The sequence below is a fragment of the Poecilia reticulata genome, chromosome 5, assembly GCF_904066995.2.
Source record: "Poecilia reticulata chromosome 5, P_reticulata-male-v2, whole genome shotgun sequence".
NCBI classification, from domain to species: domain Eukaryota; kingdom Metazoa; phylum Chordata; class Actinopteri; order Cyprinodontiformes; family Poeciliidae; genus Poecilia; species Poecilia reticulata.
Genome location: NC_088834.1, coordinates 9,875,363 through 10,015,916, shown reverse-complemented (window position 1 = coordinate 10,015,916; position 140,554 = coordinate 9,875,363). Strand labels below are relative to the sequence as shown.

General features: G+C 38.5%; 10 protein-coding genes and 3 long non-coding RNA genes across 18 annotated transcripts; 8 read left to right on the top strand and 5 right to left on the bottom strand.

Annotated features, from left to right (window-relative positions):
- Positions 1-13,428: 13,428 nt before the first annotated feature.
- On the bottom strand, positions 13,429-14,018 carry LOC145551658 (uncharacterized). The gene is made up of 2 exons (XR_014087539.1): positions 13,858-14,018; positions 13,429-13,724 (listed from the first exon to the last, which is right to left on the bottom strand). It is a non-coding gene; the product is annotated as an uncharacterized LOC145551658 (long non-coding RNA).
- Positions 14,019-14,228: 210 nt separating this feature from the next.
- On the top strand, positions 14,229-20,658 carry slc32a1 (solute carrier family 32 member 1). The gene is made up of 2 exons (XM_008408438.3): positions 14,229-15,168; positions 17,269-20,658. The coding sequence occupies exons 1-2, from the start codon at positions 14,776-14,778 to the stop codon at positions 18,454-18,456; spliced, it is 1,581 nt and encodes a 526-aa protein (XP_008406660.1). The 5' UTR covers positions 14,229-14,775; the 3' UTR covers positions 18,457-20,658.
- aurka (aurora kinase A) lies at positions 20,447-25,988 on the bottom strand. Of its 2 annotated transcripts, XR_533648.3 has the most exons (11): positions 25,632-25,988; positions 25,344-25,409; positions 24,515-24,860; positions 24,402-24,438; positions 24,126-24,317; positions 23,795-23,933; positions 23,521-23,669; positions 23,267-23,441; positions 22,765-23,069; positions 21,169-22,622; positions 20,447-20,964 (listed from the first exon to the last, which is right to left on the bottom strand). XR_533648.3 is itself a non-coding variant. In XM_008408437.3 (9 exons), exons 2-9 carry the CDS (start codon positions 25,404-25,406, stop codon positions 22,887-22,889), a joined length of 1,284 nt encoding a protein of 427 aa, XP_008406659.2. In that variant the 5' UTR covers positions 25,407-25,409; positions 25,632-25,988; the 3' UTR covers positions 22,671-22,886. The 2 variants fall into 2 exon arrangements, 1 of the variants encoding a protein (XP_008406659.2); XM_008408437.3 differs by lacking the exons at positions 20,447-20,964; positions 21,169-22,622 and having other exon boundaries at positions 22,671-23,069.
- A 4,303-nt stretch (positions 25,989-30,291) lies between these two features.
- Positions 30,292-35,239, bottom strand: prelid3b (PRELI domain containing 3). The gene is made up of 6 exons (XM_008408436.3): positions 35,080-35,239; positions 33,815-33,983; positions 32,899-32,988; positions 32,375-32,445; positions 32,170-32,272; positions 30,292-31,337 (listed from the first exon to the last, which is right to left on the bottom strand). Exons 1-6 carry the CDS (start codon positions 35,109-35,111, stop codon positions 31,221-31,223), a joined length of 582 nt encoding a protein of 193 aa, XP_008406658.1. The 5' UTR covers positions 35,112-35,239; the 3' UTR covers positions 30,292-31,220.
- A 405-nt stretch (positions 35,240-35,644) lies between these two features.
- On the bottom strand, positions 35,645-40,761 carry LOC103464382 (tubulin beta-6 chain). The gene is made up of 4 exons (XM_008408434.2): positions 40,641-40,761; positions 39,640-39,748; positions 39,336-39,446; positions 35,645-39,023 (listed from the first exon to the last, which is right to left on the bottom strand). Exons 1-4 carry the CDS (start codon positions 40,695-40,697, stop codon positions 37,876-37,878), a joined length of 1,425 nt encoding a protein of 474 aa, XP_008406656.1. The 5' UTR covers positions 40,698-40,761; the 3' UTR covers positions 35,645-37,875.
- LOC145551657 (uncharacterized) lies at positions 38,166-39,671 on the top strand. Its single transcript, XR_014087538.1, has 2 exons — positions 38,166-38,280; positions 39,326-39,671. It is a non-coding gene; the product is annotated as an uncharacterized LOC145551657 (long non-coding RNA).
- Positions 40,762-44,369: 3,608 nt separating the features above from the next.
- Positions 44,370-76,783, top strand: LOC103464384 (guanine nucleotide-binding protein G(s) subunit alpha-like). 3 transcript variants are annotated; one of them, XM_081606996.1, is made up of 13 exons: positions 44,370-44,612; positions 44,689-46,014; positions 47,624-47,696; positions 50,933-50,987; positions 51,101-51,220; positions 59,892-59,989; positions 71,634-71,688; positions 73,080-73,153; positions 73,316-73,374; positions 73,576-73,696; positions 73,878-74,008; positions 74,232-74,311; positions 75,040-76,783. In XM_081606996.1, the coding sequence occupies exons 2-13, from the start codon at positions 45,876-45,878 to the stop codon at positions 75,184-75,186; spliced, it is 1,152 nt and encodes a 383-aa protein (XP_081463122.1). In that variant the 5' UTR covers positions 44,370-44,612; positions 44,689-45,875; the 3' UTR covers positions 75,187-76,783. The 3 variants fall into 3 exon arrangements, with proteins under 3 accessions (XP_081463122.1, XP_081463121.1, XP_081463123.1); XM_081606995.1 differs by having other exon boundaries at positions 44,370-46,014; XM_081606997.1 differs by having other exon boundaries at positions 44,371-46,014; positions 74,232-74,299.
- On the bottom strand, positions 64,001-65,085 carry LOC145551656 (uncharacterized). The gene is made up of 2 exons (XR_014087537.1): positions 64,905-65,085; positions 64,001-64,240 (listed from the first exon to the last, which is right to left on the bottom strand). It is a non-coding gene; the product is annotated as an uncharacterized LOC145551656 (long non-coding RNA).
- A 2,940-nt stretch (positions 76,784-79,723) lies between the features above and the next one.
- ipo9 (importin 9) lies at positions 79,724-93,689 on the top strand. Its single transcript, XM_008408433.3, has 24 exons — positions 79,724-80,105; positions 83,734-83,795; positions 83,964-84,050; positions 84,216-84,417; positions 84,767-84,855; positions 85,009-85,095; positions 85,770-85,889; positions 85,996-86,096; positions 86,262-86,320; positions 86,420-86,571; positions 86,654-86,752; positions 87,623-87,729; positions 87,863-88,002; positions 88,282-88,444; positions 88,673-88,899; positions 89,046-89,194; positions 89,342-89,470; positions 90,048-90,323; positions 90,753-90,919; positions 91,033-91,166; positions 91,305-91,424; positions 91,539-91,649; positions 91,721-91,797; positions 92,751-93,689. The coding sequence occupies exons 1-24, from the start codon at positions 79,946-79,948 to the stop codon at positions 92,859-92,861; spliced, it is 3,129 nt and encodes a 1,042-aa protein (XP_008406655.1). The 5' UTR covers positions 79,724-79,945; the 3' UTR covers positions 92,862-93,689.
- Positions 93,690-94,150: 461 nt separating this feature from the next.
- shisa4 (shisa family member 4) lies at positions 94,151-100,638 on the top strand. Its single transcript, XM_008408431.3, has 5 exons — positions 94,151-94,462; positions 96,705-96,882; positions 98,283-98,419; positions 98,508-98,699; positions 100,023-100,638. Exons 1-5 carry the CDS (start codon positions 94,378-94,380, stop codon positions 100,061-100,063), a joined length of 633 nt encoding a protein of 210 aa, XP_008406653.1. The 5' UTR covers positions 94,151-94,377; the 3' UTR covers positions 100,064-100,638.
- A 2,209-nt stretch (positions 100,639-102,847) lies between these two features.
- Positions 102,848-109,205, top strand: lmod1b (leiomodin 1b (smooth muscle)). The gene is made up of 3 exons (XM_008408430.2): positions 102,848-103,712; positions 106,115-107,785; positions 107,858-109,205. The coding sequence occupies exons 1-3, from the start codon at positions 103,443-103,445 to the stop codon at positions 107,882-107,884; spliced, it is 1,968 nt and encodes a 655-aa protein (XP_008406652.2). The 5' UTR covers positions 102,848-103,442; the 3' UTR covers positions 107,885-109,205.
- A 2,146-nt stretch (positions 109,206-111,351) lies between these two features.
- On the top strand, positions 111,352-116,217 carry timm17a (translocase of inner mitochondrial membrane 17 homolog A (yeast)). The gene is made up of 6 exons (XM_081606994.1): positions 111,352-111,463; positions 113,191-113,290; positions 113,556-113,619; positions 113,847-113,975; positions 114,108-114,218; positions 115,382-116,217. The coding sequence occupies exons 1-6, from the start codon at positions 111,438-111,440 to the stop codon at positions 115,456-115,458; spliced, it is 507 nt and encodes a 168-aa protein (XP_081463120.1). The 5' UTR covers positions 111,352-111,437; the 3' UTR covers positions 115,459-116,217.
- Positions 116,218-117,949: 1,732 nt separating this feature from the next.
- Positions 117,950-140,189, top strand: LOC103464617 (ras-related protein Rap-1A). 3 transcript variants are annotated; one of them, XM_081606993.1, is made up of 9 exons: positions 117,993-118,104; positions 126,470-126,621; positions 127,148-127,236; positions 127,866-127,934; positions 128,156-128,212; positions 129,084-129,224; positions 132,710-132,853; positions 134,084-134,208; positions 139,278-140,189. In XM_081606993.1, exons 3-8 carry the CDS (start codon positions 127,180-127,182, stop codon positions 134,171-134,173), a joined length of 558 nt encoding a protein of 185 aa, XP_081463119.1. In that variant the 5' UTR covers positions 117,993-118,104; positions 126,470-126,621; positions 127,148-127,179; the 3' UTR covers positions 134,174-134,208; positions 139,278-140,189. The 3 variants fall into 3 exon arrangements, with proteins under 3 accessions (XP_081463117.1, XP_081463119.1, XP_081463118.1); XM_081606991.1 differs by lacking the exon at positions 126,470-126,621 and having other exon boundaries at positions 117,950-118,104; XM_081606992.1 differs by lacking the exons at positions 117,993-118,104; positions 126,470-126,621 and adding an exon at positions 118,145-118,319.
- Positions 140,190-140,554: the final 365 nt, after the last annotated feature.

Genomic DNA, 140,554 nt, shown 5'->3' with positions numbered 1-140,554 from the left:
CTGCTGTTAAATGCAGAAAATCTGAGTTTTTATTTTGTCTTTATGGTGGCTCAGATGAAAACATTGTGCTACAAAATGACCCTGTATCTATTCCAAGATGTATCCTATATTCATCTGGCCAAAATAGGACACACACACACACACGCACACACATATATAGAGAGTAATACACACACATAGTTGCTCATTCAGAATGAATGTCTGAGCATAAATGGCAGCTGGCAAAACAGGCTTAGCCAAGCATGAAAATCAACATAAATTCCCACTCGGCTGGAGCCCGATGCCCCGATGTGGCGCTCGCCTGCGACCTCGTGTCCACTTTCCCCAGACACCCCTTCACACGGCGGAGCAGAGAGACGCGCCACTTCCTGAGGCGGAAGTAATATCTGAAAGCTCTGCAACAGAACAGAACGGATCTGAGATGATCTAAAGTGGAAGACCGCAACGCATCTGAGATACAGATACTGGCATAATATCCATCTCAGCTGTTTGCAGCGGTTAGTTTTTCAGTCTGAGTCTGATACAGGACTTATTAAGTGGACAGTAATTAGTCTTACATGAGCAAAGTTTACAGAATGTCCTGTTTCTCTGGTTAAAAACATCCTCTGTCTTTATCATGCTGACATTAAATTTGAATGATTTTGATTCTCAACCACTCACAAAAAAATCAACTAGCTGGAATTATATTACACCCTTTGAAAATTATTATTACAAATTAAAGCATGAAATAATTCAGATGCATGTTTTTTTTAAATAACAATTCCAGGGTTTCTGTGTTTCGACCTGTCCCTCACCAAGTTCTATAAACCCCAAACAGCAGATTCCACTACATTGTTGTTTAAATATTGAAAAGGTTTTTGAAAATATAATACCCATTCTTGGTGAATTCACCAAAAAAGAAGTTTTGCTTCAAATAAATCTATACTTTCTCCTTAACACAGAAAGTACACCTGGTTCAGTGATTCTGTGTTTCTGTTGACAGTAAATGGTCGCACTGAGTCAGGTTCTTCTGGAGGATTTTTTTTTTTCTGTTAAACAGGAGTTTTCCTTTCCGTTGTCGCCACATACATGCTCAGGGGGATTGCTGCAAAAATGGACTTGGTCTAGCTTAACTACACGCTGATGGAGGAGAAGTGATTGTTGAAAAGACTGCCCGGTCAGCTGGGCGTCCAGAAATAGAAAATGTTTCTACCAGTTGCTGTGTTAACATGTTCAATCAGCTCAAATTGCAACTGAAGTCAAGTTTATTTTTTATAGACAAAGTGCACAACTTTGGTGTAATGGTTTTACTGAATCCTGTGGTCATTTTCTCAGGTAGTGATTCACTTCATAGTTCCCTTCATGCACAACATAACTTAAATAGTCAAGTTTTGGTCTACAGCTGGTTGCTCAGGTCTTTTAATACCTCCATGAAATGTATACATGAAATGACAGTAGGAGAGACATGGGATTTACTGTTCTTACATCACTGATTTACTGTTTGTACAAGGACTCAGTTGTCCCTTTTCTAATCAAGAAAGTGTTTTTGTTTTTTGATGTTTATTTCAAAAAGTTTTATGTATTTTGTGCAAAATTGGGGAAAAAAAAGGAAAATTGTTTTTATTATTAAAATAAAATAAAGAGCATATTTTGAAAATTTACCCAAAGCACAAAATTTCATTTCCCAAGTTGGCTTTATAGCTCTACATTAATTTCATTTTGGATAATAGTGGAAAAATAATGCAAAGTTTACTCTCTACCTAGTTAAAAGATGTGCATGAATTTTAAGTTTTCAAACTTTCAAATAATTCTTTCCACATCTTCTCTTTAGGTCCTACATTAACTTATTTTATTACCTTGACATAGCAGCTTGATAGTAGCTGATAAGATGAGAATCCTAATCTACTGAAAAAAAAAGCCCCCATGATTTCCTTTCATATTACAACAAACCTGTAGTGTTATAAATTTGAAGAGACCTGCAATAGCTAAAGTAGGATTTAGAGGCTCAATAAAGGAAATCATGGATGCTTTTTTATCAGTAGATCAAGATCCTCATCTTACCAGCTATTTTCAAGCTGCTATGTTGGTGTAATAAATTCAGTTGATGTAAGACCCAAAGAAAAGTTGTAGGAATAACAATTTTAAAGTTTGAAAACTTGCAGAAATTGAGAATCAATTAGCCAGAAGAACAAAAGAGCTGCAGGAGGGACAGAAAGTGTGAGCACATCATGGTAACAACAAGAGAATCTGGTGACAAATGAATAAATAAGAGAGCGATAATGTAAGGAATGATTGGTGGAATCAACAGGCGAGTCTAATTAGATGAATGTGTTCCAGCTGTGAGGGTTTATGAATTGGGGGAACTGAGGTTACACTACAAAATGGACTCAGGGAAACACGAATCAGACAAGAATCAGACAGCTTTTTAAAAAGGAGCTAAAATTCTGTTTCCGTACAGAAGAGAATGAATCTCCAGCGCTGGCGTTCTGTGTCTGCTGGGATGGGGGAAAAAAATCAGTGACATGCCTGCATGTCTCTGCACTGTGCTGCAGCCTGCACTCCTTCCTCTAGCTCCCCCACTGAGGGATGCAGGTGCATCATCCGTGGGTGGGCGCTCGTGATTCCCACATGAGCAGGAATTCAGCCATCAGAGACGTGCACTCGGTCAGAAGCGGAATAAAATGCCAACAGTTGTGTAATCATCTCACATCAGTGAATCATCTGTTGTTTTTCCTCCCCCTCTGACTGCAGACGGGAGCATCAGGGCTGCAATCTAAACACACTGTGCTGCAGGATGAAAAGCGGCAGAGAGGAGGAAGTCGGAGGAGCTGAAGGCTCTGACTTCTCCCGGCAAATCTGCTGCAAAGACACGAACAAATTTAATCACGAAGCATCATTCATTGTTGCTTTTTTATGACTCTTTAAATGAAATACATTTTAATGCTATGAACCTAGGGCTTCATTGAACATATTTAAAATAATAACAATGAACTTAGTAGACCAAATGACATACTTGTTTTTCTGGAAAATGTTAGAATATCAGAAAAATGAAAAGAAATCTGTTGCGTCACCAGCCTGCAAGGTTGTGCAGAGTATTATTTTTTATATTTAACTTCTTTAATTTTCTGTTTCATTTAAATCCAGCTTGAAGAAGAAAATAATAGCAGATAAGTATGAGTTTAATGTTGCTCAAATCAATATCACAAGTACTTTCTGTTAAATGTTGAGATCCACATCACATCTATTCCTTTTGTGTTTACTTTTTTCAATGTGTACTGATGATGAACTTCAGAATCTGTGCTTTAATTTAAGAGATCATGTTTTTAACATATAAAAAGGAAGTTCACACATTAAAAAAGTGTATTCTTCACAGAAATCTTTTCTTTGTTCTTGCTTTATATGGTTTTTTGTAATCTTTTAATCGGATGAAATTTGAGGCTTTGTCAAAGTTTCATTAAATCAAAGAGATGCACCTTCTTCTGCTGAGTTATACATTTAAGAAAATGGGAAAAAATGAATTGCGAAACAGTTCAAATTACAAATAAATTGCGATCTCTGAAGTTAAGTTTATATGTGAAGAAATTAATACCACATTAAATGTGGGCTCTATGCAGAGGCCAGTGTAACACCATCGTTTTCTCTTGAAAAAGAGCTGCACTTATCTTTAGCTAATCCAGAAAACTGCACTCGAACTTTTCTTGCTCCTTTCACCCCGATGAACGCAGCAGCTGCTGGAGAACGGAGAAGAGGAGGGTAAAAATGAAATGAAGAGAATGAAGGGTGATGCCATAAATTCATTTTGGTCATTTAGACATATACAATGAAGATGCAGCTGTTGCTGCAAATAAAACAAGAGATCTCTGTTTCTCAGTTTTATTTTTCTTCTCTGAATGTTGGAGGATTCAGAAAATGAAAGGCAAGCAGAGGAAGAGCCTTTGGGAATACTCATAAAGAGTTGGGCAAGATTTGTGGAGGACCAGCAATAATATCAAAAATATTTGAAAGACATATATTCTGATGTAGATCACCATTTAGTAGTGAGTCCAGGTAGTAACTTCAGATCACTTGCACAATTAGGTCAGAAAATAGCAGAGTGTAAAAACATTTGATGATAAATACATGTCAAGTCTTGTGATTGAAACAGAAATATTCTGCATAGTACACAGTGTGAAAAGCAGAATCTCTTACATTGTTTAAGTATTTAATTCTCTTTCCACTTTTCATTTTGAATCAGTCTGCACTACCGTTAACCTTTCAACCTGACTAAGAGATGTTCACTTATGGACAGAAAGAAGAGAAAGCCAGAACTGTAAACTCCAAAAGCGTTAAGTTTGAAACGTTTTGCTTAAAGTTACTATGCACTCTAACTGTGAGGTAGAAGTCTAAGCAGTTTGTGTCCAGGATGTGTGGGATCTGCAGAGATGATGCCCTTCTCATGACCCTAGAGCTGTACAAGTGCAGGATGGAGAAAAGGTCAGCTCTGTTGACCCTCGCTGCAGACTTGAATGTTTGTCTGTCCCTGACCTGTTCAGACCAATGATTCTGGCATTTTCCACCAAATTCAGGAGAGGTGCAGTTTACTGCCATGAATTAGATTTTTTTTTAAAAAACAGTGAGTGAGCTCTACACACAAAGAGGAGGAGAGATTGTGGAATGAAATGAAAAGTGAGGCAGCATTGAGGGCAATAGCTGGCTTGTGTGTGAGGAGAGAAAGGGTAAGGAGCAGATATGGAGCTGTTTAATATTGTTTGCTGTTTATCTCTACTAAACAGAAGCACACAATAGAGATGGTATCTTCATCCACCAGTGGGTGAGAAGCATTTCAGATGATGATGGAAATGCGATAAACTACATTTAAGATTGAATTTCAGGGAACATCTGCTGCTGCAGGAGGGGCAGCAGGAGGCAGGCGTTCCTGTTCTTAAAAGAACATAAACAAATGACAATATTCCCTCACTTTACACATTAATAAATCTAATTCTACATTTTAGAAATTTCTTATGCAAAATTTTGTTTCCTTCTCACTCTTTTATGAAACACACAGATGACGGATCGTCAACATTGCCGCGTCATCTGCGGTAATGTTGAAACTTTGGGCTTTCCTTACCCAGGAAAGCCAAAAGTTTTAATTTAAAAGAATGTCTTCTCTTAAATTAAAATCATGGAGGTTTTAATTAGTTTTGCAGATAGTCTTGGGTAAAAAATAATTGGTTTGGATTAGATTTTTATTATTTTTATTTGTAATCTGTTAAAATATCCATGTTGATTCCTTCATAAAATGTTAATTCTGAAAATAAAATCTCTTCTTCGTGATGTGTTTGGTTTTCAGCTCTCTAGTAGCATCTGTGCTTCAGATGGAATTAATGGCATTGACAATCAATAAGATTATGAAGACATTAAAGTTGCTCATCTCTTTGACACTATATGAATCCAAAATGTAGTAAACACTGCATGTAATGCAGTACTCAGTGTGATATGAACTAAAATCATTCAGCTGTTCACTGGAGACCAGAAGCGAATGCTGTGTTTGGAGAGGCGGGCGGATGCTGACAGGAGCTGATTTGTGTTTCTGTCAAACCTCGAAGATAGACGACCTGGAGAAAAATAGCACCAGGAATGTAGCCGACCTGATTTGCATATCACAGTTTGGAGTTATCGGCGAAATCAGCCTCTTTCTTTACATTTCTCAGATTTCCCTCAGGAGTACAATATGTTTTATCTGGGAATGTAACCTGGGAAAAATATTGTTGCGACCTTGGATGTAGGAGAATGCGTGTTTATGTGTGCGTCTCGTATGTGTGTGTGTGTGTGTGTGTGTGTGTGCGTGCGTGCGTGCGTGTGTGTGTGTGTGGGGGGGGGGGGGGGGGGTGGGGGGGGGGGGTGTGTGTGTGTGTGTGTGTGTGTGTGTGTATCCAGATTGCCTTCTGCAGTCATGCATGTGTTTCTCATTGTTCTTCTGAAATTGTACATGAGGGGAGAACAGAAAGCGATCAGCAGTGGATTGTAGACAGGCGGGTCACACACAGGGAAGGCCTGAGGGAAAGAGTTGATTTGAACCTGAGAGGCTCAGTTTATTGACAGGTTTGTACTGGACGTTCTGCTGCAGCCGCTCTTTAGGAACTAGCTTGCTATCGCACAACAGAGACAGGAAACAACAGGATAAAATGACCTTTAATGTGTCAGTGAAGAAGGATGAAAATGTTATTTACACTGTGTTTAAATTTTTTCTAAATCTGATAGTCATATAATAAGGCATAAATATGTGTTTTTTATTCATTTGTACATATGCCTTGTCTTAGTAGGTATTAGCGCAACATAATATTAAATTACTGTATAATGAATTTAAAAAATATATTACACCTGCATATCAATATGGAGTGAATCAACCTTACATATAATTATGGCCAGTTCATCTGGTTTCCAACACCAGACCTGTCTGGATGAAGTTGCAGAAAAGTTGCAAACAGACAAGCACAAATTTGTCCCATGTGGACGACTGGCAAGAAGAAAGACATTGGCAAAAAAAAAAAAAAAATGCCATTAGCAGATTTTCACAAGCTGTGTAGAGAATAAAGAAAACATGTGGGAGATGACAATTTGGTCAAAGAAGACCAAAAATAAACTTTTTAGGGGTGTAAGATGCAGTGCGAGGTGAAAAACTGAAACTTAAACTATCTAATATTTTCCAAAGACTTTATAATGTATGTACACATAAAATCAATCAAATCTTACTGAACTATTTTATAATTTCAGAATGCTATGTGTGAAAAGCTGTTGGAGACATTGTCCAAGATTTTAAACACTTTTCCATCAAAATTGCCTCACATTAAGAGAAACCGCTGCAGAGCGTATTGTACCTGACCCATCAGTTCAATGGATAATCAATCATTTCAACATGAGAGGTTCAGCTCCAGTGAAGAATGTTTCAGGACATGAAAGGGTCTCTACTAACCACCAAAATATGTCCTCCTGAGGGGATACTTTGCCGAATCAGGAAGCCACCATTGCAGAGTTTGTGTGACATCAACAGAATCTGGTTAGAAGTGGGTGAGGTTGGGTCAAAGTGCATCTAATGAAAACTGTTGGTACCACAGACAAGAAAGAAACAAAGAAAAACCCTTTAAACTTTGAGAACAGACTTCATTTCTGTAGGAAGCACAATAATTTACAGCAAAAGATTAGTGTAGAGAGATTTTCTTCATTATTTTTTGACATTTGGAAACAGTCTGAAGAAGTTAAAGGGGTGCACTACATAGGAATAGGCAAGTTAGCAAAAAAGCAGATAAAGTGCAGCACAATATTTTGGGCGAGCCTCACAAAGACAAATGTTGATTTTTAAAAATAAAGTATATATCAAACCCTAACTCCATTTGTGCAACTGCGCTGTCACAGTACATGATCCTTCCCTCTCTTGTTTTACAACAAATGTTTTAAATATTAATACTATCATACAAAAACAGCTCAAACAGGAAAAAGAACTAATCCAAACATACTCTAAGTCTAGGACTGAGCTCTGTCGCTGGAAATTTTAATCACATTTCACATATGATGATACTGACCCATTACAATACTCTGAAGCTGACCGATTATAGCTCTTCAAGGACAGAAGCACCTTTTGGAGTCTGCATGGCTTCTGTATTTGTGCAACGTCTCACACATCAGCCAAGAAATCAATAGTAACATCCATTCTCCGTGTGCGCGTTGCGTATTGCTTGTGTGTCTCTGTGTGTGTTTTTGTGTGTCTGAGCTCATGATAAGTGCCAGAGTATTTTTTTTCCCCCCCTCCTGCTCTTGATTGTGCTGCTGACAATAGCAGTTAATGACAAGCCCAGAGTGGCTGCACAGTTCGACTGTGGGGGGAGGAGGACTGACGTGGAGGAGGGAAAGAAATGCATTTTCAAAAGCAAAGGTGGTTTTTATTCATAAACCTGTGTGCAATGTGGCCAACGGTTGCCTTTATTAAGCTCTGAGCACTCACCGTGAGTGCTGCGACTTTCAATTAAAGCAGAGCTGTTTGAAGGCCCCGCCGACATCACAGCAGCAGAACAAAAAGCTTTCAGCAGGTTGTGAACGTAGTCAATTGCAAACAAGATGTGCATTTCAATGAATCATCCAGGCTGGATGGGGAGAGGAAGTGGAGGGGTTACACTAATAAAAACACAGTGATGCATGTGTTGGACCAAACAAAGACTCGCCGTTATTTCTATGAAAGGGATTCCCTGTATTGCTCCATTAATCGTGTTTCATCCTTTGATTAAAAAAAATAAACAACTTCTGCCAGAAGAAGCACATGTATATTTTTGGAAATATAAAGAGCATCAGTGAAAGCATGTTATACAGAGATATGTTCTTTTTAAACGTACCCACAAAGACTCTTGAAAGGTTTTGGCTGGTTATTGCTTAGATCAATGCATTTAAGGCTATATTTGATTTTCTTTTGTTGTGTAAATTCAGAGTCACAGCTTTACTTTAATACCTAATGCATGTATTTTATTTTACTCATATCAATTTGTTGAAACGGCATACTTTGTTTTTGGAAATAAAATTAAATATTCTGGTCAATTTAGCTAAAATGTAATTAATTCAACACAAATATTGCGACATATTATTGACCACTTGCTTTGTTTAAGACCGATGTCAAAAGATAATGATTTTTCTTCTCCACATTTAATCAACTGCAAATTCTTAACTCAGGGTTTTGAATGTGGCTGAAAATGATTGAAATTGTATTTATTTAATCAATCAAACGTAGAGTTAAATGCTGAAGAAAAGGCTAAAGTATGAGAACTGAGAGTGATTACTGACTGAGGACAGGTGCAGTGATTGCTGATGGGAGACAAGTGGGACTTTGAGGAAAGTACCAAGAGAATTTACAAAAGATATGAACAGACTCAGAAACTAAACAACTAAAACACAGGATGATTAAAAGTCGAGCAAATGGTATTTGTTTCTTGAGATTAGGCGCTGCAAAATATATATCACTGTTCTTTTCTTATCATATTGCTTCATCTATCAAACTCAAATGTCTGAACTCAGATACTGTTTTGGAGTCTATGGTTGCCTAAAGTTTAATAGAGAGATTATTTGTTGGTAAAAACAGAGAATGCGCGCGCAACTTGCCTGCAGCAGGAGCAAGGCGGGCCTTTAAACGCTCACTGGTTGCCATGGTAACCCGCACTTATCTTTCTGTTTTAACGTTAGCTAGCATGTAGCACTAGTCAGCGTACTACAATGTATTAATTTGGATTATTTTTTATTGTACTTTATGCTCCAAGGGTCAAAAGTGTGAGGGGACTCTACTCTGAACAGCCTGCAGTAAGTTTAAATGACATTTGCAACTTATAAATATAGTCAAATCCAACAAACTATTATGTAAATATTGCAGGTAAACACTGAATGAGTCTAATTTTAAAATGTACTTCTAATATTTATAAGTCTCACATTTTGACATTTTTTTAAGAAAGACTAACGTGTTAAGACGTGCAGTGTGAGATGGTGCAGACGGACTCTATAAATCAAGATTATCAGGCAGAGAATCCCTGTGAGAGCCGACAAGCTGTCACTGCTTTCATGACATCAAACTTTAATGAGAACAAAACTGTTCCGCATCAGGAGAGCAGCCTCTAAGGTCTGCTCCTCCATTGACTCTGCTCTCTGCTCACACATGTACAAACATCCTCCCCGTGTTGACCTCAGAGTGTAAATACAGTAAGGAGTTCTTGCGGAAGTGGGGTAGATCAAATGTGATGGGTATTGATTATTTAACATCACCTAAATCCCTGATCAACACAGGGAGCGTCGATATTTTGTTGTAACATAAATGCACTGCCTGACAATAGCGGGACATGGTAATGAACATTTGAGTCTTTGAATGCAGCACTTAAAAAAAAAACAACAACAATTAGCTCTGTTTCCTGAAACATTTCATCAGACTTGCCTGCGGCCAGGCGTCAGATGTTCAGCAGAAACCCGGAGACAAACACATCATGCATGTTCAGATCAAGTCTGTGTTTGTTGACGGCTCGGATTTCTTTTCTTTTTTTTTTTCTTTCTTTCTTTTCTCCAACAGCGACGGCGGTGAGAAGCGGTGAGTGTGAAAAATCGATGGCAGGGCTGTGTGCCAGCTCCCGGGGCCATGCGGGTCCCAGCGGACCGGCTCCGTTTATTGTGCTAAAAAAAAAAGGCAATTACAATGTTAATGTGTCGCAGCAGGAGAGTGGACCCGGGAAGGAGGACAAGAAAGGTTGATGGAGAGAGCAGAGTCACTGTGGGTTAACAGCAAAACGGCGTCTGGGGAGCGCTTCAGAGGAACGATAAACTCACAATACATGATAGATAGATAGATAGATAGATAGATAGATAGATAGATAGATAGATAGATAGATAGATAGATAGATAGATAGATAGATAGATAGATAGATAGATAGATAGATAGATAGATAGATAGATAGATAGATAGATAGATAGATAGATAGATAGATAGATAGATAGATAGATAGATAGATAGATAGATAGATAGATAGATTTCTCCCGTTGTGTGTCATTGTTGGGCAGACAGAAGCCACCATGCAGGACTAATTCAAACCCCTCTCCAGGAAGCCTCTCGGGAGTCCATAATAAGCCATTAAACAGACGCATTAGGAGTAATGAAAAGGCTCTTAGTGGTTTCACCACTGCGGGCCACCTGGATTTGTCTCTCTGTGGAAGTGGGCGGTGGCTGTGATGATCTGATGACTTTGCGGCTGCTGCAGTGATGGGATGAGGACGAAAAATATGTCTGCATCTAAAACTGCGGTGTTCTTTAACAGCCCCAGCGGGGATAGGTTTAGATAAAAGATTCCGTTTATCTTTCAACGTCGCTGTCTCAGAGACTCGGCATAGCTTTGATTGGTTGTTTTTTTAGAGGTTCATACATTACAATTTAGTTCATATAGAATCTAATGTTCAGACCTACTTTGAACAATTTTATGTTCATTGGGAACAAAGGAAACGTTCTACTGAAACTATTAAAGACCACTGATTGTACTGGAATGACAGATTTTTCCGTTTTTCTTCGAGAAATAGAATAGAATAGATATTTTTTTTATGTATCTCAATCCAGGTTTACAGGTCAATGGATAATCACCAAAGTCATAAGGAACAATAAAATAAGCAAACAATTAATTCTGTAAGTCGTGTCAGTTATTACAATACGCTTCACAATGAACCTTTAAACCTGCTTGATGTTTCGCGTCACTGGCGCAACCAGACTCTGTCCAAGGTGCTGAAGATCAGCATATTTCTGAAAGCACCGAAATCAGCTCAGCGCAAACAGCGCCCTTGCGTTCCCAGCCGCAGACACTTCGCTGTACCTGTGATTGTGATGCAAATGTTAATGGACTCTGAGGTCCTCTGATTAGTCCTGATGTTGGCTAATTTCCCTCCTCTGCGCTCCCCAGAGAGCGCTGAGTGCCTTTTCAGCTTCCCCCTCTCAATTCAGGAGCGTTGACGGTGTTTTCTGCCTCGCTGAGCTGATGGATGGGCGCAGCAGCAGGAAGACAGACAGGTGATCATGGGTTAAATGGCACATAATGTGGTGCAGTTTCCAATAAAAAATAAAAAATAAAATAAAAATTAAAGCGACTGCATCGCTTTGTGCATTTAATGTTACTCAGCTGCTCTTTTGTTGTGTCAGTCTTGGCCGTGTGCATTCTATATAACACACAGCCCTAAGTCTCTTCTCGCTTTTACGCACAGAGATCACCTTTTTATTGCCTTATCTCAGATAAATCTTCCAAAGTCTGAAGTGGAAAGAGACACGAGCGAAATTAGTCGGGGAAGCCATGGGAACAAAGCCATTATCTACAGAAAAAAAGGCCTGCGTAATGCCTGTTTTCCTTTTATTTTTTGCTCTGGTCTGTGTTTTAAAGCGGCTTTTTCAAAAAGGAAATGTGGCCAGAAATCGAAAATTATTTTGTGAATTTTGGGAAAACACTGGGGGCTTGGGGAGGAGGGGGGGTGGGAGCGCTGCATGAGTCGTGTGGAGGATGGGGAGGGAGCCATTGCAAGAGGGCGGAGAACCTTGTGCCAGCTCACCCATGTGTGTAATGCGAAAAAAGAGAGTCAGGGAGCTGAAACTGAGGAGGAGAGGAGGAGGAAGAGGGGGAGATGTGCCTGTCGGACCCCAGAGAAAGTAGATTTGACCACAAATCTTGTACACAACATAGTATTCCGGATTCCCGTCTGTATCACCATCGGACATGTGGGTCAAACACAAAAACCTCCCTGACAGTAGCGATAAGGGGCTATGATTGGTCATATTTATGCTGACATGGATGGATCCTCCCGGGACTTGGCACCCTGACCCTTCGGTGACACCCGGCGTGGGTGATGAACTGCAGGAAGCATTTATTCCTTGCACCGTTTACAACAAGTTTTGGTAATGTGCATCACCTCTGAACAATCTGAAATGTCTAAGATCGTGAATTTGTCTATCTGCTGCTATTATTATTATTATTATTATTATTATTATTATTATTATTATTATTATTATTATTATTATTATTATTATTATTATTACTACTACAGTGGGTGCTGGGAAGCCGCTGTGACCCGCGGGCTGGTGGTGTCAGAGCTGCTCTTTTCATCCTGCAGCGCACTCCATCAGACAGCTCAGAGCGCAGATCTGAGCAGGTCTGCAGCCCGCTGATAACAGCTCCGTCATTAACTCTTTCATTCAAAGCAGCAGCCATTTTCGTTCCCACGCAGCTGAAAAACACACACGTTCAACACACACAAAGGACAGGACGGACAAAGCAGAGCGAGCGATTTATTGGCCTTGTATTTGTAGGGTTTGATGCACAGGCCTGATAAGGCTTCGCCGGTATAGCCTGGATCCGTCGGAGGTGCAGTTTGGCTTTTGTGCGTTTATTCTATCCTTAAAATATTAAATTGTGTTGAACTTAAAGCAACATTTAATCGAGAAGTTTCCTATTTACTGAACTGAAGACCAATGCATCAAAACATAGATAGAACTGTTTGCTTTGATCAAACCAGGACGGAACATTTTAGAAAGGCTTGAAAAAAAAAAAATAATAATAATAATAAAGCTAAAAAAAAAATAGTAATAATAAAATAAAAGCTTTTACTCAGACTTGTATTTTATGCCAGAATCGGAGATTTAAATATGACACTTTGTTATTTTTTTACCAAGTAAAGAACAGCAAGGTCGTAGCAGATGCAGGTTAGTCTGTGTTACTACAGGCTGAAGTGGCGCATCGAGTCGAATAGGCCGCAGCTTGGTGTCCTGGTGAGACTCTGTGATTCTGCAGCCTGAAGGCAGTCTGAGGATACAGAGCACACAAAGTACTACTGACAAGGCACCGCCTGCAAAATGATTACAGGAATGTGGGTCTGTGTTACACAGCAGCTCCATGAATGCATATTCCAATGAATGGAATTACGAGAGTGTTTTGTCATATTTTTTAAACTCAGAAAGAAACCATTTTTATTATTATTATTGTTATTATTATTTTAGTTTTGCATTAAAAACACGAAACTGGCCTTTTTGGATTGCGATTTTTTTTAAATAAACAATGATTCTAAAAAGATATAGAGAGAGACAGAGAGAAGGCAAATCTATCTCGAACCAGGACAAAATGTTACATTTCTCAACTCAAATTGTCTAAGCAACTACATGGTTGTTTGGGGTTTGTTCCTCCGAAGCTGGAACATTTTTTTGCAGACACTTCAGAATTGCATGCGCCCTGAAACGAAAGAAGACAAAGTTTCCATTCATTAAAAATGTTATTCTTTCAAACTGAAATTGCCATTTCGATTTTTTTTCTCCCTAAAATTTCACCAAAAACAAAGCGAAATCCCCTTCGAGCATCAACAAACCTATCAACGCGGTCCAGAATAATCCCATTGATGCTTCTCCCTCCTCTTCGCCGAAGATAAATTTGGAATTTTTTTTTTACAGTTTTAAAATTCAAAAGCTTCTAGATTTCTGTGTAATATTTTCTGCTCCAAAGAGTCGTGTTTCTTCACATTCCTACCCCCCTTTATACTCGTAAAGTTATGCAAGATTTGAGGCCCTCGGAATGCCATTGGATGCTAGGATGAGGTATAATAGATTCTAGGTTGGGGGAGAGCTGGTCGGGGTGCAGCAAGCACCTCCCCTAGAAATGCAGCAAATCTCTCCCGTTTTCTCCTAGTGGGGCACTGGGAGGGCTGGAGACGTGCTTTGCATTGGCAGGCGGATGAGGACACGTGTCTCGTCCCTGCCTCCCCCCTCCCCGGGCTCCACGGTACCGCATTGGCATCAGTAGAGGCACCTGAACTCCTGGGGAAAGCTGCCTGCCACCTTATAGCTACCCCCTAAAATAAAGAACCCACAGCACAGTCCCCGCAGGAACCTGTGGCTTGACTTTTTTTTTTCTTTTTCTTTTTTCTTTTTTTGGTCGTGCGTAAAGCTTTTGCGCACAGCGCCTCGGAGACTGAAAAGGTGCGCTTACACTCGTCGAGCTGTCAGATCGCAGCGCCAGGATGCAGAAACGGAGCAGCGACGTCTGAAGGTGACATGAACCTGGGGATAGTCAAGAGCATCAGCCGCACACACAACAAGAAGTGGAGATAGCAACTGAAAACCGAAGTGTCTTGAAGCCAAACTTACGCTTTTCCCTTTGGCTTCATCTCATGCTGAGAATAAGGAGCTGCAGAACACAGTAGCCTCATTTTTCATTGAGTGGGGGGAAAAAGGAAGAAAAAAACATCTAATTAGTCAGTGGACAGTTTTGAGTCAACAGAGGAGGAAAAATGGCGACGTTAATAAGAGGCAAGATATCTAATAAACTGTCAAACGCAGCCACGGCTGTGTCCAACAAATCCACGGCAAAGGTGAGCGGGATGTTCGCCAGGATGGGCTTCCAGGCCGCCACGGACGATGAGGCTCTGGGCTTTGCCTCCTGCGACGACCTGGATTACGACCACCGTCAGGGCATGCAGATGGACATTCTGTCCTCCGACGAGATCGGAGGAGAGGGTGGCGGAGACGGCGACGGGCTGGAGGGGGACAGCCACTACCAGAGAGACGGCACCGGTCCGCCGCACTCTGCCTCCAAGGACGGGGGCTCGAACAACGAGTTGTCCGAAGTTAAACCAAAAATCACCGCCTGGGAAGCGGGCTGGAACGTCACGAACGCAATCCAGGTAAAGACTCGGTTCTAATTGGTGAAAGCGCCTGTGGCGTGGCTGTGAAATATGAGAATAATGCACACCTGAGAGGAGATTAACAGAAAAGGAAAACGAAAAAATAATTGATCATTTTATTAAATTAGCGATTTTTATTGATTGTGGCGTTTTAATTATTGTCAGAGGAGGGCATTGAGTTAGAATCGGCTCATGCATTAATAAAAGTGAAAGGTATATGATGTCCTGGCAGCGTTAACCCTCCCCTGCCCACAACACACATTCTTTGTCTGTAGTAATGTCAGCGGTCCTGGTAATTCTGCAGACCAATAAGGCAAACAAGTTCAAGTCTTTCTTTTTTTATATACCAAAACGATTATATTGTCCTGTTGGAAATCAAAAGTAAGGAGCTTTTGCACCATTTAAAACTTAACAAAAAGGTGGGGGGGATTCTACAAGAAAAATTACAATTTTATTGAATAAAATAATTTTTTTTTTTTTTTTTAACGTCTCATTGAGAGACAAAAAGCTGCAGAAATTAGGAGTAGAGACTCGTGAGTGCGCACTGCTGCAGGGGGCTATGCGACAAAAATTCCTCCATCCACGCAGTTCCTTTTTATGCTGTGGTCATGGTCTGACGTCAGAGTGTGTCTCCTCCAGTCTGAGATGACGTCAGAGGCGGGCGGATGCGCTCAAAGCCATGTGGAAAACCCACAACATGAAAAACATGACAGCTTCTGTGTAGTCGCGCTGTGCAGCCGCTGCACGCGGACAGGGCCGGCCTAAGAGAGCATGGGGCCCTAAGAGATGCTTTAATTAGGCCAGTTAGCCCCGTTACCCACCAGCCACCACAACACCTCTAAGTATTGTCTCGTGATTTACAGCAACAGTAAACAATTACATTAACTTTATCACTGAATAGGTTTTTTGCTTGACTCTCGCTTCTGCAACTACATGTTGTTATGTTAATAAAAAAGAATAAGGACATTTTATAGAAATGTTTATTTGTTAAATGTATTGCTCTTCCAAGCAGCAAAAGAAATATATATATATTTATAAACTTTAAAATACTATTATGAATTAAAAACCTTCTCTCTCTCTCTTTTTATTTATTTTTTTACAGCAGCGGTACATCCACAAAGTTCTGAATGGTCCAAAGTTAAAGTCCAGACAGGCTGATGATAATCTTGGGATGGCACACCAAAGAAAGCAGACACTAAACACGCCTAAAAGACTATTATTTAGAACTTGAAATTTATATTTCACAAAAAAAATTAGCTATCTTAATCTTCCTTATCATTTTTTTAAACAACGTAGTCATTCAGCTTATACTTTCAAATAGCAAAAATCAGCTGACAGACATTCAAAGAAGAGATCAAAATGATGCACATTGTTACAAATAAATGAGTGTTCAACGTTTGTCCTTTGGTTTCTTACATGTAGGCTTCTTTTGGATAGATGAAACTCCAAATCCAAAGTTTTGAGTTTTATATTCTGTGTAAGTAATCAAAGGATCTTGAGGGTCTCCCTGCTGGAGCCCTTACCAGAATGGCAGTGATGTCACTTCCTGACTAATATTAATGACTTGGGAAAATTTAAGAGAAGAAAAGACAAAGTTCAAGAAGTTGCAATTTAATTGTTTATTTATGTAATTTATATAAATATGTTGCATTTCTGTCTTTAGCTCCACTTCTTGGATGTCTGTAATTTATTCCTGATACTGACCTCTAATAATACAGGAAACACTTAACATATAAAAAATAGTGGCATCGTGGTATAATGGTCAACATGACAAAATCAGCAAATTTAGTCTGTATACAGGTATTTAAAAATAATTATTTACAAACTGCAGGTCATTTAAAAAGAAAAGCATTAGTAGCATCAGAATATATATTTATCAATCTGTTTGTTTCACTAAAATATTAAAGTCCACCTTAGCAAAGCACCAACAAAAAAAAAAAAAAAACTCCCGAAGTTCTCGTGTTACTTTTGGTTTCGGTGTAGCCACCCCAAAACAATATAACTGCCCCCATCTGTTCACCACAGCCAAACTTTCTGGATGCGCCCCTGAGGCTCCGCTCTGATGACACCAGCCAATGCTTTTGTACTTTCTGTTCCCAGGGGATGTTCGTTCTGGGCTTGCCCTACGCCATCCTGCATGGAGGATACCTCGGACTCTTTCTCATTATTTTCGCCGCCGTGGTGTGCTGCTACACGGGGAAAATCCTCATCGCCTGCCTGTACGAAGAAGACGAAGACGGGCAGCTCGTCCGTGTGAGGGACTCCTATGTGGACATTGCCAACGCCTGCTGCGCGCCCAGGTTCCCAACGCTGGGCGGTCACGTCGTGAATGTAGCTCAGATCATAGAGCTGGTGATGACCTGTATCCTGTACGTGGTCGTCAGCGGGAATCTCATGTACAACAGCTTCCCCAACATGCCCATCTCCCAAAAGTCGTGGGCCATCATCGCCACCGCCGCTCTGCTCCCCTGCGCCTTCCTCAAGAACCTGAAAGCCGTCTCCAAGTTCAGCTTGTTGTGCACGCTGGCGCATTTCGTCATCAACGTCCTGGTGATCGCCTACTGCCTGTCCAGGGCGAGGGACTGGGCCTGGGACAAGGTCAAGTTTTACATCGATGTCAAGAAGTTCCCCATCTCCATTGGGATTATCGTGTTCAGCTACACCTCGCAGATCTTTCTGCCGTCCCTGGAGGGGAACATGCATAAACCCAGCGAGTTCCACTGCATGATGAAATGGACTCACATCGCTGCCTGTATCCTCAAGGGCCTGTTCGCCCTGGTGGCCTACCTGACCTGGGCAGACGAAACCAAGGAGGTGATCACAGACAACCTACCACCAACTATCCGAGCCGTGGTCAACCTCTTCCTGGTGGCCAAAGCTTTGCTGTCCTACCCGCTGCCCTTTTTCGCCGCCGTGGAGGTGTTGGAGAAAACCTTCTTCCAGGACGGGGGCCGCGCCTTCTTTCCGGACTGCTACGGAGGCGATGGACGCCTAAAGTCCTGGGGACTGACTCTCCGATGTACACTAGTGGTGTTCACCTTGCTCATGGCGATCTATGTGCCGCACTTCGCCCTGCTCATGGGCCTCACCGGCAGCCTGACGGGCGCCGGGCTCTGCTTTCTGCTTCCCAGCATCTTCCACCTCAAGCTCTTATGGAGAAAGCTTCAGTGGCACCAGGTGTTCTTTGACGTCTCCATCTTTGTAATAGGCGGTATATGCAGCATATCCGGTTTCATCCACTCCATGGAGGGGCTCATAGAGGCTTTCAAATATAACATAGAAGAATAGAGACGAGTCATTGGAGGACGGATGCATCTCAATAAATGAGAATAGAATCATAAAGCAATTTTTTTTTTTTACTAATTCCGTTTAAAAAGTGAAACTCTTATATTCATACAGTGGCACATTTTCAAAGTTTATTTTCTAGTAATTTTGCCTATACAAAATGAACTCCCCAAATTTAGTTTCTTTAAGAAGGAAAATATTCCATAGACCAATAAAAAGATCAGTTTTGATACAAATATGTGATATTATCACCATAGCAGTTTTCCAAGTCAAGGGCGAGAACTTGAAAACTGTTCATTAGACAGACAGTCACTGGCAACCTGAGCAAGAAGAGCAACCCAGAACAAGTTCATTACTAAAGAAGCCGGTTGTTCAGAAGGTGCTGTTTGAAGGTGGAAAGTTGAGTGGAAGGAAAAACTGTAGAAGAAAAAAAAAAGAATTAGAGAAAATACCCAGTTGCTTGAGCACTTTAAATGGTCATCTCCTGGATGAGTCAGAATCTAGGTGTTGTGTTTTATCAAGTCCAGATGACTTGATAAAACCATCTACCAGGAAAGCTTAGATAATCTCATGCTTCACTTTATTGACCATGGTGTCACTATGCTTGAGTGGCCTGCAGACTCTCCTGAGCTAAACGCCTTTGAGAATATTAGTGGTTTAAAATCCTTTTTTTCATCTGGTCCTAGTAATATTCTAACTTTCTCAGAAACTGAATGTGAGGTTTTCATTTACTGTAAACCTTATAGACGCAGTAGACGCTTGAAACAGCGACGTCTCGCCGCCTGTAATGAATCTATAAAATACGTTTCACTTTTATTTTTGCTGAAATAAATTGGTTTTTCGGTTATATTTTTGTTTATTGAGATGCACCCGTGCTCGTTGACTGCAAATTCCCATTTAGTGAAAACATTAAAAACACACAAGCACTAAGCGGCGTGCGCTCCTTCCCCCTCTGCTTGATTCATGCGTAAAAGCGCGCACTGAGCGCACACACACACACACAGACACACACACACACACACATTTGCGCACTATCTCTCATGTATTTTACACACACTAAGCAGCGAGGGAGTCTAACGCGTCCGCCCAGTCGATACGTGTTGTATACATATGCGAACAAAAGAAACACAGACATATTTTCCAGTGGAGTGAACGTTTACAACATTGACCTTAAGAAAAGTTGCAAAAAGAGGGCAGACGCTCGTGTCGCTCTTGCGGTGCTTCTTCCCCACAACGATCGAGTTTGAGAGGCTTAGAGAAAGGAAGAAAAGTGATTAAATTTAGTTTATTCTGCAACGTGACTGCAGGGGCTGACTGTGGTGTTAAAGCCCAAAACAAGCCCGAGGGGGGGAATAAAAAGGGGGGCAAAATATATTTTAAAAAAAACGCAATAATCCGATTTTTTTCTGTATCAAAGCCGAACAACGTTTTTGTTTTATTTTAATAAAAACAATCTGGATATCCCTAATAATAAAAGCTGGCGGTGTTAAAACATCAAATAGAAGAGAGCAACTGTACAAACTATGCATTGAATGTATGATACAGGCTACAGAAAATGGGACATAGATACAAATAAAAGTGTTCTGGTTCAGTGGCGTGGACGTGTTGATGCTTTGACAGGCCTTTTCCCCTCCACAAGACTCCTCATTTTTGTTTCTGAGCTTTATCAACACGCAATAACAAAGTCCCATCTAAACTTCCCCTTAACCTCCCTCCCCCCAAACCTCTCCATCCAGCCCCGTTTTCTCTCAACCTGGGAGCTCCGAACTGAAACTGCACACCGGATTTAAAAATAACGCATCTAGATCCACACATGGCCTGTTTATGAAAATTAATTTGATACGCTCCAGTTTTAAAAATTTCGATGTCTAAAAATATAGAAGAAAAAAAAATGAAAACCATAATTAATACAAGTGAGATTATCAAAGAGGAAAATGTGCATACATTTTTCATTCTGTGCAATCCAATGGGTCCTGTGGAAATGTTATTTAAAAAAAAAACCGTATGTGTAGTGTGTTATTGTGGTTTCAAAAAGATGGAATGTATATCTCAAAAGTGGTGATCATATATCGTGAAATTAATATTAAAGAATAAAGAAATAAGTGAAATTATATAGTAAAAAATGTGTGTGGTTTTATGTAAAAGAAAAACGATCAGAACGTGTATTTTTTTTTTCCTCTATAATAAAACAGAAAATGATGGTGATGGTAGGAGTCATATATATATTTTTTTTAATTAGATTTTTAAAAAGAGAGTTTCTACGTTTATTTACATTCGTGTCTTTGGAGAACTTCAGCGCAAGCATGTTTGCGCTTGAACAGTTTCCTGCTGCAGGCGGGCATCAGGCCTTCCTTTTAATTCACTCTGTTGATTCCCTCCTGAGCATGCGGGTAACATCTGGACGAGCCCTTCATTTATTTCCGGGTGGTTTCATTTGGAGATGTCAGGAAATCACGGCAACTGCAAACGAATCAAACGACCAGATGGGCTCCATCTTGCAGAGTTAAGAGCCTGTTCACATGCAAAAAGGAGGGTATAACTAAACAGACGTGTACTTCTTTCTGTATTTAGAGCGATCCCAGAGTCCTCTTCTGTTGTGAAAATGTTCAGAAAATCCCAAAGGGGGGAAATGATTTAAGCAAAAATATGCAAATAAAGCCCTAACAGCATATAATTATATAAACTGTAAGATTAGTTTTTAAAATCATGTCTTACATTGTCTGCACACCCAAATGATAGAAAATCCCAGATTTATAGCAGTCATTTCACTTTATACGCTCTCCATGACTTCTCCATATTGTCGTAGGGAGACACCTAGTGGACACAGAGATTAAACGCACAAACCGAGACAACGGTGGTTAGTCAAGAATACAAATTACGCGAAAGTGTAGTACTATCAAAAAGTGTTTGTCCATTACTAATTCTGCTTTTGCTTTTTTTTGTCACACTTGAATATTTCAGGCCATCAAGCACATTTTTATATTGGATGAAGATAAAATAAATTTTCAAGTAAATAAAATACATCTTTAGATGATTTTGTTAATTAAACTAAGATCCCCCCTTAGGAAGAAAGAAACTGCCTCATGAATTAACATGGTGTTGGTGGTAATTAGGCTTTGGGATTGCTTTGGTTTAAGAACTGGACAACTTTTCATAGTTGATGGAATCATGTTTGATCTCTACCAGTAAATCCTGTAGTTACAGAACCTTAAACCCAATCACTTTGGTTCCGCAGGAGAGTAAACCAACACACAGCAGCAAGGCCACCCATGAATGACCAAAAACAGCTAAGTAAACCTTAGGACTGGCCTACCCAAAGCCTGCATGATCCCAAACATGCTGTTCATACTTGAAAATTCTCCAAGGTAACCGATTTAAAACATTTCTGCAAAGGAGAGCACTTTCCTTTTTATGGGACAAAGATGCCTGACAAGGTTGATGAAGTATAAATACAATTCAGGTCTAGCCAAAAAATTTAAATGTATATAAAAAAATCTGCAATAAATTGCAAAAATATTATTTTCCCAGTAACACAGTGAGTGCAAGCAACAATAGAATGACTTAAATGAGTACAATATTAGATGTGGAAAGGCCCAGAGAGAAATTTAAAGCTGAAACCGATTTAGAATGTGCATGAAGTGCTGGTTTTTAAACATTTTCCGTCAAACTATTTTTCCCCCTGCAGAGGTACTGCATAAAACCTTCCATCAAAAAAAATAGATCAGTCCATCTAAAGTGGAATTATTCTAGATTGGATGCAGTGCTGCTGTGAAACAAATAAACATGAGAATGCTACACTTATTTATGCATATGCAAAGAAAACAGATGAAAAACTAAAACAGGAGTGTTTTCCTGTGCCAGTTAAATGTGTTAAGACCATCAACGTAGTTTGCTTTAGCCTCAGCAGCCCCCCAATAAAACACTTAAAAATCCTCTGAAGAAACCATCTTTCATGACCTAGATTTGTTTTCATTTCCATTTAATAAACAAGAAAAAGGCTTCTGTCGATTTTATCTTCAAAAAATAAACCAACTCGTATAAACACAATTTTTTTTAAAATAAATTAAATCTGTTTCAGTGGCTGTTTGGCGCCCTCTGCTGGGCGCTTCTGGTTACGACTGTACTTGCATTTGATCAGCTGCTCAGTCCAAGTGCAAGTCCTAAAAGGCCTGCAACCAAGAAACACCTCATTAACACAATGTTTCTGCTTCTAAATGTAAATTGATAGAAGAAAATTTATTCACATTTCAAGTAACATCTCCCAAAACCTTGAGAAATTTTTTCATAATTACTAAACAGTGAAATATTTACATAAACAAAAAAAAATCCTCATCGTGAAAATCTTTGTAGAGTCAAAGCAGGTTGTGTAAAAATCAGCTGCATGTTAACGTTCTGCAAAACTGTGTGGGCACAGCCAGTTGTTGGGAGAGCAGTCACTGACTGTTCTCTTCAGAGCTCAGAGTCGTGGGCTTCTTTGTTGAGCATTCGAGCACCCAAGGGTGGGAGAGGACTCCCTCAATGGGCAACCTGTGCATCGGGTTGTGCTTCAGCAGCTTGGCCACCAAGTCTTTAGCTCCGGCACTAATGGAAGCAAGAGGAGGGTAACTGTACTCCACCTGCGTCAATTAAAAAAAAAAATAATTAAACACATTATTAGCCCTTCGTTCACCTAAAAGATTTTTATTTTGGAACTATGTGCTCCATAAAGCTCAAATATTTGTATTACTGTCTTTACCCTAAAACTCCTGCAAAAATTAGGAGTTAAATAATTGTGTGTATTTTACACAAAAACACACTTCCTCAGAATTCTTACCCTTGAAATCCTACGGTAGGTTTCATCGTGAGTTTTTGCTTCAAATGGAGGTTTTCCAACAAGAAACTCGTAGCAAAGGACCCCCAGACTCCACAGGTCCACCTTCTCATCGTGAGTTTTGCCCTCGATCATCTCTGGAGGAAGGTAGTCTAGTGTTCCACACAGGGTGGACCTCCTGTATGGGAAGAAAAACAGAAAATGTCAAGATCTGAAATGACTACAGAGCATGCCAAGACATGTCAACATGCACATACCTGGAAGATGGAGTGTGAACAGACCAACCAAAATCGGCAATCTTCAGCTCCCCGTTACCTCCCAGCAACAGGTTCTCTGGCTTGATGTCTCTGTGAATCACATTCTTGGTATGACAGTAGTGGAGCGCATCTGCCAGCTCCATGATGTACTAAAAACAACAAAAGCATAAAAAAATAAAAAATAAAAAAAGAAGTGTCACATCTGTGAGCTTTAACTAGACCATATGCGAGTCATGTTTAAAATGGTCACTGGCTGGTAAATTGGGACACTTACTGTTGCAGTTCTGTCCTCAGAGAAACTCCCACAGCGCTGCAGCTCGCCGTACAGCTCTCCTCTGGGTGCATATTCAAGGATGAGATACACACGAGAAGCATCGTGGAAATAGCCGTAGAGGCGAAGGATGTTGGGATGTCTGCAGAAAAAAAACAAAAAACATTCAGAACATTATTCAAAGTTCTGCAGACAACTTGAAACGGAGAAACTAATGCGAGCTGAAATGTATTTTAAGATAAAACTGCTGATTCATGTAAAATGTTTACAAACCATTCTGCTTGACTGTTTTAAACAACCTGTTGGTTGACGTTTCATTATAAGCACATTGTACCTTAGATGTGACTGGATCTCGACTTCTCTCCTCAGCTGGTGCTCTACCCCCGCCTTCTCCAGCTGCTTCTTGAAGAGAACCTTCAGGGCCAAGATGAACTTGGTCTGGCGCTCCCTAGCCAGGTAGACGTTGCCAAACTTGCCCTTTCCCAAGGGACGGCCAATGTCAAAATTTTCCAGACTCCATGGTTTCCTGTTTGAAAACGGGGTGTAGCTCTCATCTCATTTTAAAACAGCATAATGCGTGAAAAGTATTAAGATTTTAAACTTTACATACTTTGATGACGAGGCCTGACTGGTCTTGGCAGGTTTGGCTAAAACAGCAAACAAGTATTTTAGTATTCATTTAAAACTCTGACATTTCCTGCTACGGCTCAGTGATGCACTCACTCTGCGGCTTATCCTGCTTTGCTGGTTCCGACGGAGGCTTGGTCGAGTCAGAGTGGCCAGCCGGCACATGCGTCTTTGGCTGGTTATGCTGGGAAACGGGTTTAGGCTGTGGTGCTGGAGTTAGTTTCACAGTGGCTGGGTTTACATTCTGGTCAGCAGGAGGAGGGTGCTTGACCGCTACAGAGACATGAGGCGCTGGTTTCTGCTGGCTAACGGGCCGCTGGATACGCTGCGGCCCATTCGACATGCCCAGAACCCGCTGATGCTGAGTCGGTGTGACTACGGACTTCTGAAAGGCTTGCGAATGGTGAGACACGGGAACCCGCTTCGGTCCGTTGCCGTTTGACTGCAATCAAAGCAAAAAATGGTTGCAATCAAAGCAATTAGCTCAAGTATAAAAGTCAATGTGGTTAGTGTGAACAATTAAGCGATTAAAACACCCCATTTCTTTATGTAAATAGAGTCCCAAAGAAAACCAATTTAAAAATGCAGGTTTTTTTAGAGCGGTATTTGTGTATTTAGCTATGATCGCTGTGATATTTTTTGTTACCTTTTGAAAAGAAAAATAAAGACCGTAAATAAATTGTAGTTTTCTAGTCACTAGTCGTTATAATAAAACAATTTTAGACCCACATTGCACACCCCTACTTGGAAAACAAACAGATTTCATATTTTCAATTACAGGAACCAGTAAAATTATTCTGCATCGTTTATATCTGAAGATTCAACACATGGTGTCATTTAGTACAACTCACATAAAGCCAAATAATCTACTATACTATATTTCCCCATTTAGCAGCTTGAATATCATTGAAATGCTATGCATTACCATTAATTCTGGCCTTTGGGGTTTCATGCCCTTTATCACTTTGAATGAGGTGGATGAGTCCATGATCTGTTAAGAAAGAGATGGTTTGATTAACAAATTATTAGAAGCACCAAATAAAGAATCTAGCGCCTTTAATACAGTATAATTTATTTACAATAACCGTAAACCCCGTTATATAATTTAAGTAGGCACAGCAGCCATCTTTGTGATCCATGACTTGCTAGCTTAGCGGAAAACGCTGAAAACACGATCCACAGATTACCTTTTAAGCATGCCGTCATTACTTACCTAAATGTATTATTACACAGTGTCCGAAAGCAACCGCAACAGGCTGTTGTGCAGAATAAAAACAACTTTAAACCAGGTAACCCTACCCAGGCTACTTAGCAGCTACATCGACCAGCAAACGGTAGCTTCCGTTTGAGCTTCATTAACAAGGAACACGAAAAGGAACACTAAAATACGATAAGCTTTACTAACAAAATAAAATAACAGCCTTTGTAGTTTGTGTGTTAAAGAGAGGAAAAACTAACAAGAGATAAATCCACAAAACACGAAGCGCAAATCGTAGCTCAGAGAGAGAACACTTCGTTTAAACTGAGCCTGTTTGATTTCAAATGTCCCTCGGTTCAAAACCTTTAAATAAACCATCGCTTCTGATAGGCTGCAGGAATGCCATATGCTTGATTTTCATTGGCTGATGCAGGATTCTAAACGGGTAGGGCGAGACGTCATTATGACTTCCAAAGGAATCTTCCAAACACGGGACGGCAATGCAATACCCTCAGGCTTAATTGAAAGCTCTATTCTAAAATCAAGCATGTGGACCCACACATAAATGTCTTTATTATGTCTATGAGCCTACATTTAAAAACTCAATGCTTGCTCACCCTTCTAACTAAATTTAAACGGATATTGTGTGATTCACCACCGTTGGTTTCTTCCCAAGAGGAAGTTGCAAGTCCCTAATTTGGCCGCTTGGTGACAGCAAATAGCCCTATGACGAAGATACGATGTCTTTCAGGATATAAATTGATCCAATAAATTTTAATAAGGTCAAAGTTCTCACTTCACTGTACTGTTAATATTAGATACATTGACTTGATGTTAAACCATGAATATGTGAGTAGAGTTCGAGTTTTATAAGCAGGAACTCTTGTGAACACAAACAAACAGGGATATTTTATGTTTTTTTTTTATCAATCAATCAAATCAATCAAATTTTATTTGTATAGCACATTTCAGCAGCAAGGCATTTCAAAGTGCGTTACATGATTAAAACAAAAACAGCATGTGACATTGAATAAACAGTGAGAAAGAGAAAGAGATTAAAAAAAAAAGGATAAAAACATTAAAACCGGCACCCCTTTAGGACTTCAGTTAAACGTCGTTTAACTGGGATTCTAACCCTCAGGGACTTTAGTCAAAAACAAAAACACCGTTTGACAAGGACTCCAACCTCTAGGTTTTTAGTTGAACGCCGTCAACTGGGACTCTAAACCCCGTAGAACTTTAAACGTCGTTTAACTGACGTTTTCCGGGGGGGTTTACATCATTAAAACGTAGAAAGGAAATAAAAAGAAATTAAAAACATTAAACACATAAAAACATGGAAGACATCAAAACCCGCACTCTAACCCTAATCTAGCCATAAGCAACTCTAAACAGGTGGGTTTTATGTTTTAATTTATGGAAAATATTTGAATCTTTTTCAAAATAAACCGTGTGAGGACACTAAAAGGAAGACAAAACTTAAAACAAACACATAGCACTGCCTCTCTATAGTCTAGATCAGTGTTTTTCAATCTTTTTTGAGCCAATAAGGTACATTGTTTTAATTGAAAAAATCACGAGGCACACCACCAACCAAAAATGCAAACAAAGATAGCCTACTCTGTAGCCGCCTATATTACATATATAGTCATTCTTATCAAAGTATCTTGAATAGGAATCAAATAAACACAAAAATGTTTGTTTTTTTTTATCACATTTTACATTTCTTATTTCAAATTGCACTTAACATGTTCTCTTCAAAAATACACTTGAACAGCCACAACACTGTGGTGTTAAATTTAAAGTTGTAGAAAACTTCAAAGTGTTTTACAAACTGATCCACAAGCATTCTTTTAGCTAGAATAGAGAAAATAATTATTCTGAAAGAAGTAATAATATTTGGGAAAGATTTCACTTCATATTTACTGTTACAATATGAAGAGTTGCATGTACTAGGTGGGTATATTTTACCTGTGCCTTTTTGAAACCTGTGCATGTTTGGATGAAAACAGAGCTGATTTCCTGGCAGAAATTGAAGAAAGACAAAGCTCTTCCTCAACAGCTCTATTTCTCTGTGGTTTTAGTTTTTATAGTAGCCAGGCTTGAGAAGCTCACTTCACACAGACATGTTGTGGGAAATGGACCCATGTTCTTTCCAACTACTGCCGAGCTTCACTGTCTTTTCCATCACTGTCGTCACAGTCATTGAAAAAAATCATGTCTATGGATACGATGCTCTCACCGTTACCTGTAACATTCATGCATCACTAATTCTCTTGTTTTAATGTAAAATGTTCTGTACCTACTGCCATCTAGTGGTAAGAAAATTACATGATCACGCCGCTAGTCACTACTACAGCAGGCACTTGAAGATGGCATTATTTGCAGATAATTCATTTTCAAAAAATATTTTAAAACCAATTACCGTATTTTTCGGACTATAGAGCGCATCATACTAGCACCTTCAATTTTTTGGGGAAAAAAAAAACAACAAAAAAACTGGAAGCTGCTCTCGGTTTTCCACAAGGACCCAGCAGAGGGCAGCAGAGGGCTGCGTCCTAATAAATCTGCTGGATATATTAAGGACGCAGCCCCCCGTCTCCAAAACCGAACCATGGTTTAGCTCACACCGAGTTTACGTGCAGCGGCTCTGTTTCCCTCCTGTAGTGCCAGATTGACAGCCCTCAACTTAAAAGCTGCATCATACGAGTTCGAAAACATTTCTCTGTCGTGCCTGCTTTACAATTTTGACTTCTAATGATTCACTTCCTGCTAGAGAGCCCCATGGTGGTTAAAGAAAAATCCAGAGAAAAGCCACATCGGGCTACAATCCGCATGGTTCAAAGCTTAGGGAAAAAGTAGCAGCTTATAGTCCGGAAAATACGGTACCGTAGGTGAAATTGAATAATTTCCACGGCACACTTGACGATCACTCACCGCACACTAGTGTGCCGCGGAACAGTGGTTGAAAAACACTGGTCTAGAATAGAATATTGTCAAAATGGTAACTTATTTCTTGGCAAAAAATTATTCAAAATATTTATTTGTCCTCAGTATGTCTGAAACATGTTATAGTTCAATTCAAGGTAGTACACTGTCTAACATTGGTTTAAGGACAGATTGTGCAAATTCAATAGGAACTTGGATCCGATCGTTGTAAACAATCTTCAGCCACACTTTTACACACATTCTGGACTTGTCCAAAGTTACAATGGTACTGGCAAGGCATTTTTGACACCTTTTCAGGAATATTTGGACAAACTGTTCATCCATCACCATTCATCTCTCTCTTTTGGGGTGGTTCCAGTAGAGGCTTCCTTCAGCAAACATCAGTGGACTGTTTTAACTCTCTGCTCTCTACTGGCTAGAAGACTCATTCTTCTTCGATGGAAGGATCCACATCCTCCAGAATATGGACACATGGTTAAGAGAGGTTATATCTTACATTCATTTGGAGAAGATCAGATATACAGTTAGGGGATCTGTAAACAAATTCTATGATACCTGGCAACCACTTATATCTTATGTAGAAAAAATTTCAGCAGATAAATTTGTGTAAAGGTCAAATGTTGGCTCTTTCATTTATGCACAAACCTGTGCTTTGCATCGACTGAGTAGATCCGGTATAGGAGGGGAGAAGGGGTTGGAGTTAATTCTGTTGTGTGTGTCTTTGTCAGTGTTTTTTGTGGTTTATGTAAAAAATAATTAAAATACTTTGATAAAAAAAAGGTACAGTAACTTATTTCAGTAGTTCTGCTCTATAAGTTAAACTTTTATATAGATTCATCAGCCTGTCATAGAGTCCATTATTTATTTCAATTTGGAAACCAAAATGATTATTTTTTTAGGAAATTGCAGTATTATAACATGAAAAATTGAAAAAGAAATCACGTTAATTCAGAAACATGCATTCAATACTAGTCAGGGATATTTTTACATGGATTCCTGCTTCAACCTGGACACTTTTTTTACTGGTCAATCAAACAGTGATACCATGATCATTATATCTGGCATTATTACTTTTGGCAGAGAGGGTAGATACCAATTTAGTCCTACTGCAAAATAAAATCAACCATCTATGGAGTTCTATAAAACTTTGTTGATGGCTGCTCTGACTGAAGTTGATAAGACATAGTAATGGACCAGCAACAGAAGATATCAGCTCCTTGCATCCCTAACTCTTCCTTCAACTCTACTTTCCATTTAAAATGCTTGAATAAAACATTTTGTGAGTAGCTTGTTTCTTGAGTTTTGACCCTTAGTAAATTACCCTACTGGTGAAGGACATTAGTGACAGTCAAGTCAGCAATATTTCTATATGAGCTGTGTAGGCCATGAGAAAACATTTCTGTAATCAAGTTCATTTTTGAAATTTGTCTTAGTGAGCATTCCAATTTTCTCAATGCTTTAAATTAAATTACAAACACAGCTGTAAGTTGTTGTCAAAATGAACACCTCTATATAAATCTATCTATACAAGTTTCACTTTTAAACCCTAAAATCTCTAAACCCTAATAAGAATCAAGTCTGTTCAATTACTTTAAACTTTCTGGAGGAAAAGAAAAAAATATTTCAAATATTCAGGCCTTTTATAATCAAGATTTCTAATTTGAAGAATTGACACAACAATTTTCAGCTCACTCATCTGAATGAGTGAGCTGAAAAAGTACACAAATTGCAGTTTTTAAATAAAGAAATTTATTATCACATTATTAATAGCCAAAAAATCCACAACTCTCTTTAGAAGAAACTAAATAAATAACTTTAACGGTTTAAAAACATATATAAAACAGTCATGAATCAATTTTATGACAGAAGACACTTAAATACACCAACAAAAGATTGCTCCTGACGTTATATTGGAAAGGGTCTTCCCATCAACTCAAAGTAATAAATATGGCAAGTTTGATCCCCTCATAAGACAAACATTTATAACAAGTTATTAAATACAGTTTATAGTCAGGCTTGCACATGGTGCGTAGTACAGAGTCCCAGTATTGCTGCGGTCCCACAGGAAAGTGTTAAGAGGGTTTCTGACCTCCTCATTTACTCCAACTTTTGTTCATAAACATAATTTTAATGCCACTTTCACATGTAGTTTTTCTGCCATCACAGGTCAATGTAAGCATCTGCAGTCTCTTCTGGATTTCAACAAGAACTGCCTCTCTTTACAGCTCATCTTTGTAGAAACCTGAGACTAGGTCACTCGATGACATTCTGGCATCTGACACAAACGTATCAAAGCACTTCTGGCAAAGATAGGTGTGAGAGCGACTGGACAAAAAGCTAGGTCTGTTTTGGCACTTTTTCTTGTGTTTCTGGTTCAGCTAGTTGCTCCTGTCAGTGGTGTTTAAACTTGTCCCTGAGTGTGTCGCACTTTTCTCCATCTGTCGCCCACATCAGTGCTGTGCTGCCCTGGAAAGTCTCTTCAGAACCAGTTCATGCTGCAGTCTGCTGCTTTAAATACATCTAATATAGATAGTAATGTTTACGAGTGTACCCTTTGAACAATACAGAAAGCCCAGAGCACCAATTCAGCACCAGAGCATCATAAAGGGAGGCTGGTGGTCTTGATGTACAGTCTCTAAACTAGTGAGGCAGGTGTCATTTCTCTGTGACTGCAGCAGCCATTGGGGTTCGGATGGTCCCTCGCGCTGTGGCTGCCAGCTCCTCGATCTCTGCGTTCAGCCTCCTTATAACCCACTCCATGGCTTCACGGCCCTGAGCAAGAATAAACATATATTAAAATTTGTTGACAAAGATTAGAAATTATTAAAATAAAAATCACAGAACGATTAAGGGGATAAATATTACAGAACGTCTAAAGCATGAGGCAATAGCGATCGTGCTCATAGCAGAAATTTGTAAGAAGAGAGCAACTAGCAAAGACATACGAAGAATGTTATTGTGGATGTTCCAACATTCAGCCTCTAGATAACAAGGCACATTGCCTAACCTTGTAAATTCCTTTCTACTCAAGTCATTAATTTTGTTACGAATTCAGTAAAACATTTCACAAAGGCTGCATGTGTTGTCCAGAGAAGAAAACCTACAGGGACAGGTTATAGTCCAATAACTTGAAAAGCTAAACTCAATCTATTTTAATTATTGTTTTTAAAAAAAACAGCTGATCAATCCTCTAATGTTTGCAGTTAGTATGAACACTTAATGTTCAGACAAACTAAAAAGGTGTTTCTGATGCAAGATAAAATACAATGAAAAAGAAAATGCATCGTTTTGTGATTTAACTGCGTCAAAAAAGTGTTAAATGCGGCTGCAATAACTTTGTTCTTTTTGTGGTCATTTCAAAACAGGCCGTAACAGTGCTTTAAGTTACTTTTTTGCTCTCCGTTTGGAATTTTAAATGAAATTCAGGTAGGTAGTTTCAGAAAGGAAAAAAAATCTTAATCCGTTTCTATATATTAACATTAGGTATAAAATGCTTTTCAGATACTTGTAAACAAAACAAAAAAAATCCCCCCTTCAAAACCTGATTTCAGATTGAGAAATCACAGATCCATATTTTGCATCAGGCCTAAAATAAGTGTTTCACCTTTCCAGCATTGGTTGAAATGGTGTTGGCCATGACCCCTTCCAGGTAACTGCTGAGACTGACACCTTTCACTGAGATGATAGCTTCTTGAGTCAATATTGTCCTAAAAAGAATGATGATTTAAAAGAAATCAGAGAGAAAATTTAGTACGTCACAACTCTCAATGACAAAAAAAAAAAAACTGACAGAGTAACATGAAACATACTTCTCTGGGTCTTCAGGATGTGGTTTGTAGGTTAACTTTTCATCCACAGACACCATGTTTGTGAAGGTGATCTGAAGAAGAAGCATCAAGGAATCATTTTTACTAACACTCCAAGTATGTGCAGCTTATGGGCTAATTTCCACACCTAAAGTTGGAACAATTAGACAAGCCTCCCTAAAGTTCTTAACAATTCTTCTCAAAACTTCAACTAGTATAACAAGTACAACTTCATTCTGAGAATCATGTTGTTGAACAGTCTGAGCTCATCCGGATGAAAGTAACACAAACTCTACCTATGATGGGTGTGTCTGTTCGAGGTCGACACAACCCAAACACAACATGCTTTGTCACTGCTTGTCATTAAATAGAAAAGAACAACAACAAAAAAGAAGCTTTAATGCTTTCACTCTATCCGATATTAACTCCTGGAATGACATTCAATATCTTTGGCAGATCTTGAAATCCCAAACTCTACAGGAAATCTAACCAATCATTCAAAAGAAAAGGATGTTTTTATTACTCACATTTGAGGACTGAAGTTCAAACATTTTCTCTTTGGGATCCACAATCGAGCTCTCCTGAACGTAGGTGCACGTTCGTACATTTCCGATGAGCTAAAGGAAAAAGAGGAAGACATTTTACAACCAGGCTAAAATTTACAAAACAGATTTTTACATGCTAAATGATACTGGGGTTATAAGCCACAGGTCCCAAAGAGCCTTCAAAAGGTGCTAAAACTCAAGTTATGAAACATGAAGTTTATACACACAGGAAGCACAGAAGAGTTTTACTAATTCAATGCTGTGAAAAAAAGCTAGAAAATCAGGCAGCAAAGCATTTGGTCTTAAAAAAAACAGAATCATGATATTACTAGAGAGAACAGACCTATCCTCATATATCTAACCAAGAGTTGGCAGAAAATGCTGACGTAAGACGATCTCAGACAGCTGGAATGGCACAGTATCAGTTTTCTGCAACCTCATCGTTCCAGAGTTCGAATTACAAAGTTCAGGGAATCACGGTTCCCATTGGAAGAGTTCAAATTACACATTGTGCAATTCCAGAGGGCTTCGTCACTACTCTGCTTTCAAGTCACCTCTGGTTCTGACCGAGCTGACACACAGATGGAAAGTTACATCACACGGTGTCAGGGATCACATCTGAGCAATGATGGATATGGGACCACCATGTCCCGTACAGCACGAGCTGTGGCACACCGCCATGAACTCGCTGTGGCTCCAACAAGAACCCATGTCTGTTACTATTACTGGACAAAAAACCTTGCATGTTAAGGTCAGATACGCAGCATGGAAAGTTAACCATGTGATGGACGTATTTGGATTTTTGTAATCCGTTTTATTACGCGACTTTAAACATAAATATCACATCTGTTTTCCATCACTGTCTGGAAAGATTATGTGTTCAGGTTTTGACACTCACAGATTTTACGATGGATGGTAAGCCCCACTCTGTGCTTAGCAGCCTTTTACTGTGGAGGCGGCCCTGTTGGTCAATGTTTCGGTCTAGTACATCCACTCCAAACACACTGGGATTCATGGGATTTGGATACTTCTGCATAGCAGCCTTGGTCACCATCTCCCAAGGATGGCTGTGGGGGCAAAAGCATCAAAAATTCAGAATTTGATAAACAAAAGTCACACACAAAAAACTACTATTTCACACAGCATTATAATTGTGAATAATTTTATTCACAATTATACATTTACCTAAATGTTAAAATTAACAGTTAAACAAATTCCTATTCCTACAAACGGCAATTGTTTCCTCTTATTAACTACATTTACTCTCAAGGTTAAATGGCAAAACACGAAAGAAGCTAGTACTTCGTTGTTTGTGGCTCATGCTGTAGCTTCAAAAGTGCAGAGGGTTAATTTTAAATTGAATTATATTTCATTTAATTTACGTTACAGTTTTCTATAATATTGGCATTTAACTAAAGCCTTCTTTAAAACATATTTGAATATTACAGATATGGATGTAGGCACACTCGCCTCAGAGTTCATGCCTTACTCGGTCAATACATTATTATAACAAGACGAAAATATAAAGAATAAAGCTGAATTTAGCAGCTCCAGCTTTGATAACTGAAGAAAAAAATAATTTGTTAATACGTACAAATGCTTAAAATGTGATATTACTTTTCAAAGAGCGACGGGGAGAACTGCTAACTAGCAGCAGTAGTCCACAGACGTTTCCATGGAGACACGTGAACACAACGTTATTCAGTGACGTGTGCAATTACGGCAGCACGTACGGAAGAATGTAGGGGAAAGGTTAAAGGGCTGCTCGGATCTGACCGGCGAGTTACGCAAGCCGAAAAACTGCAGAGAACAGTCAATGACAGCGTCTTATGATCAGTTTTATTCAATTTCTTGGCCGCTTTAATAGCCAAAATCTTTGAAGCATTTTAGTGTTATTAAAACCATACCAATTACGGTACACTATATCAAGGTACTTGATAAGCTCAAACATGTTATAACAAAAGAAACCAGAGTTTATACACATAAACCCATGTTTTTTTTTAAAAAACAATGTTCAGTGGTCTAACTTTGTATATGGTATACTACACAATCAAAATAAAAAGAAAATCAACGTTAATAAAAGCTCCGGTCAGGAAAATCGGTTTAAATCTGCAAGCAGCAAACAGAACACACATTGCCTGAATGGATGAAATCTGCGCTTACTTGAATATGTGCTCCGAAGTCCAGATCTTCATGACTTAATAGTAAACAGCAAAGATTATGAAGCAGGTGTCGAACCGGTAGGAAGACGGTAACGCTGGCAAATGTAAGGTAGCAGCACATAAAGTGAATGAAGAATCCTTCCGCCCCAAACCAGCGCAGCCCCAGTCACATGACTCCGTTACGCATTTCCGCCTCTTGTGTCATGCAAAATCGAAATATGCCATGTTTTACACTTAAACCTAAATAAACACTCACTGCCAGATATGGCATAATATTAAGTCCCTGAGGGGTATCTGATGAATTTATATTTTCTATTACAAAAAGTATTGTTTAGATATTTTGACATCAAATACAGGAAAAGCAGAAAATGTTTTAAAATATTTTTTTCTGGCATATTTTATAACTGCCTTGTCTTATCTTACCTCAATCTTTTTAAATGTTGGAATAATTGTCTGTTTTGTTATGGATCTGTTTGTCTTTTTTTTCAATTCAATTAAAAAATACTTTATTAATCCCAGAGGGAAATTAAATGATTTGATTTGATTTGATTTGATCTGATCTGATCTGATCTGATTTGATTTGATTTGATTTGAAATGTTATTTATACTAATTTTATTTGACCCACATATATAGGTTTGGACCCCCATGACATGGTTATCATCTTTGTGCCAGAAATGACATTTCTAGTCAGTACGTCAGGAGTATCTGTCACTGCAATATTCAATACTTTTACTTAAGTTCTATAAATAAATTTATATTTTCCTCTATTATTGTAAACATTTAAATACTCATCATGTCTGTCTGAACACTTAAACTAAAAATATTAATTTTACGTTATATATGTTGCTGCTTGACCTTCTCTTAACCTTATAACCTGTCCTGAAAAAGAACTTTGATATGTCTGTTGGCACCGTAACCTATATTACACATATTCTCTAATTTGTCACAGTACTGTACAAGAGTTCAGTCAACTTTACTGCAGAGTGCAGGGGCATCTGAAAGTCAAGTGTGCTTATCTAGAAGTGAACACGCTCTGTCCAAGTTATGTGTAATCGCAGGGCACCAGAAGTGGGAGGAAACAGTCTGACAGCCTTGAACAGTATCACGGTTAGCTTGGTATCAGAGTACTTTCCAGTGCCACAGTTTGCTTCAGTTCAACTTCAATTAATTAAACCTCCTGTCAAGGGACAAGGTTTTGAAAAAGCTTTTAATACATGTTCCTTTTATCATACACAAAAACGAAACATTGTTTAAAGTTATGGATTACACAGAAATGCTGAAAATATATTTCATTTAGACATGTACAAATAAATTCAATATTTCAAAGAGAAATAAATCAACTAGAACATTTGTTTAAAAATACAAAAACATGGTCTGCATTATTTAAAAAGTACTTTTGCATACAGGGCTGACATAGTCTAACATACCCACAATGCATGCTTCTTTTTTCCATTTAATAGTTTTTTTAAATAAATGCATTAAAATATAATACAGCCCCTGGAATGAGAAGAAAGAATGCTATATTATTCACTCTTCATAAACTAATACATATTATAATCATTATTCTGAATCAGTGAGCCACGGGTTTCATTTTACAAAAGTACCACAAACACAAAGACATTTATACAAGAACAAATAGCTGGATAGAATCTTATTGGTTTTCTGCTTTGACCTCTACTGCACCCATGGAGTAGTTGTTACTATAAACTGTAACATGATGTGCACCACTAGACATCATGACATTTCAGACTACAAACAGGATGAATGGTATACTTATTATATAATGTTTCACTATGGCTTATTGCTTTGCAGAATGACTTCACCTGTGAGAAACAGAAATGCAAACTGCAACATGCTAAATTAAAGCTTATTCATTTTGCTGACAAGATCACTGAAATTTTTATTGCTCTTTCAATCTCCCAACTCAGTTTCCAACAGTTTATGCAATAATAAAAGTAAGTGCTTAGCATTAATTAGCTCTAGCTATGCAATTATACAACTGGAGTTCCACATAAGGGGCAGTTATGAAAGGACTGTTTCTGGGTGTGGCACCATTTCCCTCTTTCCAAAGAATTGTTTATGTTACGAATACAATTTGTGTATGGCTAAAAAGCTTTTTAAAAGAGAGGCATAATGAACACGTGCATGAGGAATCCAGACTGCATGGATATAAATTACTCTTAGATTAGTTTAGTGGGGTAAAATAAAATCCCAGCAGTAATTAGAGTAATTAGTGTGTAAATTGACTTGTTAAATCTCGAAACAAATATGCAAAGAAGCAGTAGTAAATGTAAACATAGCTTTAAATTGCATGCTTACAACCGTGGCTAATTGTCATGTTATTAAAAGGTTTGTCTATTAGTCCTCTATTAGTCAACCTTGTGATTATATTTTTTTAATACTATGACCTATCTGTCTTCTGGAGGAGCCTGGGCTGAGATTCCCCTCACAGAAGTCCCCTTTAAATCACCCTCTATATACATCTGAAGCATTCGCAGGCCATCTAAAAGGCAAATCTGCCTAGTTAATCATGGGTCTGCTGTTGGCATTACATGTCTAAGATATTTATTTCAAATAAGTGCTGAAAGATTTTTTCAAAAGATCAAAAGCCCAAAACATAGCCATCAAAGCCCTGAATCCAGTAAAAGGTAAAAATAAAAATAAAATGACTAAAAAAAAATACAAGTAAAACAGGTTAAAATAAAAAAATTGTTTCCAAAGAAATTCACTATACATACATCATCTCAATTCCTGCCCAAAGAGTCCTTATGTCTGAAGCTGTATACCCCATCCACACTACTCATCTACAGTTTCTTTGTTGGTTTCTACCACTGTTTCCAGTTTGGTTTCCGTCCGAGACTGAACCTTTGTGATCCTTGCAGACGAGGGTCCTTCCTCCTCGTCTTCTTCTTCTGCTTCCCAATCTAGATCAGCAGTTGCATCTTGGTACTGCTGGTACTCTGCCACCAGGTCGTTGAGGTTACTCTCAGCTTCTGTGAACTCCATTTCATCCATACCCTCTCCTGTGTACCAGTGGAGGAACGCCTTCCGTCTGAACATGAGGGAGAACTGCTCGCCCACCCGACGGAATATCTCCTGAATTGCTGTGTTGTTTCCAATGAATGTGGAAGCCATTTTTAGACCTCGAGGAGGGATATCACACACAGCCACCTTCACATTATGGGGGATCCAATCAACAAAGTAAGCACTGTTTTTCTGTTGCATTGCGAGCATCTGCTCATCCACCTCTTTGGTGGACATCCTACCTCGAAAAACACCAGCTACTGTGAGGTAGCGCCCTCGCCGTGGGTCACATGCCGCCATCATGTTGCGAGCGTCGAACATCTGCTGGGTAAGTTCAGGTACAGTGAGAGCTCTGTACTGCTGGCTACCCCGAGGTGTCAGTGGGGCGAAGCCTGGCATGAAGAAGTGGAGACGGGGGAAGGGCACCATGTTGACAGCCAACTTCCTCAGGTCAGCATTGAGCTGTCCTGGAAATCTGAGAGAGGTTGTGACACCGCTCATAGTCAAGGAGACCAAGTGGTTGAGATCCCCATAAGTTGGTGTGGTCAGTTTTAGGGTACGGAAACAGATGTCGTAAAGGGCCTCGTTGTCAATGCAGAAAGTCTCGTCTGTGTTTTCTAAGAGCTGGTGCACCGAGAGTGTAGCATTATAAGGCTCCACCACTGTGTCTGAGACTTTAGGAGAAGGCATGATGCTAAAGGTATTCATGATACGGTCTGGGTAGTCCTCTCTTATCTTATTGATGAGGAGGGTACCCATGCCGGAGCCTGTGCCTCCCCCCAGCGAGTGAACCAGCTGAAAGCCTTGGAGGCAATCACAGCTTTCACTCTCGTTCCTGACCCGGTCCATGACATACTCCACCAACTCCGCTCCCTCTGTGTAGTGGCCCTTTGCCCAGTTGTTTCCAGCTCCTGAGTTCCCTGCACCACCAGATTTATAGAAGTTAGGTTATTTATCCACAATATGTAGATTACAAATCAATAACTTATTTCTACAGAAATTACTCCAATTAAACAGACAGGCTTAAATGATGTCTCTACACCTCTGAACCTTCTGACCACCACCCTTAGGCAAAACAATTTTAGTGTTTTGCCCAAAGACACGATGACAGAGGCAGACAGAGTGGAGATCAAACTAGCAACCGATTGCAGGACAAACTCCTGCCACCATCGCCACCATCATGAAGAATTCAATAACATGAATATTGTGTTTTTCTTCTTAGTTGGGCTCACCGTGGATGAAATTGTCTGGTCTGAAAAGAGCACCAATGCGACTTCCTCTGACACTGTCCATAGTGCCGGGCTCCAGGTCCACAAGCAACGCCCTGGGGACATATTTACCACCTACAAACAGAACCAATAAGTTTTGAAAACAAAGCTGGGAATGGGCAATTTCAACCAATACCTTTCAGTGATTTAATGCCCAGTTCTATGCTAAAAAAAATCAAAATAAGTCACAAACAGCTGAGCTCAATACACAATATTTGTGGTTAAGTATTTGAATAAGTCTGAGCAAGCAAATGAACTCTTCTGGTACCGTGTGCCTCATTAAAGTAGACGTTGAGCCTCTCCAGTTGTGTATTGCTGTCTCCTTCGTAGAGGCCTGTTGCATTTATCCCATGTTCTTCACTGATAACTTCCCAGAACTAAAACAGAAGAAAATTATCAATACAACACCCATAGTAAGTTGTTTCCTAAAAGATCCTCTTTATAGTTGAGCTCCACTTTCATTTTAAAATGTGACAGTATTGTATTGCACTTAAGGAGATTATTTTTATGTGCCTATTAATAAATCATCTAGTCAGTATCCATCTACAAAAAGTCTTGACTTGTTCCCCATTTCTTCCTATTTTCCTTCCAAATACCAAGTTTCTCCTTAAGTCTCTTAAAAGTTCTTAGTATTTTGGCTATCAATCATTTCAGTTAAAAAAAAACTCATAAGATGCAAAGTAATGGGAAATCAAGATTCTTTAAAAGTTTTGCGCAGCATGTTAGACAACAATTAATTCATTATTGAGCCGGAGCAAGCAATTATCTATTTGTCTCATGCTTTTATATAAGCTAGATACAGAATATTGAGTGTACATAATGTAAAATGCATTTTAAACTGGAGGTAACCTGACTCTTTGAAGACTACTACAGCCTAAAATGTCAAAAAGCAGGATGTGTTACCATTTTTTATCATTTTGTTCTTCCCCACTGTTATTTTGTGGTAGCCATGATAAAAATGTCCCACCCATGTCAGTTCTACTTTGGTCCTTATCTTTCAACTAAGAGCTTGACAAGGAACACTCTGTGTCACTCACAGTGAGTGACACAGCGCACAACTCAAAATATTCACCACAAGAATAAAAAATACACGCAGTTTTGGACTACTTTAAACATGGTTTCACAAAATGTATTAACAGTAATTATTATTCTTTTAACTCTACCAATTAATCATGTTCTCACAACTAACCAAGAGTTTTTGATGCAGGTCATTTGATATATATCACATTTTATGGAGGTGATAAGTTAATAATCATTTCTTTGTTTTACCTTGGAGCCGATCTGGTTGCCGCATTGTCCAATTTGCAGATGTACAATTTCACGCATGGTGATCGAGAGACAGTCCACAGAACAGCTGAGGGTCTGAGATAGTCCTCAGTGCTCTCATCTGTCTTATATATGGGGCCAGAAGTGATGTCATCAGTGACATAAGGAAGTCCTCTGTTTAAAAAAATGCGAAAGACCCAGAATTCACAATGAAAACTAAATATTCTGCTGTGCAAAAGTCTAAGTCTAAGTTTTTTGTGATTTTTCAAGGAGCAGCAGTCTTGCAGGTTGATTTTAGATTGGTTTTTAAGTTGTTGTTTTTTTATTAATTTATTTAATACATTATATGTTTGTACTTATTAAGCTGCTCAAGCTTTAAAACCTTTAAGAGGACACGGGGCCTGTAAACCTATGGGATTAATCAGTTTGGTGTCTTTACAAAATAGATTATGTGGTACAGAAGTATTCATTGAAAACTGTGAATATATAAATTATGTATTCTAAATAAAATAACGAAGTTTCTATTCAAAAACACTAAAAAGGAACTTCATGTACTTCTCTATGGCCTAGTGCTGATGATAAATGGTCAGATTATGACGGATGCTACCATCTAGAGGATAAAGGCGGCTATGACACTTTACAAGTTCACACCTGAGAGTCTTTATATAATTTTAAATTCATATTTCAAGTTAAACTGATTATCTTTAAAGTTCTAGAGTAGTTTTTTAAACTTGACTGTCTGTGCCTTGCTACAAATTCATTAATACATTTAATTATCATTTGGAAACTGTTTTGTCCATTTACTTAAATTATCATTGGCTAAGATTAAAATTTGTTTGATCCTCTGAAATATTTAAGTGTGACAAAAAATAGTAAAAACAGAATAAGTCAGAAGAGGGGAAAACTTTTCCACAGCAGACTGAAATGTATTTGTCCTGTTTTTAGAGCTATCCTTGACATCTATCATGGTGAAGAGTTTGCATGACGTTTAGTTCTTATTTCTGAAATATTTCTCCATCTGAGAAACACTGCCATGATGAAAAAAACTATCTGAACCAAATTCACCTGACTGAGAGAAAAAAAATTTATTGCTCTGAATTGAGCTGAAGTGAGATGACCAGTTTAAATCCTGGGATTCATCTTGTAACTTCTCTGATTCCAGTCATTAGTTCCACCCTCTGTTGTCTATTGGGGTTCATTAGAGAGCCACAGCAGCATTTAGTTTTCACTGATGACCTTTATGTGTTTTGCCCTGAGCCTTTTGACGCATTTATGGAGGGGAGTTTGTTTGTGTGTGTGCCAGTTTGTCTACTGTGTATGAGTGTGCATGTGTGTGCATGTCAGATTTAAAGGGCATGATTCATTTAAATACCCCGATCACTATCAGGTGACAAAGGATGCTGCACTGCTGTGATATCTAAATTTCTTTCAAGGAATCTCATTGGAAAGTTGGAGGATGCAACTCACCTTAAAACTGAAAATGGACAAGTCTGTGGGAGACAGATAAAAGTTAACAATACCGTTATTCTATCTTGTAAATCATCTGCTCTGGTACAAAAAAAAAGAGCATTATTGATGGTGGCTTCTTATTTTGGTACACATTATTTTAGAGCTGCCCAGTCGTTAGTCATTTCAAAGAGATAGTTCAAATTTTTTAACGTAGAGTTCTCTGATTTTGATTAGTTGATCTCATTTTCCAGGGATTTGTTCATTTACATTCATTAGCTAAAGTCATAGTTAGCAGATCAAGATGATCAATATGATCTCTTTAGTCAAAGGTACCAGTCAGAAGAAGGGCAACAAAAATTACATGGTATATTTACACAATCAAGGCAGCTATCAATAATGGGAATAATTGTTACTGATGCCTTCCAGGAACAATGTGAGAGAACTGTGATATTAGAAAATGGATGAGAATTATTTAATTTCCCTTTTTAATCAGTAAAGCATTTTTGAATTTAATTTAATTGAATTGGATTGAATTTTTTTGAAGACACTAGTCTGAGATGTAAAGAGGCACTAAAGGAGTTGCTGAAATTTTTGCTAAATTTAGCTTGTGCAACATACTGAATGGTATAAGAACAGCTTAATCAACATGCTTATGACTCTCCACAGGTTATTGACTAAATTGCAGCTTTCTTTAGCATTAATGCTAATTTTAACAATCAGAATGCTTGATCATAACCCGATGGGCACACTTTGGCAGGCCATGGTTAAATTTCTTCAGGAATTTTCTAGTTAAAGAACTAATCTATTGAGTAATTAATCTATTGCTAATTTTATGGTGATTGGTTTACACTTTGCACAACAAACCTAAGACTAAAAGAAAACTGTTTCAAGTGCGAGTTTTATTGAAACTAAATGCTCATATATATTCCACCTTCATATTAGTAATATGGTCTCTTGTGTGATTTTTCAAATCCAAAGCAAAGCTTTTGGCCAACTTTCTAAAGCTGCAATTGCTTAAAAGTTACAGCTATTATTCTACATACAACATAATCTTTTTTTTATGTGTTTGGAGTGTTTTTTTTATAACCTAATCAATAATCTTTCAGTTATTCATGGAGGATGGGCAGGCTGATAATCATTTTTGCTTCAAAGAGGGCGCCTCTCCCCTTCTGTACCTCTGCTTCTTGACGCTCCGGGCAATCATGTGACCCAACCAAAGACCGACGCTGCTTTAAAGACCTTAGTCAAGCAGCAGTAAAACGGAAATCAGCAGTACCCGGGTTTTCCATTCAAATTAAAAGCATCAAACCTCTCACTCAAAAAAAAAAAAAAAAAAAAAAAAAAAAAAAGGAGAGATTAGAAGAGAATAATTTATTGACAGCACTTAAATTAAGAGGTCAACTCTTTGTGCTCCACAAAAAACATACTTCTGGGGAACAACTTATTTCATAACAATGCTGAAGTAAACATTTCTAATGTTTCTTTTATACAGTTGTAGCCAATGTAATTGTAAATGTTTGTAAACAGAAAGGTTCTAGTGCTTGAACAACTCTTAATGGCTCTGGGTGCTTTTATTAGTTGTATATCACAATTACACCAGCCTACTTGTACCAAAATTTGAGAATTATGACTCAAACTGAGCAGGATCTTTGACATGTTTTGTAGACATTAAATCCAAATCAAATTGTTTTTTGTTCTATCATTACGAGTTGATGTGTTTTTTATTGAAATGACTCAAAACTGTTGGTTTCAACTTTGTGAATATATAAGTAATATAAGTACTGTAAACACATCAGTTACCTTAGGCTAGAATTGACTTTTGATGAAAAATACTACTAATAATAATAATAAGAAGAAGAAGAAGAATCAGAGACAATGCTGTTGCTGATTTTTTTTCCTCTCAGACTTTGATAAAACAGTCTTTACATAACAAAGCAAAACAACAACAAAGTTTACATTTGGAATGGGGGTAGGGGTAGTTTTTTTATTTGTTTTCTTAAAAACAAAATAAAAAAATCTCTAAACTTTATTTTTCTGACACTAGGATTTAAACTGTTAGGTTTTTTTAGAACATCTCCTAAATATGAAAATCTTTAAAGAACGTGTTTTCTGTTCAGCTGACAAATATGAAGCACAAAATGAAGGGAATAAAATATACCACTAGACTTGAAGATATTTGCAGGCATGACAAATGTCTTCAAGTTAAAAAAAAAACGCAAACGCAGTGGTGGTGTTTTTTTTTTTTTTGGCTTTTATTTTAAAAGGTTCAACCGGAAAAAAAGTCGGTTGTCATGGAAAACTTGACAGCGCTTCTTCATTCCCAGGGTTCCGTGAGAGCCGTTTGCCCCACCCCACCTCTTCAGCGCTATCTATCTCAATGTACAATTCTCTGAGAAAAAAAAACGGGGGCAAAAATTATTCAGAGAAACACCGCGAACGGAGCAACTCTCACTTACCAGACCGGTTCAACGGAGCGGCCGCGGGCTATCGGCGCCGAAAGCAACTGCCTGCCTCCGTTTGGATGAAGTGAGTGAAAAAACCCCACCGCGGTATGTTCATGTATCATGCACATGTAACCATTATCTGCCGTACGGATTCAAAGGGAATACAAAAAGGAGAGAGACTTGACAGCGGACTGTGCTCCTGCTGCTGCTTGCGCCAAAACGGGGGACACAGCGGAGGATTTCCACAAATATCGTCCGGATATTTGGTCACGGAGACGGACAGCCAGCTGCCGAGAGCTGCCTGTGCTCGGCCGGAGAAGATTTCCGATGTGAGGAGAAACACAAATTAACGCTACGGAGAGAAAAAGGACGGACTAGGGGCCTTTTTCCTTTTCTATTTTTTTTTTTTTTGTTTTGTTGGTCAAACCCTCCTTAAAAAAGACGGACACCCGCATCTATTGATCGAAGACAGGACTGAATTTTTTGGCACAGGATATCACCAATAAGGTTGCTGAGAGCCTTCCTGAATAAAATAAAATGTGAGAGATTTTGGAAGAAGCCCCGGTGTAGCCTGATGATTCACATGCCGTCATTTTAAGAGGAAATATATATATATTTTAAAATTTCTCTCCCTCTCGTCCTCTAATGTTCTTCTGTTTGTTTGACGCTCAATTGCAGTCAGTTCGATTAATAAACCTAAATATCTATTTTTAAACAAGAGTAATTGAGAAAGGGAGACTGAAGAAAACAGAGGTCTGTCTGAAATGGATTGAATGGCAGTGGGAGTTATCAGCCGAAGATGGGCTCCTGAGGGGACATTTGCTGAGAAAAAAGAAAAATATTTGTATCATCGCTATAAAAAATATAACAAACTAAAAAAAAAAAAAGCAAAGGCCGGTGTTTGAGATCCCTAAGCCTTGAAGGAATCTGGGGCGCAGAGATTCATTCATGAGCAGCCAGAAAGCTGGAAATTCCACATCCACTCTTATATCAGCGTTGATGACTTCATTGCGGATTTACAGTGAAAAACACGGGAATCAAGTGTTTGAGAGGGCGGGATCGTTTGCTCCACTTCTGATCTCTCTCTGCTGATGGTTTTCCAGTAAAAAAAAAAAAAAAAAACCCCACATCCATAATAAAACGCCTCGGCGAAGTCTTACTACCTGACATCTGCTTCTGCCGGGGGAACATAGATGTCACCAATTTTGAGCCAGGTGTTCCTCTGATGGTCCATATCAAGAATTTAGGATTCTTAAGAGCATCTAGCCATCCACGCACCTTACAACCCGCTTTGAGCCCATAACTGGATTTTTTTGTTTTGTTTTGTTTTTTTATATTGGGGAAGATGGGCTGTCTTGGGAATAGTAAGACTGAAGACCAGCGAAATGAGGAGAAGGCTCAGAGGGAGGCGAACAAAAAGATAGAGAGACAGCTGCAAAAAGACAAACAGATATACCGGGCAACTCATCGACTCCTTCTATTAGGTAGGTGATTTTTCTAACTAAAACATGTTTCAAAAATTGTCTCTTTTGTAGCAGGAAAAAAAAACGGCTCTAGGAACTCTTCTGCAAGGCATAAACAAAATGATGCGTTGGATACAATCTCACGCCACCAGTTTAGTGTTTTGACACAGAGCTCTTGGAGGGGAAAAAAATCCGGCTGGCCTGCATTGTGGGGGTCATTATGGAACCTGATTACTGAACATGTGAGAGACAGGAGAACAGACACCACCATCTGTGTGAAGGCAGCACGCTCAGGCACCATGCAGAGACCGGGAGGCCGCTCACAGGCGTTTCTTACACGCTCCTCTCTCCTTTCCAGATACCACTTGCGATCTGGTGTGTTTGTGTTAACAGTTAGCATTCTGGATGCCTTCGCTTTGGCTTTCTTATCAAGCAAAGTGCTCAAAAATAGAGGGGGTGGGGGGGAGTCTTTGACAGTTTAGCTATTTTTGGCTTTTAACATTTGTGTCTTCACTTTGAAGACTAGTATCCTGTTAAACCTCGGAGTGCAAATTAGGATTACCATTAGGATTAGTAGCTTCCCTGAAACGTCTGTCGGGCTCGTTTTAATCTGAAACTGATCCCAGATTTGTGTACACACACACATACACACACACACATTACACCTCTAAATAGCACTTTAGGGATATTGTTGGCTTCCTAGGAAACACGTTGGGCTATTTCTGATGCCAAATTCATGGTCAGTGTCCTGACTGAGATTCAGAAATACTATTGGTTTATGTATGATTTTCTCTGACCTTGTTTTGGATGCTGAGGTTCTTATAATAAGCACAGCTGAAATTAAACTCTGAAAGTTTTCTGTTCCTCCAGATGTCTCTCATGCACACTGATCAGCTGGCTTTAGTAAACAAAAGTGTGCTTTTGTTATTAAAAGTGTGCTTTTTAATGAGAGGTGTTTACTTTTATTAAAAAGCACAATTTTTAATAACAAAAGTGTGCTATTAAAGAGGAAAAATAAGAAAATACAAGTTGTCACATTAGCAAGAACTCTGATGAATTGCCGTTTGCCTTATGTGATGTCACCAGAGACGAGCTTTTTTGTGGGGGTGGGGGGTAGATTTATTTTTTTCTTATCTAACAATTTGCAACAAAACAAACAAAAATCTGACAATGAAAAGTTGTTGTATTGGCTGTTATGCTTTTACTCCTTTAGTTTACTGAGTTTATGTCCTGATATTTAAATTGGTAAATTATTCACACTCAAAGGATTTCCTTTATTTTAGGTGACAAGTATGAGAGAGAGAGAGAGAGTTACTTGAAAAATAATTGAGCTTTTTGTATTTGTTTTTATCAAGTCTTTTTTTGTTTTTTTTTGTCATGTCAGCCTTTCTTGTGTCTAACATGCAGTACATCTGTTAAGATGGAGGACAGAGATTTACGGTCAACTTTGAGAAACAAAACTCTGAAGTTCATATCACTTAAAAGGGAAATCTTAAACATTAGTTTTTAATCTGATTTTCCACCAGGTCATCAGATCTTGTTTTATCCATGCATTGTGGATTCGTTAGTTGTGTTTTGTTGTACGGTTCTGCTTTCTTTTCTCATAACACTGTTCTGCATTCACTCCCAGGTGCCGGAGAATCTGGGAAAAGTACAATAGTCAAGCAGATGCGAATATTGCACGTAAATGGCTTCAATGCAGAGTAAGTGTGGTTCCTTTTGTATAAATTGTATATTTATATTTATATAACACCTTTGGATACAATTTAATCAAAGATTTTGATCATTTTTGGTGTGAATTCATTTTCTTTCTGCAATAAAAAAAGTGAAACATTCATCACACTGACTACAAGCAGTACAACAAAACTACAGAAAATCTGTTTGGCAGACAAGAGATTCTGTACATTTTAGATTTATATTAGTTTTAGACTTGGAATAGTTGATCAAAGTTGACATCAATAGTTGATCAAATCAGCTATTGATGAAATTGAATCATCTTGTAACAGCAGGTGTAGCTGAAGTATTTGGATCAGTTTCCACATGATGCTGTCTGAGTGTAGATATTAATAACTTCTGTTTATTAAGACAACGTTTTAACTTAAACTATAAATACACCAGTAAACTGACCGGTGAGCTTGAGGCCTAATGTATAGGATTGTGACTGGTGACCAGCTGGGTGGAAAGTGAAAAATACAATCTTTATCTGATCAGTGAACGCACCATAACTAAGTACTATTAGGTTGTAGTAGCAACACATCAGGCAAGACTCAATGTTTGTACACAGTATGATGCTAATAATGACAATAATCATGATTTACATATCAGGCAGTGTTATACATTTATGATATAGATCTAAAAATGAAATAAAGAAACCAGAGGCTGGAAACTGGTTGCCACAATAATTAGTGCATCTCTATGTTGAACCAATTTTAGAGTTTTTTTTAGGCCATAATTTGAAGTAAATTGTTGCCTTCTTTTAACCTGTAGGTTCTTCATTTTCTGGACAATTTGTTTGTGTATGTGTGTGTGTCTTATGATTTTTTTTATTACAAATAAAGCTGGAGGGAAAACTGCTTAATTACATTTTTTAGAGTTTTTAACTTCATGGATGAAACATTTATTTAGTCTGTTTCGTGTTTTCATTGATACATATTCCCCCTGGGTGCTGAGCAGCCATCCTTGTCTTGTGAATTTCCTAAAACAGTTTTTTTCCTAGAAATAATTTCTTTTGGGGGGCAGAAGCATCATCATGTGGTTGTTTTCAGGTCACGTTGAAGCCAGATATCCTGGTGCAATGGCAACACTGACCCTCCAAGTTGGGTCGATTTTAATGCCAATTTCATGCATTTTTTTGTGCCTGTGGGTAGGCAACATTAGAGGTTAGTTTTATTATTTATTATTTAAAAAGTAATCAAAAGAATGACGCAAACAAACAGACATGCCAAAAATAAAGGCAAATTTTGATAGAAACTAAGATGTTAAAACTTCTCCAAATTGTCTTAGTGGTTTGATTTAAAGTTGGAAAGAATTATCAGGAAGCACATAAGAAACACTTCTCAACATTTGAAAGGAAACATTGTGGTGCAATGATAACAATATTAACAGAATGAATAGGAAATCTTTCAAACCGACTATGTGGCAGGATTTGCAAAGAAAACAAAAAAGTGAAACTCCCATATGTCTGTTAAACCTACAAAAGGTTAAATGCAACGGTCACCAACTTAAATCAGACAAAATGCATTCAAGTAATGAGAAATATGCAACATAAAAGGATGTAGACTGCCGTATTGAAGACCTTTACATATCAAATAAAATTAAATTGTTAACAAAGACATATACCAGGCTATGAACTATAATTATGTACATGTTTCAACAGCAATTTATCAGTAATTTCATTTAAAATTAAGGAAACATATTGTTCATAATTTATAATTAATTTATAATCAGAACATTTAAAAAGAAATAACTTGTTAAAAACTGAACCAAAATGTTTTTTACTTCTTTTCTTTTTTTCCCTGTGCATTATTAATTTAACTCTTGAAGATGGATTTTGTGAGAAGGATCAAGTGGATATGCTTGTTTGATCTGAATTCATAACCACAATATGCAGGATACAGATCATGTATTGTGGAAAAAAAAATTATAGTTGCTGCTGTCATTTCTTCAAATCTACTAATATGTATCTTGGGTTTTTACTTTGGATTAAATCAGATGTTTGAGAGCACAGCTTACTCCAAAGACCTTGTGCTTTATGATAGGAGTATTTTTCAACTATCAATTTCCAGCATGAGTTCTGTAACGGTGTTTACAGTCCGATTTATTGATATCTAACTACATATAAATAAAAAAAATCTACTTGACCCTGGATACAATCTGCACACATTCTTCGTCATGGTTTAGTGTCTACACTGAACATGAAGTGTGATTTCTGAAAAGTATGTGGCATCATCATGCGTCTTGTTTTTGGTTGCATGTTGCTAAATTAGACACTGAATGTTAACCCGGTAATAACAGATTTATATTGTTGGTGTTGACAACTCTCCGTTTAAACTTTTAAAATGTACAATAGTTATTGCTGGATGTTATCTTTCATATTGTTTTATGCGTTTAATGATGGAAAAAAAAGTTTTAATTTTCAGATATTCTGTTATTGATCAGAATAAATAACACATTTGAAAATATTCTTTATTTCTTTAAAATAGTCAAACCTCAAACAACAACAACAACAAAAAACTCCTTTATCTCTTTGGAAAAATTGTACATGGTGGCATTTCAGGACAAAATCAATACTCACAGCCCTCAAATATTACATAAACTCACTGTTTGTTTAGCAATATATGAAACTGGCTCTTTGGGCCCACTTAGTGTTTATAATTTAAAAAGCAGTTTAAAACCGCCTTAAAGATGTAATAATATTCTCCTCAAATGTCCCCCTTCACTCTGCTTGTTTTTGTGTTTTATAATAAATGTGGCTGTCAAAATTAAGGCCAAGTTCTGCTGTTCTCATTTTGTGTCAGCAAACACAAAATTCAGGGGTTGCTCTTGCTCAGCAAAATAAGTGTCTGTGCGTCTGGGGCAGCCATAACACTTATGTCAGGTATAATTTACCTCCAGGCTGGTGAAGAGATCCAGCAGAACTTTATATTATGCAGCACATTCACCCTGAATCCTGCTGGCAGTAATATAAAAAGAAGCCAAACATCATTTTACAGTCAGTTTGGGACAATTTTTCCTTTCAAGCTGCTGCTTTTGCAGAAAAAAAAATTATGCAGCACTTAAATTTCCATATTTTAAGGTGATTAAGTTTTATTACCATGTAATAAAAAGGCCAGTTGTCGTAATTATCTGGCTAACATACTGAACGTGCCGAGTTCTTCGCATGTGATGCTTTTTGTAGAAACATAACTTAAAGCTCAAATGTATTCTTTGTTTGGCACAGAGAGAAAAAACAGAAAATTCATGATATCAAAAACAACATAAAAGAAGCTATAGAGGTAAGAAACGACTCTTTTTCTGTGTGAGATTGACATGAATCATATGTAATATGTGTGTTGTATCACAGTGTAAAGCAGCTCTGATTTGCTTTTGTTCTGCTCTCTCCGCCCAGACCATCGTGGCTGCCATGAACACGCTCACGCCTCCGTGCAAGTCAGCGTCTCCTGCAAACCAGTCCCGGGTCAATTACATCCTGAGCCTAGTAAACCAGAAGGACTTTGATTTTCCTTCAGTAAGTTGGTAAACTTTCTAAATTAGCATATCGTCTGATGGCAGTCTTTATAGGGCTACCTGATCAAACTGTGTTCTCATTTGTTAGACTTTGGTTTGTTGTTAAATTAAGCAAAAACATTTGACACAGATTTACTAAAGTAAAGATGCAGATTTATTCTGTTTTTGCGTTTTTGTCTGGTTTCAATGTTTCAAAATCACAAACACATTTTGATGTCAGATAATCTGAAAAAACAAAATGGTTCAAATGTGCAAATACTGTGGTTCACCTTCTAGTAATGCGTATAATTGCCTACCTTAATAGCTTATATTCCAAATATATGTTTAATATTCATTCACAAGCAAAGTGGAAACCGTTTTGATGCTACTGAAGAAGCTAATATTAAAGGTTTTTCTTATCTCTGCTCTTTGGGGCACAGCCAATCAATGACAAGAAAAACCAACTGGCTGCTTTGCAAACGCCAAACAGTACCCTGTCAAGTAGCATTGTGTCTTTTTATCTCAGCTCCCTCAACCTGCATTTTAAACTGCAGTTCTGCCATGTTGATGGCACAGCTTGTTCCACATATAACCAAATGCACATTTAGCATGTTCATTTTGTAACCAACTGAATTATGTAATGTCTGCAATGAAATGTTTGTAAATGGCCTAAATCAACCTGTTTCTGCTTTTTCTACCCTCACAACTTTTTATGATATTGGAGCAGCCATCAGAGGCTGAAGAGACTGACGCTAGAACCTGAAAGCTCTGGCATGTGACGATTAGAATTGTTCGGCCAGCTTGAGAAACACAAAGGGGGAATAAAGAGCAGGGCAGAGCTAGTCCTGGTATCTATATAGATGATATGAGGACGGGTACCTCTTAAAAACCTAAAAACACATCTGTGGCTGAATGCTTACAGCTGAAAAGTTAGTAGCTTTCCGACTCCCTTACTCAGGGCATGAAATGTCAAAATTGAAGTAGGGCTATTTCTACTACAATAAGGTGCTTTCAGGTGACGATTTATAATTTCAATGTTACTGAAACATTATTTTTTACAAAGTTTTAGTTTATCCAAGATATTAACATAAACAAAGTCTAGAGCATCAAGTCTTCACTGCTGAATTCTGCAGGTGTTCTGCCTGGTTGTGCTAGGTAAACGTCTCACACCTTTTGTTTGCGCGGTGCTTCAGTAATTAGCAGGCTTGCTTCCACATGGGAGGCTTTCAGCTGAATGAGCCTCTCACCTGAGAGATCCGAGCCGCTGATTATCTCTAATAAACTTAAATATGTCCAGAGGGACAGAGGTTACAGAGTCACAAGGACTCTGAGGGACTCACCTGAGGAGCCCTCAGCTTTCAGGTTCCACTGTTCAGGAGCCACATTCTAGTTGAGTAAATGTCAACTTTCATTCATTCACAAAATATGAATGAAAGCTGAAAGCTCACTGAATGAAAGCTCAGTTCACTGCTGTATAACTGTACCAAAGAATCAAATGTCTCGTACAGGTAAAGGAGAACAGGTGACAATAGGAAATGGTAAAACTGACACATAGCTGTATCGCTGTTTTTTATGAGGTTTATTTTAATGTCTTCCGTGTATTTTTATTATTTTTCCAAGCATGTCTGCTTCATCTTTAAGCGGGAGGCTTCTTTCTCGTATATTTTTTGTCATTTACAGCTGAGCTTCCAGTGAAGAGTGAGCGTGTTTGTACGTAAGCAAAAGAAAGTTTCCTGATATTGCCTCTGTTACGTCATGGCAAATTTATTATGTTTGCCTGTCTCACCCTGACTCTCCCCTCTGCCGTTTGTCAGTCGGTCAGCAGACTTTTGCTGCCGACCAGCAGAGTGATGATTGGAAGGAGGACTAGAACTAGAAGTATTTTTCTTTCGTTATTATTTTAGCGTCGACGATCATAGCAGGTATAAAGACGATCATTCTACTAACGCTGTTGGATTGCTGTCAGTGGTGTTAATGATCAAAATGACTATGTGGCTGTTGAGGGAAGAGAATGAATCAGAAACTCTGATAGGCCCAGCTCCTCCACCTCCTTCTCATCTGTAAACTCCTCTTCCCATTCTCCCTTGCTTGGCCAGAGGGCATACTGGAAACCAGTCAAACTGGTTGGCTCTGCCTTCAGCAGGGGTGGAAGAGAGGAAAGCCTGAAGCACTGTAGCTGTTTCACATATTTGTAATCCTCCTTTAAATTTCATTGGAGGCTTTCAGTCTAATCAATAACCTTGATGGTTAATGTGCTCAACATGCAGGAATTTGATATCGTTTCTATGGTAAATCCAAAGAAACATTCTAAGCGTTCATAAATTTAGCTTGAGGAGATGATCTATATTTTGGACTGATAATTACTAATTTTCGTCTTGGCTCTTGATCCTTCCCTGCATACAAAATAATGCAGTCACAGATTTAAATGCTTCTGGAAATGATCAGAAAGAGAAACGGCACAGACAGGTCTTGCATGTGTGTGTACAGTCAAAACTCTGACATGGTACATTTTGTACAGCAACAAAGTCAGTAAACTTTCAGTCGGTTGTAAGAAATATAGAGGGTGGTTTGAAAAACGCAGATTCTTGACAAAGATAATTGGAGGTGTGTTCATAAATTTTTGGAAAAGAGCATAAAAGTAGAAATGTCACAACGATCAATTACCTATTATATTGCTGGGGTGCCGATTAGGTCTTTTTAAAATAATTGTATCAGAGTTTCTGACAAAACTCAATTCTCATCACTTGTTTTTGTTGTTGGAGTCTTGTAGTTTTTATGTTCATTGCACCCACAGTGAGATGTGGGAAGACAATTTACAAGGATTTAAGATCGTGAACTGTTTTTGTGCCCACGGCTCGTAAAGCTGTTGCACAAGCCGTGCTATTTGTTATTGTTATTAATCTGGATTTTTCTTCACACTAAGTGTTTTTGTCCTTTTACAGTGATGTTCAAAATGAAAGTGACAGTCAGAAGGTCTCCCTTCTGACTGGATCATGTGACTTGCTTGTCCTACCAGATACCTTTTGATTTAAGGGAGAGTTGTCTAGAGAGCAGCTGAAACATCCGGTATCAAAAGTTATGATCAAAGCAAAATGCCAACTTTATGAACCTTCAGAACTACAGTAAATTATCAATAAGTCACATCAAAACTGAGATTAAATATATTAGAATTATCATATTTTACAGAGAACATCAGCCAAAGCATAAAATTAAATTAGTGAAAAATGTAGCAAACTGTGCTGGGTCAAATACATGCTTATAGAGACATGGCTGTCCTGTAGAAACTCATGTCGGGAGAAAATGAGAGGAACTGACACGGCAGCATCTAGAACAGTGTTTCTCAACCTTTTTTGGGCCAGCGCCCTCCTAGCCTTTATCCAGGTCCCTCACCGCCCCCCACCAAAGAATTTGCAGGCTACTTTGCACTGACCATTATTTTATCATATTACTATCCCTATTGTAGATGTTTTGATTTTTATGCTTGTTTCTGTATTTATCATCAAAAATAATTTCCCAGAGAACAAAAAAGTCACAGGAATAGAAATTATTTTCGCAGGTGTCTATGAAAAATGCAATAAACATTCAACTTAAAATCGGTAGGCCTAACAGCTGCCAATCAGAGTGGAAAAATATTCTTATTTTGTGCCATTTTCTAGTTGTTAAATCTTGTGCAAAATGACCAGACAAAAGATGTACAACATGCCAGTTTAAACTTTGAACTATTTGCAAAACGACTGAGCTCTGCGACATTAAAATATGGATAGAACTGGAACTACATTAATCATAGCTCTTCTTCTCTTCAGTGTTTGTCAGTTTCTGGTGGTGCAGCTCTGTGCTGCCTTCAGGAGAATGGGACATCAGAGCATCATCCATAAAACTTCACCCACATGGCATTTATTATGCAAACCAGAGCTTTCAGTGGAAAAACAAAAGTTCCAGGTCCTTTTAATGCCATACAAATATGAGACAGAAACATGGATTATATCTTTATATAGACCTGTCTATTGATTTATAGATTAATAGTTTTATTGGACAGAAATTACAAAGAACAAATCTGGTTCTTAATCAAATCCTAATGACTCAAATTGAAAGTGTCATGGAGTCATCAGCCTCATGACATTAACACAGAGATGAAAATAATATTGAAGAAATAAATCTAATTAAAAACATAAATAAGTGATAAGTTCTTTACTGTTATGGTCTGTAAGATATATTTATTCTCAGTATTAGATATGGTCTCAACAAACCCATGGCACTTCAACAATATTATTTTACCTTTTATCTGGAAATGGTGTCTGTTTATTCTTGCCATACACTCCTCTGTATTAATTATTGCTCGAAAGGTCTTGCCATACCAGTTTATTCCTCTGTATTTACTTTAGTTTCTTAGTTTATTCTTGCATTTTGTTCTTCATTCATTTCCATTTAGTTTCATTTGATTAGTATTATCCTCTCTCGGTTTATTGCTATGTCCACTTTAGTTTCTTTCCTGTTGCTAGACTTATTTTATCGTTTATTGACCATCAGTAATCTTCACTCATCACCTGCTGCGCCGCCTAATCGTCATGTGTTTCACATCATGTGTTAATTTTTCACTGTTCAGCGTCGGATTCTCTGTTTTTATGCCATAATTCACATCTAGTTCGTCGCTCAGTTTTATACGGGAAGCGTATCGATGGCGAAAAGGCAGACCGACATAAACCTTTCAAAACAACGGAAACAATTTCTGCATTCTGATTATTTAAATTTAAAAGTGCTGTGTTGATCAGCCCCGTTTTATACCGGACCACTTACAGCATCGGTGTTAACGCTATAAAATGAACGCTCACTATCGTGGTATCACCCATGGAGGGATTTTTTTATTTAAATGGGTTCATTTTTCAGAGGGATACACAGTGAGGGTATCGTGATTTTAGTAATTACATGTTTATAAGAGAGATTTTCTGTTGTCCTTACATGGAAGCGGGCAGCTTTCAAATGGAAATAAAACACTTTTTAATATAAGTTGCTGCTTTGACATGATCACAGAACTGCGAAAACATATGTACAAAAATACCAGACAAAGTGAATCACAGCAACGTCATCAGCCGGTGTAATGCTGAGCTGATGCGGTGAAGCTACTAGCAGGAGAGCGGAGCTGCGCCAAGAAGCTAACAGAAACTAACAAGCATTGAATAGAAGGAGAGCTGCCATCGATACAGTTGCAGCCAAGCATGATTCAATAGTTTTACCAAGTTGCTCAAAGTCTAAACTGGCATTGTCGTGTAAAGTTTACCTTCAACCAAACGTCCCCCAAAGGCATCCCAGCGCCCCCCTTTTGTAAAAATATCCGCCAGCGCCCCCTGCCTCTGAATGCCCCCTGGGGGGCGGTACCGCCCACGTTGAGAACCGCTAATCTAGAACGTCATTTATAAGAGAATGGGACACAATCACTAATGTAGGTCATCTAGTAGAGATTTGGTGTGTTATTTTACTACTACTTCACAGCAACTGAGTTTTAAGGCTCGTGTGTACATGAGCAAACAAGCATTTTGACCATACTATTGCTTTAAGCTATATAAACAGAATTTTGGGTCCCTTTTATTCCTCAAGCAAATTGGGCCAACTTTGTAAATTCTTACTAACTCTGTAAATTCAAAGCATTGAAACATCTTTCTGAGGGATGTAGCATTCTTAAAATAGCCTAGATTTGTGGTGTGATCACACACAAGTACAAGGTATTCAAAAAAGTAAGGCTGAAACTTAAAAATCACAAAATAAGACAGGTTATCTGGAATGTCGAAAATGTGTTAATAAATATCTTAAGACCGATTTTTCGAAAGGTTTTCTGGACTGATGAAATAAGAGTGACTCTTGATGGAAAGGATGTATGGGCCCGTTGCTGAATAAATAATCAGCATAGAGCTCCAGTCAGCCATGATGCCAACAGGGTGGAGGTGGGGTAGTGATGTGGGCTGCCATTAATAAAGATAAGCTAGATGGGCCTTTTCCAACTGAAGATGAACTCAAAATAAACTCCTAGAACTACTGTCTATGTTTAGAAGACATTTCATTAATCTATGATCTTCAAGTAGTTGTGGGGATAAAGTCTGCGTCTTTTAATAAAGACTATAATTTTAAGCTCCATCACATTCTTTGTTTTGTATCTCTGCACAACTAGCCTGGTCTGGAAGACGGTGATTGTTGACTCACACAAAAATAAACTTTAGAAACTGAATAAAGAACTTCTATCTGGTATTTAAAGGCTGGGTGGCTATGCTGATCACTGATTCACTTATTTTATCTTCTGAAAATATTCAGGTTTGAGGTTTATTAACATTTTAAATTGAGTTAAGAGGGCTGCAATTGTTCAAAAATAAAGTGAATATTCAGAAATGTAACTTGAATAATTGCGTACACAAAATATACAGCACCGATTTTGGTGTTGTACCAGACTGTGGCTTTATGGGCAAATGCATATTCTATAATAACTTTGAGTATCAGGGAGAAAAAGTCCTCCTCCTGACATCCATAAATGGCAGTTATGTCAGATTTCTGCTTTGTCTTTTTTTTTTTTTTAGATTTATTTAATTGTGTAGCTTTGCTGAATAACTGCAGCATTGCAAAAATAAATATTTACACTGTGTTTTCTTAGCATAAAAACAAAACCATACAACCGCACCACTGTGCATCCATAAAGAGACATGCCTCATATTTTTACAGGAGGACATTATAAAATTTTTTGACTGGACACTTGTCTTCGAAAATGAAGAGGTTTTGCAACATAAGGCCTTTTTTTTTTTTTTTTTTTTTTTTTAAATGTTTATACATTTCAGAGTTACTAATCTTTGTGGCAATTTTAATTCTTTGATAATGCACAATATAAAGGTTTGGACTTACTGATCACATGATTTCTGGTTGAAACAAAATGTAGCTTCATCTTCTGCCACTTATAATAAATGTTTTCTAGACTATTATTGAAAATGTAATTGTAATTTGCTGTAATAAATCGAAGGTTTATTAAAGGTGAATATTCACACTTTCCGAAAGAATGAGCAAATCCGGAAATATGAAAATGTTAGTGATGGTTATTAAATACAACCTTTTATGCTCTCACTGGTCTTTAAATAGTTTTATTCTAGTTAGTATCTTTATCTCTTCATTGTGTTTAATAAATCATCAAACTTTGTTTGAGAGTATTTCAAACACCTCCCTCCCACTAAATTAACTCTTTTTAAAAATTTTTACACTCATACGCATTAAAATATTTTTTACTTCACTGGAAGAAAGAAAAAAGTTGTCTGTTTGCATCACTGCTTTCAATACAACAATTAAAAATAAATCATGAATTGTAGTTTTGTTGTAGGACGTCTGTCCATAATTTAAGGTCATTGCCCCTGAATGCATTTCCGAACTTTAATCTGACTTTTTGTTGTTGCTTTTGGAGTAATAGTTCTTAATAATGATAATGATAATGACACACACTGACCACCCCCAACCTGCATCTTCACATGATCTTTTGCTATTCTTCTGGGGTTGATGCACAAATTTAACTCAAAAACCCTATAGAGTACACTGCCTTTCTCTTTTCGGCGTAATATGATGGCTGGACATTTCAGTTATGTTTATAGTTTCATATAATTGATTTCAGCGAATGAACATGGCGCCTTCAGGCACCTGCGAACTGAACCTAGGGAAGAACTAGACTTGCGGAGGTCCACCATTCACTCTCTGAACTGATCAGACAGCAATAAAGACATGGTTAGGTCTGTGTATGCAATGTATCTAAATATCTGGTTTCAGTTGTATGTTGAGCTCTTCAGAAAGTCACACGTCAAAACTACAGATCATCTCTGTATTGTTTTTATTTTATTTTTTCCCTACTGCTTCTACTGCTTCTTGCCCCTTTTTTTTTAGCACACATCCATAACCTTTAGAACAAATAAAATGATAAATTATCATTTTAAACGTGTCAAATTTTTTTTTTACTTTATTTAAATTTTTAACATGAGATGCTGTTCATTCTCTGTTGCTTAGCAGAGTATACAGATTAACTGTATGGCTCATAATGGCTTATTTTTGCTCGACTGACCAACAGCAGATTGTAGAGATAGGCCTCTGTAGTGACAGCCAAGCCTTTTGTCAGTACAAAGCTCCCCGTTTCTTCATGAACCCGGTGAACCGCTCTGTTTCCTGCCACTGCCAGAGCCCGCTCATCTGCTGCTCCTCTCCGAGCCGACCTTAAACTCCAAACTTAGCTAGGGAGTGCATCTTGCCTCCCGCCATCTGTCCATAAACTCTTTCACCAATAAAGGAGCAGACTAGAAATACTGTTATAAGCATGGGACTCATAAACTACATAAAGCAGCCCTGTGCAAATGCGTTTTATTGTAAACCTTACACTTATTTTCTCAGCTGGGTTACATTTAACCATTGCCTTCATAGATTAATGTAGTTTTTCCTACTTTAACCCAAATTGTCCTATTCCCACATAAGACAACAAATAATGTCTTAAAACCAGTAATTATTGGTACTTTTCAAAATGTCAGTGAATTTGTTTGCAATCATTTTCTTAACAGCTGCAACCGTTATTGTTTGGTATGTAATCTCAGGTTGTCTCCTCCTGTTTTAGCTTCTGAGAACTGTATTTACTCAGATACTTTACATGTACAAGTCAAAAGTCTTTTGTCTCAGACCCATATTTGTGCTTTCAGGAGTTTTATGACCACACAAAGACTCTCTGGCATGATGAAGGTGTGCGGGCATGCTGGGAAAGATCCAACGAATATCAGCTCATCGACTGCGCCCAGTAGTAAGTCCTTCTTTTTTAAGTCTTTTTTCCCCTCCTCCTACAAATCTTTGCTTCTGTTAATGGACACGTTTGCATCTTCAAGGATACAATTTGTGGACTATTTCCTAAATCTACAGAGAATAATTGCATGTAAATTGAAATGTTGCTCTACTACCTATACATAACAAGGTAATTAAAGGAGTCCTGTTTTTAATTATGTTCCTATGTTCCAATAATGCTTTTTTGTAAGGAAAATGGATTTACGGGTTGATAAGCAGACATCGGTGTATCACAACCAGAAAATATCTTTTCAGCCAATGTCACACAGCTTTTGGTGGAGGCAGTGTGGTGGTGTGATGCCTCATCTCTTTGGGTTGAGAGTTTTCACCACTGAAGGCAAATTAGGTGCAGAGAAATATTAGGTTGAGCTTCTATACCTCCATTGTTAATGACAAACCTTCATCCTCCAAGATGTTGATGCTTGCCCTCACAGAGCACGCTTTATCAGGGATTACCACCAGAACTTGGGAATGTTAAGGGTGGAATGGCCTGCCCGCAGTCCTGACCTCACCGCCATTGAACATTTATGGGATTAGCTCGGGTGTGCTCTTTGTGCTTAAATGACCAGCACAGCCACATATGCGGGTTGAGAAATGAGATTCTATCAGGCAGTAGTGTGTGACCAAGCTAGTGACCCACTTGAGGTGGAAGTGGCAGGCTGTTTACTTGTGTGGGATTCTCCAACAAATAAGTCATGTTTTTGGCCTTTTGTCATCCATTGGAATAAAAGATACGAAACAAGTCAACACTTGTTTACTCGTGTCTTTGTTTTGCCCCATTGTTTTGTCTGAATGTTGCCATTTGTCCTAATGTGTCCTTTCCTCTTTTTTGTTTTAGAAACGGTGGAGAACTCCCTATTTAACCCAGAAAGGATAATTTTAGTTTATTAGTAATATCAGAAACAAATTAAAGTTGTTGATATACATGATATACGAGCTCGTGAAGCTGTTGGTATATTTAAGTGTGTACTGATGCTGAATTATCACAGAAGTTTGTCATTCATTACATTTATGTCTGTTTAAAAAAAAGAAAGAAATGTTTTAAATCAATGCAGCTGTTGACTGCAGATATTTGCATCGGTATCAGAAGTGGAAAATTGTGGATCAGTGCATCCCTAGTGAAAAAGTCTGATATGAGTCACACATGGGGAAAAACGGCGGGTTGAGTCACATTAGCCTGTGTGAATGTAGCATTAGACTTGGGGGTGGGAGGATGCATGTTTTTGTGTGTGTCCCTGACATGTTGCATGCTTGGCTACAGGTGTCTGTTGGCTTACTGTTTACTGGCCTTCAGAGATGTGATAGCTGAGAGAGTTTAGGGCAGTTGACAAGAGCAAAGGACTGAAAAGCAGGTAATAATCAGACTCTCCTCTCATGTCCTCTCCTCCTCGTTCCTCCTCTTCTCTACTCTTCTTCTCCTCTCTCCTCTCCTCGTTATGGATCAGATGCTGGGCTGGGTGGCCAGACCGGAAGTGCTCCCCTCCCCCCTCCGTATGCTTATGTAAACGGAGAAGTGGAGAAAAAGAGAGGGAAGAGCTATTTTTAACCCAGGCAGGCTGCAGAAGGAGAAAGAATGAGCGAGTGTGTTAGGAGGGAGACAACTTCAGCATTATTGATGAAGGTTGTTAGCATTAAATGGAAATGTCAACCCTGAATCAGCACCGGACAGTCATCCCCCCAACCTCCTTTTTGTTTGTTTATAAAAGGTGAATGACATTGCCCACTTTTTGCTATAATAAAAAACGGGAAAAAAGGAAGAAATTGAATGTGTTGCGATGCTTTTTCATCTGTGTGATGAAGAGGAAGTCACTGAAGCTTCCCTGGCTGCCTTTTTGCTCAGTCATCCTCCTGTGTGATCTTGTTGATTTATTAATTTTTTTTTTCTGTAGCAAGCCATGTTATATGGCATCATCTTGAATGTTGTTGTTGCAAGAATGGTGTTGCCCTTGATTTCACGAGGATATGTTGAGTTCAGTTGCTGTCACTGTAGGCAGTTCACATCCAAGGTCCAAAGAGCGTGACAAGACTGAGGCACGGGTTTGTTTTAACTCCAAAACGAGGCCTGATTGGAAGTCAATCTCTGACCAGAACAGTCTCTGTGCTTTTACTCAATAAAGTTCCTGTCTTCTTGTGTAAAAAAGCTTTTTAAATTTTCTTTAACTTTTAGAAAATATGAATAAAGCAGATGAATGTCCTTGGCATCGGCATTGCCTGTAGAAAATGGCGATCGTGCCTTTAGAAATGAGAGTATTCCTCGTCATGAGATTTGAAAAAGCCCCAGCACGTATTAGTTTTTCTTAGCTTGTCGGAATAAAAAAGCAAGTCATAATGATGTTTCACCTCGTGAGCACGATTCGCCGGTTGGCAGATTTAGTTAACTTGAGACGGTGCCAGACGTGCCGCCTCTGTTTCCAGTCAAACCTGACTGCACGTCTCTTTTGTGCGATGTCATCAATCTTTCTCGTTCATTTCTGCCTGACTGCTTCATAGCCAAATTCTGAGCTGTTCTTTTTTTAAATGAGAAGAAAGGGAAGACATTTGTGGCTGGAGTGAGATGCAAACAAAGGAAATAAATGCTAGCACATGGGGGCCTGAAGGAGCTTTTGAAAAGCAAGCGCATCATGGGATGCTGCTGACCTGCCGCAGACATATATTTGGAGGAGCGGCAGACAAAGCTGCACAAAACAGTGAGCCATTTTATTCTCTGGAAGAGTGTCACCATGTTTACCTGATGATGGATTTTGAGAATCATTAGCATAAGACAAAAGGGGCAACCTTTACGACATCTTGTCTCTATCTTTGGAGTATATAAACACAGTACATGCAAAAGTATTCAGACCCCTTCTTGGTATGTGTGTGCTTTAGTGAGATTTTATGTGATCAGCTGCCACAAAGTACTACATAACAAAGAGGTGAAAATAAGATGATGTCGTTTTCAAATACTTTTCTTTGCAAATTTTCAAAACGGTGACATTCATCTATAATTTTTGTGGACTTTACTCTCATTCCATTAAATAATATTCAGAGTAGGATTGGGCATTTATTGTTTTGATTTACTTTTGTCACAATAATCCATAGCAACCAAAACCTTCAAAAGTATCCACATTAGTAAATGTAGCCCGCATGTCTGTAGTATCAGTGTCTGTAAGGTGAAGGTTTGTTAGAGAACTTTAATCAACATGTTGACGTAGAAACACTTTAATATGGTTATATATGCTATAGAAAATATTTCTGAAAATGTTGGTTCATAATAGGGTTGTACTTTAAATATGGGGGACAAATAAAAATAGAGGAATTTACAATAATTAGTGTAGCCTCAGAGGCTCAATTTGGCCTGGCATTTGATTTTCAGGAGTCACTTGTGACACTTGATCATTAAAAATGCATACTGGATATGTGCAGTTATATAGTAGGAAATAAGTCAATTTTATTTATAAAGTACCCTTCACACTAAGAGCAGCTCAAAGTGCTATACAGAATTAAAAAACAATTAATTCTGTAATACAGCCAGGGAATTAAAAACAGAAACCCACAAAATAAAAATAAAAAAACACAACATAAAAAATGAATATAGAATAGATATATGGATATAGCCTAAAATATGTCTTCATTCATTTCTCGACACTAAACTGAAATTTGCTTAGTTATATAAAATAATTCTGAAAACTTTGTTTCACATAATAAACTAAAAAAAAAAAGAAAAAAAAAACTAGGATGGCATTTTAGATTATTCAGTTTAATCTAGATGTATAAAAAACACTAGACTACGTGGAACAAACACTATAGACTATTAAATCATTCTGACTTGCTTATGCATTTAATTTATCGTGCGCTGAAATAAATTATTCTTAAATAACAAAAAAAGCTTCCTAAGGCTTTTGACTAAAAATAATTTATAGTTATGAACTTTAACAGAAAATAGCTTTATTTTGCTTTTGATCTTGTTATATATAATAGTATAGTTAAAAAAGCGTTTAAGTGCAACATTTTTGTTTTATTAAAGTTTAAAAAAAATAAAAATAATACATGGAGCTTGAAGAAAAGAAGTAGTTATTAGCTGGGTTTGGACGCTGGTGGAGCGTCTTGGCTGAGTTGGTTATCTGCTCATTGAAGTCGTGTCGCGGCGGCTACACGCTGTCGGCGTTTCCCCCTCCGATGTCCCTCTTCTCCTCTCCGCTCTATCCTTCCTCCCCGCTGATTCTCTCCCTCACAGCTGCATGTGGTGGGACAGAAAATGGATGTGCTGAGTCTCTGACTCGTGTGGATGGAACTGCAGCTGAAGTTGATGCGGCGTAGCTGTGTAATAAGCTCAGGTGTGTTTGAGAGATGTGACGGTGTTGGCAGATGTGGAGCAGAAGTAGAGTTAAACGTGGAGATGTTCGAGGCGAACACTTTTCTAAACTTTTCTGCCATAGTTTCTCCGCGGTGCTGCTGTCCCGGCCTATTTCTTCCGCAGTTGTTTTATGTTATTCTTGGCTTTCCGTTAATTCACTTTAGCTTTTTCTAATGTTATTTCTTAACTTGCTGTTAATTTTCAAACATATATTAATTATTCTTGTATGTTACCAAATTTTTTTTTTTTTTTTTAATTTTGATTTTATTTTGTATGCTTCTTTAATCTTTCTGTCTTTACTTCTTTTCATCTCTTTTTTAAAAATGTTGCAAGTTTATGTTTGTCCTTCATTTTCTTCATGTTTCACATCTTATTTCTAGTTATTTTTAGTTTCTCATCGCTCTCAGTTCTTCTTAGCTTTCTTTTTCTAATTTTCAGATGTATATTAGATCTTTTTGTTGTTTTTTTCCCCCCTCATACATCTTGTGCTCTTTTTCTCTTCTCGCTAACCCACTCCATTCCAGGCATGGTTCTCTGTCTGTACCTCGTTGTTTCTCGCTGTATTTCCTCCTCTGTCTCTTTCTCTCCCTCCTGTCCCTGCTTCTTTCTTTTCTTTCTTCTCGTCTCCCTCCTCTGTAGCTTGGTCTTTTCCTCCTTCTCCTTCTTTTTATATTTCTTTCTTTCTGTCTCTCTCTCTCTGTCTGTCTCTCTCCAGCTGCACAGGATTTGGAGCTGTTTCTATTTTTAGCGCCTGTGGTTCTGTCACCATGACAACCAAGCTGGAGGCCAGGGCGCCAGGGAGCTATTTTTGGAGCAGCGCTGTAATGTCAGACACAGCCTTCTCTCTCCTTTCTTTCCTCGTCTTTCTCCCGCTCTCCCTTTCACAGGATACGGTTTGTGTGTTAGAATCGGGGTCGGCTGGTGAAGCCTTTGCTTGCGTCGCCTCGCAGGTTGAGGCGTTAGTGAACAAAGAGGCCGTAAAGCCCCTGGAATCGCTCCCCTCGTCGGGTCGTGCTCACTCTTTTCTCCCCACTCCTAGAGGAAGCGCCAAGACCATTTTCTGACTGGACTTGACGCTCTGGAGACGTGCGTTTTAGTTTTGATCTGTGCAGAAATGTGTGTTTTTGAAGTGTACCAAGTTTGAAAGCCTTTTAGTTTTTAAGGACCTAAACATCTTATTTTTTGGTCAGTTACTATTTATGTCTCTACTATCAAGTATTGATAGTAGATATATTTAAAAAATAGGAAGAAATTAAATCCATTACAGATTTAAAATAAAGTGAACAAATTGTACTTTGGATTAATACTCATTTTAACTTTTTGGTTTTAAAAAGAAATAGCATAGATTAAACAATAATTAAACCTCTAATGTCATCTGATATATTCCATAAGAAATTCTATGCATTTTGTTGGATTTAAAACCATCTTATCTTAGTCTGTAATTAAAAAAAGTAAACGGTACACAATGAATAAGTCAACCAGTTAAATAAACAGCTGGACTAAGAAACATGCAAAAACCTAATTCAGCTTATTGAAGTTGACAGAAGTATTGTGAAACTAATTAAACTCTTTTGTTTTTCGGAGGGAAATGTCGCAAATATTTAAGCGATGCCTTGTTGAACTTTTAAAAAGCCAGAAAATGTAAATATTTTGGGGCAGATGTGGAAAGAGGAGCTTTTTACGGACACGGTCCTGCCCACGAACCTGCCTGCCTGCCTGCCTGCCTGTGTGTGAGTCCGCCTGCTTGTCACATAGCGGACCGCGCAGCAGCTCGGATTCGGCAACGTTTTCCAGATGTTCCGCGCTTGTGTCACACTGAATCATACACTCCGAGAGAAACTTTGTTTAATAAAATTACAAGAAAGTAAATTTTTGAATGTAATTAAAATGTTTTTCCTTAATTTCTATTAATAGTTTCCTTTAGATGACATTTTTAAAAAATTGTTAGCCTTTTCTTATGCAGTTTGGTTTTGCAAAAGCAGCCTTTTTTTATTTAAAAAAAAAAGATTTAACGTTTTTGGAGTAAATTAAGAACATTTTTGTTTTTCCATGAAAGTAGTGTGTTGGCCAACAGCAGCAGTACAGGGTAGGTAAATCCCATTTTGAGCTGATGGTCTGGTCGTAACCTGAGTAATCCTTAGTCCTGATTCTCCTCCTTTAATAAGTTAAATGCATTTTGGGAGAGTTTTCAGCTTTGCTGCTGCTGCTGCTGCTCTTCAGCACGTAAAGATCTCTGCGGTTTTGGTCAAATGTGGAAGTAAAAAATTCAAACAGAACTTAAAAATGCGAAGTGGATCCACTCGAAAGATACGGCTGTTCTGAAAATATTTTGACAGCAGTCCATTCCTGGTTAACTAAAAACACAAAAAACTTTAAAATGGCTGTGCAAGTTTTCCTTTTGTAATGATTCAAGCTTCAGTTTTTTGCATCTACTTTTTATAATACAGTAGCAAAAACAGAAAGTATCAGTAAAAAAGAACACAAAAAAAAGCGCATGCAACATTTAAAAATAGGTGTCTCATTTAAATTTAGCTTTCTACGAAATACTCCCTTTACAGCTGTCTCACCTTCAAATTAGCAACAAAACGACTAAAATACTAGCTGCTATCTTTTGTTGTAAATATTGTGCTATTTTTGCTGTCCAGACGAGTGGCCTGTGAGTATTTCCACGGTTTAAGTCGGCCTGTCTGCTACCCCAGAATAACCCTGGCGGGTTATTCATAACACCACAGACCTCTCTGTTACTGGGGGCAGCCACTTTTATTCAGTTCAACTTACTAGACGCGGTTATTATTGGCACTTGTCCTATTAATAGGGAGAACTGCTAAAAACCGAGCGGTGTGTTTGTGCTGGGCGTGCCGACGCCTTAGAACAGAGCCGCATATAAACACGAGTGGAGGCCATGTTAACTCCGTCATGATTGGAGCGGCTGTGGCGTTCAGGTTCTGTCACATCCAGCGTATTTATGTCGCTGGGAGCTCTGGAGGCGACTGTTCGGGGAAGGCAGAGTTGGGTGATTGCAGGGGATTAGGCGGTGGATGTGAGGCGGCCCGGCTCCACACGGTTCTCCACTTCTGTGTGGGAGCAGAGAGCCAGCGGTACCTGACTGACTGCCTGATAAGCAGCTTTAGTGTGTGTTCTGCACATTTGTTCTCTTTTATTCTTCCGCTGTCTCTCAGTTGCGTCCTCTTTCTGAACTCGCCGTCTCGTGGTCGGTCCAGTAACCCGTCCAGTATTTGAGCTTCCGCATTCCCTCCCCCTCCTCGCTCTGCTCGGTGGGTTACCTGCTGCCCTAATGTCACATTTCACCCCTGACTGCCACATTCCTGCTTATCTCAGAGGGGAGCTTACATACCTGATCTCAAGGAGGCAGCTCCAAACTACCTTCCCACCTTTCTAGTCGTCAACAAATCCAGCGGGTCTAGAGTCAAACAAGGAGGGAAATCTTCCTGCGTCAGCTGCCTGTTTTTAGTAAATGCAATTTTTCTTCCAAACTCCTTTATTATTAATTCTTGCAGGTTTTTCTTTTTTTTTATTGAGCTACGTTTTACTATAAAAACTGTTTCCAGAAATGTGACCTCTGCAAATTGATACCACCTGGGTAAATCTTGCAGTTGAGTTTTTGGTTTTATTTTCAGAGTTCATAGGACGGGTTCTTGAAATTCTTGAAAGTGCTTGGATTTCAATTGTTGTTTTTAAAGTTTGGGATGTGCATGATTTCTATATAAAATCTTTGTAAGTGCTTGACATTCAAACGGCATAGTTTTGTAATAAAGTGCAATCCAACATTTGATTAAAAGCTTAAATTTGGAAAACATTATTTACCGGAAAATTATTATTATTATTATTATTAAATAATAAAATTGACTTATTATTATTTATAGGAAAATATGTGTTTATTTAAAATATATAAATATACAGAGAGTTTAGGTTTAAGGTTCCTTGACAAAGGTGGACAGAAAATGAAGAGATTTATAGCCATGGTACTTTATGCCTCAGAATATCTCCATGAACTATATCATATTTTTGATAAACTCAAATTGTACTAAAATAAAATTACAAAATAACCCCCATTTATGTATCAAAGTATTTGTTTCTCGCCTTTTACTGAATTCACAGTACGTACTGTTAGTCGATGAGTTTACGGACCAGAGAATGTAGAAGGTTTCAGTTTTCAAACATTTGGTAAACTGGTTAAGATTTTGCAGATGATCAGATGATTAAAGAACTTTTTTTTATCACTGGTTGATTGACTGATGCATCACTCGTTAATCCCTGTAAGGTTTTTGTATTTTGGTTGCACAGCCACTGTTTGTTGGTCTGGTGGACCCGCTGAATTTTACTGTTCAAATTCAACACAAAAAAGATTTTTACATTATAATACAAAAACATGTTCACTTCAATTACATCTATATAAACAGCAAATATGACTGTTTTCTGCCTTTTAAATTTTAAGGAAAACGTTTTAGGAAAAATATTACTCGTTAATGTTTGCTGTATGACAAAAACATGCATTTTAAAAAGGACCACATTTCTATTCAATATAAGGGAATATAAGTTATCTTTAAATTAATCTGTAAGGTTTTATAACCTTTTTATAAAATCTTTTTTTGTATTTTTATTGGAAATTTCAACCAAAAAGAACACAAGTTGCATGCATACATACGGGCAGGCACCAAGTTGGCTAAGAATGGGCATTTGTCTGTAGTGAAGCATCTGGCACCTGCATGTTGCAACAGTGTTTTAATGTTATGATGCAGTAACAAAATTCGCACAAACATCCTTGCACCTCTTAGTCCAAGGACTTTGCACAGACTTCCCTTCATTTTAGTAACTGCATTTATGCCAAACCCAGACATTCTCCATATCCCTTACCCTAACAAGTATATTCCTAACCCTAACCTTTACCAAAAACCTTGTTCATACTATACCTTAAACTTAACAAGGAGAGCTCAGTAATTGAAAGAAATGAAGATCAGGAAAATGTTCTCTGTTTCTATGAATGACCTCCCCATATTGGTGAAAATGGTTATAATGATCCGCTATAAGCACACACACGAACCCATTCCCCTCTCCTCACAAACACACACCCCCACACACAAACAGGCATGAAGGTGTACAGTTTTATCAGGTCTGGGTTTGGTTACCCGGACATCCTGAGTGTAATGGTGTAGGAGGTTTGTGCGGTGTTGACTTCTCTACAGTTATATGTTAAGTATAATTTACATGATGATTATTATTAACTGAATTTAACAAGATTGTATATAACTACAAAAGATGAAGTGAAACATATTTAAGCGTGAGGCATGATTTATTTGGATAGAGGAAGTCTTTTATTTTGAAGAATGCTCAACAGGGTCTGGTTCTGTCTTTTGTCACTTTCTTGCCTTCTGTTAATTTTGGTTGCTAGGTTCCGAACAGGGGCTGCACAGTGGCGCAGTTGGTAGAGCTGTTGCCTTGCAGCAAGAAGGTTCTGGGTTCGATTCCCGGCCTGGGGTCTTTCTGCATGGAGTTTGCATGTTCTCCCTGTGCATGCGTGGGTTTTCTCCGGGTACTCCGGTTTCCTCCCACAGTCCAAAAACATGACTGTCAGGTTAATTGGCCTCTCCAAATTGCCCCTAGGTATGAGTGTGTGTGTGCATGGTTGTGTGTCCTGTGTGTCTCTGTGTTGCCCTACGACAGACTGGCGACCTGTCCAGGGTGTACCCCGCCTCTCGCCCGAAACGTTGGCTGGAGATGGGCACCAGCACCCCTCCCGACCCCACTGAGGGAAAAAGGGTGCAAGAAAATGGATGGATGGATGGAGGTTCCGAACAGCTGTTGCCATTATCAGCTGTCGCTGTTTTTTGTTTAAAAAAAATAAAAATAAAAACACCTATACAGAAATGTTTAGCAAAAGATATCTGAGCCTTCGTGGTGATTGAAGAAGCTTTCGCTCCGTAACGTGGTGGCGGTCATCAAATTTGTTTTCTGAATTATGTTCTACGCAGAAAATATCGGAATCAAGGCCAATGAGTCCAAGTTTGAAAAAATCGGTACTTGTATTTTCCTTGCTATAATAAAAGTAAAAACTGGTCCCACAGACACGAGCAGCTTACAAGGATTAATACATTTTTATTTTTTCTTAGAACTCTACTGTATTTTTAATGCTTTTGCTGAAGAAATGTGATTAATATGTTTATTTCTTTTGATTCAAGTCACTACTTCAGCTTTTCGTTATCCGTTATCGCGTGTCTTTCCTGGAATGTTGTTTTTCATCTTCATGAAGTGTGGCATTACAGCCAGTTGAGAAGCACACCTCTGCATGATGGCCAGACTTCAGTGTAAACTTGAAACTTCTTGCAACTTCAGACATGTAAACGTGCAGACTGTATGAGCGCCTTGTGCCTTAAATTATTGTTGCTGAATTTGACTTAATCCTTTGATTATTATTTTTTTATATAGATTTTAACAAAAAATCACATATGAGAAAGACGGAGTAGTCCTCCTTATATATAACGGTATATATTCTCCTCGCTGCTGTGCATTATTGTGTTTACCTCACTTTGCCTGTAAATGATTCCTCTAAAACACACAAGCAGTTTGGTAGCCTGTTGATTGATTATTTGCACACTGATTTCTTTTTTTTTTTTAGGAGGGGAGTTTGTTGCCACAACAGTTTAAAGATTTCCTCTCAGTATATCTGAACTGACCTCAGTGTTTCCTCACTCCCTTCCCAGCCCTGACTTGATGGAGCAAACACCTCAAAGCAGCTGACTCTGATTCAGCCATCCAGAAAGCGCGAGAGCGACTCGCACCTTGAAAAGCGGCAGCGCTATCACTCAGTGCAGCAAAACAATTAACATGCCTTTGGGTGGGCAGTCTGCAAATCTGAATGTGCTGTGGGCCTGCATACCCACCCACGCACATACACATAGCCGATTCCACACACACGCACGCGCACACACAGATCCACACTCCTCCTCCTGTACTCCTGTACTACTACAGCAGCTCCATTGACGAGGCTCCTCTGGTCTGACGGAGCCAACGGCTGCTGGTGACTCAGACTGTCTGCCTCTGATCTCACAGCAGCTTCAAACACAGCGCCCCCTTGCGGCCGTTCAGTCACAGCCGCTCCAATCCTCCTCATGCTTTCACTATTGACTGTACACAGACTTTGTACGTGTTGGTCGTGCATTAGCAGGACATGTGGGGAATTGTAATCATTGAAACATGTGTCAATGGGTTTGTGTAAAAGTTCAGTTCTGATTGTTTTTATTTGTTCTGTTTGCAGCTTCTTAGACAGGATTGATGTGGTGAGGCAGAACGACTACACCCCCACGGATCAGGTAACATCTACCAGATTTTCCACAAACATCAATCATGCACCTTATTTACAGAACTCAACGAGGAAAAGAGTTATTTAATTGAATTAGTTGCTTTATTTTGTGTGCACTGGTACTGAGAACACTAGCTCCACTTGCTCACTATTGTGTGCCACTTTACAATCATTCGTTTTCATTACTAATAACTTCACTTCCCCTTACTGTCACTTCATTTGTTTATTGCTTAGTGGAGAACAAGTGCAGATTTTTTCTTTTGTTTTTTTATTTTGTCACACTTAAATGTTTCAGATTATTAAATAAATCTTTATCAGACCATTTCAACCTAAAAATAACAAACTATTCCTTCTTATTAAGTGGAGGAAATCCTGAAACAACCTGGTTCAGTGTAGAAAATGTATTCACTCACATTATTAAATAATACATTTATCAATCAACCACATTTATATTTCAGTTTTTAGTTCAGATCTGTTGTTTGCCATATCTGTGAAATCAAGCAATCATTTAGAAAACCTTTCTGACCACAAGAGGTGGGCAAACATATGTCAAAAAGCAGCAACATCCACAACCTAGACAAATTTAAGAGCAGATCTGAAACAAGGTCATTGCTCTGAAATCAGACATCCTAATTTGTAACAGTATTCACCCGTTTGATTTTTTACCCTTTTTATTGCTCTTAATAATTAATCATAATTAACAAAATTGGGCCTTTTGACACAGAAATGTGCTAATAAATAAATAAATAAAGCTGAAAAAAAAAAACTTCAAAGAGGAAGCCTATTTCTGCAAAATGAGACAGTAACTGTCTCAGGTGATTTCTATTCCACTCATAAAAATACTAGCTCCATTTGGCTGGACCTGTGTTGAATTAGGTCAGTCACTTTAAATGGGACAAATATATAAGCAGTCACTTATTTGATGTTCCACATTTTATTTGTCATTAAGGTGTAAAAGTCAGTTTGATCGCCTCTGAAATCAGACATCCTAATTTGTAAACCATTTTAACAGAAACCTGTTTAAATTATTTTCAGTTTGTTTGTTTTTAACCATGACTTCAATGAGAACTTGTCCTGTAAATTATTTTTGTCCGCTTTTATTTACTGCTTTTTATTTATTATTGTTTTACTTTTTGCGGACAGGTAATAATCATAGCAATAAAAAAATAACATTTAAAAGAGGAGAAACCATCCATTCATGCTTTTTTCCTGCAGTTGAATAAAGCTGCAAAACCTTAGGTCTTGTTTTTGTTCAAAGGGAAAAAGATATTGTTGGAAACGTTTTTTTTGGGGGGGGTTTTTCCCACCAGTTTTTCCCCCCCATAATCAGTTCACGCAAAACAAATACTGTTTAATAGAAGTCTCCTATATTTACTGCTTGCTTTTCCTCCTCTCTTTCAGGACCTCTTGAGATGCAGAGTTCTGACGTCTGGGATCTTTGAAACCAGGTTTCAAATCGACAAAGTTAATTTCCAGTAAGTTTCAAACTAAGCTTGCCACAAATATTAGGTGATTAAGGTTATAGTCACAATAAAAATTACTTGAGTGATATTTATGGTACAAATGCTTCTTTATTCAACTGTCAGGCTTTTTTATCACCTTATTCAAATGAAATTTTAACTTCCTGTGTGTCGCAGTATGTTTGACGTCGGAGGTCAGAGGGATGAACGCCGAAAATGGATCCAGTGTTTTAATGGTTAGATGTCAACTTTACTGCTTTGACAAAATGAAGATTATTATTCAGAGAAAATTGACTATTTAGTTTGACATGGTTTTATTACATACAGACACTAATATCTGAACTTGTGCTACAAATGTGTTTTTGGAAATTATGGTTGAGAACAGAAACATGATTTTTTCCCCCCCCTTAATGTCTGTTTTTTTAACTCTTGTCCAGATGTGACAGCCATCATCTTTGTGGTAGCAAGTAGCAGCTACAACATGGTGATCAGAGAAGACAATCATACCAACAGACTACAGGAAGCACTCAATCTGTTCAAGAACATTTGGAACAACAGGTCCATTGTTTTTCTTTCCCGCTAGATTCAGTAAATAGTAAATGTCAAACAAGCATATTCTCTCTTTAAATGTGTTGCTCTACGCAGTTCTTGTAGACACTATTACTTATGACTTCATTGTTTTTTTATGAATACATTTTTTGTCTAATCTAACACCCGATTTCATAATTTTTCTCCACAGGTGGCTACGGACGATTTCGGTAATCCTCTTCCTGAACAAACAGGATCTTCTAGCTGAGAAGGTTTTGGCGGGAAAATCTAAAATCGAGGAGTATTTTGGAGAATTTGCACGCTACACTACGCCTGATGATGGTGAGTTACCAAACGTTTAGTCAGACATCTGACCTGCATTTATGTTCGTCTGTACGTTTCAAGCTCTGTTCCAGTGATGACGATGCCCACTAAATGTTGAGATTTGGTTTAAATTTTTGTGTTAAAATATCTTCTCTGAAGCAAAACGGATGCTTTTAATCAGATGAAGGTGTGTGTGCGCTAAATATGTGAAAGATTGACTGTATTTCTTCCTTTTCAACAGCAATACCAGAACCAGGAGAGGATCCCAGGGTGACCAGAGCAAAGTACTTCATACGGGATGAGTTTTTGGTTCGTGCAAAGGTTGTTTTCTTGGTGATGGTTTTTTTTTCTTTGGTTTGTTTTTTTTAGCGCTTTGAACAACCAATTTCTAATTTATTTACAAAAACTTATGATTGACAAGTAAAGTAATTATATTGTTGTATTTTTGTTCTCATAGATAATGCTACTGCATGTGCTCCAGGTTACTTTCCATAGAGAATCCCATTTTATCACCTTTCGCTGATTACAGCGGATGAAGCCCAAATGCATCGGTCCACCTCTCGTTCAATCCCACCATCTCTCGCAAACAAGACGCTAAAATAGAAACATTTTATTTTACCGTTTAAAATGTCAAATCTTATTCTAAATAAGCATATATTTAAAAACTGAATGTTTCAGTTAAGTAGGATTGAAAGATGAATGTGTACCAAAGCGAATAAACAGTTATGATGGTCGTAACTGCATCCAACAAATAGTAATGTAAAATTAATGTAAAACTTTTTCTGAAAACATGTGACCTACTTTTAATGATTTTAAGATTTTAGCGCAGTGCATTTTCTCAAGCTTGCAAATCAGCTCAACTTAGCACAGTAAAACGTGAGAAAAATACAACAAAGTTGTAAATGAAATAGTTAAAATGTCCAGTTAAAATGTCCAGGTGTTGCTTTTGGAAACAGGAGATTGTTTTATCGGAAAGCCCGTTGCATTTCTGCGTGTGTTCTCTCAAGAGTCACCACTACTAACCTGTCGTCTTTCCCGTATGTCTTCAGAGGATCAGCACAGCCAGTGGGGACGGACGGCATTACTGTTACCCGCACTTCACCTGTGCCGTCGACACGGAAAACATCCGGCGCGTCTTCAGTGACTGTCGGGACATCATACAGAGGATGCACCTACGGCAGTACGAGCTCTTGTGATGCGCAGCTACGCCAGGCCCGCCCTACTTACCCAACGACCACCCGCCTCACTATGACCAGTTAGCCAATCACCTCTTCACTGTTACCAAATTCACCTAAACGACCGATAAGCCTGACCTCTCCTCTCCTCCACCCGATCCTCCTGGTAATCCAACTTCATAACCACGGAAAAGTGGGAAGACTTTTTACCATCGGCTGTCAGCCTCTCATTTATACGACCACCCGCTCACAGGTACACATGCACTACAGAATGAGACGTTCAGACCCTTGAATATTGCATAATCATGACCCACTCCAGCCTTTTACTCTAAAAGTTAGCAGAGGGGGGGAATCTGCTCACATGCAGGAGTTTATTCACCGCGTGCTGAAGAGAATAGATGGACTCGGATGGTGGCAAGCTGAAACAGAGGAGTGGCTGTCAGCTGTTTTTTTGTTGTTGTTTGTTTTGTTTTGTTTTATTTTCTCCCGTGCCCGGCATGGACAGACTAATTGATTAATGGCTGCCTGCGGACGTGAGCGTGACTCTGAGATGAAGCCATGCTGCTCTCATGGACTGCTTTTCAAGAAACTAGTCGAGGACACACAAGCAAACAAAAAAATATCATACGATGCATAAGAATCATGCATACCAATGAACTTAATGCAGTGCAAAAAAAAATAAAAAATCCAAGCTATATATATAGATATTTATATATGTGTGTATATAAATATGTATATATATATATAAATACATATAAATATAAATATTATATATTCCTGTAATAACACAATTCAAGTTTTAAGTTTTTGTTAGTTTTTACCCCATGTTGTTTGTCGGTGTACACAGTGTGTGAGATCTGCCTTTGTGCACCATTTAACCCCTCCATCCCACACACACACTCATACACCAACATGTTACTCTACATCATTGTCTTCATTTACCCCTGCTGCTATTTGACAACTATTTAACGTGGAAAATAAAGAACAGGTTTGACTTATTGAGGATAAACGGCAACAGAAAATCATGACGTTAAAGATTTGCAGAGACTGGATGCAACGTTTTATAACTGGGCACACACACGCATACACACACACACAAAGATGATCCTCATCGTCAGCTCCCTCCTTCCTCTCCCCATGTCTTGTTCTGTCACCTGCTCCTCCTCCTCCCCGCCCAGCTTTAAATGCGTCTGTCTTTTTATTTACTGCTGGACTATTATTCTTGTACAGACTGTAAAATGTATTATTTTGTACAACTTTATTGAAGAAAAGAAAATAACTTGTAGAAGATCCCTGTGCCTTGATCACGACTGTACGTGTGAAAAATGAGCTAAACATGTAAGTTATGTTTCACTGCGCTGTACATCGGGACGGGTCGGTGCCGCCGCGTCCGGACCAGCTCACCCGACCCTCCGTCCCGCTGCCGCCGCTGAGCAAGACGCGAATGGGGAGGAGCGTTCACTCGGGGAGGAGGCCTTTCGTCTGTTGGTTATTTACATTGTTTTTCCACATTTTGTTTGTTCATTGATTATTTTTGTTCTGCTTTGACTCCTCTCTGGTTTATATAATAGGAATTTTAAAAAGTTGAAAAAAAGAAAATTCAGACACACCACCTTAATGCTGTGTAGTGATGATACTGACTCCTAACACAATTTTATATATATATATATATATATGTGTATATATATATATATATATATATATATATATATATATATAAATATATTTCAGATTCTATATTTTATATATATTTGCGGTACACCTTGTGAGCTGGTGCCTAGGTGGGTATTCATTTTTTTGTTTGTCTTAGTTTTTAACTCTTTTGAGGGTTATCATATCAAGTGGGAAAAGTTTTTTTCCCTTTTTTTTTTTTTTTTTTTTTACATAAAACAAACTGTTCTTTGCCTCAAAAAGAGTTATATTAGTGTTTGGTTCAGTCCACATTACATTCACACAAAGGCTAAAGCAGTTTTAGTAAAACTCAATTTCATGGAGGTCATGGTGCGTTCTAGTTGCAGAGTTCCTCCTCAGTCTGGACCTGTTTGGGTCTGACTTAGGGTTTTACTTCCTCACATGGGTAAATATGGAAGAAGAACATGATTAAGGGAGAAATATTTGTTCCTGTTGTGTAAAGGTTCCTGCTTGTTCGTCTATTTAGAAATTTCATGCATCGTTCACTTAGTCCAGAGGTCTGCAACCTCAGCTAAATGACAGAATTCATTTCACAATTCATGATCCTCAGAGCTAAATGAGACTTGTTTAGATCCCTAAATGTAACACGACTCTTAAAAGACCCCTTATTTTTGATTAATTTTTGATTGTCTGTTTTTAGGTTTTAAAATGAAGAAAATCATTCATTCATCTAGCTGGATAGCCGTTTGTCCCTTTATCAATCACCCATCCAGCTATCTATTATCTAATCCTTCTTTTCATCCTTTCATATTCTCAGTTTGTAGGTTCTGTTAAAGAAATTGTTTATAAAGGGAAAACTCTGGAAGAGACTATTTCCTCTGCCAAGGAGCAGCAAAAATGTAATTTATAGATGGGATAGGGAAGCACAAGTCTAAAAATAAACACAGTTATCACTCTAAGCATTAAGTCAGGTCACACATAAAATCATGAATACCCCTTTAAAAAAATCTATTTAGATACTAAGTAAAAAGTAAATTAATTGGCCTAGTTAAAAAATAATTGGTAAAGCTGCAACAAATTGAGATTTTTGCATTTTCTATATTGCTGTAGTTTTAACTGTATGGTCAGGAACTAAACCAGAAGTCTGATTTTATCTTGCAACTCGATCAACCACATTTTGCTGAAATTGAGGATCATAAACAATTACTGTGGAGAGGAGAAATCACTGAACTGCTGCCTCTTGCACTTTGATCAGATTTTGTTCGGATCAATAACCCAGTTGTCTTTCATCAGGTACAGACGGCACTAGAAGAGCTCAAACTTCAGATGCCAAACATTAAAGTGCTGTAATATTAACATTTAATTATTTGACTTGTTTCAAACCAACACCTTCCCAAATCACCTGGCTAGCTTTTGAGACTCAGACCACCGTTTACGTTTGGAAAATGTTTGAAATTTGGTTTCAATATTTTCCAGGTCTGGAAAAAGAAAAAGAGGATGGTCAAATATTTGTATTTTCAAATTTTAGTCCCTGGCCCATTGTCTGAAGGTATCATCTTCCCTCTGTGTTTTTGCCTTTCTTCATTGTAGCCTTTCTTCTTTTTTTTCTGTGCTTTCCTTTTATACTTTCTTGTCCTTCCTTTCATTTATTTCTCACTTGTGTCTTCCCTTTGTTCTTTCTGTCCATATTTTCTACCTCCATACTCTCATTTTTCCTTCCCCGTGGCATCCTGTCCTTGTTTGAAACCTTCTTTCCTGTTTCTTCCGTTTAGTTTCCTTCTGTAAATTCTGCTGCCTTTAGAAATGCCATCCATAAATTCACAGTAAATTAATAAACAGAACTTTAGAAAGCCGAATACAGAAAGGCTTGTGACGTGAAGGAACCCTGAATATGTTTGCAGCTCAACATGCATAATGTCCCACAGGCTGCAGTCATAAATTAGTTTAATTTTAGCTCACCAGCAACAAGCCTAGACTGATTTATTTCTCATTTAATTTCATATGAAGCTGGTTAATGCTTATATTAGGTCCATTATTGCTTTACCTCAGCATGTTTAACAAAAATGAGACATGATTGTAAAGTTCTCATGGATATTAGTACTTAACTTTCGCTTATTTTACACCCATTAAGTGCAAGTTCTGATTATATGGATGCTACATTAGATTGCAGCACATTTACTGGAGATCATGGATGCAAAAGGCCTCCTTAAAAAAAAAAAGCAGGCTTTTGTGCTGTAGTTAATCTTTAAGTAACTCCTTTCATTGCCACATCCATAAGTCTGGAAGCTGATGATGATCATTTCGGTTAATTCAGTCCTCAGTTTACTCCTGCTCTTTTATAAAAGGAAACCATCAAGGGGTCTGAAAATATGAGTTTAGCTGCTTTACCCCCCCACCCCCCCCCCCGCCCCATCAAATCAGGCCTTTTTTGGCAGCATAAAATGCATTGAGCAGAGATCCGGTGATTCTGCACAATAGCACCACTTCCTGTATTAAAAGAGCAGCGTTCATCTTTCCTCCTGTTCTAAACGGAGTGATTTATAACTAAAGCACTTTTGATCGATTTCTACATTCACATTTGTGAAATCAATTGGAAAAATGTGCAGTTTATTTGCTTTGAAACTACAATTTTTGTTCAATAAGTAGAAAGAAGTCAACGTTTGTGTTTTTTTCTTTAATATCAAAGACAAATACACTCTACCAGTTTATATTTATATTTATTTAACCATTATTTCACTAGGAATTCCTTGAGATAAAATCTCTTTTTCAAGAGAGACTGCCAAAAGACAAACAGTTACAGAGTACACAAAACGACAATTAAAAAGGTACACGTTTTAAAGTTTTTACTAAAGGTTTATGTGTGGACTACTATTTTGAGTGTGACTTAGACTTTCCAGATATTTTAACTAAAAATCGATATTTAAAAAATGCTGCTTTTCTAAAGCACTTCGTCAACCGCTCCGCTAGAGGGCGCTGTAGCTCAAAAGCACAACCAAAAAACGGAACGACTGAATAATGTTTCCTCCAGCATAGCCCCGCCTCTACTTTTCCATGCATTGGCGCGCTCGGTGGCCGTGGCTCTCTGGCTCCTCTCCTACCCGGGTAGCTGAACTCTCCACAGCGAGCTGCGAGCCTAGACACAGCAGGCATGAGTGCAGCGGGTGACGGTCGGGCCGTCCCGGCTGTCGGACCCGTCCAGCAGGGATTGAAGGAGGCTCTGATTGAGACGCTCACGGCCATCCTGTCTCCGGTGCAAGAAGTGCGCGCCGCCGCTGAGGAGCAGATCAAAGTGCTGGAGGTGACAGAAGGTGAGAAGTGGTCGGGTTATAAACTACACCAATGTTTAACATTTAAGTGTTTTAGCTTCTTTCATTATGCTGGGTGCTGGTTTATTCATGGCTTCAGTGAACTAAGCTAACAGCCGTACTGGACGGACTCTTCCAGGCAGCTAATGTTAGGCCATGTTAGTAGAAGTTATTAAGGACTAAAATAGTATAAGAGCTTGTAAATATGCTCGTTATTTCTAGGACTTGTGATCGCAGTTGTTTTTAGCCTAACGGATTGAAACAGCCCACAGCTATTGGTGTTGCAATGTAATCATTAGCGCGATCCTAGCTTGAGTTGGATACGGCACATGTGAGCGAGGCTGAAGTTGGTATCCAGTTTGGAGCTTTCAATAAAGAGTCATTTCACCACTTTTAAGGGATCTGAACCGCATTTATTCATTTAAAACATCTGAAATAGTATGAAATGGTCATCTTTTCCCAAACGGACTTAACTGATTAGAATTACTTGAAAACGAAACCTTATTGTTTTTGTGAAACGTTTATTAAAATATTCCACATTTTAAGATACCGGTTTCCATACTTTCCAGCTTTCAACCCACAAAATGTAATTATCTATCTCTAATTTTGGAAATCAGCCTTCTTAAGATCAAAAAGGCATTTAATTTCCCTTTTTGTGTTTTAAAAATAGACTAAAGTTTTCACAAATCCCAAACTGTTGAAAAAAAGTCTTTGGTCAGTGTAGAACATTTGGTTTCAAATATGATGGGGCATTTACATTATTATGGTTTATAATGTAATAAACATAACAGTAGACATTTCAACCATTTACTGTGGTTGAAATGTACAAAATATATTGAAACCATCATTATGTGTTCAAGCCTCAGAAGATCCAAGACATCTTCTAAATAATCTGCATCTTCAGTTCATTGTTGACTTGAACAGTTTTAAAACTTGACCACATCAATGGTGAACTAAATGCTAAAAAAAATGAAGTTAATATAATTTTATTTGGATATAAAGTCCAATATGGGTAAAGTGTTCTTAAAGAGTTATTCAAATCAGATTTACTCATTCTAACCTTGGTGACTTTCAAGCATTAACATGATTTTAAATCACCTGCACCCAATGCAGAATAATTCAGTTTAGATTAGCAGTTTAGTACAAGATCTAGGTGGTTTAAATGTCAAAAGTAAAAAAAAACAAAAAAAACAACTCATAAAATAATGGGTTCTTCACACCAAATTATGTTTTAAGTAACCTGTAAATTGACTGACAAGTCAGGCAATTTATGCCTGACTTGTCAAATAACTGCTTTTTAACTGCCAAGTTAGTTTTAATGCCAAAAAATACATTGAAATCGCATATTTGGGATTTTACGGATATGTTGAAGATTTCATAAATACTCAAGAGTAGTTGAAATGATCTGGCATTGTGGAGGAGTTTTGCTCAAGTTTGCTCAATGCATTTTTTTTAAATTCATTATTTTAACCTGAAAAGTGGTCCCGATTGATTGAATGCGAAATCATTTATTACTGAAGTGTAGCGGATGGAGCTGCGAGTCGGAGGCTAACTTCAGTGTCGTCACACGTATAATCTGTGGCTGTGGTTCACTGGAGCTCGGGCTGAATTATTACATCAAATGACGTCACTGAAAGAATGGTCAGCGCTTAAAATAAGCAACGTTTTAGTTGGTATTTCTTATAAGGTGACTTAACTAACGTGTTCAAGTAATTCTATAATCCATAAAGCATATGTTTCACACTCAAAGCAACTCTGGTCAGTGTCTCAATTAGCCATTTAGATCCATTTGACAGATTTCCCCACGAAGTGAGCTTCCAGTGAGGGAAGGGGGGAGTTTCCCAAATATCCCTCTATTGAAGCTCCCAGCTTCCTGCAAAAGCAACATCTGAGTCCTAGTTCAGATGCTTCACCAGTGAGATCACATGTTTAAAATTTGTCATTGTAACAGGAGAGGTGAAGTTATGTTCCAGATTTTCTGTTGAATGTTTCCTGCTTAAATTGGTGACACAATTATTCCTTAATTTTCTCATAACCTTAATAAATGTTCATTTTCACAAAAACCTCGTTTTTCAGTTTACCGGTTTTATTTAGAATAATTTGAGTGCATGAATCCATCTACTGAAATAATCTTCCTTCATCTGGAAGAGGAACAAGCCCACGGCATAACAGGGCTCCCGCCATGCCTGTTACAGTGTACATGAGGTGCATTACTACATGTACTTGTATGACATCTAAACCACCTCAAGTGTTTGGTGCAAAACAGCTCAACTACTGGTAATGGCACAGTAATATATATTGTAAGGTAACACAGCCATTTATTTTATTTATTGTTTTTGTTAAAACACATTTTTTTGGGCAAAATCTGCTGTTGGTTACTAAAACTAGTCTCAATGTGAGATTATGAAGTGATGTCTATTTTAAAGCCTTTTACCCATCTGTTTCAGGGATGCCAATAAATTTGTCATCATCTGTACAGTAAGTGTTTCATGGTCAGTAGCTAACGCTCTCCATCTGACCTTCTATTGTCCAACAGTAATCGTGCTGCTGCTGAAAAGTTAATTGAGCGCGCAGTGAGCGGGCGCTGCAGCAGCGCCGACCCTTTCCGCAGGCCCCTCTCTCTGAGGCCGCCGCTCTGCAGGACTGTCAGCACTAACATTGTCTTCTGGCGCCTGATGTCACTTGGTGAAAGCCAGCTAGAGGTGGAGCTGATGAGGTTCATGCTCGTCCTGAACTGTGCATTTTTCTCCCGATCTGCATGCTTGCCATGCCAGGTTGGAATCAGTCGAGTCAGCTCTGCAACCTTTACAACCTGACGAGCCATTTTTCCTCTCAGGTTAGCCTAGAAAAAAAAAACTGTTTAAAGCTGCAGTTGTTATCTGACGTTTTGAAAAAGAAAGGGGAAAAAAAAACATAATTTTAGGTGCATATCGATTCTAGTAGTAAATTTGGTGTCATTATTATTATTTAAAATAAAGCTAAACATAAAATTTTGCATTTTCTCGGTTGGATGGAAAAAGATGTGAAACCTAAAAGCACATAGATTCCAACCTAATGACAGGAAAAACAGAAGTAAAACATATTAGTGGCATCACTGTGGACATTCAATGCAAATATTACAGGAAAAAACAGCTGAAAAACTTGTGTTTGTTATATTACCTGTAGTTAAAAGCATTAGTTTTATTATTTTAACAAAAATGATTAAGAGCCATTGTAGAAGGCTCAGAGAGAAAACACCTGCTTTTAGGTACTGATTTTAATGCTTAAGCAAATGGTGCCCATCCTTTTGTACAAATGCTCATAAAAAAATCTCACCATGTTTAAATCTATGTAGAACTTAATTATTTCTGCCACTTTAAGCTTCACAGAATTAAATTTTAGTTGGCATTTTGAAATGATAGTCTTGGTGTCAAAGCAGATCTTTGTTGCTGCAGTGGGGTGTTACTGAGTCAGTGCAGTGTTCAATAAGTTACATTTTCTGCATTTGTGTAAATGGAAACTTCTTATATACCATTGTCTTTTTGACCTTCTGCTTCCTGTTTGACATGGTTTGAAACTCATTTGGTCTCATTGTGCATCTTTATAAGAAGTCAGTTTTACCAGCAGCATAATTGACGTTTTTATATTCCAGAGTTTGGCGTCCACCTGGCAGAGCTTACAGTTGACCGTCAGGGAGCGCTCGCCATCCGTCAAGTGAGTACAACTAAGAAATAAAGAGAAGACGCTTGGATTTCTTTCCACATGCATGCATTAAAATCAGATCTTGTATTCTGCTTGTCATGCTGATACTGACTCGCTGTTTGTCTGTTTCCCCCTATGGGAACTTTTCCAGGTTAACAAGTTTTGGGTTTGTGTTTGCAGTTAGCATCTGTCATCCTGAAGCAGTATGTGGAGACTCACTGGTGCGCCCATTCAGAGAAGTTCAGGCCTCCTGAAACCACAGATCAGGTAAACGTTCAAAGGTGGATTCATCCTCTTCAGACTAGTTTCAGCCCACTCATCCACGTCAGACGCCTGCGGCGATGGCTGTTAAAGATGTCTCAAAGTATTACAGTAAATTTTGACTCCTGAGTGATCTTGTCAAGCCCTCCTCCTCTCATCTTGTCCCATCAGGCTAAAGCCGCCATCAGGGAGCTGCTGCCCAGCGGCCTGCGGGAGTCCATCAGCAAGGTCCGCTCCAGTGTCGCCTACGCCGTGTCGGCCATCGCCCACTGGGACTGGCCTGAGGCGTGGCCACAGCTCTTCACCCTGCTGATGGAGATGCTGGTCAGCGGAGATGTGAACGCAGTTCATGGAGCCATGAGGGTCCTCACAGGTATCTTAAAAAAATAAAATAAACTTCTTTAGACAGTCACAGCTTGGTTTAGTCTAAACTTTCAGTGGTCTCTTAATCTCTTCAGGCTGATTTTATTGTGTTTGGACATTATGTTTCTTTGTGTATTCACTTATTTTATATTGGTGTCCCTTTTGTCAGACTTCAATCTATACAAAATGTTTTTTAATGATGATACCAAGTATTTGGAGAGCCCATCATTGGATAGGTGTTGCTAATCAAGCTTGTATGCATTATTTATAATAGTGAAATTCCAAAACTGAGGTTGCATTTAGGAACAAATCATTTTTTCCTTTAATTTGAATTTTATTTTGGATGCCCTCCTTTCCAGAATTCACCCGTGAGGTGACAGACACTCAGATGCCTCTGGTGGCTCCAGTCATCCTACCTGAGATGTACAAGATCTTTACCATGGCTGAGGTGCTGCAGCAGTATTGTCTGTTTTATTTATGGAACCAATAAGCACCTGTAAAATAACCAGCTGTCCATATCAATGTATTTTGCGCATCTCTAACTTTATGCTTTTCTCTGTGCGATACAGTACTTCTCCCTCATGTTTGCTAATAATCTCAGGTTTACAGCATCCGTACCCGTTCCAGAGCAGTGGAGATCTTCACCACATGTGCAAACCTCATCTGTGCTATTGAAGAGCTTGAAAAGGTGAAGCCAGTTTCACATCAACACCTGTCTGATTCATGAGACATCCGTTTCAAAATATGATTTCCATTATTTGTGATGTTTTAGAACTTTTCTGCCTCAGTATTTCTGAAACGTTCTTGTGGCAAATATTTCAATCAACCCAGTTTCTTTGCTTTTGTTTTTTCTGATAGTCACAGCAGTAATGAAGCCAAAACTGTATAAAAAATAGATACATTTTGCATTTCAGAAAAATTTAGTTCTTTTTTAAAATTCTGTTAAAAAAAACTCTCCCATTAATTATCTTTTACAATCCAATTATTAATCGGTTAATCAAAAAAAAAAATCAACAGATTAGCCCTACATTTCATTTCATTAGGTCAAGCAAAAGACCTGATTTTTTTTTTTTTCCATTTTTATGTTAAAAGTATTATTTTAGTTGCAGAAACATCCTTTGCTACAAGTATTCACTTAAGGAATGTTGTTGCATTTTAGGCAGTAACATGCTTATTTTCTAACAAATTAATTAATTTACTAAATAAATTATTAGATTATTTACATCTTCTGACTGAATCAGTTATTTTTTAATGCGATTGTCTGAATCAGTTATTATAATAAATCCTTATTGCAGCCTTACTTTTTTTCCCCAGATACTTATTTATTTGTGAATGATTATATCTCTGTGTATTTATGTTCAGGGTGCTGCTAAAGCGTTGATCTTCCCGGTGGTGCAGCAGTTTACAGAAGCGTTTGTGCAGGCTCTGCAGATGCCTGATGGACCCTCGTCTGACAGCGGCCTCAAGATGGAAGTCCTGAAGGTGAGAGGTTGAGATTGGAAGCCTCTCTGTTACAGATGTTTGTAAAGGCTACAAGAAATACATGTTCATGTTTTTTTGTTTTGTTTTGTTTTGGTTTTTTTCACAGGCAGTAACGGCTTTAGTGAAGAACTTCCCCAAACCGATGGTTTCGTCTATGCAGCAGATATTACCCATCGTCTGGAATACACTGACTGAAAGTGCAGCTTTATATCCCTCACATCACCAGATTTATGTTAATTACTGGTTATAGTTTTTCTGCTAATAAATCTGCGCTTTAGTTTTTTATTTTTTATTTATTTAAAATTTTGAAATCAAAACATCTGAAAGATAAATACTTTGTTTCAGTTTGTTAGTCCTTAGTTTTTAATTCACTTATGTAAGAACTGAAGTCAACTACACTGAGGAAGTGGACGACCCCGTTGACTCAGACGGTTAGCAAAATCCACCTCCTCCAGTCTATTCTTTACATTCCCCTATTTCCTCCCTTCGAATTCTACATCAACGTTTTTATCCTGCACTCATTTTTCCAGGAGAGGTTTTGGGCTTTGAGAATCTGGTGTTCAGCATCTTTGAGTTTGTCCACACGCTGCTGGAGAACAACAAGTTCAAGAGCACGGTGCGGAAAGCTCTGCCAGAGCTCATCTACTACATCATCCTCTACATGCAGATCACAGAGGACCAGGTGAGGAACCGCCGACGTGTAATTCTGCCAGATCCTGCGAGAAATCATTTTGTCTTGACTGAACGGCGCTTCCCATGATTAGGTCAAAGTTTGGACGGCAAACCCGCAGCAGTTTGTAGAGGATGAGGATGATGACACTTTCTCCTACTCTGTCCGGATCTCTGCTCAGGACCTGCTGCTGGTGAGCTTCACATAAAACAAAGAGCTTGTGGTCAGCTGCAGTTCAGCCTGTCCATAGGGACAACTTGCACTCAGATTATGGACAAAAAATAGATGTTTGTTACAATTCCCTTGACATCTATTTCTCATGTATGAGTTAAAGGACTATTCTGGGACAATTAATTGCGATTAATCAATTATTGAAAAAGTCATCAATTACTTTAGGAATAAATTACTCATTAACTGTTGTATACAAACTCTAAAAAGGCAAGTTTGCTGAAAGAACAACATAGTCTGAGCTGTAATTAAGCTAAAACTGCACAAAAATATATACATCATACTAAAAATATGTTCTACCCAACACTCCTCAAGTAGCATAGTTTTGACTTCACCTGGTTCTGTAAGAATAAATAATAAAAAAAATCTTCTGAGCACCTTTTGTGATCCAATTATTAATTGGTTAATCCAAAAAATAATCAACAGATGAATCCTACATTGTATTGAAGTTAAGTCGAGTAGAATGGGTTGAGCTTTTCGCATGTTGGATGTTTTTTTTCTTTTTTTTTGCAAGTTGCAAATGATAAAGTGTATACCAAAGAAATGCAATGTTGTTACATTTCAGCAATAAAACGTTTTCCTTATTTTAAAAACAAAAATATTATTAGAAATACCTTTGAAATTTATTTTTGAAAGATTTGTCTAATATTAGCATATAAGTGGTTAAATGAAAAATCTGCGAAATGTGCCGATTTACTTTACCCAATGAATCGATAGAACAATCAATTAATAGAATGATCGTAGTTGCTACCCCACAAGAGAGCACTTTGAGTTGTGTGCGTGTGTGAGTGTGTGAGTGTGAGTGATGGTGCTGAAGGCTCGCTTGTTGTTGCAGGCTGTAGCTGCAGAGTTCCAGAATGAAAGTGCAGCAGCGCTGGCAGCAGCTGCAACCAGACACCTCCAGGAGGCAGAACAAGCTAAAAATGGTGGCAGTGAGCACTGGTGAGGGGAGGACAGCGACTCAAATGGCTTTTAGTTAGGAAATGTGTTCAAGTCTTTGCTTTCAAGTAGAGTAAGGGAATTTGTTGTTCATATGTTTTGGTTTTTTTTTTTTTCTTTCTGTTTTCCTGACTAGGTGGAAGATTCATGAGGCCTGCATGTTGGCCCTCGGTTCAGTCAAGACCATCATTACAGAGAACGTGAAGAACGGTCGGATTCAGTTTGACATGCACGGTTTTCTGGCCGGCGTCATCCTGGCCGACCTTAATCTCACAGGTGAGAGAGTCAGATGTGTACAGGCACAAAAATACGCACAACATTTTGTCATTGTTCAATGTTAAATTGGATTAAACATTTTCTTGTTTTAGATCATTTTCCTATTTTTCTGTTAGAAACGGGTTGTTGTTTTTTTTTACCCCTTTGTTTAATGTTAAGAAAATAACTTGTGGCTCTGACAAAAAAAAAAGAAATAACTTAATCAACTGATGTGCTCCATAAAGTTGGTTTCTGTTTTTTTGTCTTGTTTTTACAGTCTTTTGTTTTCTTGTTCCTCAGCTGCATCCCCGTTCCTTCTGGGCCGCGCTCTGTGGGCGGCCAGTCGCTTCACTGCAGCCATGTCTCCTGAACTCATCCAGCAGTTTCTCCAGGCCACAGTCAGCGGTCTCCATGACAGCCAGCCTCCATCCGTCCGCATCTCGGCGGTCCGGGCCATCTGGGGGTGAGCTCACTGTTTGCTGTGGTTTAGCTTTGGATGATGACGTCCATTTACCGTCTCTTACTGGACCCCGTACAAGTGTTCATATCAGAATTATAATCTCTAATGTAGTTCACAGGGCTTTTTATGTGCTGGACCAACACATGGTTGTGAAGTGGAAAGAAATTGAAATCTGTGAACTACGTACAATTTTATTCATGCCTTGCTTTTTTGTTGTTGTTGTTTTTTTAGTTACTGTGACCAGTTGAAGCTGTCAGAGAGCACGCACATCCTTCAGCCTTTCCTCCCCAGCATACTGGAGGGACTGGTCCAGCTTGCTGCCCAATTCAGCTCAGAGGTGCTCACACTCGTCATGGAGACGCTCTGCATCGTCTGCACCGTGGACCCGGCCTTCACCACCAGCGCCGAGAACAAGATATGCCCGCTCACAATCGCCATTTTCCTCAAATATAACAATGGTACTTCTGCAGCTGCATTGACCAGAATCACTTCCTGGAACACCTTCTTCCTATTAACCCAACTTTATCTCCAGTACATTCAGTTCTTATCTTTATTTAAAGCTTTAATCTTTTAGAAGTGACCTTTTCTCGTCTTTCCCCGTCAGACCCCGTGGTGGCCTCCCTGGCTCAGGACATCTTTAAGGAGCTGGCTCAGATCGAAGGCTGTCAGGGCCCCATGCAGATGCGACTCATTCCCACACTAATTAGCATTATGCAGGCGCCACCTGATAAGATCCCCTCTGGACTCTGTGCTGTAAGTGCAACATATCATTTATGTTATTTACCTGCAGAGGTTGTGTTAAGCAAATGTTTTCTTGATTTCTGTTGTTGTTTGATTCATCGGTTCTTTCGATGTTTTGATTCCTTGGAGTTGCACTCATTTATTCCTCCGTCTCTGCAGACATCAATAGACATTCTGGCCACAGTGGTCCGAAACACAAAGCCCCCTCTGTCAGAGCTGTTGGTGTGTCAGGCCTTTCCTGTGGTAGCGCAGTGCACCTTACGAACTGATGACCACACAATAATGCAGGTAATAAAAGCTTCATAAATTCACATATATGTAGTTTTATTTTTCCCCCGCAAAACTTTTCTGTCGAGCAAAAATTTGAATTGCACATACAGATTGTCATCATTATGGGTTGAGACTTGAGGCAGTTGAGGTTACCTGTAACTAGCTGCTAACAGACTTGCTAGGTAGATAGTGAGCTTTTTTGCTCTATTACGGGTAAATGCAAATTTATCACCAGTTGGCTGGACGACGTTTGTTTTCACCACTCTCTCACTCATACTGCCAGCCTATTCAAGGCTACATGCATTTTGTGCAAAAACTTGGCACCGTGGGTGTTAAAGAGCCAACTGTGCTGTGAAAAGCACAAAGCCGCCGGCCAAAACGCAAACAAATGCAGAAAATATCAGTTTTTGCTATGCTTGATTTTAATACAGCAGGATCCTCCAACTATTCCCAATATTTTTAGTTTTTCTGGTCTTTGATTTCATTCAAGGTGGCATTAAAAGGTCTTAATTTAGACTTTTTTTGAATTCTGGTATTAGAAGTTGAAACGATGAGTAATCAGGGAATTTTCTCATGTTTCTTTCCGTCTCGCCAGAACGGAGGCGAGTGCCTGCGAGCGTACGTCTCTATCGCCCTGGAGCAGATTGCCCAGTGGAGGGACGAGCAGGGCAACAGCGGCCTGTGGTACGTCATGCAGGTAGTCAACCAGCTGCTGGACCCCCGGACCTCTGAGTCCACGGCGGTCTTCGTGGGACGGCTGGTGTCCACTCTGATCTCCCGGGCTGGGACGGAGCTTGGGGACCAGCTGGATCACATCCTCAGAGCCATTTTGAGCAAAATGCAGCAAGCCGAGGCTCTGAGCGTCATGCAGGTAGGCAGGAGAGATGGAAGGACAGGCTAATCTCAGTAAATCAGAATCCCAGCAGTTCAGCTCAAAAACCAAAACTCGTATAGGTTGATTACACACAGATAATTATATTGCAAGCATTTTTTTTTTATCATGATTGTTATGGCTGACAGAAAGTAAAACCAAAAATAGTGCTGCTCAGACAAAATGTATAATGTTACAGTAAGCATATTTTTGGATCAGAATTATCCTACTGTGAAGTATTTCCATGTATATGACAGAAATATTCCTCTGTTTGCAATAAATCTTTCACTCCCTGTATTGAATTACTGAAATAAAAAAAACTTTTGATGATTTTCTCATTAACTGAGATGCATCTATATTGGTAGACATTCACTGTTTTTTTCTTGGCGTTGCCTTGTTTCCTGATCTGTCTCCCTTCTCATCCTGCAGTCTCTCATCATGGTGTTTGCCCACCTGGTCCACTCCCAGCTGGAGCCTCTGCTGGAGTTTCTGTGCAGTCTGCCAGGGCCGACGGGAAAACCTGCCTTGGAGTTCGTCATGACGGAGTGGATGAGCAGGCAGCATCTTTTCTACGGGCAGTATGAGGGTAAAGTCAGGTCAGACGACTTTATTTTCTTGCATATGTTTTTGCTTTCGTTGTGCTGGAACTTCACTTATCTTCCCTCGCCTCCCTCAAACTGTCTCCATCTTTGTGCACTTATCCGTGCAGCACTGTGGCGCTGTGCAAACTTCTGCAGCATGGCATAAACGCTGACGACAAGCGACTTCAGGACATCGTGGTTAAGGGAGAAGAAATCTACAATCCTGAAGACGGCATTCGCACTCGCTCCAAATCTGCCAAAAGTAAATCTAAACTGTTGAGAAAGTTGAGGGACAATAAGTTCTCATTTTTGTGGCACATATGTTTTCATTTTTGGAATGTAGTAAATTAAATTTATGTTGTTTTATTATACTTATGTTTTTGATGATTGGTTTTTATAGACCCAGAACGCTGGACGAACATTCCTTTACTTGTGAAAATCTTTAAACTGATCATCAACGAGTTATCGACGGTGGTGGAATCAAACGCCAGCAGGGTGAACGCTGCCGACTGGAGCCACGGTGAGGAGTAGCGATGAAAATAGTCAATCCTCTACTATTTGTTCTGATTGGAGTTTTATTTTGCAACGTTTTTCCCAATAAAACCAGCACGGCCGTTTTCTGTGTCTGTCTCAGATTCCAGCGGCATGTGGGACGACCAGGAGGACGGGGAGGGAGAGGATGATGATGAGGACGAAGGATTAGCAGGGCAACTGCTCTCCGATCTCATTTCCTCTAACAAATATGGTAAAGTATTTCTGTTTAGTGTCTTGGTTTTACCTGAATTGACATTTTTAATGCTGGTATTATTTTGATAGATGACGATTATTATGAGGATGATGAGGAGGATGATCCAGACGCATTGAAAGACCCCATTTATCAGATTGACCTTCAGGTACATGCTCACTTTTTAGTTCATTTGTATTAGAGACGCACCGATCCGGTATTAGTATTTGCATCGATTCCGATATTGAAAAAAAAAACATCTAGAGCGGGTGTCTGTGACAATGTGCCTGATTGTCTGATCAATGAGCACAGGTCTATTCAGTCTAATTCTATGCTATGTTCTGAACGAATTCATGCTTTATTATTTATTTTAAATTATCTTTAGAATTCCTTTTTGCACTTCCTGAATCGTTTGAAAGTTTTTTTTTTTGCTGTTTGTGTTTACATATTTGACCAAAATAGTACACCTGTTGTTTTTGTCAGTATCTTTTCTTTATCATTTATTTTCCATTGACTGTTATAGTCCTATTTGCACTGACTGAAAAACATAAGTTGATGTTTTTACATGTTTGACTAAGTTTGTGAAGCTATTGATGTATTTAATTGTACTGTACTGGTGGAGAGTCATCAAACAATTTTGTAATTCGATACATTATGTCTGCATAAAAAATAAAAAAATAGAACGTTGTACGTCAATTCAACTGTTTTTCTATATTGGATCAATAAATCTAAACCTCAGATATCTGTATCAATATCAGGAGTGAAAAAAGTGGATTGGTGCAGCTATAATTTGTATGTTTTTGTCTGTTTGTCTAACCTGTCGTCCAGCTATCCAGAGACAATTTTCTGATTTAAAATATTTAATTTTGACCACAGTAAAAAAGTGTCTACCAATGAGTCATAGTGGACTTTAATATTTACACTTTGAAACAGCCCATTTAAATTGACTGAAAATTCTGGAAATTTAAATCTGCCAAGACAATATTGCAAAATGAAAATTGTTCGTTTAACAGATTTTTTTTTTTCCTTGTGCATAGTTTTTTTTTTTTTAAATATGAACTAATAGTTATTTTCAGCCATTTATAAAGATTTCTCTTAATACTCCACTCTTTCTCTCCTCAGGCATACCTGACAGACTTTCTGACACAGTTTGCTCAGCAGCCATGCTACAGCATGTTCTCAAACCACCTCAACAACGCTGAGAGACAAACCCTGCAGTCTATAGGCCTGTAGCCGTGCTGTTTGATACTCCAACTCATCTTCCATCAACGCCACCCTGAAATGTCCCTCTGTCGCCCTGTGACGCCACTCATGATACATTTAAGACTAAGTGAAAGGACAGAAGGACAAAGGTCGATGGAGGCAGGAGGGGCACAACTTGGAAAAGAACTTGTGCAGTTAACGTTGACTTCCTTTTTTTACTTCATGTGAATGATGAGATGAAGGACCTTGCCGACGCTGAGAGGCTGGACAAGTCTCATCCTAAAAGGTCAAACATACACTTGAAGACCTTCAGTCTGGACAAGAAAAGGGACAGGTCTTCGCTGAGAAGGACTAATGAATCTCAACATCTGGGCCGACTGTAATTTAGCCTATCATATTTGTGTTTCTATCCGCAGTGGAAATGCAACATGGTAAATTTTTCCGAAAGACTTTACACTGGCTGAAGGAAATCTACCATTTTAGTGAGAAGAGTCTCTGGTGGCCTTATGTTCCAGAAAAACAGTGACTGTTTGACAGGAAATGCAAAGCTCTTAGACCAGCTGTCATATCTCGGGGTTTGGTGGGAATTGGGGAATTCACACTGTTGCCATTTTGAATTAATGCCTTGTCATTTCATTGTATCTATTGAAGTTTAGAATAAAAATATTTCTAAATAAAAGCTCCTAGCAGGAGATTTACAAGTTTTTTTTTATGTGTTAGACCCTGAAAACTGTAAACTTCTATCTGGAAAAGTATGCAAATGACTGAATACAATTACATTTCATGCTGTTTCGAGCTGTTTTAACATTTTTTTGGAACATTTCAAATGATCATTAAAAAATGTACTTGGTTTGTCAATGTTGCATTGCCATGAAACAGCAATATATATCTATGATAGAGCCCCTTCAATCCCTTTTGATCAATAGTTACACAATCAAAAAGGGGCCATCTAGCGCCATGTTTTTCATTGAATTCTTAATTTGTCTTTATCTCATATTTTTGACAGTTTATATTGTTTGGCTTCACAAGAAAGGGTGTTGTGAAGGTACAAATTACACTGCTAAATCATCCGTGAGGACGGGGTGAGAAAAGCGAAGATGCGTTCAGGATAGCTCGAAGTCGTAAGCTACACGTAACCATTTAACAGTATTTACTAAATACATTGACCGAGCGGTCCGGTCTTTGCACAAAAGTTATATCTGTAATATATTATAATTTTATGAAGTTTTTTCTGAGACATTATAGCTTTATTCGCATTAAATGTCCTAATAAAGGGTGATTCCTTGAGCGGGTTTTTTTTTCCATGTAGACCGCGAAGGCAGCGTCCGACGTCCGACTGCTCCTCGGGGAACAGCGTCACCATCGCGATGCGACGTTTACATGGATAAATCACCAGCGTTCAACTCCGTCCCGTCTCACATGCTGAGCTCCCAAACCATCCCGGATTATGCCTGAGACCGACCGCTAGCCGGGGCTGTTTTTGTGGGGTTCTGCCGAAGAACTCCGAAGCTGTTTACCAAGACGTCCGGCTCCACACAATTAAACGATGGAAATGGTCTTTCCGACGGGCAAAATGTCCCCCATTTCGGTGACTTTGGCGCTGCTCGCCGTCGTCTCCTGCACTTCTCCGGGTAAGATTATAAGCTTTGTGCACAGGCCGCACCGTTAGCTAATGGTAACTCCTCCATGGCCGTTATCTAGCTTACCTGCTAACCACTAACACGGACTCATCCAATATTTAAAGGTTTTATTTTATAACGCCTACCCTACAATAAATTCATATGCACATATTGTTAATGTTTGTGACAATCATCATAATGAAAAGTTTCAGTCTGACACCAGATTGTCTTTTCTTGTGAGATAATCTTATATAACTGCACAATAATACCGTTGAAAATGCCAATTATATGTAGCTGCTCGTTTTCACGTTATGTTATTTTAAAATTATAGTAACACCTTAATTGACTTGGTGGCAATTAATTTGGGGAGAAAAATGCAAAGCTAAAATGCTCACATACTGGAGTGATTTTCTTGGAAATGATGTGTTTTTATATGCATATGGAGAATGTAAGAAATTCATATCAGTTGACTTAAAAAATAAAATAAAAACTTTCCTATGTAGTGAGGCGCCAGTCCAGCAAATATTTTATCACTTCTTGATGGTAAAAATCTGTTGGTTTTGTTTTCTTGCTTTTAGTTTCATGAAATGCATCAAAAAAGAAGAAAACTCCCTCTTTTTATTGTGGAATTCTACCAACAAACTTGTTTTTGATCCTTTTTTTTATTTGGTAGTTGTTTTAGATAGCCCACTGATCTTGTCCTGTTAAGACAGTCATTTCTTTCTACTGTCCCCTCATGCTTGCTCAGGTGTACACATTGTTTCCTGGAAAATGACTTGATACAAGTGACTGTGTGACCATTTATAGGGAATATTTTACCTATTGCCATAACTAAATTATATTATATTGAGGATAACACTGGAGAGTATTTTTTGGAGGGATTCAAAGCTACGACATTGTCAAATAACCATATGTGCTTTTTCCCTTGTAATGAATTAATAAAGTTTTTATAGATGTGTTTGCATGGTTTGTAGTTTTAGAAAGCAAATTAAAAGTTCAAATCAAAGCTCAAAGAAAATTTAAGCAATTATTGGCTGTTTTAAAAGGCATTTCTAGCCTCCAACTACAGCTTTCAGCTGCACCTCTTGTAAACAACCTCAAAACAGAATATTTCTCCCTTTGTATTGGCAGTACTTGCTGCCTTGAATGCCTTAATTACGTTTCATGCCTATAATGTATGAAACAGACATACAATATCCGTGTATAGGCTACATGGTGCAGTTCAGCCACAGTATTTTAGTTTATTAAAATTGTGTCAAAGGAGATAATTTTTTTGTTGTTGTTGAGACGAGCAGTTAAAGGTCATCGTCCAAATTTGGTCTCACCAGGTTGAAGAAACAAATTAATGAGTGTCTCAACGTCTGACCTTACAGCTGTTAGAACTGCATGGAAAAACAATAACTCCTGGTTTAATTTCTTTATTATGACATTATTGTAAGATTGGAGATGCTTTACATTACATTCCTGTTTTTTCCCAGAGTTACTTGAGTAACATGAAAGTAACTACATAAAGCACTGAGGATCTACGACAGCTGTGGCATGCTGGGATTGAATTGTGCCTTAAATTTTCTGGTTGATGTCTTTAAAAGGTCTACAGGATCAATTTTCATTCCCTATTAATAAAGTCATGTGTTAAGTCTAGAGATAATCATCCAACTTTATGTTTAATTTGATAATTAATGCATGATAAATTACTTGTGACTGCCACATAACGTTTTTTACTTAATCATACATTCATTTAATACTCAATACTTTGATTTTTTTCCCCATGGAAAATGCCAAAAGCTCAATCCTTATTTATTTATTCATAACTTGATAGAAGTATAAAATCACTCGCATGAACAAGGAATGCAAAAGACACATTTTTGTACTACAATAATATCCTTTCTGGTCTTTAAATGATACTGCTTTGCTATCTTGTCTGACCAAACCTAATCCAGCTACTTTCTAGGTGAGAACAATTTGGAAATGTATTTTTTAAACGATTTAGTTTGCTGCATTCTAGATAACTTAAGTTACTTAAGCCTGAATCAGATTTCAGACCCTGCCAAAGGGAAAGTGTTGAGTAATGCACTGCAGCTCTTGCTAATAAAAGCAAGAGAGACTGTTGTATAAAACATTTATTTCATTCGGTTTTGGAGGCAGAACAAAACGAATTCTGTAAAATGCACATTGGAGATCCCCCGCTGTGATTGGAACAAACCGCATGTTGTGTCATTTCGTCTCATGCCTCGCTGTTGCTGTCGTTTGGCAGTCAGCGGGAACGAGGACTGTCTGTGGTACGTGGATAAAAATGGCACCTGGCACAACGGCTTCGACTGTCCTCTCATCTCATCCTGCTGCGGCAACTGCCACCGGCGCTACTGCTGCATGGATCCCTTCAAGATGATCACGGAGAGGGAACAGAAGCGCTGCATGCTGTTCCAGTTCAGGTGGGGACGCCTGCTGCAGCAGGGTTGTAATTTAATTACGTATTAATAATTTAGTCAACACCATGGTCTGTTTGTTGTTGTTGTTGTTGTTGCTGGAACTTTTTTTACTTTTGTAATTCCCTGTAAGGAAGCAGGTATTTTATTTTGTTTTGATATTTTCACAAAAATGACCTTGCTTGAAAGATGTACCATTTTTTTCTTCTGTTTGCAGAAAATAAACAGCATCTGCAAAGTAATAACAGTTGTGATACTAATAAAAAATTATTCCATTAACTATAAAGCCCTAATTGTATTTAGACAAATGACATAAAACAGCTGCGGTATCTTTTCTTCAGTTCAGTGGTGTCCAAAGTGCTTGAAACATTTTACAAGTAAAATTTTGTTGAAAGAGACAAATTTAGGCGGAAAACAACTCAAACCACAAGATTCGTGCATTCATATTAACTTTGCAGTAAATCGAACCACAAACATCGAGCAACTTTTGCTCAGACCTGATTTGGGTCATGAAATCAGAACCCAGATCAGTAAAATATGTTTAGTTTGTTTTTGAGCAGATAAAAATAAAAAACGGTTACAAGAAATGTAATTTTTGATATATATAGTTTTTATCATTGTAGTAGCCCAAAAGTGCTTTCAAGGTGACTGTTTTGGCTCCCACAGCAAATAAATTAATATGATTAATATCTTTTGAAGGGCAATTTTTTTACACAGACTTCAAAATCCATTTTATGAACAATAATTTTTAATTGTTTTTGTTTGTTGTGTTTTATTTTGGATATTTAAGCTGTCTTCCAGTCCCAGTATTTAATATTATAATAAGTTGTTTTAAAACGGTGTAGTGTTATTGTACAAACTTACAGTTTGTTGGTCGTTGAAAGGGCGAACTTACATTATAATGTCTCTTTCAATGCATTACTTGAAAATGATCTCAAAACAACATGATCATTTATCGCAATAACTTCTGGGACAATTTATCATACAGTAAAATGTATTATTGTGACAGGCCTTTTTGTACGTTCACTACTAAAGTCCCATGTGAGGGATTGTGGTAACGCCGGATTGAACCGCTGTGTACCTGAGCGGCTGCAGCACAGCAGCTTTCCTGCTCACTTCTGGAACCATTCCATCACTACCTGCAGTTTTCATCCTGCTGGGAATCAGATCAGTGAGCGTCGGAGGCTGAGATGAAATTCGGGGCGGTTTACGTCGTTTACTGATCCGTGAAGTCGGGGGCAGTTGTAGGTGACGGCTGAGTGTGTGTGTGTGAGTGAAGGCGCCTGTCATCTCTCCTTTAATCTCCTCAGACAGGCAGCAGATCAGGAACATCATGAAGACTGGGTGATCAAAGTGAGAAGTGGAGCACTTTGAAACTTAAGCTCCCTGCTGTTTTTTCTCCTCAGTCCCAGCACTTTAATCGGCATCGCGTCGTCCATTCTGCTGTTCGTGGCCATCATTGCCACCATGGTTTGCTGCTTCATGTGCTCTTGTTGTTACCTCTACCAGAGGAGGCAGCAGAGAGGCAGGACACCATATGACGGTAAGACCTTCAATATTTGCCTCCATGTGAGGAAATTGTATTTAATAACTGGGTTTTTTTTTTTGTTTTTTTATTTTTGCCCCCCCAGTCCAACACATCCCCATGGCCAGCTACCCCGTGGAGCCGATGCATGACGCGTTTGGAAAACCTCTTGGACCTTCGGAGTATCGACATGCAGGCTACCCTATGGCACCTCAGTATCCTGGCATGCCTGTTCATTACCCAATGATGTATCCAGGACCTTACCCGTCACAATCAATAGATCCGGCATACGGCCAAGGTAAAACGCATCCGAACATTTCTGTCCACAACTTTTAAGTTCGTTTAAATCAAAGGCTTTTAAATTTTGCGTAATTAATGGTGCTCAAAAATGTGAATGTTTTTTGTTCGTTGTTTTAGTGGAGATACCATTATGTCGATCCAAACATCCTATATCAAAAATCAATGAGCCAGCGTTTAGACAATGGCAAAAGAAATCCAATGTTCAAACTCTTGAAGGCTGCATTTTGCAATTTGTTTATTCAGCTTAGCAAGCAATAAACAAAGATCAATCTTTCTATTGTTTAGCTTAAGCAAGGCTAGCAAAACAGGAGCATCGGATTCTGTGGGAATAATCTTCAGAATGTAAATCAGTAACTCTGAGATGTCCAACATTTTCAAATCTGATTTGACCAGTGAAGAGAAGGGTTGATTGTTCAAAAGAACAGTAAGATTGAGTCGTCTTCAGCCAGTAACAACCCACGCAACAAAGTGTGGTTGACATTGCAGCCTGGTAACATTTGGTGTGATGCATTCACTGATGAGAAAAATATTTTTAAAATTCTTTTGCGTGCTTGACAGCCGGGTCCCTGGTCAATGCGCTGGTCCATTTTCAACATTTTGATGCTTTGTGACATTTTCACAGAGCGTCTTAAAGTTAAAATGAGCTCAATAATTTCCATTCTGATGTTTAGCATTTATTGAGTAGCAATTCTGTTTAGAGACATCATAATTTTGTGTTTTTTTTATTTCTGTTTCATTTATTATTTTTACTTGTTTTATTTTGAATATTTAAAATATCTTCCATTTCCAGTGTTAAGTGTCTTCATAACATGTAAGTTTATTGATTTTTGAGAGGGCAAATAATATGCCATTATCAATACATTACTTGAAAATGGTCTCAGAACAGTATTATTGTTTATTGCTAGAATTGCTGGGACAATTTATCGGCCAGCAAAATGTATTGTGACATCCCTAAACATTTTTTTTCCAGAACTCGGCTTCATTGACAAAGTCCTCAACATATAGTCTTAATGATTGTTAATTCAGCAGCAATGTCGGGTTCACAAGTTAAAAAGTCTGTGTTCGAAAATGTAATGAAATTGTTTTCATCTTAAAAAATAGTCTGTTTGATGGCTCAGATTCTAACCTGTGTTCAGGTTTGTCTTCCTTACTTGGCGACCTTTCACCTTTTTACTGAGACTGATCTGCCACCCTGCCGCTCTTCCCGACTCAAGTCTTTTCCTTTAATGCTTTTCTTCAAAGACTAAAAACAACTAAAACTGTCGACTAAGTGCTGTGTCGTTTTTGCTGTTTACTCGTATGATTTTTCTTCTTTTTTCAGCCCCGCCACCTTACTCTCCACCTCAGTATCCTGGTCACTGACGGGCTCATCTTCACACAAAAGCACAGCCGAGAGAAATGACTGTTTGGAAAGGAGAAGGCAGTCTAACACACCCGTTAAAATAAACCTGCAGCTCAACAGGGAGTGGTTTCAATGCGAAGGAGGAAAGGAGGCACTTTAATCTTTACTTTGTTTATTGTTTGTTTGTTTGCAGCGTTGTCCTACGTTTCCAAAGTAGTAATGTAAGTCGTATTCAGTTCCGCAACCTGAATTCGGATTTCCTTTTGGTGATTTTTTTTTTTTTTTTTTTTTTTCACGTCATAGAGGTGGAGAATCTGTCGAGACATTTTGAGTTTTGCTCTAAGTGTCACTAGAAGACAGTTTTCCCTGGCTTACAGAAAACCAAAGTTGAAGAACATGACCTGTGCTGCACTCTTTTAAGTGTTGAAGGGGGAAAAAAAAGTGTAACTTTTCTCATGTTTGTTAAATTTAAAGAAACTGCTGTGATTCTGCTTAACAAGTGTTTTATCCAGATCCTGAAGTTTAGCATCTTTCCATTTGTGTTTATGTCTCACTGCACCTGGGGCTGAGGTACAAAAAAAAAAAAAAAAGCAAATGAGATGCATGTTTTGATGATAAATTTTATTTGAAAAAAAAAAAAAAAAAAAAAACTTTCTTTCACCTGTTAGTTCAAACTCAACCTGATCTGTTTTGATATACAAGTCGTGCAAATATTTCTGGACATGTAAGTGACGCCATCTTAGCATCATTGTGCTTCCTCGGTTAGGATTAGCTTTCCTCCTCAGCTGTTTTTTTTAATGGTTTAAAATAAACTTTAATATTAGACACACTGCCAGGCAGGAAAACTGCAAATGTTGCATTTTTATTTCCTGTAAATTATATAGTTACGGGAGTTCTACTGCTTGATTTAAACAGTCTACACTTCACATTAATGAAACATGAAGAAGAAAAAGAGAGAATATTCTTGACATATTTTGTAAAACTGTTCCTTGGTTTAATATTGTAACAAGTTGTTTTAAAACAGTGTAGTGTTGTTGTAACAGAGGACTCTTGTTGAGTGTTTGTCATTACTGAGGTTACCTCTTACTGTGAATGACTCCGTTCCATCTGGACTCGGCTACAGAGCCAAAATAAAGTTCTTCCAAGTAGAGATGCATCGATCAGGCTTTTTCTGCTCAGAACTGATCTCTGCTTTTCTTTGAGGTTTAAGCTGCTGATTTCAAATGTTATTGGGTTCCTCTTGTTTTGTAAGGACTACAACACATAATTTGAAAATGGATGTACTGCAGGTTTCTTGATAGAATTAGAACTTCAGAATTTGTTATAAAATGAAGGAGGTGAGATTATGTCCGTCCATGCCTTTATGCATTTGGAGACCAAACATGGTAGGAGTTCTTTGTTCTAGTGAATATGTGATCCACTACCTCCAATCAGAGTCCGTTAAAAGAAATCTGATTGACTGATTGGTGCATTTATACTTGAAAGGGTTGTCTTGGTATTTTTGGAAATCCTGTTTATCTGCTTGTAATATTTTAATTATTTCCGAGTTCAAATTAGAAGATTTATTAAAAAACTCTTTCGTGATGGCAATAAATGAAACCCAAAAATTACCAGAGTGAAAGTAAAATTGAAGAAGTTTAGGAAATTATCTAAACATATTCAATGCAAAGTTGGGTTTTAAACACAAAAACTGGCTTTTTTTTTTTTTTTTGCTATGTACTCAATTATTTTATTGTGTAGTGATGAATTCAACAAAACTGAAAATAGGATAAACAATAACTGTGCTGCTAAGTAGTAACACATGGCAATTTAAATTTTATTTCACCTATATCTCACAAAGCAGAGATATAATTGAGACACAGATGCATTTACTGCAGCTGTTGGGCAGAATTATGAAAAGCTGAGAAGAAAGCAGGCCTATGACATTGACTCATCTCTTGCAATTACATGTTAATTAAATCAACAGCAAAAGATATGCAATACTTTGAGTTAATAACTACATTTTTCATCCTAAAATGATTTGACTTCTCATGTCTGGATTTAACAAGAGATTTACTAAAATGCCAAGCTGTTCATTAGTTATGTTCAGATTTTTTCCGTTAAGCTTCCCATTTCTCCTGCAGATGACTCCCTGGCTGCATTTAGTTAGATTTGCAGTAAATGCATTTAGAAAACACGGCTGATCGAATTAGATGACCGTCTGAGATTTATTCTGTATCTTATCTCAGTGTTGATCTTCTCTGTGAACTAGAGAAAAACCCATCGGTACTCTTTTTAGTGTGAATTACCAACTCCTGAGTCCAACTGTACAGATTGGTTGAAACTTGAGAACAACTGGGATTTTCTCTGTTCCTTTCATAAGTGGTTTAATAAAAGTTTTGCTCAATAATGTTAATGTTTGTTTCTGCTTCTAAACCAACTCCATGAGTGTGTTTTAATGAAACTGATATGTAGATGGAGAAATGACATGACTATGGCATTTGTCTCTTGCCATAGTATGGACAGTATGACACTGTAACATAAATGAAATGAAAAGAAATTATTTCTATTAATAAAAACTTTAACTTTGGATTGTAAAACATGACAGTGTGTTGTGGCATTTTGTTAGCTGAACTTGCTTTTATACCAGACCTGAAAACAGAATTATTGTGTAATGACACACGATTGGCCAGTAGGTGTCCATGTTGCCCTCCAGTCAAACGATGTGTCAATTCTGAGCAAATAACTCCCATAAATACACACCTGCTTTAAATCTCAGGAGCCCCTTGATTTTGAATAAAATTTTAATCATTTTAATGCCACTTTATGGACATAAGTCGCTGAAAAGCATATGACCAGTTTAATTTTAAAGAATAAAGTTAACGTCAATAAAGTTAAAAGGTTGAGAACCTTTTAACTTGATGTTCCAGCTTGATGTTGCTGGAATAAAAACATACATTACATTACATACATACACATCCAGTATCGGTTTTAGAAAAATGGCCCAAATGAAACTATGAAATTAATGTTAAAATCAACTTAAATAAACAGTGACTGGTCTGCTGTGTAAACAGAAAGTGTGTAATAGGAAGTCTGAGAGTCTGCTCTGTAAACTCCAGCCCTTCCCATTACCTTTAAAGGAGAGTGTACCCTGAACTAAATATGGACATGCACTTTAACTGGATTTCGAAGAATGTCCCAGCCTCACAGTCCGCTTTGATGATGGGAGCCTCTTGCAGTCCATCACTGGTACCCCTCACTGCAGCACTGTGAGTGCAGGATTGATGCCTTTGCTGGCTTTTTGGTGATCAGGATCCAGCAGGACACATTGGGATATAGTAGAAGAGCACCATCCTGACTGAAGATAAAAGGATTTACCCTCCGGTGCATTAAGTTATTCTGGAGAGCTGCAGCCCAGAGATGTCCAGGCGAAAAGTGAGGGGACTGACCCGTACAGGTCGGCAGGTCAGTGAGGACCCAGATCTGGACAACCTGCTGTCCACTCTCTCCCCTGAGGAGATGGAGGAGCTGGACAAGGACCTGATGAGTGTTCCAGACCTCAGACCAGAAGACGGGAAGATCATCGTCACCCAGGGGGAAAGCCACCCAGCTCTGAGCAATAACGTCCAGGACTCAGCGAGACGAAGCGACCCCAGAGGGATGCTCGGTCAGAGAGAGCAGTCATTTGAGGTAGGAGGGAAGTGAAAACTTTCAAATGCTCCAACGTGAATTTAGATTAAAATTTCAAGGTAGATTGGTTTAATTTAGGCAATGTTTACAGTAAGATGGTGTTCCAATGGTCACTAATCTTGAGGCAGCTGGGCCTCGTGTGTCCAGAGTCCATCAACTCAAAAATAGTGGTCTCCCCAAGGTGACCTGTGTGCCAGGAAAAACTGTTTCCTCCTCTGAGGCTCGTTTGCATCCACACCGCGCTCCTTTATCATAACCATGACCAAAAGAGCAGAACCTGAGAAAGTACTTTTACCAATGTTTTTGACAACTACAGAAGGTTGAGGAGCAGCATTACTGTCAGTCTGTGTATTTAGAGAAGAAGCTCTCCAGTCTGTGACACTGCGGAGCTTCCTAATCCCAGCCTGATGGAATTCCTCGCTTGATTGCTCCTACGCTCGCTGCCTTTTAAGGACACGTCTGCCAGGGCCTCGGCCGCACGCAGCAAAGCAGTTGGAGGCTCACAAATCAAGCACTTAGCAAGCTACTCGCTTCAAACATGTTCCTGCACTGTAAAAAAAATTGCTTCCCTGTTCTTTTGCTGAGTTGAAACACATCCCCATGGGTTTGAAGGAGTGTGTGGATGGAGAGCAGCTTTAAAAGGGATCCACAACTGACCATCTTGCAAAGTGTGTGCACTGAGTGGGAAGCAGTGCCTGACAAATGTATGCTCCATGAACCTTTTTGCATTTTGTTGCATTTCAACCAAATACTTCAGAGTTTTTATTGGGATTGTATGTGAACAATCAACACAAGGTGGTGCATAATTGTGATACCACTGGTTTTATGTTTAGGGTCATTGAAAGGAGAAACCCCAGTTTCAAATCCTCTGTTTTTCCATTTTTCTTGTGTATTTATCATCATCATCATCATCCATCTTTCCAACAACTCTTATCAGATTCTCTGACCCAGTTGAGAAAAGTGACGCTGCCACCACCATGCTTCAATATGCAGGGTGAGGTTACCTCCAAATTAGTGGTGCACCAATAAATCAGACTTGATTTCCTTCATTCTGAGAGATTGGTGATTGGCCGATACTTACATGTGAAGCCTGTCTTATCCACCGATCTTATCTTCCTTGGCAAAGGTCTAAAAATCAATCACTGTCCTCTTTTGCTCTCCCTTGAGAGAGGGTTGACAGACAAACCCACCAACCAGGTCATGTCTGCACATTTGCAGTTAACAATAGTCGCCTCACTGCTACTAATTCAGTGACTTTCTTGCTACATTTAGCAACATTTCAAAATTAGTATCAGCCAATGATTCGGCAGGTTTAGGCTTTTTATAGATTGGTAATTGGTGATCGGCCAGAAAACTGCAATCAGTGCATCCTTACTCCAAATATATTGTTTTGCATCTAGGTACTTTATGTGAGGAGTCGAGAAATTGGAAGAGCAGGTGAAACAGAGCATTTCCTTCCAAATATACGCTGTGTGTTCCCTGTCCTGTATTGGTTGTACTGTAGGTTCCAAGTTCTTTATATTTTTTAGATAAAATGATAAAATTTCCAATGCTTGAGCTATTGTTTCTCCATACTCTGACACCCCTGAGCTAATTCCACTTCAATCTTAAGACATGACCTAATTGGTAAATGGTGCCAATTTGTGTCAAATAATTGTATAAATGCATGTGTTCTCTGAAGGTCTCAAAGATGTCTTGAGGAACTCTATTTAACAAACATCATCATTAAGAATAAGGGACACATCTGTCAAGAAAAGTTGTGAAATGCAAAAGAAAAATGGGGAAAAACTGTAAAGTTGCTAAGATGTCAACATCCACTTAAGCTAACGCTCAGGAAAGGTGTGTAATGACCTGAGAAGCAGCCAAGAGGCTGGCAGTAACTCTGACTGCAGAGACACACAGCTCAAGTTTGGACAACTGTTCTATTAATAATAATAATTCTACTTTATGTGACAAAGTTGCTGTTTGAAGGACGGTTTAAGAAATCCTGTTTGCATTTACCCAGATCTCAAGGGTAAATGGAAGAAATCAGAAGAGGTCCATCTGGATTAGACCATAATTTTACTTTCTGCCATACTGTGTGTAGAGAAAACCTGACAAGATACAGCAACCTGAACACACCGTCACCATGGTGACAAAAGGTGGCGGTAGCATTATGTTATGAGTGTTCTTTCCTTCAACAAGGAAGACGATAGGAGCTAAATTCAAGACAGTTCTACAAGAAAACCTGATACGTTCTTCAAAAAGTATTGGCTCAATGCATATTTATGCTACTTGTTCCAGACTTTTATTTGTTTAAATTAATTTACTAGGAACTGCAAATGCAACCTCAAACTCTAAATCAGTGACATACTGTATTTATGGAATTATTTCCTTTGCACTCACTGTTCATCCTTCTGCAGGGGGAACCAAAGAAAGAGAGCCGGAAGCAGGAATACCTGAGGAAGATGGGCCTCAGCCAGGAGGGCGACGATGATACGAAAGTAGGAGTACGAAGACAGTCTAGTGTGACGACTGACAGAGATGCCAAGATGGAGGACAAAAACAGCAAAGGATCTGAAAGTGTGAAGGAAGAGCGAAGCTGGCGTTCGAGTAGATACAGCAGGAAGGTCGAAGGTGATGCAAAGGAGGATCTGAATGAGAAAGAGAAATGTGAGGATTACAGGTCAAAAGACAGGAGGGAAAACAGAGAAAGCACAGGAAGTAAGACAAAGGATATGATCTCCAAATTACAGGAAAAAAAAGATGAGAACAAAGAGAAGGAAAAGAGAGAGGACTGCTGGAAAAGAGATGATAGTAAAACCAAAGACATCATCTCAAGGCTGCGTGAAAAGAGCGAGAAGGACGTGGGAAAGGAAAGGGAACGAAAATCCGAGAACATCCGGACACAGGGACTTGTCTCCAAAATGGTTGAGAAACAGGCCAAAACACCCGAGAGCCAACCCCAAGAGACTAAAACAGCAGAAGACAAAAACAAGCCTGAAGCCAACAAGCTAGCCGACAAATCTGAGGAGCAGGTGAAACAGAACAAGGCAGAAATCAGAACAGAGAGGGAAGAGCTGGTTAACCACAGTGACCACGTGAAAGAGAAATACAGAAAGATCAGCACTGATATGAAAGCCGAGGAGAAAAAGGAAAAAGATGACACTAAAGAAAGACTTATTAACGCAGAAGAAAAACCAAAACTTGGAAACTGTGTGGCCAAAAACAAGCCAAGCAGCAAGACCAAGCAGGAGGTAGAGGAAGATGAAGACTCAAGCATGTTCGATGAGCTGATGGAGCAAGTCTGCAGCAACGACCCCTCTCTCACCGAACTCAACGTCAACAACTCAGAGGTCATCAAGGCAAAAACACTCATCGAGTTTGCACAGGGCTTGCACAGCAACACCCACGTGAAGACGTTTGCGTTGGCCAACTGTCGAGCAGATGACCACGTGGCTTACGCCATCGCCGCCATGCTGCGTAGCAACAAGGCCATCACCAGCATCAACCTGGACTCCAACCATCTCACCGGCAAGGGCATCCTATCTCTAATCCAGTCACTGCAGTACAACGCCACGCTGACGGAGCTTCGATTTCAGAACCAGCGCCACATATGCGGCGGGAAGACTGAGATGGAGATGATCAAGATCCTGAAGGACAACACCACACTGCTCAAACTGGGCTACCACTTTGAGTTGGCGGGGCCAAGGATGACCACCACCAACATCCTGAGTCGCAACATGGACAGACAGAGACAGAGGCGCCTGCAGGAGCAGAAGCAGGCCCAGGCCAACGGTGAGAAAAAAGGGACCCTTGAGGTACCCAAAACAGGAGGTGGAGGGTCTTTGAAGAGTTCGCCAAGGTCTTCCCCAAAACCCTCTCCGATTCCTTCGCCCATGCCTTCCCCTAAGCTGACTCTGAAAAAACGAGCTGGAGGTTCTGCTCCTCCACCACCTCCTCCTCCTCCAGGTGGTGGACCGCCTCCTCCTCCACCTCCCATGATGGATGGAGACCGCTCCTCTGGTGGCAAGAACTCAAGGGACCAACTGCTAGCCTCGATCAGAGGAAGCAACGTCAAGCAGCTAAAGAAGGTAGGAGCAGTATGACGTATTTATAGATAGATCAGCTCATTCAGATAGACTCACATCTTATTCTCCACACAGGTGCCAGTACCAAAATGGCTGCAGTAACACTTCCTGATGGAAAATTCAGCGGACTAAAAGAAAGGGAGAACACACATCTCACCAGAGGAGAAAAACGTCCTTGATGAGGAACAGTGCATCAGGAAGGAGGGGGAAATGTGAGCATTTTTGCCCTCTTTGAGATTTCTCCCCCCAAACACTGGACCAAAGGGACTCTGTGGAGAATAAGTGATGCAGGTCTCTTCAGAGAGTGCCATGAAATGTTGCCTCTTCAGTTCATATTGATGCTTTTTTTTTGCACTATATAATATGAAGCTGATCATATAACATGTTGGTGCGTGCAGTGGATATCACAGGTTTACACAGCCTTGTTAAAATTGTATCTTTTTATGGAAAAATAAGAAAACAATGAGAAATCATTTCAAATTGTTTCCCACTTTTATTGTGACATAACCTTTACAAATAAAATGAAATCAAACTTTGGACTGAATATGGATCACATTTATAGATGTCTTTAGCGAATGTACTTCCTATATATGGTAACATGTCACATTAAAGGTAGTAAATATTTTGAACTGATCCATCATGGTCTCTTTCTTAAAAATAAATCCAGTGTATTTTATTAAGAGGGCTGTGTAAACCTCTATATGATCCACTGTATATGAGTTAAGTTGAGTGAGGTGGGAGCATGGGATGAGTTTAGTTTCAAATAACTATAAATGTATTACTTAAACAAAAGTTTATCACTGATGTACTGAACATTAATTTGACCCCTTATTTATTAGTGGAGGACCCACAGCTGTAGGTGTGTTCAACTGGGTGGAAATATCAGGGAATTAACAAACACAGAACCAAACTGCAGCAAATCTGAGTACCGAAACAAAACCAAACAAAACAAGATCACAAACACCTTTTTATTTTTTGTGTCATCTTTTTTTTTTTTTTTAAACATCTCAGACAGTCCAGAGAAATCCTGAAACACAATGAGGGATTTTTACAATGGAAATAATTACGTATTGTCATTTATCAGACAGAGTGAATGGTCCTATAGTGTCTGACATATTTTATAGAGAATCATTCTAGCCTGGCTGTTTTGTTATCCTACTTAACTTTCTTTTAATACTGCTTCATGTCTTAACCTTTTACTGGTTTAAACTTTAATCTAAATATCAGCCTGAGCAGAACTTGACACTATGTGGTGAGCTAAAATCAGAGCTATCTGAAGATAAACACACGCGTCTCTTTACACATGTGTCTCTGACAGAGCCTGTATGCCTTTATTAAAAGATTCTGGTATGTTTGTGAGTGTAAAATCATGTCTGCCTGATGTATGAAATAAATATGAATGAATTTTGTGTTAAGCCTTTGATACATTTGTGCAGTTTTTTTAGTCTGCATGAATCCACATATTGCAAAACCGTCACAACAAGAACAGACTTTGATGCTACATGAAATTAGGAAACAGAGCAACTCAAATTAGTGCTAGACTGATAAGTCAAATGACTTTTTTTTATAAAGGAAAATATAAAAAGCATGCCATTTCTTTATATTCAAAGATCTAAGTGAATATGTTTGAGAGTCCAATGTATCTTTGGGGAACTGGAGACTAAAGTTTGAACATGTACTAAGTCGGATTTGTTGGAAAAATAGTTGAATATCACATTTTAAATCTTCCCACACATTCTCAATTGGATTTGGGCCTGGACTTTGAATAGACCATTCTGTCACATGTTTATGTCAGCCATTCCATTGTAACTGGCTTTATGAGCTACTGTTGTTATTCTGAAGTCATATGGATCTTCTGAAATGTTCCCTTCCAGGATTGACCAGTATTTAGCTCCAACCGTGTTCTCATGAACTCTGTATGTCGGCCACCTTGTTCCACATATTTGTTGCTTGGAGACCAGAGGGTTTTTTTTCCACAAGTGTGAAATGGAGAGCTACAACCTTGAGGGTGCTAGCATCAATGTTATCGCTGTGTGCTTAAAATGACTTCACAACTTTTTAAATTTACTGTTTTGTTTTAAAAGCTGGTAGCAGAACAAAATCAATCTTTCCCCCCCCCCTCTTTAAATAAAGCAAACACATAATCTGCAGTACTGGTCTTTAAACATATTTACAACGTGTCTGTAACCCTCTTCAGATCATCAGATCATCTGTAAATTGCCAAACACTAATTCATGACATTTGCTCCTTATCTTGCTTATTGTACCTGTCATGCAAACAGCATGAATTATTTTCTATCTGAATTATCTGAAATGGTGACTGTCATCCAGAGGACTTGGAGGAGACCAGGGGAGCAGCAGCAACAACAGCTCAGTTTATCTCTCCAAACCCTGCCTCAGCCTCTGTATCCATGAATTGACCGTATTTGGTCATTTCTCAATGAGGGCTCACTCCTTAGAGCCATTCCTTTCCCCCTTTCTAATAGTGGGCACCAGGCCAGCTGTGTGTCTGGGCTGTGGCTGCTCCTCTGACCAGCAACGCTTATATCGGATGGAGAAAAAAAAGGGAAAGGAATGAAAATGTTGAGCTTACTGACTCAGAGCCAGCAGAGGGGGTTCCAGAAAATATAGTCATCATTTAAAAGGGGTGGAAAAAATTTAGCTATAACCACAATGTTTCATAGATGTAACTAATTGAGGTTTGACTTTGCAAATCACGTTTATGCTTTGTAAAACACTTGAAAATTGATATGAACAATAAACAAATTGCTGATTATGTATAAAACATGCATTGTGCTTATCTAACCAACCTTCTCCACTGCTAAAATGAGTTTAAAAAAAACAAAACAGGAAATGCATGAAAGCATGTGATTGCTGGATTGAATATAGCAGCTTTTCAAACTGATGATGTGAGAATAGATCTGAACCTTCTCACCTCTGCAGTGTTTTTTATGTTTGAATTACTTTCAGCAGTATAAATCCTGCAATATATACATGATTTCCAAGGTAAGCAGATGCCAGAATTTTATTATGCTTATATTATGGACTGATCAATGAAAACCAGTTTAAATACAAATCTTTTAAAGTGAAGAATATTTTTGTTCACATTCTTTCAATCGAAATCTCACCTATAAATCATGCAGATGCAAAGTAAATATATAACAAAGATCCTATTTAAAACAGCTCTTGAGTCACTTTCTTACTTGTAGTCTGCAATATAAACACAGCGTGTGTGCATTCCTTTAAAATGTTATATAGAAAAGACTCCAACAGTTTTTACAAATGGAGAATAATATTCACCAATTTCACAGATATGCTATTTGGTGAAATATAGCATATATCTGGTGTTCTCATTAAATCACGTGTCATGTTTATTGCTGAAAAACATCACGATATGAGGTATGTGATACGAGTTTCCCTTTGGGATAAATACATTATTTTTGAATTGAATTAACTGTGTTTAATTAGTTAAAAAAAACATTAACTTCCCGATTTTTCTTTTTTCCGAGTTGCAAACTCCAGAGTAAACCTGACTGTACCCACATTTACTCGATAGAGGGCAGTATTCAATTTCAACGTTGGTTTACGATTAGCCAATCAAAATAGAAAAAAGACTAAGGAGAACTTACGTCAGGGGGGAACATCGATAGAACAAAATGGAGGAGTATGCTAGAGAACCATGGTGAGTTTTAAAACAACAAAAACACTGTTTTAATGACATCAGCTAAAAAAACCACGGTAGTTGATTAAATTTGAATAGGGATCTTATTCTGTGTCTATCGTTGTTGACAATGTTACCGTCTGTAGGGCATATGAAACATCTAATCAGCATCGGTAAGCTGGCTAACATTAGCTGTAATGCTAACACCCCATAGCAAATGAATAGGACGAGTGTGCTAACATCAGGTTTCATGGCTAGAATCACGTTGTTAGTGACCTTGTCGGCTTTTTCGCCCACATGTCACTGCAAAACATTCAGTGACTAAAGAGTAACGGAATGTGAACAATAAACTACACATCATTTGCTTTTTCCTGTTGCCGCTAATATAAAAGTTGCTGTTTGATTTAAATATTTCAGTTATTGCTGATTTAGCTGTTAGACCAGTTAGCTAGCCATCTCCATGCTAACTATCCATGATTACACAATATAACAGTTTTATTATTCGGTGTATACTTGACTTGAATGTACATGTAAAGCGAGGTTTAAATCCGGATTTGGCGTCGCAGAGTTTTAGATCACCTTTGTGTAGAGAAATGTAGTCATAGTTGTGACAAAACTATGTCATAACTAGTATGTCTGATGAGAGAAAGGTTTATCTTCTTAAGCTTTCAAAATGAAAACGATCATTTTGAATTTTATGCTTATTTTTCCTCTGCGGTTACAGCTTATAGCTCCTAGTTCAGAATTAAAAAGCTTAATGTAACATTAAATGTTCGAGTTAGGTTGACACTTGCATCACCTTGAGGGGATATTGGCATTTATAATCAGTTGCCTGTGTTATTTATTGTGAATCAATAAATGTTTTATATTCTATTGGTAAAAGGAAATGCTCCAACCAAACAATAGCACAGAATCTCCCCCCCCCCCCCAATTTTATTTACTTTTTTTTGTTTGTTCTTTAAACAAAACCACTAAGGGCATCACGTGCACGGCTCTAAATAGTTAGGCTCCTGATTATATGTCATCTTTTGACTGAACTAATGGCTGCTTGTAGCCTCTGGGCTTTGTGGCTTAGGGTTCTTTATGAATTAACTTAAAAAGGACATTATTATTTAAGAAAGGTAGTATGTATAATGTTTTTTTTTTGTATTTGAGGGAGGTTTGGCAAGTTTTTAAAAATTATTTAAATATAACAAAATACATATATGCTATAAAGAAAAATATATAGAATGCATCTTCACTAGGTTGATATTTCTGTTCTCTGTGGATTGAAATTAAATCAAGCTAGTGTCTGTGAAGCAGTTTTGAAGGACTTTTGCTTAAGATTGTTTTAGAAAGTGGAAGAGCAAAAATTGGACTCAAGGTTTTTGCACATTATTTCCATTTTGTTATTATTGTTAAACAATTGTATTTAACAATAAAATTGCTGTAGCGCAATTTCCTAATATTGTGCAGCAGTCGTTGTTGTCTGTATGTAGCCAGTGTTATTGTGGTCATCTTGGATGTTATGCCTGGAAACCTTAAAATCAGAAATGGAAGAATTGCTGTAGGCTTCTTGTGTAAATGGTTAATTTTCATGCATTTTAATTTGATAGAGTGGTGAAATTATGCTGCTGGTATTTTTAATCATATTCACCAGAGTGTCTTCATGTAACTGACACACAAACAGCATCTCAGATATTTTTAAAATGTGACTTCAGACTCAGGATATTTTATATTTATTATATTGCTTACTTTCTTTCTTTCAGCCCCTGGAGGATTGTGGACGACTGTGGTGGAGCTTTCACCATGGGAGCCATTGGAGGAGGAATATTTCAGGCAGTGAAAGGTTTCAGAAATGCACCTTCGGTAAGTTACCAGGCCACACTGTGTTACAGACTTCTTCTTAATCACACACTTTCAAAAAGCCAGCGCTGGCATCAAACACACTGGCCTTGTGGCTCTGAGGCTTGCTCAAGGATACTATGATTTATGAATGGGGCCTTGGTCTGTGCTTATTTGAATTGAAACAGGGTCATTTCCACTTGTAAAGTTTCGTTTTTCCATCTTTTAGTTTTTACCAATAAGAGAACCGGTTTCCACTAAACAGTGTTATTGTTGCTCTTGTTTGCAGGGGATGAGCCACAGAATGAGGGGGAGCTTAACTTCCATCAAGACCAGAGCTCCACAACTAGGAGGTAAAAATAAATACCCCAAAACAAGTTGTTCTTTTATAAACATTGTCTGCAACCTAGTTTTCTTTTTTATCACTAACACATCTCAGCTTTTCTTAACTGATGTCATTTTTCTGTTATCTAAACTACTTTAAGGTTTTGCTTTTTGTTGCAATCAGTAGCAATCATGTAAACAGTCAGTCATTGCCTTCAGTTTTCTCTCTATTCTTTTGTGCGTCTGTGTTTTTCAGGTAGCTTTGCAGTGTGGGGAGGCCTCTTCTCCATGATTGACTGTGGTTTAGTAAAAGTGCGAGGCAAAGAGGATCCCTGGAATTCAATAACAAGTGGGGCCATGACAGGTGCGATCCTCGCTGCCAGAAGTGAGTACATTAAGCGGACATTTTAAAAAAATGTCAGATTTTTTTATTTTGCTTTTAAATTTATATCTAATTATTTATTATGCATTCTGAACTACAAGTTTCTTGTATTAAAGCTGTTTCTTGTGTCCACAGACGGACCAGTAGCCATGGTGGGCTCAGCAGCGATGGGCGGTATTCTGCTGGCTTTGATAGAAGGTGCTGGGATCTTACTTACAAGGTTTGCTTCTGCACAGTTCCCAACTGGTGAGTAAAACGTTAAACGTTTTTCATTAAACTCTCCAACATTGTTTAACATTGTGTGTAAAATCAAGTTTTAAATGTAAAAATGTCTGAGTATAATTGTCTGTATTCTAACTAAAATGCCCTTATTTTGATGTGAACTTTAGAATCACTTCAGCTTGCTTGAGCTAAATATGAAGGATGGAAAAAATGCTGGCTGTAAACCAGCTTTACTCCTGGTTACTCATCACCTGACGTGTATGTTTACTTTACTGTAACAGCATTAGTAACCTCCCTTCCTGCTGATATGGTTCAAACAAAACAGTCTCTCGTCTCCAGGCAAATGGAAACAGATGTTATTAACAACAGGTTTATTATTAGAATTATGTTCAGTGTTCTAATTTAATCCAGGGAAATAAAATTCCGGCTAACCAAATATTTGATTTATTTGGTGGGAGTTAAAACATTGATAACACTGTAGGAGATGATAAACTCTCCAAAAATTAAGGTTAAATTATTCCAGCAATAATGTAAGGTTATGACAGTATTATAAATTGGAGGGGAGACAAAACAGGAGTTAACCTTTCTGACAATTTGTCACTAAGAACTTTTGAAAAAGGTCTGGTTATTGTTGATAGTGATACATACTATCACCGTGTGTTTAAAAATAACATTTTCTTTCTGAATAAATTTTTGAAAAGAAGAATTACAGTTCTGGATTAAAGAAAGTGTTGTTGTTGTTTTTTTTTAGTAAAAGGGTCTGTAAGTTTAGAATTATGATTTTACAGCCTCTTTTTTATACCAACTTTAAAAATTAAATAAAGCAACTGTGTCATTAGACAAATATTGATTATAGCTGTAGCATGTTCCCAAACTTGATGAGTATTATTTCACAGTAATGATATATACATATATTTTAAATGACAGCAATTTTGGCATTTTGAAAATGAGAAATTAAATGTACTTTATTCAGAATTTGAAAAAGAAATGCCTAAAGATATTCAATTTAGGCTAAAATAGGTTAATTCCTTTTTCTTTTTTAATTTCCAATATCCAGAGTGAAACAGTCATGCCATAGTGACTCGATGATGGGTTTTGACATGCAATGTGCTCAAACGTCTGAATTGATGTTTGTTGTTTCAAACTTCCGATCGGCTCTCACATTTATGTCTGTTTTTCCTCCTCAGGACCCCAGTTTGCCGAGGAACCTTCCCCCGCTCCCATTCCCACCTCTCCCTTCGGGGACTATAGACAATATCAGTGAGAGGGCCGCACTCCCCTCTTTTATCCACTAGATCTTTTTAAATTCCTTGCTGAAGAGATGAAGGTGCAGACTGTCATCTTGTTTTTCTGTTAAAAACTACACCCGCTGTCATGATCTGTTACGGGGGAGTGAAGGACGGAACTCATCTTCATTTTTCTTCTTTTATGAGATGTACAGATCTGCCTTTTGCCATTCTCGGCCTTTTCGCGTGCATCTGTGTTGCTCGGAACAGCGTTGGGATGAAAGTTGTTTATTTGGGACGATGAGATGCACTTTCTGCTTTGGTGTGACGTACATATCCTTACAGACGAGCTGTGATGGTGTTGAATCTCAGAAAAAACACGTCACGCATGAAACGTAAAAGTTTGGCTTGTATTCATTTATGTCAGTTTTTTTATTTTTATTTTTTTTTTATTTTGCGTTTTATGTCACATGCTTGAGTTTTCTGGCAACTCTGTGCTGGCCTTCCTCTTTTATTCAGTAAAATAGAGAAACTTCTTTCAGAAACAGATCCATTCCTGAAATAGTTTGTTTTTGGGTGAATTATTTATTTTAGATTGTAAAGAGTTGTGTCAAATTGTTCTGTTTTCTGTGATAGTAATTTTTCCATTCAACACAGTGTGAAAAATACCGCTAAGGGTAAAGAATGGCACTGGTAGTTCAATTCAAGAGAGCAACTAAAGCAAGGGATTGATGTGTGATGTATTAAATCTGTATAACAGATTGTACTATGGTACAATAAAGATATTAATTGTTAAATGTTTGCTGTGCCATTCAATTTTGGGTCAAGATTCAGTTGTAACATTTAAATATTTTGGCCTGCTGCCTAAGCAGGTTTCAGTTTATCCACTAGAGGGAGCTCTTCCTAAAAGCACCAAGACCAAAATCTCTTTTTTTCCCCAACTGGGCAGCTTTCTCGTTAAAGTTGTACAAGTGACACATGAGGGAGCACTTTACCGCACTTTACTGGTATCTTTGCATGTCTGTATTCCTGCGTTTTGCATGCGAAGGGCATGTTGAAAAGCGGATGTTATTAAACTTGGTTAGTGTCTGAATCACCAAAAACAAAAATACCTTATTGTGAATTTGTTGTGCAAATTTTTACTTGCAGAAGATACATTTCTGTCACGAGAAGATGAACTTTCTCATGATTAAAGGGAGCACGTCCATTAAGCATTGACAGAATCAAGGCATTTTGAATCAAAATATCTTCTAAATAATTTTTTTGAAATCTAAATGGACACTAATTTTGGAAAGAGTACAAGTACAATGCCAAACAAAAATACAAATATAGCTTGAACTTCTTGATATTTTGTCTCTCTAAATCCATTCATTTTGATGTATTGTAAATGATAGACCAACATAAACTACGTGTTACAGTGAAGTGGAAGCAAAACTATACACTAAACTGTGCATGACACACTTCCCAGAATATTATTTATAAAGACTGTGAAAAAATGTGTCATTCGCCTTCTTTTTATAATTATGTGTGCTGGTTTATGAGGGAAAAAATCACAGAAATCTACATTGAGGTCTGTGGTTATAATTTGAGAAAATGTAAACAGCTTTAGGGCTATAAATATTTTCAAAACACTTTTTCTGCTTAGAAAAAGTAAATGTTTACCGTAAAGAGAAGACCTGAGACTGCTGATACTTGCTGTATTTCAACTGGATAACCAAACATCAGTTCACACGAGTTCTGGAAAATATTTATTGGTATTTCCCACAACTAAAAATAAAACAAATAATGTGATGTAAATATATTTTAGTGACATAGCTTCTGCAAAGAAAAAAAAATCCTGCTTAGCTAAAAGTGCATGTTAATAACAGAGAATTTGGCTTCATTAAATGTAATTAACATTTTACCATTGGAATTTTTCAAAAATTTTATTCATTTTTTTTTCATTGATTGAAACCTCAGCGAATCTAAACAAATTTTTACACAGTTCCCTTCTAAAACCAGTTCGGTGTATATTTCGGACCATTGTCCAGTAGGAACACCCAATAGGGTTAAAATTTCCATCTGCTTTGGATAATTCACCAGTATCACTGTCAGAGAAACATCGCTTCATCATGATCCCGCCACCACTATGCAATTTGCTTTTCTTTTTTTTTTATTTGCTTAGCGGTGTTTTAAAACATTAAATTGAGTTCTCAGCAAATTCTATAGAGATTAGCTGCACAAAATATGCAGGTTTGTCTTACATAACTGTCTGCTTTATACCCCTTAGCATGACACTGCCACCCATGTGTTTGACAGTGGCAGTTCCAAGTTTTTTTCATGCTTACTAGAGTTGTTCAGACCACACAACACATACCTGACTATTTTATTATCAAGTAGGTAATAATAATAATAATAATAATAATAATAATAATAATAATAAAGTAACCAATCCTATCCTGTTTTCTAAACAGGGCTGATCTGTACACGCTAAAGGTCACGCACCTTTAATGTTTTCACATGGTGCTAAAAATGACTGAGTTATTGTGTATTCGTGTCGGCGCATGTGTCATGCCCTTTTAAGAAAAACGAGAAACGGTCCGGGTGACGTCCGCTGCCTGAGCTCTCAGACGCCGCCGCCGCCGCTGGAGGAGAACTCACGAACTGACACTTGCGGAGCGGCGAGAGACAGCGAGCCAGAGACGGTGAGTTGGGCTGCCAAACTTTACTACGTGATCAAATAAGCGGTCAAATAAGTCGCGACGGAGAGCGCGGCGAGGACGCTTGCAGGAGCGGACGCGATAAAGCGAAGTGCGCTGCGCGTGTTTCGTTTTGTCGGGGGCTAAGAGAGAAGAATTGTCTTCAAGTAAAAACCGGAGTGAGCACTCCCCATTTTAGTCAAGGCCAAGCGGAAGGGCAGGTAACGTTAGCTATCGGTTTATGTCATTTTCTGGGGAAATGTAGAGCATTTCGGTTTGACTAACAACCTGCTATGTTTGGTTGACGTTTGAATTATTAAACGAGCTCGGGCGCCGGACATTTCTGACAGGCTTGGCTGTGTTTTGGTAACACTCAGAGGAAAGGAATGTGTCGGCTGGTTAGCTCGGCTGCTAACGAGCCGCAGCTAACGGTGTGAGCAGCAGCCAGTTAAGCTGGCTAGTTAGCGGCATTTCGCTAACAAGCTTCATAACGGGACTTAGGCTGATTGCTTGCCTCAATCTAGATTGCCCGTAAACAGATGTTGTCCTTAATTACCTAGATTGAAGATTTTAGTGTTGGGTAGGATTTAGCTGTAAGCAGGCTTACGAGTTAAACAGAATTTGATTAATTTTATGGTTACAAAAATCGACCGATTGGTGTTTTTTCGTCTGCCAATGTCGCCGAGGGATTTACAAAGCATATTTGTTTGGTGTCAGCCAACATCTAATTGACTAGCATCACTGGTATAAAGGCAGAAAAAATACTTTCACAATGGTACCTGCATCACGTCGATTTCACAAAATATAATGAAGTTATAAAGCAAATATACCAATTTGGACACTCAAAATTAAATGCTAGAAATGTAGTTTTTCTTTGATGTAGAAAAGCAAACTTAAGCAGCTTTTCAGATGAATCTAATCTGTAAGTGGTGAAATTATTCTTTGATTTAATTCCATAAGGCGGATCTGATCTGCAGAATCAGCAAATTGGATGCTGTGGACACCCAGAAATAATAAGACTTTTACACTTTTTAAAAGTAACATTTTCTGTCTTATTTCATGAAAGGTCATTACAGTTGAGATTTGTGGTCTTACTGTTTCACAGGTTTATTTAGATGTTTTTTCATAATATTAGGGTTAACTTCCTTTTTGGTAGATCAAAGCCCCCCAGCAGGCAAAACAACATTTAGCTGTCCACAGATGTGCCTGGCTTTCAATTTGTTCACTGTGCTCAAGTGAGGTGGTGACTAATTATTGTTTTAAAAAGAGACACAAATCTTCCTAATGATAATAACCTAATAGAAAGGAACCAGATGGGATCTGCAGTCTCTTTTTCAAGACGAACCTGGCATGAGAGCAGCACTGTAAGTTGGCTCTAGTGATCAGTTGGTCCACCTCTACTAATCATGTGTTGTCGTTGTGTTGGCTGCCGCTCTGTGGTGTTGTCAGAGCCACAGATTGCAGGGATTTAGCATGACCTGGAGTGATAAGCATATGCCACAGCCGTAAGCAAATTAGGTAGAGTCACAGTGAGATAACTCGAGCGCTGCAGCGGCTTTCTCTTGTCCGACTCCACGGTTTGTGTCAGCCTGTTGCTAGGCTGTCTTAGCAGCGGCGACAGTAATGTGAAACAGGAAAGGTGTGCACGTTACTGTGAAATTGTAAGCACACAGGCATGTCAGCTGTATCACATATTAGCCTGTAAAGCAGATCTCTCTGAGAAGCAGCCTGTTGGGTAGGAGTTGAAACAAGATCCAAGATGACTTGGGTGTAAAACTTTTGTGAGAGAAAGTGTAAACTTTCTGATTCAAAAAATGATGTTTCCCTACATTCTGTATCTCATATCTTTTACACTAAAGTATATATCATCTATTTCCCTTCTTGAACCTGCCATCTTGGTCTTGCACAGGAACAGTGACTGGGAGTTATTTTAGCTGATAGCTACTCCTTTCCCATCCTTTCAGCATGAAACTTCTTGTGCTTTGGAAAGAGGATGTGGTTACAGGTCAGTGCCCCAGACACTGAGATGCATTCAGTTGACAGTTACAGGCCTTTGTCATAATCAAGCCACAGCAAAGTTCTCTGGTGACTAGGTGCTGTTTTGCTCTGAGTCATTTTTACATAGTGGATCTGAAGGAAAAGCACAAGCTGCTTTATCACAATATTGCAATACATGTGCAGAATGAGTAATTTAGTCCTTCAATTTTAGGGGGAGATCAGAAACACATTGTTAGTCAGACGCTTGCGTTTCCTGAATTTGGATGTCCTACGTACAAAGATAATCAACCTGAATTTGCCGCTATTATGAAAGCACAGCATTTCTTCTTTCAGAGCTGCTTTACCTCTGGTGTTAATGGTGTATTTTATTGGCTTGTAAATTCTCTCCTTCCTGGGGATTTTTATAAGAAAGAACAATGCAAGTAATTAGAGTAAATTAGACACAGAGTAGAGTTAATTTGCTTTATTTCCAATTAAAAGGCTCAGTTAGTTATGGGCTAACTAGTATAATGTATAGACCTATATGCAATAGAGCTGAATAGTGTTAGAAAATATTGCTGTGGTGATTGTATTGGTAAATATTGCGACGACATGAGGTGAGATATTCCTATTTTCACCCTTCCTCTCTTTCTCCTGTGCTCCCATCATTCTGCGACCTTTAGCATTTAGGGAAATGTCGTTTGTGTCCGGTGTCGGCATCTGTTGCTGTGGTACTTCATCCAACTGACTAAATATTACTTTGTCATGCAAAATGCAAGTTCACAATACTTGAATATTGGGCAACAGGTTTTTTTCACTTCACTGTCTTTTGTGATATAAATATTGCACACACTCGCATTGTACTAATGATATTTCCTCAATCTATATTGTGCAGCCCTATATTGTTGAAAAAGGATGGTGGGTTGTACTTTGAGCACTTGTAGAGATGCAGAGATTTCATTCTTCTTCTCATTGTTATTTTCACCAATTCCCATATTTCTTCCAAGCATTATAGTGCAAAAAACTGAGAATAAATTGTTGATCAGAGTAGATCCATGGGAAAAAAAGACTAATCTTTTAAAGTGATGTTTGAAACAACACTAAATTCTTAGATTGCTGAAAATTAATATGTTGGTGTTCTGTCAGCTTAATAATAATTCAGTAATTGATCATTTTTGTTCTGTTTAATCCAATTAATTTAGTGTTTTTAGCTCTGTTTGAACCAGCGATGTGAATTGTGGTCTTTGTGGTAGTAGCAAGTAACTACGCTCTTTTCTACAGCTGCAGCTAATAAGTCAACCCTGAAAATAATTTTTTTCTCATCGGCTATGCCACTTGTTGTGGCATGTGGGTTACCAGGTTAGCATTTTCACACAGGCGTTGTCTGCAGCGGATGCCTGCATTTCCACCATCAGCTCTGTGGAGGAGATGCAGAGGACAGCTGCCACTCATCCCATCCTGCTGAGTCAGTCGCACTGACAGCTTCCTTACGGTCTGATGGGCCTCAGCGCACCCGGAAATAGCTGTTCCTGAATGTTAAGAGTTAAGCCGCGGAGTCTCCTCCTGAATGTTGTCGAGACTCCTGCTACCAGCGCCACCTAATCCAGTTTCAAACCCTAGATGGACACATACCTTTAGCTCCAGCCGGGTGAGTTGATGCAGTGGCGTCTCGGTGGGGAGCATTTTCTATGACACGCGGCTTTCCCTCGCTCCTTATTTGCTGGGGTTACTACTAGAGCGGAGGAACTGTGTTTGTTTTGTTGGAGATGACAGTGTGTCATTGAGGTTACTGAAGAGAGAGATTTGGTTTGAAAGGCTGTTGTCCTTAAATGGCTCCGTGTGTGTTTGTGTGTGGTGAGACTGTCTCAGCAGGCAGATGAAAGAGTTGAGTGTTTTGTGTGACGGTTTTCCTGGTATGAATGTTTTTATGCAGATGAAGCTTCAGAAGAAGAGCTCTCCACTGGCTTTGTTTCTCTGTGTTGAAGGACAGACTTAACTTAGGTGGGCTCTAGAGAAAGGCTAGATGAATATGAAGTTGAGTTAATTAAGGTATATCGCATCACTCTGCTACTTGAACGTGTTTCCTACTTCATGATCTTTTCCTCTCAGATTAATTTCAGTTCCTAAGCTGCATAATCATGTTCATATCAAAAGTCGAGATGTATCCTTGGTTTCTCTCTTAACTGTCTTAACACAAAGGCACAGAGACAGCAGTAACAAGAAGTGGCTTTTGAATCTGACACCTGGGTTACAATTTTTCTTTTTTTTTTGTTGTTGTTGTATTTTTTGCTGGAGTAAGCATAAAATGATGTATAAGGAATGGTTACAGGCTGCACAGTGGCGCAGTTGGTAGAGCTGTTGCCTTGCAGCAAGAAGGTTCTGGGTTCGATTCCCGGCCTGGGGTCTTTCTGCATGGAGTTTGCATGTTCTCCCTGTGCATGGTGGGTTTTCTCCGGGTACTCCGGTTTCCTCCCACAGTCCAAAAACATGACTGTCAGGTTAATTGGCCTCTCCAAATTGCCCCTAGGTGTGAGTGTGTGTGTGCATGGTTGTGTGTCTTGTGTGTCTCTGTGTTGCCCTGCGACAGACTGGCAGCCTGTCCAGGTTGTACCCTGCCTCTCGTCTGAAATGTCTGGCTGGAGATGGGCACCAGCTCCCCTCCCGACCCCACTGAGGGAAAAAGGGTGCAAGAAAATGGATGGATGGATGGATGGAATGGTTACATCAATATCAGTTCTTTCAAAAATATTGACTTAACTTTTAACAGGGAGCTCTTGAGTAAAGAGTAAAGATCCAGAGTAAAGAACAACTGCAGACTGTGAGACTTAAGTTCATAGAGATTAATCTGCTTGACCCAAGGTTACTTGCCGTTATCTAAAACAAATATTGAGCGACATTTTTACATTGGGAATCATTTCAGTTTGAGTCAAGACCAAAAGTAATCCCAAGACTGAAATAAAATGGAGTCAAATTACCTCTCTACATTAGAAGAACATGCATTAATCAGGAGTTGGTGGTCAGATTTCAGTTTTTGTGAAGCTCTGACTTACCAATATATATTTTTAGCCCATTTTGTTTATCTTTTAATACAATTAACAGCATTCAAAATATTTATTTTTATCCTTGCTGTCATGAGGTTGTTAAATATTTATATTGCAATTGGACAAAGTACCAATCAGTCTTTTTATAACCTTTTTATGGTCAATACTGATTTGAGGTTTTATCTGAGGTCTGATTTTTGGCTTATTTTTAATCAGAAATTGAAAAAAAAAATTTCATCACCTAAACATTTGTGTGATTTTGCTGAATTTGTCATTTCATCAAAGATTATGTATGCTCTTGAATAATGTATTCATAGACAAAAAATGGAAAAATAACTCCTTATTTTGATTAATTTATAGAACAGGAAATTAAGATTTTATCTGCATTTTACCTCGTCAGGCAAAATGTCATGATGGTGCTCTCTGGCATGATGATTGGTGCATCTGTTGGTTCTACGTGTGTTGCATCCTGTGTATGATGGAGCAGATGTTAAAAAAGGGTTTTACGAATAAACTTGCCTTTCGCCCCCACACACAAATGATCTCAGTAGTAATATTTTATTTCAAACTGAATGGGTGTGCTTGTGTGCCAGATTATTAACCTGCCCCCTACTTAAGATGCAACCTTTTAAGGATGGTGGATTTTAAACCGTTTCATTTAAAATTAGCATAGTTAGCTCTGCTAATTGGAAACAGTAGTCTCCTTGTGTCGTCCCAAAAGAATGTAGATGCCTACCTCAACTCTGAGATTCCTAAAGCATGCAAGCATTTCCAGATCTTGCATGCTGCATAGCAGAGAGGGGTTAAAAACTCCAAAGAATAAAGCAGAACAGCTTTGCTATAATTTAAGACATCCTGTTATCTACTTCAGTCGGCACTTGGGAAATTTTTTTTTCACCAAATCAACCAAATGATTTGATGAAGCTGCTTTTCGCATCCAGAAATGAAAGGCGGTGTAGCGAAATTACTTCTACCTGCTAAAGTCTCGCAGCCTGAATTAGTAGGAAATACAGTCTCCTTTTAAATAGATTCTCACATCTCAGAAATATAGTCCTGTGGTGTCGAGCACCACGTACGACCGATCGCTCAGGCCAAATAGTTGTTTCCATTTAAGCACATTCACAGTTTGCAAATCAAGTCCATGCAAACATTAGACTTCTCTTTAGTTTCAATGTCAAGGATATTTAAATAAAATAACATGTGGAGTTTAGGTGCACTCCTGTCGGGAGCAGGCATCCTCCGTGACAGCCTCTGACGTTGTCGCATTATAATCCGTCACCAAGGAGACCCTTGACATCATCTGTCTTAACAAGGGTCAGTCTGCAGCCTTAAAACAAGAACCGTGACATGCAGATAACTGACAAGTGAATCATAGCCTAAATCTCAGAGTGACATTGCCTTTATGACATTTGTAAATGTGACGCTGTGCACACACTTGACTCTGAGCGGGAGAGTTTACATCAAAGAGCAGCAGTGTGTGCGTCTGCTCTGTTTCTCCGTCCAGCCGCTCCAACCTAGTCGTTCGAGGAGAACTTCTCTTTATGCGTTGAGGATTAGAGAGTATGAATTATTCACAGTTACAGCTTCATATCCCACATGGTCACTGCTTGTGATTGAAGATGGAGGTCCTTAGTCGTTTTTACCCCCCGCTGGGAATTTAGATGGAGTTTGCTGCAGTAGAAACGGTGTAGGAGGGGATGATCTTTGCTCCAGAATGGGTTGTGATTAGCTTTTGATGCAAAAAGGCGTTGATTATAAACTGTGGAAATGTGGCTGTTTTTGAAACTGGATTTTTAACACAAGCTACTTTCTGATTTTCATAACAGGTTTTAATGCAGATGACCTGACTGGGTTTGCTTTAAGAACTGAGGTTTGTCTCCACATGAGATAACAGTTTTGCGTTTTAAGTACTGTCCTTTTTATCTGTAACGAGAGAGTTTTTTCTTGGTATCTTACTGAATATTCAGCTAATACATTGTTTTAAATGGCTAGATTCTTGTGGAGTCTTAAAGTTTTGGAAGATATGGAATTTGAGTTCATTGTTTTTAAAGTTCAGGCAACTGAAAGAAGAAATATTAGAATGGGAAATGTGTTTTTTTCTTATGATCTTAAATAATTCGTTTGAAATGAAGGGCAGTTTATATTAGTTTATATTTGGATGACGACTTTTGTCTGTTAGCGACAGCATTGACGCTTGTCTGACTTATTGACCAGAGATAAATGCACATTCATATAAACAAGCTTTTTTTGGTCTCAAGGCCCTATTGGATCAGGGTTTTAAACTGGTCCTGGGATTTTTAATCTCAATGATTTGTATAAAAAATAGCAAAAACATGTCTTTTTAGCAGTAAACAAAAACTATAAACTGTTAATCATATAATCCATTGTATATTCCAATTCAAATCTGTCCCCAATAATTATGCATTTTGAACAAAGATGGTCTAAATTTGTACAATAAAACACTGAAAATGCCTAGTGTTGTGAAAGGGAATATCACCAAGTGCAGTCTGCAACTGATAATTTGATAAAGAAAAAAGGAAAAATTTGTCCAAACCAGTGACGACATATGAAAAATTACATGCTCACTCTGCTAGGAGCCAGTGACATCAAGCCAGAACTTATCTCTTTAATTTTGATCTACATACATTCAAGAATAGATGAAACAAAGTCAGGTTTGTGTCATGTTAAGTCCTGTTTAAAGTTAACACAGTCGTTAAATAAAATACTACACCTATAGTCAAACATGATGGTAGTGTGATGGATGGGGCTGCCCTGCTGGTCCAGGACCTGGGCGACTTGCCTTAATGGTTCATACCATTCATTCACTCCCTTACAGAAGAATGAGAATGTCATGTCAGCAAATCCGCATCTTAATGGCTCAAAAAACCCAGAATATAGGTTTTGGATTGACCTAGTCAAAGGCTAGACTTAAGTCTGACCATTAAACAGACCGTTCTTGCTTGAAAACCCTGCTGTTCGGCCAAATTAAAACATCTTCTCAAACAGTGCTCTAAAACTCTTCCACAGCATTGTGAAGGCTCGTTGTCACTTATCACAAAGACTGCTTAGGATAGCTGTTTCAATATGAAATAAGTAAAAACAGTTTTGAATACTGCATTTTCTAGTTTTACTCATGTTTGTCTGATTTATTAAAAACTGCCTTACTTGAAATGTGACAAAAAAGCAATAAGAAATAATCTCTAAAGGAGCAAATACTTTTTCACAACGCAGTATAGTGTATCCCCAACATTTTTAGATTTTTGTAATAATTCATAATATTTTAGAATTTTGTAAAATATTATGTGTTGGAACTATACTATATACTACTATATTGTTTCTTTTTTTATCTACAGCCACAGCAGAGATGAGGAATCAGAAATCCCGGCTTCGCCCAGTTGCTGAACTAGAGCTCAACCTCTCTGTAACCAGACTTGTGCTGACCTAGTTGGCTATTTCTCACTCTGCTGTGAGCCAGTGACATCAAGCCAGTCCGTCCCTTAAAGGGGTATTTTGGTGATTTCACAATTTCCTCCAATCTTAGATTCCACTTCCCTCAGCTGGTTTCTTTCAATGCACACGGGAGACAGACGCCATATTATCCTGTCACCCCAGAAATGTGTAGACGACTAACATTTCTGACAGCAGGGTGTGTTTCGGTATGTGAGCGCCAGATGATTGTGTCATTTGGAGAAATATCTGCCTGATCTGTGTGTCATCTCCTCCAAGGAACCCTACCCCCCACCCCCTTTAACTCATATTCACCACAGCTGGTTTGTGTTAGGGAAGGATCACATAGTCTTCACCTCCTCCACCCCGATGCAGCTCCACTTTTGGGTGTTCCCTCCATTGTTTTGTTTCTTTTTGTCCATAACTTCCAGGAATGACTACAATCTCTGCTCTCGGGAATAGAAAAACTCACAGAACAGATTTTTTATGTTGTGTCTGTATAAACCTTCTTCCTTTGTTTAGTTCTCTCCAGATTTAACATTTTCTTCTTTTTTGTGTGTCCCATTTTTGCTTCTCAACTGCAGACTGTTGGGCTCACCAGTGAAGCAATCCCGCCATGCGTGAATACAAGCTAGTGGTTTTAGGCTCTGGAGGTGTGGGCAAGTCCGCTTTGGTAAGTGTGTCCTCCTGGTCTCCTTCCTGTCTACGCAGCCTCTAACTCCCCTGCAGGGTGCTTCCTTTAAGACTTGCTAATAAAACAGCAAGATATTTTGACTCACTTTTAAGAGTGTAGTGGAGATCCTGTATGGCTAGAAGGAAAATTACATTTAGCTTTTCTTTCTTGCTTTCTGACTTTATTTGCATACATTTAAGTGTATTCTTGTCAAGTGTCAAATAAAACAGCTAGTCTTAAAATTTATTTGGATCTACATAAAGTTAACTGAACACATTTTACCGCCACTAAGGCGTTTCTTTGAGAACATCCGTGTCTGTAAAATGGCTTGTGCCCTGCTTAGCTAGTTTTAACCAGGTGTCAGTCGGGTTAATCCTCTGAACTGCCTGGATTAGGACGCTAACAGGTGAACCTGGTCAACCCGAGGATGTCAACCTTCCTCAAGGGACCAGGTTTAGTCTTTATATATACATGTTGGTAAAGCTAACACACCTCTAATTTGATAGTTTCTCTGAAAATATCACTATTCGAACAACCCCCACATTCAGGAGCTCCTTCCAGCTGTCCTATGGAGTTGTGATAACCTTGCGCACTGATTTGACTTTGTTTTTATGTGTCATCTCTTACAGACAGTTCAGTTTGTACAGGGAATCTTTGTGGAAAAATATGACCCTACAATAGAAGACTCGTACAGAAAGGTGAGTCTCCTGAGGAGCTTCAGTTGGGCTGATTGTTTGCAGCTGTTCTGCAGGTTCACATCACCATGATGTGATGCCTCCTCTGTTTCTTTGCTGGCGTTTAGTGCATGCATGTTTTCAGCCCCCTTTGAGTTGATGAACTGTATGCATGTTTAAACAGTGAATGCACCAAGTGACCCCAAATGAAGCTTACACTGTTGCTATGTTTTCTGTTACCACAGCAAGTGGAGGTAGACGGGCAGCAATGTATGCTTGAAATTCTCGACACAGCCGGCACAGTAAGTTGACTTCCTTCCAATCAACAACCATCTCTGCTTTAAGTACTGAATCAATTTATTGAACATGTCACTGAAAGTTATTGGGAAGATAAATTTGTAGGGAACTTTAATTTGAAAGGAAGGTTTTACTAGACTGTGTATACGTAAAAAAAAAAAAAAAATGCTAGACCAGAGAAAATTATGCGAGATATTTTAATGAAGGTCTAGAATACAAATGGTTGTTGGACTGTTTAGGCAAACAACCGTCAACTTCTAATAGTCAAATAAATCTTAAGGATGGTGTGTACAGACACCAGATTCTTCTGAAGACGAACATCTAGCTGCGTAGTTTCTATTTTGAAGCCTGTATTTACTCAACAAGAACCAAGAAATTGTTCTCTTTTAGATCTCCTCTGGTTTGGGAGTTCTTACATTTTACTCTTGATGCTTAATCTTGACTGAAATGTTATTGTATGTGAAAAGTTAGATATAAAAAAAATGGCAGTGGTTAATGTGGAATAGCAGAAAAGTTGTTACAAATTCTTTTGACCATTGAAAACTAAGAACTTTAAAATTGCATATTCTGTAATCTGACTAACAGTCCATAAACCAGAGATTTCATTTATTACAAAACTCTTAAACTAGGCACATCTGTTCAATTAAGAAATGTTATTTAGTTTAGTTTTTTCTGTTTTTAAATGCGCTTAAAATGGAACTGGCAGAGAATTACATTTTGTGTAAAGATCCAGAGCAGGTCATTCAAATCTGACTTTGGTCTTGTCAGGAAAATGTTAACACATGTGAACTGTATTTCGAGTGACTCCTGATAAATTCTGTGTTTTTGAGCTCATGGCCTTTCTTCCTTTGCTTTTTTTCCCTTTTCCTCATACAGGAACAGTTCACAGCAATGAGGGACTTGTACATGAAAAACGGCCAAGGCTTCGCTCTGGTATACTCCATCACAGCACAGTCTACCTTCAATGACCTCCAAGACCTGAGAGAACAAATTCTACGAGTAAAGGACACAGAGGATGTGAGTTTATCGCAAACTTACATGAACTCTCCCACTTTCTCTAATATTACATCTCAAGTGTCCGAGGTCCCCAGGGTCGACTGCACAGACGGTTCTATTTATAGTTGGATGAGTTGGACAGTGTTTAACAAAGAGCAAAAATGCTGATGGTCACTAAAGGAAAAGTCCTGAAAAAGTTTATTTCTGTCTCCCATAGCGATTCTTCCTCCTCATGTTGCCACATAGTGTGTGCTCATTTGCTTTTAAGCCTGCCCCATAGCTTGGGTGTGTAACCGAGAGGAGAAAAAAAACAAAACAAAGATGTGTCATATCATTATTTTTCAAATTTTTTATTTGTCAGCAGAACATTTCCATCTCTCAGTATCTGGCAAATTTCGAGGCGGTTGCAGTGAGTAAGCCCTCCGTCCCCTTTCTGGTGGAGCAGATAATGCGTCAGCAGGATCTAAGATGCCCTTTTTTGGCAATCTCTGGAGGGAACGAATGTTACCATAACCCTCTTTCTTGCTCTCTCCCCCTTCTCTCTATCCATCTCTCCCTTGAGCCATCTATAGCCCAAGCTTTGCACCTTTTGTTGCTCCTTTCTCCTGTACATCTCTGCCAGTGTTCTTTGTGTTTCACATTTAATTTTAATTTTCTACATTCTCCCTTTAGCTTATTACTTGGTATTCCCACTCCCCCTTTTTCCTGTGGTCATACTGTGGTTTGGCACTCTGGGTGATTGAACTGTTTGAGATGATCTGCAGAGAAAGCCCCATCTCATCAGAATCACACAGGATTGTGAGGCTGTGGTGCTTCATTAGTAGTTTGTGGTTTTGGAAAGAAGGCTAGCCTCGGGCTAACAGATGGATTGCAGGATTGGTGACTCCTCAATTTGCAGGAAAGCAGTTCTACATCTTATTTCTAGTAATATAAACTCCTCCAGTTTCAGACTTATCTAAGTGTTTTGGCCACTCATATCAAAGGGGATTTAAGCATTTACCTATGATAGCTGTGACATCTGTTTATCACCAGTCAGGAATGCATGACCAAAGGAAATGTTCAGCATATTTTCTTGTAATCACCCCCCAAAAGTCAGGATTTTTCTCATTTGCACAAAGCTTCTACTCTGTTGCAGAGTGAAGGCAAAGTATGTGGTTGCTGCAGCAGCTGTTCTTATTTTCAGCTCCGCCACGCACCATTTACTTCAAAGATGGCAAAAATGTACACATACGTTTATTGCCAAGCTCAAGTAGGAGCTTTTTGCAAACGTGCCTTGAACAAAGCGAGGTCGCATTCCTCCTCCGTAGCAGAGCTAATTCAACAGAAGTGAAAAATGAAGTGAGCGGTCGCCAGCGTGATAAAAGCTGGCTTCTTTCTACTTCCTTTCACAGCTGTTATGTAAGAGAGGTCTTATGACTTCTCCAGGTCATCTCCAGCTCTGCTTGTGTGACTGCTAACTCAATGCTTGTGACTCATTGCAGCCCAGTGTTTAGCATGCCGTTCTCTGTTAGACAGGACCTGTCTGTAGCATGTTGATGGCATCTGAACAGATTTTCTGTGGGTTTTGTGAATTCTTCAATTAGTCTAATGTGGGCTTCTGTTCTGCTGATGCTAAACATTTTCTTTCCCCTTTTCTGCAAACCTCCATCCCTTCCATGAAGTTCCATTTTAACCCCGCTTGGGAGGGCATACCTCTGGTTCTCTCAGGACCCCTGGGGAAATGTCGCTCAGCAGTCCGGCGTGAGGGCTTGTTTGGATATCAAACATCAAGCAGCAACCTCTGCATGGTTAATCTAAACATCTAGGCTTCCTGTCGCCTGCTCAGAATAGTTAGAAAGGAGGAGTATATAAATTCATTGCCTAATTTTATGTTGTCAGGTGATGCATCTTGCTGTAAAAATTAGGAAAACGTCTCAACTGTATGTTAAGATGCTAACCTGTTTTTTTTTTTTTTTTATAAATCTCCTCCAAACATTTCTGTGTGCTATTTCTACACCAGAAGAAGGTAGTCATGGCAGGATTTCCCAGGCTGATTAATTTTTTCTATGTATCAACCAGAAATAGATTTCCTCAGCTGATTTTATTGGCGCCTCATGTGCTGCTGATTGTTTGCGAAGCTGGAGCACAAACAGAAATATCCTGTGAACTGTGTAACAGAAGCTGATGTCTTCTCTTAATTAACGCTTTTCTGCTCACACAATGGTACCATTGGTGCTTTAATCAAAGCTTAATGTAGGAAAAAATCAGACGAAATATTCCTACACTGTCCCATAATTCCAGAGAGCAGCTGGAGCATGGAATACAGCTGAAGTGTTCGAAAACATTCAGGAAGGAAAGCGATGTTATCCCTGCTGGGCGGGGCTGCCTCGGCTTCCTCCGGGCCTGCGTTCTCCCTAGATAGCCAGTCAGGAAACATCAGGCAGGATGAGACACATCCCGACTCCCGCACTGTTCCCAATATCTGCCTGTAATATTTGTGCTTCCTCTCAAATCTTTTTTTTTAGTTCTCGGTAGCGCATTTATATGCAAAAAGGAAGAAAGGCTGCACATCTGGGAGATTCCACATTCAGCTGAATTTCTTGGTTTGCATTTTTAGGTTGAGAAATCCTCAAAGAAACAAAACTAAAAGCTATTACGGTAGTAGCCTAAAAAAGTTTGGGAACTTTATGAAGTAGCTGGGTTTTTTTTGCTTTCACTAATGGCTTATTGGCTTCCTCTTTTTTTGTTTCTAAATCAGAGGAAAAGTTGTGAAAATGTAAAATTTATACTTCTGTCATAGTTCTTTTTATATAAATATATTTGTCAACATCCATATTAGAGGCTTCCAAAAACTTTCCATAATACAATTTCTACAGTTTATTTTAATAAGAGCAAGGAACATGCCAAAAACAGCAGTCTTCTCCAGCTTTATGCATTGCTCCCCTCCCCTGCCCTCCCGTTGCTAAGCTGGCCTCTCATACAGCCACTAATTTGTGTAGTTTTGTTCAGCAGTGATAAAAGAAAACCATTAATTTCAAATAATAATAATAATAACTTTCTGCTGCTTTTGTTCTTTTTTCAGTAGTGTCAAAAGGCTTTAGATTGCTTCCCACTGAATTAGAACTAACACTAGCAAAGCGTTACAGATATATTTGTGGTCGGCCTTCATATCGACCTTATCAAGTTGTGTTCTAATGGGCTTCGAGTCTTGTAAAGCACTTTCTTTCCGTTTTGGATCCTGTATTGAACCTTTTCTTCCCCCAAGATGCATTTATAAATAAAGCTATGATGCAAGTGAATTTATATTATTCAATTGTCCTTGCAGAACAAGAACCTTGGGTCTTATTTTCAGATCAAAAGATTATTAAAAATGCATACATATTGTCAATAAATCTCAAACTGGGTTGTTGAAGGACAGACTTGGAATGGAGAATAACGAGCTGCTCTCCAGACAGAATTAAATGTTAAGAATAAGGTAATGTAAAATCTCTAACACAATTTAATGGGCATCCTCGTCTCTCTCCTAGGTGCCAATGATTCTTGTAGGGAACAAGTGCGACTTGGAAGACGAACGCGTTGTGGGGAAGGAACAGGGCCAGAACCTGGCCAGACAGTGGAACAACTGTGCCTTTTTAGAGTCCTCTGCTAAGTCAAAGATCAACGTCCTTGATGTGAGTACACAAAAACAAAGAACAGAGCACTGCAAACATTTCCTAGTGGCACACATTTTCCAAAATGTTGTAGTTATTGCTTAAGGATTTGCAAAAACTATTGTCAATGCTTGCAGATTTTATTGCTGTAGCTGTTCTCTAGAAATAAACCAATTTCAATTTGAAAGGTCTTTGATTTCAGACTAAGTTCTATGTTTAGTCATCATACATGCACTCAAACGTTTGTGATGTAAATTAATCTTGGCTAAAAAAGGTATTTGCTTGTATTTTCTATTTTTGTTATGAGGAACTATAACAAGTGTACCTCAATAAATCAGAATATCAACAATTTGCCTTTTTGTTTTAGTTAGGTTACTTTATTTATACCAAAATCTGTTGGTGATTAAATTAAAAAAGTGACATTCGTTGTATTACAGCTTGTATACTTCAAGCGATTAGAAAGCAAGGTCATGTCATGGCCAATGTGGTCAGTCTGCTGACTTGTCAGTTGTTGAGCAGACAGTTATCGGCTCCCCCCACAAGGACAGCAAGCTGCAAAAGGTCATTAATAAAGCAGCTGGCAGTTGGGTTAAAAATACCGGTAGAAAGTTGAGTGGAAGGAAAAGTGTACTGCAAAAAAAGTGGTGACAACCTTGTATGGTTTGAAGCTGATTCACAAAACATTGACTTTATAGTGATGCTCCTGTAAGGGTTGTCTGTGATGGATTTAGGGATAATATCAGTCATTGTTGTAAATATTAAAACACAGATCAAGACCTTGCAATCAAATCTTTGCTTTGCTTGTCTCAAAGCGTACCTTGACTACAGCAGTTAGAGAGCTGTTTGTGAAGGAATCAGTTTGGACAGCTGCTGTGTGGGCTGACGGATAGCTGTGGACTTTCTGTTCTGTTCAGACAACAGTGTGGCAGCATTAGCACAACAATTCCTTTATTGCTGTAGTTGTGGTGAGGTCTGTAGAATATGCACATTGTATAGGTTTTTCTGCCCAACATCAGAAAGATGCTCATGGTTTTATTTTGTCGTCACAAGCACCCATGATTTTAAAATCTGACTCAATGTTTCTGATCTTAACAAAGCTTCAATAATTATTTCATTTTATGTTTTAATAATGAAGCGTCATGCCATGCCTTAAACGTACAGCGGTTTCCCAGGGCTGCTCTGACTGATGGAGATGTTTACCGGTCGAACCAAGCTTATTTTTATTTGTATTTTTTATTTTTATTTTTTCAGATCTTCTATGACCTGGTCAGACAGATAAATAGGAAAACACCAGTGGAAAAGAAGAAGGCAAAAAAGAAATCCAACTGTGTCCTGCTTTAAAGCCCCCCTCGGCCCCTGCAGCAGCTCTGAGCCAGGTGAGTGTGGTGTGTGTGTGTGTGTGTGTGTGTGTGTGTGTGTGTGTGTGTGTGTGTGTGTGTGTGCGTATGTAAACACACAATCAGAAGATGCCTTTTTTTCACTTAAAATCTCAACGATGTTGTGATTCATAGTGAAATATGAGGTTAAATATAGTTCCATGGTTCAGAGCATCCTCTGCTATCACATGATGAAGCTGATTGCATCGGTTCTAGTTAATCATTCATCATTCTGTCTTTGAGGTTTCTGTGCTGCAACTAACTCAATTTAAATTTATTTGAATTGCACAGATGAGTTGTGTAAACGGCAACCGGTCCTTCTCGATGTTTGGTCACAAATTTAATAGAGATCATAGAGCAGTGTTTTTTAACCTGGGTTCGATCGAACCCCAGGGGTTCGGTGAGTCGGTCTCAGGGTTTCGGCGGAGCCTCTGCCGCGGAGATAGACACACTTGTGTAAAGTCGTGATGACGCGCCCCGCTTTGCCATCACTTGCTGCAGAGGATCACGTTACATTGCTTAACTAATCAGTGCTGCGGAGGAGCACTGATTGAAGGAGTTCCACTCTCAGCATGGATTTGAGCTTGTGTCTTTAATTACTTCAGCAAAACTCACCGTTTTTACCAAATTCTATAGTCAAAATCTGCTCCTTAGTCGCATCTTTTCGGGGTTGCTACTGCCTCTAGTGGCGTGGGGGTGGTAACACAGCAAATAATTACTTTACTAAATCAGATTATCGCAAAGTCTTCTGTGTGTCGGCGGGGGAGGGGGGTAGGAATGAGAAGGGTTTGGTGAATGCGCATATGAAACTGGGGGGTTCGGTACCTCAAAAAAGGTTAAGAACCACTGTCATAGAGGCATCGCCTCCTGTTGGTAGCAGGGAGTACAACAAAGGCTTAATGTGGCAAATTAAGCCACATTAAGCTTAATTTGCTTAATGTGGCTTAAGCAAAATTAAGATTAATTTTGCTTAAGTTAAATTTTAAGATTAATTAAGATTAAGCTTAAAACAAAATCAACAAAATCTGTTGATTTTGTTTTCTAAAAAACAAAATCAAGAGATGCAAATGAACAGATGAGTTGTCAACAGCACCTGTTCTTGACTCCTTGGTGATTTGTTTTTTAAGCAGCCTTCTCATATTTATGAACTTGTTTTGTGATAAAATGTGGTTTAATAATAGTTGTCCTCTGAACAGAAGAGTTTTTTCTGACAACAAAACGGCCAATCCTCAGTGATTCATTCTCTGACGCGTTTGCCTTTAAACGTTTGCATTTCTCACGCTGCAGTTTCTCAGTAAATATTTTCAAACCTTGGGTCATTCCTTTTTGAAATGTGTAAAAAAAAAAAACGCTTTAATTAGCATTTTTCTTTTCTGTTGGAACATTGAGTCAGAGTAAGTTTGCTTATTTTAAAATGCAAACCTCAGCAGACTGCAGCAGCCGGTCATGTTAAAGGAAATCCTGATCAGTCATCATGTCATTTCCCAGAAAATATGAACCAGATTGACTGGCAGATTTTTCTTTTTCTGTCTGGCCGCATATGGTTAAATGTGGAAGTAAGAAATCAAGCAGTGTGAATTAATCAGTCTGCTTACTTTCGTTTATTGCTTTTGTTGTTTTTATAATGAAACTTTTTTTCCACATACAAAAAAACAGAAGCTGTTCTGCATATTTTAAGGCTTCTGTTTCAGATCTGTAAGTCAGATCTGTAAGTGATCTGAAACAGGTTTATTAAAGTATACTTGCATAAAAAGGATTTTCTTCTGTATCTGATAACTTGTAAATAAAGGTCTTCAATCAGTAAATGGTCAATCTTTGCATTACTAATAATGCCAATGAAATATCTGCTTGTTTTGCCTTTTAAAATCCAGAAATTTTTTAGTTTAGACCTAAATTGGAGTCAATACATCATAAAATCTAACCTACTTATTTTGTCTTGGATATTTTGAGCATGATTTAAATGCGTGTTTTGTAATTTTTAAGAAATGGTTTCGATTTTTTTAGTTCTAGGTTGTATGGGAAAACATAAAAAAAAACATGTTTCCCATGTTTACTTTTACATTTAACCAAGAAGTTCTCAATAAAACTCATTAGTTGCTATTTTGGAAGTCGCAGTAGGAATGTTTCCACTCCAGTGTAGAAGGTTTTCTTCAGCCAGAGCTGTTAGCTTTAATCTTTTGAAGGAATCTTGTGTGGTTTGATGTGGACCAGCTTCATTTGGATGTAACAGAGTTGGGGCCTCAGTGGTTGCAAATACTGGTGGTAGTGAAGCATGATGGGTTCAACATTCTTAGAACAAATTAGGTTGAATGTTGTTTCATTTAAATCTTTATTCATGGCTTAAACATTTCTTCTTTAAATTGTAGTCTTGTAGCATAACGGTGTCAGATTTAAGGAACACATATGGAGGCGTTAACGTGAACGAACATGCCATTTTAGGCGATTTTTGAATGAGTTAGTTAGGCTTAGTTTGTGAAGTTGAAAGTAACAATTGTTTTTGTTTTGATGCTTCTTAATTTATGTTTGTAGTTTATACTGAGGCCCTTTGAGACTTTTGCTCTCTTGGCACCAAAGTGTTCACTTTAATGAGAGTAACAAGTTCAGGGAGTAAAACAGCTGTTAAACTGCATCTTAACTTGTCACAGATGTTTGTCGGAAAAAAAGCTTTTGTTACCTGTCTAAATGGCACCGGAACGTTTTTGGTTTAAACTCATCTTATTAAGATGCCAGAGAAAGTTCTGGAGTGTCTAGAGTTTTCTGTTTTTAAGCTAAACATACCTGTGCTGCCCACCCCAAACCCCATCTTCTTTACCTGTTATGGTGGACTACCACTTAAACATTATTAAATTACAGCTGCATGTCTATCAAAATGACACCAGACAGATATACAATATCATTAGAGTGGGAGAAAACAACAAATCTGGTTTTAGCAGAGCAGAAATATCCAGTTCCAACTTTCTCCTTATGTAATATATTTACAGAGTGACACATTTTTTTGTGAATGTTTATTCAACAAAATATTTATAGCCAAAAATCATTTCTCGCTAATTCTGAAACACATAAGAAAATCTCTGTGAATCACACAATAAACCGCTGTAACTTGTTGGTGCATTGTATCTGTGATTAAAGCTGTGGTTCAGATAAAAGCAATGTCAAATTTGAGAATTAAAAATAGTGGTAAAGGATTTAATTTGATTATTGTGAAAACATCCAAATAGAAGCTGTGAAAAAGTGTAATTTAGTTTCAGTGTGATGGGTTTGTGTTAGATATTACAAGTTTTGTTTTGTGCTTCCAAGAACACAGGACTTTTTTTCACTGTTCTGCATGTGAACCCCCTTAGAGAGTTTTATAATCTGTTTACACAGTTAGCTCAGTGTTGTCAGAGGAAAACCTCAATGTTGGCAGACCAACAAACCTCAGCTGACTGTTTTTACATCTGCTTTCTCCAGCTACCGTTAGCTTTCAGAATGTGGGAGTAAATCTTTAGCATCTCTGATAAAACTGGATGTTTTTTTTTTTTTTTTTTAAACGGACAGCCATCGTTGTAGTCACCCCAGACATCGGGGACATGGCACCACCCACTGAGTTCCTCGTCTGCATCCATCTGTTTTGGTCAGTTGGAAGTCCACAGTGTTTGAGAATGGGGCCTCAGCCGGTTTCCCCCCCAGGCGATGTCTGCACCCCCATCCGGCGCGGCTCGCATGCTGGCCAGCCCAGTGAACCAGCACTAATGGGATTTTAGGTTCGCCGTTCCACTCTTCACAATGCAGTGCGATCGATAGAGAGGTTACAGTGGCAGCCGCAGAAAAAAAGCAGAGTTAATGAAACTTTTCACTTTTGTGGCCCTGCTGACTTTATTTGCTCTGAACCGTGAGTCGCATTCACTGAGAAACTCCGTGGTAAATTGATTTACTTCTTTCAGTGGTGCTAGTTGGACTTTTGCTTCGCTAAAACTGCATATCTTGCAAATCTGGACATACCCTTAATCTTTCTGAGAGGAAACGATTTTTCTTTAGGTTAATTTTAATATCTAAGAGTTATTTGCCCTTTTTTTTTTTTTAAAAAAAACACTGTGGTGCCTGTTTTGTGGTTTTGAGTAAAAAAAGCTTGAGTTAAAGCTTGCATTTACTATCTAGTCTTTTGTTGTTTTTTTACACACTGAGATGTTTAAATAAACTACCCCACCAGAGACGCACTTCAAAGGTGTAGATAATTTTGAGACAATTTTTTTTTTATATTGTAAGAAAATGAATGTCAGAACAGCAATGTCTCCCAGTAAAAGTTCTAGTCCAGCATCTAAATATTAACTGGTGTCACCTCTAGTTTTAAACCTCAGCAGCTGGTCAAAAGTTTAAAAACTGTTTCTACTTGCTTCCTATCGCATTACAAAGTAGTGCATTTGCAGTTTGTCATCTGAAGAAATGCACTGCTCCTGGTCATAAACAACCAATCACAGCCTGGAGGAAGGTCCTAGTGCTGTCAATCATATTTCTGTATGTGCTGCTAAATATGCTAATGGCAGAGAAACAACTTATTGTTGCAGGAAAACTGCTCATCTGTCATTATTGGTGACTATGCTGAGCATTTATAACAGGCTCCCCACCAGAAAACTAGCTGTTGAGGAACTAGCTGTAGCAGAGAAAAAAGGGCGGATATGGGAGACGGAGGTGCTCGATTACGTCTCCTATTACATGACATGGTGACAGTTTTGAGAAATATGCAATAAAAAGATATTTTGTAAAAGTTACATAGATCACCTCTGGCTAGATGGGATGCTGCAGTCAGAAATAAGGAGCAAATATCATGTTTGGGTCCAAATAACTAATTTCTTTATCGTAGCAACTTTTTGGGTTTAGAAAATATTTTTTCTGAAAAATAGTGCTAAAATTCAGACTTGATCATTGAAATTGAAGAGAAAATTCTCATCTTGTATCAAAATGTACATAATGTCCAACACTGCTACTAAATAGATGATTGTGCTTGTAGATGTAATGTCATTTAAAGGCCATCAGAGGGCACCAGCAGGTTGGAGTTTTTGTTGTCATTCATGACTGATGCTGTCTTGCAGAAATGCTGTAATGAAGAACTGTTGCCCTGATTGGAACGTGCCAGCATTCCAACAGCCCCGCCCCAGACCCCCTCCCTCCATCAGCCATAAACGGTGAATCAGTTGACTGAACTGCTCCTATCAAAGCCAAGGATGACCTACAACAGAGTAAAGAAAAAGACAGTTAGAGAGGGGGAGAGAAGAAAGAAGACTCTTGTCTCTTGACTGTGAGGACGTCCCTTTGTGTCTCAGTGTGAACCCTGAACGGACAGCCTCCACTTCTGCATCAAACAGCGCCACAAACTGATGATGATGTAAAAACGCAGCAGAACCTCTGAAAGTTAATGGGGAAAAAAAAAGCAAAGTGTCCATGAGCCCCTTATTTTCATTTCTGAAAATGACAGTTGTTGAGAAGAAAGTCAAAGTTAGTACTTGGATTCCGTATTTTTCATCTTATTTTCAATATCAATATTGTATTTGAAAGACATGGAAGATGATCTCTTTAGTTGTATGATTATAAATATTCTTCAGAAACAAGCATGAAAAAAATGCATCAGTTATTACGTGTAGATGTTCAAGTGAAATCAAGTGGAAAAGTGAGAATTTTTTTATAGCCATACACCTATTCTCCATGCCTGTCATGTTGGTGATACTAGATCAAGGTCCATAATATGTATTATTATTTTTTAATATAATTTTTTTTCTTTGTTCGCCCTGTTGTTCATGGACTTCTCTTCTGCAAATATCTCTCTCTGATGTGACTTAATTTTATACTCGGTCACTGGGATTTCATAGCTCCCATAATATATTCTGATGCCATTTTTTTTGCATAATAATGCGCCAGAAAAATGGGTCTTTTATAGAAGAAATATGGGGAAAAATAAGAATTGATTTCTATGTCTCTTGAAGCTGAAATATATTATACTAAACCAACTCTAATGCTTCTGTGTTTTTCTGTCGACAATGTTCCAGCTTTTATGGATTATTAAAATACATTTTAGTACATTTTCATTATACTGGTCAATGTATTTTTGTGAATTAAACTTTTATTCCAAGACCATTTGATTTATTTAAGAGAAGTGGGATTAAGTGTGTCTGAAGTTGGCCAGAAGAGATGGGTGAAATATGAGGGTTCTTTATAGGTTTTAGTAAATTACTGTATTGATTGAACACAGGAAACTGAAATTAAGTAATTGGCAGAATAAAAACCCTGTATTTAATGTATCAAAGTGGCCGCTAGGTGTCAGTATCTCAACATAAATGTGCTTTTATATCGGGGAAGAAACTGATGGATGATT

Bases quoted from the DNA above. Each gene is read 5' to 3' on its own strand.
- LOC103464384 (XM_081606996.1), top strand. From the start codon at position 45,876: ATGGGCTGTCTTGGGAATAGTAAGACTGAAGACCAGCGAAATGAGGAG. The intron at 59,990-71,633 runs GTAAGTCCTTCT...TTCTGTTTGCAG, and splicing joins CTCATCGACTGCGCCCAGTA to CTTCTTAGACAGGATTGATG. The intron at 74,312-75,039 runs GTTGTTTTCTTG...GTATGTCTTCAG, and splicing joins AGTTTTTGGTTCGTGCAAAG to AGGATCAGCACAGCCAGTGG.
- shisa4 (XM_008408431.3), top strand. From the start codon at position 94,378: ATGGAAATGGTCTTTCCGACGGGCAAAATGTCCCCCATTTCGGTGACT. The intron at 96,883-98,282 runs GTGGGGACGCCT...TTTTCTCCTCAG, and splicing joins TGCATGCTGTTCCAGTTCAG to TCCCAGCACTTTAATCGGCA. The intron at 98,700-100,022 runs GTAAAACGCATC...TTCTTTTTTCAG, and splicing joins AGATCCGGCATACGGCCAAG to CCCCGCCACCTTACTCTCCA.
- LOC103464617 (XM_081606991.1), top strand. From the start codon at position 127,180: ATGCGTGAATACAAGCTAGTGGTTTTAGGCTCTGGAGGTGTGGGCAAG. The intron at 127,237-127,865 runs GTAAGTGTGTCC...CATCTCTTACAG, and splicing joins GTGTGGGCAAGTCCGCTTTG to ACAGTTCAGTTTGTACAGGG. The intron at 127,935-128,155 runs GTGAGTCTCCTG...CTGTTACCACAG, and splicing joins TAGAAGACTCGTACAGAAAG to CAAGTGGAGGTAGACGGGCA.
- aurka (XM_008408437.3), bottom strand. From the start codon at position 25,406: ATGGACTCATCCACCTCATTCAAAGTGATAAAGGGCATGAAACCCCAA. The intron at 23,934-24,125 runs GTACAATGTGCT...TTTTTTCTGCAG, and splicing joins GAGATCCAGTCACATCTAAG to ACATCCCAACATCCTTCGCC. The intron at 23,070-23,266 runs GTAAGAATTCTG...TAATTGACGCAG, and splicing joins CCTACCGTAGGATTTCAAGG to GTGGAGTACAGTTACCCTCC.
- LOC103464382 (XM_008408434.2), bottom strand. From the start codon at position 40,697: ATGCGTGAAATTGTACATCTGCAAATTGGACAATGCGGCAACCAGATC. The intron at 39,749-40,640 runs GTAAAACAAAGA...CTTCTGTTTTAG, and splicing joins GCAACCAGATCGGCTCCAAG to TTCTGGGAAGTTATCAGTGA. The intron at 39,024-39,335 runs GTGAGCCCAACT...CTGGTGGTGCAG, and splicing joins ACCAGACAATTTCATCCACG to GGAACTCAGGAGCTGGAAAC.
- lmod1b (XM_008408430.2), top strand. From the start codon at position 103,443: ATGTCCAGGCGAAAAGTGAGGGGACTGACCCGTACAGGTCGGCAGGTC. The intron at 103,713-106,114 runs GTAGGAGGGAAG...ATCCTTCTGCAG, and splicing joins AGAGAGAGCAGTCATTTGAG to GGGGAACCAAAGAAAGAGAG. The intron at 107,786-107,857 runs GTAGGAGCAGTA...TTCTCCACACAG, and splicing joins ACGTCAAGCAGCTAAAGAAG to GTGCCAGTACCAAAATGGCT.
- prelid3b (XM_008408436.3), bottom strand. From the start codon at position 35,111: ATGAAGATCTGGACTTCGGAGCACATATTCAA. The intron at 33,984-35,079 runs GTAAGCGCAGAT...TTGCCCCCACAG, and splicing joins ACTTCGGAGCACATATTCAA to CCATCCTTGGGAGATGGTGA. The intron at 32,446-32,898 runs GTGAGTAATAAA...CTTCTTCTTCAG, and splicing joins TTGAACTTCAGTCCTCAAAT to ATCACCTTCACAAACATGGT.
- slc32a1 (XM_008408438.3), top strand. From the start codon at position 14,776: ATGGCGACGTTAATAAGAGGCAAGATATCTAATAAACTGTCAAACGCA. The intron at 15,169-17,268 runs GTAAAGACTCGG...TTCTGTTCCCAG, and splicing joins ACGTCACGAACGCAATCCAG to GGGATGTTCGTTCTGGGCTT.
- timm17a (XM_081606994.1), top strand. From the start codon at position 111,438: ATGGAGGAGTATGCTAGAGAACCATG. The intron at 113,976-114,107 runs GTGAGTACATTA...TTGTGTCCACAG, and splicing joins TGCGATCCTCGCTGCCAGAA to ACGGACCAGTAGCCATGGTG. The intron at 114,219-115,381 runs GTGAGTAAAACG...TTTCCTCCTCAG, and splicing joins TTCTGCACAGTTCCCAACTG to GACCCCAGTTTGCCGAGGAA.
- ipo9 (XM_008408433.3), top strand. From the start codon at position 79,946: ATGAGTGCAGCGGGTGACGGTCGGGCCGTCCCGGCTGTCGGACCCGTC. The intron at 80,106-83,733 runs GTGAGAAGTGGT...TTTATATTCCAG, and splicing joins AGTGCTGGAGGTGACAGAAG to AGTTTGGCGTCCACCTGGCA. The intron at 91,425-91,538 runs GTGAGGAGTAGC...TGTCTGTCTCAG, and splicing joins CGCTGCCGACTGGAGCCACG to ATTCCAGCGGCATGTGGGAC.